General features: G+C 38.0%; 2 protein-coding genes across 2 annotated transcripts; one reads left to right on the top strand and one right to left on the bottom strand.

Moving 5' to 3' along the window:
* Positions 1–54632: 54632 nt before the first annotated feature.
* On the bottom strand, positions 54633–74816 carry XKR9 (XK related 9). The gene is made up of 3 exons (XM_005897925.3): positions 74545–74816; positions 61054–61256; positions 54633–55261 (listed from the first exon to the last, which is right to left on the bottom strand). The coding sequence occupies exons 1-3, from the start codon at positions 74814–74816 to the stop codon at positions 54633–54635; spliced, it is 1104 nt and encodes a 367-aa protein (XP_005897987.2).
* A 9640-nt stretch (positions 74817–84456) lies between these two features.
* On the top strand, positions 84457–117410 carry LACTB2 (lactamase beta 2). The gene is made up of 7 exons (XM_005897924.3): positions 84457–84653; positions 90799–90962; positions 96830–96956; positions 108265–108443; positions 111478–111626; positions 116061–116142; positions 116777–117410. The coding sequence occupies exons 1-7, from the start codon at positions 84532–84534 to the stop codon at positions 116818–116820; spliced, it is 867 nt and encodes a 288-aa protein (XP_005897986.1). The 5' UTR covers positions 84457–84531; the 3' UTR covers positions 116821–117410.
* Positions 117411–120040: the final 2630 nt, after the last annotated feature.

A 120040-nucleotide genomic window follows, 5' to 3' on the forward strand; every position in this document is an offset into this window, starting at 1 on the left:
TCTTTCTCACATATACTAAAGCTACAGAAGGGAGACCAATCATGCGTTTGCATAACTGTTAACTAAGGGATATATCAATTGCTGGTTTTACAGTTAAATCATGCATCTAAAATCCAAGTCTACTTGGAATTTACTTTTTTATTCATAAAAAACTTTCCATTAATCTCCATCTTCTTTGAAGATGGAAGACTTCACCACAAAACAAAAAGTGTGCTGTATGAAATCCTTAAAAATCATAGCAAACTTAGTCAATTCTTTCAAAACTTGCCACGCAACTAAAAAAAAAAAATTGCCAAATGGCCAAGTTGAAACAAATACTAACTTGTTTAGTCAATTGCTCCCACTTTACATATTATAAACTGCCTTATATGATGCCTGCACTTGTATTTTATGGCATTGTTATGAATAATAACAAAATTCTTGTGCAAAAAGCCTTATAAAAGTATAAAGTGATTTTTATTTATAAATAAGGTGTTCACTGGATTATAAAAAATATTAAAATGGGATCACAGAATTTGACATTTTAATAAGTATGTACTGTGATAAAAATGAAAGGTTCAGTTTAAATTCCAGATTAACTCTGAATTAAGCAATTTTTATTTTACCTGCTTAAAACCTTGCCTCTCTTGGCATATTTTCATACGTATTAACAATTTGAAAATGAACTCCTTTTTTTCAACAAATACATGAATAAGGAGTGCTGACATTTCTCTGGACTTTGCTTAAACTGTCATAGATTTTTGGCATTTTGCAAAAGGTCTAATTACAGTGTATGTGGAGGCCAAGGAATGAACTTCTTGGCTTTAAAAGAAGTATCTTTGATCGCTAAAGTGACATATGAAAATACACTACAGCCTAATAGAAGGCCTGAGGAATATTTTCAAGATCTCACAATACAGCTAACAGATTAACTCTTCTAATTAAATGAGGTACCATATGTAAAATGCTTACACTCAGTAGTCTCTTAGATATTAATTCTCTTCTCTCTACATATGTCCGGAAAATGTCAGGGTGGAACTTAAAAAGAGCATTAGATAATCTTGGATCTTACTTTTGGGTAACCACATTTACATACAGATTTGGCTGATGTTTGTTTGTGTTATACTATATTTCTTTTCTGCTTATCAGTTTCTAAGAAGTAAATTTTACAACTATTCATGCAAATAGAAAACACAAGTCATACATACACACATATACATATATGTGTGTATATGTATGTATAAATATAGTTTTTAATCATGGAATAAATATTCCATCAAAGAGACTTTAATGTTCCACAGAGGCAGTTCCCAAATGACTTTTATGGTATCATGTTAAAAACCAGAACACAGTCCATTTTTACAGTAGATTTACTCAATCACAGTTACCAATTAAATTAGCACCGCTTTTATGTCCAACAAATTTTAAGAGTTGAGGCACTATTGGAGAAGCTACATATTATGAGTCCGTGGCCCACACTGTATTTTACTTGTTAACCTTTTTTAAAATGGTCTGAAAAAATAGCTTCAAGGAATTATTTTTCTTCTTAAACTACACTTAGAATAGTATATGTCTATATCACTACAAATTTATTCATTTTTAATGTTATAACATGAACATTTTTATTTAAAAGAAGCTAATCCTTTACTTATGTCAACATTTCAAATGGCTAAGTTCCATTTCTACTGACACATCATTTGAGACTAGAACAGCAATGTTACCTGAAGAGTTTATCAAATCGGTTGTAGCAGAAAAAGATCTACATATGAGCAATGGAAAGCCTACAAAATCAACCAGCCTGAACTATTATAATTCTTAAAATAAATAACATAAATCAATATAAAAGACTTAATACTGGTAGAAGAAGGAAAGTTTCCATGCTTCTAAATTTCTCATAATTTAAATATAAGAACCATTTAAGCCAGTTTGTCTGACTTAAATTAAGCTCTACTGCTGTCTTCTATCCAAAATAAGGCAAAATTTATGTTATCTAATATGTCATTGGATGAAGAATGCTCAACAATGAAAAAAATAGTAGAAAAATCAAAAGAAGTCAATGTTTAATTTTGCTGATGATAGATGACAGACAGAAAACCTTTTACAAAGCTTCTGACACTACACAACACTAGTTAGTTCAAATTTCATCTCATGATTCCTATAGTCCACCCTCAGTTTTGACTCAAGACCAAGTCAAAACTTGGGAAATGCAAGTAAAATTTAACAACTGAGAATTTACCGTACAAATGCCTGAGTCCTATACACAGCTAATACATTTTTCCCTTGGAAAACAAAGACCCAAAATAAGTGTGATAGAAACGTACTTTTATCAACATATATTTAGCTATTTTCAGGTCTAATTTTTCCTAAATTATTTATTCTACTATATGCCATAATTTAAAAATCTAAAATTTAAAATTTAAAAAGTTACAAAATAAATCATACACACACACACACACACACACACACACATGCAATAGAACAAACTGGACCTTTCTGAAGGAAGTACAATTCATTCTCAAATCTCTTTTAAAATTCCCTTTTTACAATGGAATTCCAAAAAAATAAAATAAAATAAAATGGAATTCCATTTTCCAGCATGGTCATTGCAGGGGAGGAGGAAAGAGGAAAGAAGTGTATAGTTAATAGAGCATGTCCATAGATCCCACAAATGAATAATCAATTTTCAAAGGATCCTTAAGTTTCCAGGTGTCTAGTAGATTTCCCCATGGCTTATTTATTAAAATTCTAGCGGACAGCAATGACATTCACAGACATGGCTGTGCAATTTGTTTAAAAGACACAAAAGTGACTGAATCTTGTACAAAAGAAGCTCTTTGGGGTGGTCCCATGAAAAAACTATAGAAATTTGGTATTTTCAGGAGCTGAAGACAGAACCAGTGAGTCTATCTTCAAGAGAAGCTCCTTTTTACTAGAACCTTAAGATAATTTTCCCAAAGTTATCTAACTTTTCAGGATTCTGTGACAGAATTATATGAGCTTAAAACATTCTATTTCAGGAAAACTTTGAGGGAAGACATAAAAGGAGGAAATAAATCTCCCTGCATTCAGAGAAGAATGCAAGCTAACAAATTTTCAAGATATCTGAGCAGGCCATTCAATGAGGTAAGGATAAGAAAATGGACCAAGTCCAGCTGAGAACTCCAGCAGGGGAAATGCCTGAGGATATGATCAGTAATGGATAAGGGCAAGGTGGGAGGGGAACAGGGGAAGAGCTATAGATTAACAATTTATCATTCACCAAATAACTCAAACAAAGGAAAGAGAACTTCTAGAAAAACGTCAAAGATCAGATCTCCATGTTTCAGAGAGCCACACAAAGAAGAATTCAGAGAACTATGATGAATGTGGAACTTGATTCAACTCAAAATTAAATGCTCTTGCCACTGAAGACATGTATACTGAATATTTTAACCTTCTTATGAGGATTGAGAAAGGACTGAAATCTTGCAGGACCTCAGTGACTATGATTAACATCTCTATTAATACTAGTTAGTATTTGTTGCTCTAATGAGTCCTTGTACCTGAGAGTTACATCTCTCAAGAAGTGAGTCTTTCATTTAAATCAAGCCCACCAAAATCTAAGACCACACACCACAACTCAAGACTATAAAATAGCTCTCTTCATGTAATCATAGATATTCACCAAACACATTTTTTGCTCTTCCTAGTATTCTAAGGTGTAAATGCTTGCCCATGGCTCCTATATAGAATGAGAAAGAGTGAGAGAATGAGAATATATAACTTTATTTAGACTTGGTGCTCAATTTCTTTTGGTCCTTGGTATGTAGTTGGCAAGAGGATATGATCATCTTAACAAATCTTCATAGTCCTTGTCTTGGTCTTTCACACAGGCCTATTTTGAGGAGTTCTATCTGAACTCCCGAAGCAGTAAAAGGCATTGCTCAAGGTGGTTGTTATGGACTGAATTAATTCCTCCCCAAATTTATGTATTAAAGTATTCATCCCCAATACCTCAAACCTGTATTTGAAGATAGATTATTTATAGAGGTAGTTCAAGTAAAATGAGATCATAGCAGTGGATTCTAATTCCATTATGACTGGTGTCCTATAAGAAGGAAAGATTAGGACACAGAAAATACACATACACACCAGGAGAGGATCATATGAGGACACAGCCAGAAGGCAGCCATCTGCAAGTCCAGGAGACAAGCTTCAGATCAGATCAGATCAGTCGCTCAGTCATGTCAGACTCTTTGCGACCCCATGAATTACAGCATGCCAGACCTCCCTGTCCATCACCAACTCCCGGAGTTCACTCAAACTCATGTCCATCAAGTCGGTGATGCCATCCAGCCATCTCATCCTCTGTCGTCCCCTTTTCCTCCTACTCCCAATCCCTCCCAGCATCAGAGTCTTTTCCAATGAGTCAACTCTTCTTATGAGGTGGCCAAAGTACTGGAGTTTCAGCTTCAGCATCATTCCTTCCAAAGAAATCCCAGGGCTGATCTCCTTCAGAATGGACTTGTTGGCTCTCCTTGCAGTCCAAGGGACTTTCAAGAGTCTTCTCCAACACCACAGTTCAAAACCATCAATTCTTCAGCGCTCAGCCGTCTTCACAGTCCAACTCTCACATCCATACATGACCACAGGAAAAACCATTGCCTTGACTAGACGGACCTTTTTTGGCAAAGTAACGTCTCTGCTTTTCAATACGCTATCTAGGTTGGTCATAACTTTCCTTCCAAGGAGTAAGTGTCTTTTAATTTCACCATCTGCAGTGATTTTGGAGCCCAGAAAAATAAAGTCTGACACTGTTTCCACTGTATATTGTCGCCCTGTTTATTTAACTTATATGCAGAGTACATCATGAGACAAGCTTCAGAAGAAACCAAATATGCCAACACTTGAATCATGTATTTCTAGCCTCTAGAGTTGTGAGAAAATAAATTTCTGTTGTTTAAACCACTCAGTTTGTGGTATTTTGTTATGGCAGCCCTAACAAAAGAACACAATGCTAACAAAAAACTTGAAAATAAGATTATTAAGCTAAGAAATAGAGAGCTAAGAACAGAGTTTTAAAACTTAACCAAAAAAAAAAAAAAGAGAGAGAGAGAGAGAAAAGCAGACACAGGCCTTAACTTTTCTAGATTCTAGACTGCAAATAATAATCTTGTGCTTATAGTTGTGCTAAAGATAACATATAAGTCTTGTCTATTTACTATGTGCCAGATACCATGCTATTAAAAGAGGTAATAATAAATGATGAAGTTAACCAAGTATTCAGATATTCCTTCTCTAAAAGATATCATGGATGAAAATGGTCTATTTTTTCCTAAATGAAAATGATCCTTTGTATTTCCTTAGTCACTATCTCAGAGTCACAGTCATATAGCTCACTTTTCCCAGTGTTCTCTGCAGTATTATAGTTAATCCAATCTACCTCTAAAAAATACTGTGCTTTAACTTTTTTCACTAGAAGAATTCTCAAAAGGCTACAAACTATTTTGATAATGTGTCTTAGTAATTCACAATTCCACCGCAATAAATTCTTGCTACAGAAACTGAAATTCAAGTTCTTAGAGAATGGAGACCTTATTTCTAACTTTAAGGAAAGTAGTAATGTTGCAGGAAGGGGCCCCCTTCCAGGACCCAAAAGGGGGCTCTTGTCTAACACTCAGTAATGACTTGTGTGAAGAGACACACTTGCTGACAAAGCAAGAGACCTTATTGGGAAGGAAGGCCCAAACAGAGAGCAGGAAGGTAAAGGAACCAAGGAGAACTGCTCTGCCAAGTGGCTCACGGTCTCTGGTTTTATGGTAATGGGATTAGTTTCTGGGTTGTCTTTGGCCACTCAGTCTGACTCAGGGTCCTTCCAGGTGGCCTACACATTACTCAGCCAACATGGATGCCAGTGAGAAGGATTCTGGGAGGTGCTAGGACAGTGGCATCTTCTTTTGACCTTTTGTGAACTCTTCTGGTTGGTGGTGGCTTGTTAGTTCTGTGCTCCTTACCAGGACCCTGTGTGATACAATAACTCATGCAAATGGTTACTATGGTGCCTGGCCAGGGTGGATGGTTTCAGTTAGTGTGTTTCCCCTTTTGAGATGGGCAAAGTTTATCTTCAGCATCTCTAGTGCTCTTCCTTCACCATCACCCCAACTCCTTTATTTAAACCCCCTTGTACTTGGTCAAGGACTCAACCTTTCTTCCCCATCCCCTACCACCACCCCATCCTCATCCAAAACTTCTCTCATGGGACAGACTCATAAACCTACCTAACTGAGATAGGCAAACATCTTTAAATACTAAATAAAAATATCTTCACCCATGCACAAGAATCTTTTCCCAGCAATAATCTTTTCTTAAAAGAAATTCTAGTCTCCTGTATACATATACTTTTAGCAACCAATTTGAGTTCCTGAGTATTTGAATTATAAGTCATTTCTATTAGTGATAAGTAGAAAAAGAAGGAACTAGTGATTGGGAATAGAAAAATAGAGTGGTTAGCAGAGAAACTGTAGAACTTTTTGCATTGGCCCCTTCTCCAGGGATAAAGGAAGCTAAGGAAAAGTACCCTTCAGCTTTGGAATTGCACTCTACTTTGGTAAGGAGGGCTTCCCTGGTGGCTCAGATGATAAAGAGTCTGCCTGTAATGTGGGAGACCTGGGTTCGATCCCTGGGTTGGGAAGATGTCCTGGAGAAGTAAATAGCAATCCACTCCAGTATTCTGGCCTAGAAAATCCCATGGATGGAGGACCTGGCAGGCTACAGTCCATGGTGTGGCAAAGAGTCAGACACGACTGAGCAACTTCAATTGGTAAGAAGGAAGGGAGATTCGCATAAGAGCTGGTGGTGTGTTTTCATGCAAACTGCAGTGACTAGGACCAAGGTATTGAATTTTCAATTTAATTCATAATTTAGGAAATCTCTATTTAGTTAGGCCAAATATGTAAAATAAAGGCTACCCAAAGCTTGATAAATGTCAGATCCCTAATTTTGCTGCATTTCTAAGACAATTGTCTGGGAAACTAGAGTCAACAACTCTGGATCATAAAGTTCAAAAGGATCCAGACAGAACATTAGACTACAAAACAAATAGACCCTTAGTATATATATTATCCCCATAAGGTAAATTGGACATTTTTTAAATCTCTCATTGAAACTAGCAGATAGAGATCCTGAAAATGTTCTAGCAGCAAGCAATGATTAATGGAAATTAATGGTAAAGTATCTATTATTATTCATATCAAAGGGTTGAAATACTACTGACTGTTCTCCTTATTTCATGTACTAAAAACTTCAAGCTTTCTAATTCAATTTATCTGGTAATATCTTATATTTTTAAAGAGTGAATTTTCCTACCAAAGAGTTTTTTTAGGAACTTGTTCTTCTCATTGGGTGTGTGTGCTGGGGCTGTGGGTAAGGTGTCTGCTCTGTTTACATTTTAAGAATAGATAAAACCTTAAATCTGGGTGGGGTGGGGATAGGGATGGAAGGAAAGAATTCATGTTTGCTACTAAAGCTAAACCAACAACTAAGTACTGAAAGTGTTCATTTCACTGTCCTGGGCAGTTATTAAGTTAAAGTGATTATTCCTGCTGCCAGAATTTTAATCTATTCCTCATTTCTCCTCTTAGTATGAATTATTATATTATTTAACATACTAAATTACTCATTACAAAAAATATACTCACTAGAGTATATTCCTAAGTTTTGAGGCAAATACAAATAGTGTAATAGTTTGGGGGAAGTTAGCAGATTCAAATATAAAGAAAAGAGTCTTTCATCTTCTACTTGTATTACTCATGGTCACAAATATTCCTGTTCTTCCCAAACTATGTGAAATAATTTTGACAAGATCTTCTAGGACAGTTAAGATAAAGGACATTAAACTATTAAACTATTAAAACTGTCCTGATGAAATTTAGAGAAGGAAAATGATTGCTTTTAATCAAAATTCTGTTGTTTGGAAAAATAGCAAAAATGTTATGCAATACAATAAATTAAACTGATTTTTAATCAGGTTGATATGTTTTCCTTTATAATGAAGTAATGGATTAAGTCTATTAAATGAGTGCATTTATAATCCCCCTTTAATAAATATATACTAACAATATTCTCCCAAGTATATGCTTTCTATCAGAATTTGTATTTCCTTAGGGGCCTTGGTAGAAGAGATATGACAAGGAAAAGGTTTTTATATGAACCAACTTTCCTTTCTTTGAAGGCTGGCAGGTCACCTGCAAGACTCTAGGGTTTCTTCTCCACTTTCCTCCAAATCTCATCATAGAGCCTGACACCTGTTCTGCCTGGAAAAAAAAAAAAAAAAAAGTATGGCCTTAGAGGAATGATTAACTAGTGGTTGGAGAAAGTCAACATTTTCTTTAAGGAAAGGAGAGAAAAAAAGTCTTGGCAAGGACAATGGTACTTTACTTTTGCAAAGAGCTTTACAGGATACAGAGTACCTTCACATCCATTATTTTGATTCTTAAAACAAGTCTGTGAGTTAGGTAGAGCAGCTGTTATTTCTATTTTACTTAAGGAAATTGAGGCTCAGAGATGTTAAGTGACTTTCCTAAAGTCCTCAAATTGTTAAGTGACAGAGTCATAATTTGAATCCTTCTTTGAATTCCAGGAACAACACTCTTTCCATCACCACTCAGAAAAGATTGAATATTAGAACACTAGTGAACAGCTTCTTGGAAATATTGTCCACTTTCTCAAAGAAAGAATGGCAATTCTTTATGCGTTAGTAACATACTAAAGATTTCTAAGAGGTATGATTCTTTTTTTCAATTTTCCTAAGATACCCCTAAACATTTCCTTTCAAGGAAGCAACAGAGAAACAAAAGCGTTATCTCAGCTTTTAATCTTGATGTGGGAAACTCTTAGACATCTACTGGAATCTTATCAATAAGTCAGACACCCGGGTAGGGGAAGCTGAATGTGTAATAGACAAATGAACCAGGAAATCTGTTTCCATGCAGTGCTGAACAAACAGCTCAAGGGGTGAGAGAACAGATCCAAGCTGCTGTTGATTGGACAGCCAGCTCTCTTTCTTCACAGCTTCCTGGTATATGTCTTTGCCTGTAAGCAGTGTTATGAAATAGTGTGATTTTAATCAGTTTTGACTGTACCTTGCTCTAAAGGTTTACTCAGTGCAGTCCTTAGAGGCACATTACCGTTCGGCCCCATTCCAGGGAAGAAGTCTGTTCTTCATCAGCTTCAGAAAGACAGGAGTGTTTTTGTCTCACCATTCCAGACCGAAAGAAGGACCTAAGACACAGATGGCCAGCCATGGCCTTGGCCTTGCCAAACTACAACCACACAGTCAATAGGCCAGTGTGTAGCCTAATTCTCTAGTAATGACTTAGCAGAGGTATGTCAAACAGCACAGTCTCTAAGACCACTCATCCCCCAGTTACATTTGCCTATAGCAACTTAATGCAAACAGAAGTCCCAGACAATCAAATGTATTTTGTATGACCCAGCACAAATGTTGTCTAATGCCTCCAATACATATGGCCATTTACCCCCTAGATTTCACAGATTTCTCCAGAATCTCTGAGAATCTTTAGGTAGCTTCATTTTATCACTCATTTAATAAACAGTGTCAGACATTAGTTACATGGTGGGAAATAGTCATAGTTTAACTGTTGCTTTCGGAGAAGGCAATGGCACCCCACTCCAGTACTCTTGCCTGGAAAATCCATGGACAGAGGAGCCTGGTAGTCTGCAGTCCATGGGGTCGCTAAGAGTCGGGAACAACTAAGCAACTTCACTTTCACTTTTCACTTTCATGCATTGGAGAAGGAAATGGCAACCCACTCCAGTGTTCTTGCCTGGAGAATCCCAGGGACGGGGAAGCCTGGTGGGCTGCCGTCTCTGGGGTCGCACAGAGTCGGACACGACTGAAGCGACTTAGCAGCAACTGTTGCTTTATCACAATAAATAAGTCATAATCTCCTCATTCATGAAGGTTATAGTCTAGGTAAGAGACAGTCAATAAACAGGTAACTTGTTAAATTAAAAGAATGTAATTATAATATAAGAAAGGTACTCCGAAAGAAAAATAAATAAATAAGGCACTGTAGTAGAAAGTAACAGTAGGTGGGTGGGGAATGATTTTTAGGTTGACCAGGGAAGGACTTTCTGCAGATTTAAGCTGAAATAGAATAATCACGTAAAAATTACATTGAAAAGCATTCCAAGCAGATGCCCTGAGCAAAAGTGCTAAAGCATAAAAGAGAACAGCATCTAAAGACCTGAGAGGAGACCACAGAAGATGGCGTATAATAAGCAGAGATGAACACTGAGATTAGAAAGGTAAGTATCATAAAACATGTAAGACCTCGTAATCCATGACAGTTTCAATTTTATTTACAAATAAAATGGGAAGCCAGTCAAGTATTTTAAGGGGCAGACATAAACCTATTTACAGTTTTAAAAGGCCATGTGCCCTCCTCATTGTATGTGGAAATGAATTACAAGGAGGTGAGACAAGAAGAAAAACACCAGTCTGATGCCATTATTGTAGTTTATGCAAGAAATGATAGTGCATAGGCTGAGATAATGGAAGCCAAGATGGAGAAATGTAAACACATTCAAGATACACTTTGGAAATAAGACTTGGAGAGTCTTACTGATGGATTGAAGGAAGATGGTGAGGTTGAGGGGAAGGGACAAATCACCAATGACTCCTGGGTTTCTGGCTTGAATGATGGTGCCATTTACTTGGGAGAAAACGAAGGAAGAACAGGTATCAGCCAGAATGGCAAGGTGGGGATGGGGATTAAAAATCCATTTGAGGTATATTAACTTTGAAATTCCTGTGAAAAATCCAAGAGGAAATACCAAATAGGCATATATATATATATATATATATATGTATGTATGTATGTATCTGAGAAGAGTCTATGCTGAAGATGTAAACTTGAAAATCACCAACAGAGAATATAAAGGCATGTAAATAGACATGACCTAGGAAGAAAATATCCAGAGAAGAGAAGGGGACCTAAAACCAAGACCTGAGGAACCCCTACACTTAGAAGTCAATTAATGTAAGAAAAGCTGTCAAGGGGTAAAGAGGACTGAAGGCCAAGTAGAGGTTAATTCATTTGACCAGTCTCAGAAACACCCTGTAATAGTGGATTTGTGCCTTATCAATATTATTCCCTCCTGTGTCTTTCAAAATTAGATTCAACTACATCTAACATAAAACACCAAGATAACATTCCTTAAACAAAATTAAAATGTTTTTCTCTCTCTTGTAAATGAAGTGCAGAAGTAGCAGTCCTGTAGCTGTTCTAGGGTTCCACAGTGTCACTCTGCCAACCTTAACACATTCCTTCAATTTTCAAGGTCACCTCATGATGCAAGATATCTGCTGGAACTCCAGCCATCACATGTATTTCAAGAGATCAGTAAGAGAAAAGAAAGACACTAACAGCATAATTCCTCCCTTTTAATGACTTTTAAATCTCATACAAGACTTCCACTTGTATTTATTTGGCTTAGAAGTTGGTCAACATGGCCACATCTAGCTTCAAGGTAGCAATTTTTTTTTCAAGTTAAATATTTTTAATTTTGTTCTGTGTTCTACATCTGGGCAGAAATATGCTCAGTTAATAATGGCTCTCTATTACTGAGGAAGAAGAGAAGATTTGATAATAGGCTGGGCAACTAGTAGAGTCTGCCATAACCATCATCCTCAAACTCATAATCCTGAAACCATATTGAAACATACCTTCCCTATAACCTCCTTCAGAGGACCCCTCAAACTCTTGAAAGGCAGTGTGCGCAGTGGTCTGGAGTGTGACTCTGGAACCAAACTACATAGTTTCTACTGAAGTTTTTAAACTTAACATGTAACTTTGGGCAAATGGATTAACCTATACGTCCTTTAGTTTCTTCTGAAAATAAGGACAACAATAATAGCTACCTTATAGGACTGAAGTGAAAATTAAATAAATTAATACTTCTTAAGCATATTCTAATGAGTTAGAATGGTGCATTTTACAAAACACTCAGTAAATATCGGTCATTATTATTCTCTTAGAAATTCTTCATATTTTTAAGACCAACTGGCTTCTAGAGTCGATATCTATCAACCCTCCACCTTTCTATCATAAACCCCTCTCTACTACCCAAATATCTGCCCTGGGATTGGAATATACAGAAGAGATCCTTGCATAGAACCAGACTTGTTTCCATACTTTGGGAGAAACCAAAGCCTCTGAATCTATTGATATTAATATCTTGAACAAGATCTGTCCTATCCATGCCCCTCTTTCCTCATTTAGCCTCCCTCACAATCGTGATGGCCTGGTACAGACCTCACATCACCTTTTCAATTCCCTATCAAGAGTGCCCCAACAGACTCTGCTCCTGTACTTTTCCTTCACCAAACATTTTTAAAGGAGTATCTATCTTACTTTCTCTGCGCACATTGAAATAACTAATACCTATTATTTGATTAACCAATGGATTTAGCTTTTACATTGGTATAATTTGCCAGGCATGTTAGGTTCAGTTACTATTAAAGACTTTTTTTAATATATTTCATTTTTAAGTGAAATATTTTTATTGATTTTTAATGTTTCCAATTTATTTATTTTTATTTAAAATTTTTATTTTATATTGGAATATAGTTGATTAAATAACAACCTTGTGTTAGTTTCAGGTATATAGCAAAGTGATTTGGTTATACATATGCAAGTATCTATTCTTTTTGAAATTCTTTTGAAATATTTAAGGTAAAACTCTCATGTTTTAGAGAGAAAAGTATGTTTTGTAACTCCTTGGTCCTGTTTGTTATCCATGGAAAATGTATCTACCACCTGCCTTTACTATACCTTATATTTCTACATTACTTCCCAATTTTTATCTAACAATAACAGCAATACTCCAGGTGTATGTTATGCTAGGTGTATGCTAAGACTTTACATTCACAATATTACTTAATTTAATGATCACCTTATTTTGCAGATTGTGGAAACTGAGACATAAAAAGGCAATAAAACTTGCCTTTGGCCATATAATTAGTAAACCTATGGAGCTGAGAACCCCAGAAGACCAAAATTTATTTTCTTCTAAATGTTTAAACCTGAATAAAAAACATAATACAAAGAAAATATATAGTGTGATCCCACATATTTTAAGAAAGTAAACCCTATGATAATAATGCAGTTCGGCTGTATATATACCAAAGGGTTAGTTGCAGTTATCTTGATGGATAGGACCATAAATGGTTTTCCTTTTTGAGAATTATATATATTTTCCATAAGAAGCAAGCATTAGTTTTATAATTTTAAAAATGTTATTTTCTGTATTCATGTGGAAGTAGGAAAGCCCACTCGGAGAAGGCAATGGCACCCCACTCTAGTACTCTTGCCTGGAAAATCCCATGGATGGAGGAGCCTGGAAGGCTGCAGTCCATGGGGTCGCTGAGGATCAGACACGACTGAGGGACTTCATTTTCACTTTCATGCATTGGAGAAGGAAATGGCAACCCACTCCAGTGTTCTTGCCTGGAGAATCCCAGGGATGGGGGAGCCTGGTGGGCTGCCATCTATGGGGTCCCACAGAGTCGGACACGACTGAGGCGACTTAGCAGCAGCAGAAAAGCCCACTAGGGCAACTGTGTTTGATTTTGAGTGTCTAAAACCACAGGCTAGAATAGAGGTTTTTAGCTGGGGTATGCCAAGGGGTATAAATGCTCACAAACTTCCATGTCCTCCCTCCCACCTTTTACACACACACACTCACACACACACACACACACCTGTCTATAACTGTAGCTGTCCTACAGTGTTACATGTTATTATGTATGAGGTTGAACATTTTGAAATTTCTGATATTCAAACATTTCTCACTTACAAAAACAACAACTTCATATGATCCAATACAACTGAAAGAGCAAGAATCTGTGCCCAGTGGGGATAGAGTTGAGCCAAGAATTATTTAAAAAGTAAGAGACATACTGTATTTAAAAGACATTTAAGGACTAATTTCTTCTGCATCAAGGCCAGAAGGATTCTATACTTGATGCATGTGTTTAATAGCATATATATTTAAGACTCACTTTGCCCCTGGGCAATAAAAACTTAGCCAAGGTATACTTTGCTTTTTCTTATACCAAATGTCTGAGGAGAAACTAGATACATCACTGGACAATGTATATAGCTTTCTAGATGTGATATGGTCATCTTAATATAATGTGTAGCAAACAGGATGTGAATTATGGAGAAAATGTTTTTTCTACTTGACTTGGAATAAATTATGTGAGTAATTTCCTTGAAAAAAAAACAGACATAAATTGGAAGTTTGGGATTGACCTATATACACCACTTTATATATAAAGTATATATAAAATAGTTTACTAATAAAGACCTACTGTATAGCATAGGAAACTCTACTTGTTATTCTGTAATGGCCTAGATGGGAAAACAATCTTAAAAAGATTGGATATATGTATATGCATAACTGATTCTCTTTGCTGTACACCTGAAATAACACAACATTGTATATCAACTATACTCCAATAAAATTTTAAAGTAAAATAAAAAAATAGTAATACAATACTGTAAAGCAATTATCCTCCAATTTAAAATAAATACATTTTTAAAATAGATAGCAATAACAACAAAATGCTACTATGGTTGCTACTACTACTAATAATAAATAGCAGATGTAACTAAGAGCATAAACATATCTTATATATGTTAATTCATTTAATCATCATACAATCTTATAAGTTAGTACTATTATTTATCCTTAGTTTCAGATGAGGAAACCAAGTCATGAAGAAGTTACGTAACTTGTCCGTACATATACATCTAGAAAGGGACGAGCAGATATTTGAACCCAAAGAGTCAGACTTTAGAGTCTTGTACTCTTAACCACTATGCTACATATATTATAAATCACAATCTATTGTTATGTACAAATGAAGCGAAAGTTGCTCAGTCCTGTCTGACTCTTTGCAACCCCATGGACTATAAGGTCCACATAATTCTCCAGGCCAGAATACTGGAGTGGGTCACCTTTCCCTTCTCCAGGGGATCTTCCCAAACCAGGATGGAACCAGGGTCTCCTGCATTGCAGGCAGATTCTTTACCAACAGAGCTATGAGGGAAGCACTCATTAAAGTTATACAAAGTTATACACTAATTAAAGTTATACAAAGCACTCATTAAAGTTAAGGATTTTTGTGAGATTAGTTTATTTTATTATTTATTTATTTGGCTGCATTGGGTCCTAGTGGCTGCACACAAGATCTTTGCTGTGTTATGCTGGCACTTGGGCTCAGAAGTTGTGGTGTGTGGAATTGGCTGCTCTACAGCATATGGGATCTTAGTTCCCCAACCAGGAATCAAACCAGTGCCCCTTGCAATGCAAGGCAGATTCTTAACCACTGGACCACCAGGGAAGTTCGTGTGTACTTATTTTTAAAATCAAAACGAGAAATAGTCTAGCTCATATTTTTTGGCTAGCAATCTACAGTTTCTCTTCTGTTATGTAATAGCTTAAAAGCCAGTCACAGGGGAAAAAAGCCATTTGCAGTCATCATTTGCTCAAATAATACACATGAAAGTAGTTAAAAGCTCTTTACAAATGTAAACTATTATTATTATAAAACTGTTTATATTTACAAGCCTCAAAGGACTTTACTGCCACTTAGCCTCATTACCACCCTATGAATTCAAAGATTGTGCTGACCAAAAAACATTTTTGCAGTTATTGCCACTTGCTATATATCTTTCATTTTTACTCGTCCCTATACAATAAGATGGAGAAGGAAATGGCAACCCATTCCAGTACTCTTGCCTGGAGATCCCATGAGCAGAGGAGCCTGGCAGGCTACAGACAGGTCGCAAAGAATCAGACACGACTGAAGCGACTTACTTAGCATACAATAAGAGGGCTTCCCCTGTGGCTCAGCGGTAAAGAATCCACCCACAATGCAGGAGAGGCAGAAGACATGGGTTCAGTCCCTAGGTCTGTAAGATCCCCTCAAGGAGGGCATGGAAACTCACTGCAGTATTCTGGCCTGGAGAATCCCATGGACAGAGGAGCCTGGTGGGCTATAATCCTCAGGGTCATAAAGAATCAAACACGACAAGCAACTGAGCACACATGCACACGAGAATACAATAAGAAAGTTTTAGGCATACTCATCCCTCAGTAAAAGTTTAAGTTAAATTATGTATATAAGAGTTCCTTATGAGAGCATTCAAAAGCTAATCTTTGCATAGTACTGTACCAGAAAGTGTTCTAAACAGTGTATATATATATATATATATATATATATATACTAATTCATATTAGTCTTACGAATAAGTACTATCACACCACGACTCCTCCATTTTATAAATGGTAAACTGAAGCAAAGTGGGGTCAATGAGTTCCCCAAGATCACATAGCTAATAAACAGTGAAGCTAGAATGAAAAAGCAGGTACCCTGGCCTATAGGTCAGAGCTCATGTGCTCCCACTTATCACTTTAGTAGGTGTAGTTCTTAAATTCTAAGGGCCTGGAATTAGAAGCAATATGTTTCTGAGAGAATAAAGAATATCTAAATAAATGAAGAGATATGCCTTGTTCATAGGTCCAGAAGTCCAGTTTTGTTAAGATGTCAATTCTTCTCAATTGACCTGTAAACTGAACACAATCCCAATCAAAATCTCAGCAAGACTTTCATGTAGAAATTGAAAAGCTAATTCTTAATTGTGTATAAAAATGTTAAAGATCTATAATATCCAACCAATCTGAAAAAAAGTTATAATAAAGTTGAAGAACCTATATTCCTTGATTTTAAGAATTAATATGAATCTATAGTAATCAGAACAGGCATGGTATTGGCATAAAGACAAGATAGATCAATGGAAAAGAGTAAAAATCCAGAATTAAACCCACATATGTATAGACAACTGATTTTTGACAAACATGCAAAGGGAAAATAGTGGAGAAAGGCAGCCTTTCCAACAAATTGTGATAAAATGATTGCATATTGATATAGAAAAAATGTATCTGGATCCATACTTTGTAGTGTACACAATAATTAATTCAAAAAAGATCATAGACCTAAATTTAAAACCTAAAACTATAAAATTTCTCAAGGAAACATAGGAGAAAATCTCTGGATCTTGGATTAGACCAGAGATCAAAAATTTTTTCCTATACAGGGCCAGAGAGTAAATATTTTAAGCACTGGACTAAGAAGAAAAAATGAGGATATTCGAGAGGCACTTACATAGCAAGAAAGAAAAAAATGTCCACAAGTTTAGTGGAACTAAATAACAAAGTGAAACTTATTTGTAATAAAGGCCCTCTATATTGATAAGAATATGAACAAAGGAATTCTTTCAGGAGGGTAATATTTCATGTAGTTGGAGGTCAAAGTTAGTATTTTCTAACATCAAAATTGATTACAGTGTGACATCAGTAAAACTGGCAGAGTAAATACCTCCAAAAGTTTGCTCCTCCATAAAAGCAGCAAAAAAAAAAAAGGTAAAAATTGTCAAAATAAACTTTTTCATAACTCTGGAAATTAATCAAAGGCTTGCAGCAATAAACATCTAACTCTCAGTGAAAAATTAAGCTTTGTTTTAACTTGTACAAGTCCCATACCCAGAACTGCAGCAGTCTTGAAAAAATTCACAGCTCACATGCCCAGTGAGAGCAAAACAGATTTCATTCCCAAACAACTATTATTTGACCTGTCTGATAACTCTCCATTCAAAATGTTTGCATTTATATTTGACCCTTAAATATGGGTTTGAACTGCGCAGATCCACTTCTCAGTTCAGTTCAGTCGCTCAGTCGTGTCCGACTCGTTGTAACCCCATGAACCGCAGCACACCAGTCCTCCCTGTCCATCACCAATTCCCGGAGTTCACCCAAACCCATGTCCATTGAGTCAGTGATGCCATCCAATCATCTCATCCTCTGTCATCCCCTTAAACTCCTGCCCTCAATCTTTCCTAGGATCAGGGTCTTTTCAAATGAGTCAACTCTTCACATCAGGTGGCCAAAGTATTGGAGTTTCAGCTCCAACATCAGTCCTACCAATGAACACCAGGACTGATCTCCTTTAAGATGAACTGGTTGGATCTTCTTGAAGTCCAGAGGACTCTCATGAGTCTTCTCCAACACCACAGTTCAAAAGCATCAATTCTTTGGCCCTCGGCTTTCTTTATAGTCTGACTCTCACATCCATACATGACCACTGGAAAAACCATAGCCTTGACTAGATGGACCTTTGTTGACAAAGTAATGTCTCTACTGTAAATATGCGAATAAAAGACCTGATAATGCCCTAACCTCTCACTTCTGACTAACCTTAAGACTCTGTACAAGTAGGAAATGAAGTATATGGTAGAGTGTAAACTTCTTGGCTGAGTATTGAAGGCATGCCTCAAAAAGCACCTATCAGTTCAGTTCAGTCACTCAGTCGTGTCTGACTCTTTGCAACCCCATGAATCGCAGCACGCCAGGCCTCCCTGTCCATCACCAACTCCCGGAGTTCACTCAAACTCATGTCCATTGAGTCGGTGATGCCATCCAGCCATCTCATCTTCTGTCGTCCCCTTCTCCTCCTGCCCCCAATCCCTCCCAGAAACAGAGTCTTTTCCAATGAGTCAACTCTTCACATGAGGTGGCCAAAGTACTGGAGTTTCAGCTTTAGCATCATTCCTTCCAAAGAAATCCCAGGGCTGATCTCCTTCAGAATGGACTGGTTGGATCTCCTTGCAGTCCAAGGGACTCTCAAGAGTCTTCTCCAACACTACAGTTCAAAAGCATCAATTCTTTGGTGCTCAGCTTTCTTCACAGTCCAACTCTCACATCCATATATGACTACTGGAAAAACCATAGCCTTGACTAGACGGACCTTTTTTGGCAAAGTAATGTCTCTGCTTTAAAAAGCACCTATAGTCTCTTGAAAAATACTGAGAGACTTAATGATTCAAGACATTTAAGGAATCTCTGTTAAATCATTACCTGACCACAAAGCTAACCAGTGGAAACTTTTAGTGGGCACACACACACACACAAAAGATAGAAACTTATCAAAATTAGTTCTCAGAAAAGCTGCTAAACAAAAAACTGCTTCAACAAGTGGCAGTTATATCAAATCCTGAAGATGGAGCAGAATCTAATTTTCAGAGTGCTACACTATATCATTTGAAATGTCCAGTTTTCAACAAGAAATTACAAGACATGCAAATAACAAGAAAGAATTATACAAACTCAGGATTAAGTTGTCAATATACACTGTCCCTGAGGAAGTTAGACACTGGACAAACTAAAGACTTAATCAGTTATGCTGAAAATGTTCAAGGAATAAGAAGATAATGCCTAAAGAAATATAGAATTAAAATGATGTTTCATTGAATAGAGGCTTATCAATAAAAAAATCCAAATAACAAGAAGTAGTCAAATAGAGATTCTAAAGTTGAAATGTAAAATTGGTTTTATGAAAAGTTAAACAATATTGACAAGTGTTTAAAAAAGGAAAAAAGAAGATTCAAATATTAAAACTATGAATGAAAGGGGAAACATTACTATTAACCATTCAAAACTATAAGGGAATACAATGAACAGTTGTAGGTCAATAAATTAGAAAAAGTGGAAGATTTCATTAAAAGACACAAATTACCAAAATTAATTTGAGAAGAAATTTTGGGGAGGGAGGTAGATTGGGAGAATGGGACTGAGGTATACACATTGCTGCTAAGTCACTTTAGTCGTGTCCGACTCTGTGTGACCCCATAGACGGCAGCCCACCAGGCTCCCCCGTCCCTGGGATTCTCTAGGCAAAAACACTGGACTGAGTTGCCATTTCCTTCTCCAATGCATGAAAGTGAAAAGTAAAAGTGAAGTCGCTCAGTTGTGTCAGACTCTTAGCGACCCCATGGACTGCAGCCTACCAGGCTTCTGTCCATGGGGTTTTCCAGGCAAGAGTACTGGAGTGGGGTGCTATTGCCTTCTCTGGGTATACACACTACTATATATAAAATAGGTAACCTTAAAAAACTGGAAATAGAACTGCCTTATGACCCAGCAATCCCACTGCTGGGCATACACACTGAGGAAACCAGAACTGAAAGAGACACGTGTACCCCAATGTTCATCGCGGTACTGTTTATAATAGTCAGGACATGGAAGCAATCTAGATGTCCATCAGCAGATGAATGGATAAGAAAGCTGTGGTACATATATACAATGGAGTATTACTCAGCCATTAAAAAGCATACATTTGAATCAGTTCTAATGAGGTGGATGAAACTGGAGCCTGTTATACAGAGTGAAGTAAGCCAGAAAGAAAAACACCAATACAGTATACTAACATATATATGGAATTTAGAAAGATGGTAACAATAACCCTGTATACAAGACAGCAAAAGAGACACTAATGTATAGAACAGTCTTTTGGACTCTGTGGGAGAGGGAGAAGGTGGGATGATTTGGGAGAATGGCATTAAAACATGTATAATATCATATATGAAACGAGTCACCAGTCCAGGTTCGATGCACGATACTGGATGCTTGGGGCTGGTGCGCTGGGACGACCCAGAGGGATGGTACAGAGAGGGAGGAGGGAGGAGGGTTCAGGATGGGGAACAAGTGTATACCTGTGGTGGATTCATGTTGATATATGGCAAAACCAATATAATATTGTAAAGTTAAAAAATAAAATAAAATTTTTTAAAAGGGAAAAAAATAGGTAAAAATAGGTAAACAAGCACCTATAGCACAGGGAACTATGTTCAATATCTTATAATTACCTGTAATGGAAAAGAATCTGAAAAAGAATAGATAGATATGTGTATGTATAACTGAATCACTTTGTTGTACACCTGAAACTAACACAACATTGTAAATCAACTATACTTCAATTTAAGAAAAAGAAGTAAACCTATTCATCTATGGTCAAATTGTTTTAGATGAGGATGCAAGAACAGTCACTGAGGAAAACATAACTTTTTCAACAAATGGTGCTGAGACGGCTGCATATCCACATGCAGAAGAATGAATTCAGACCCATACTTCACACCATGCACAAAAATTAGCTTAAAATTAATCAAAAACCTAAACATAAGAGCTGAAACTCTAAAACTCTAACATAGATGTAAGTCATCATGAGCTTGCATTAGGCATGTTTTTCTCATACATAACCACAAAAATAACAGTCAAAGAAAAAATTGTTACACTGACTCCATCAAAACATAAAACTTTTGTACATCAAAAGTGAAGATACAATACACAGAATGGGAGAAAATATTTCAAATTATATATCTGATTAGGATCTAATATCCAGGTTGTACAAAGAACACTTATACCTCAACCCAATTTAAAATGGGCAAAGAATTTCAACAGATATTTTCCCAAAGAAGATACACAAGTAGCCAACAAGCACTTGAAAAGATCATTAAGAATCACTGATCACTAGGGAACTGCAAATTAAAACCACCAGCTACCACTCTCACTGGGATGACTTCAATTAAAAAAAAAACGTTGGTGAGGATGTAGAGAAACTGGAGTCCTTATATCCTGTTAGTGGGATTGCAAAATGGCACAGCTACTACTGAATCAGTTTAACATTTCCTAAAAATGTTAGACATAGAATTATCATATGACCCAGTGTATTAATCCTCTAGGGGTTCCATAACAAATTAATATAAATTGAATGACTTAAAACCATAGAAGTTTATTCTTTCACAGATCCTAAAGTTAGAAATCCAAAATCAGGCTGTGATTTCAGACCATGCTCTCTCTAAAGATTCTAGGGAAGATTCCCCCTTGCTTCTTCTAGCTTCCAGTGGTTATCAGTATCTTTAGCATTATTGGGCTTGTTGGTACATCACTCCAGTTTCTGTTTCTGTCTTCCCTTTATGTATGTCTGTCTCTGTATGTCCTGATTCCCCTCTTCTTATTGTTGTTCAGTTGCTAAGTTGTGTCCAACTCTTTGCAACCCCATGGACTGCAGCACACCAGGTTTCCTTGTCCTTCACCATCTCCCAGGGTTTGCTCAAACTCATGTCCATTGAGTCAGTGATGCCATCCAACCATCTCATCCTCTGTCAACCTCTTCTCCTCTTGCCCTCAATCTTTCCCAGCATCAGGGTCTTTTCCAATGAGTCAGCTCTTTGCATCAGGTGGCCAAAGGATTGGAGCTTCAGCTTCAGCATGAGTCCTTCCAATGAATATCCAAGGTGATTTCCTTTAGGATTGACTGGTTTGATCTCCATTCTGTCCAATGGACTCTCAAGAGTCTTCTCCAGCACTACAATTCCAAAGTGTTGATTCTTTGGCACTCCTCTTATAAGGACATCTATCATAGGATTAAAGTCTACCTTAACCCAACATCTTAATTTTATTACAGCTGCAAAAACCATATTTCTAGATAAGGTCATAGCAAAGACACCAAAGGTTAGAACCACAACATGGCCTTTGTGAGGAGGGATACAATTCAACCCATGACAATCAGCAATTCCACAACTAGGTATATACTCAAGATAATTGAAAATATGTTTCAAAAATATGAAAATTCAAACAAAATTTTGTACATGAATGCTCATAGGAGCATTATTCATAATAGCAAAAAGAGTAGAAACTTTCAATCAATTTCTACCAATTATTCAAATTTGTGTCAGTTAGTAAGTGGATAAACAAATGTGGAGTATCCATATAATGGAATTCACCATAAAAATGACAAGTACTGAAACTTGCTACAACTGGCTGAGCCTTGAAAACATATGCTAAGGGAAAGAGGCCAGACAAATGGCCAGATAAACAATTTCATTTATATTAAATGTTCAGAATAAGCAAATCCATACAGAGAGGAAAGTAAATAGCAGTTAGAGGAAGGGGGAATTAGTGACTGCTAGTAGGTATGGTTAGATAGCATCACTAACTCAATGGACATGCATTTGCACAAACTCTGGGAGATAGTGGAGGACAGAGGGGCCTGGTGTGTGCCACAGCCCATGGGGTCACAAAGAGTAGGACATGACTTAGTGACTGAACAAGAACAACAAAATGGGTATGGGCTTTTGGTGCTGATGTAAGCTTTCTGAAACAGTAATTGTACAACCTTGTGAAAATACTAAAAACTACTCAAGTGTGCACTTTAAAATGATGAATTTCATGTTATGTGAGTCGAATCTCAATATAAAAAAATTAATGTAAAAAAATAAATTGCAAAGGTACATATTTTAATGCTAATCTGTAATGAGATTTTATTATACAGTCTTCCCTGGTAGCTCAGTGGTAAAGAATCCACCTACAATGTAGGCAGCGCAAGAGAAAAGGGCTCGATCCCTGGGTTGGGAAGATCCCCTGGCACAGGAAATGGCAACACACTACAGTATTCCTGCCTGGAGAATTCCATGGACAGAGGAGCCTGGCGGGCTCCATGGGGTTGCAAAAAGTTGGACACGACTGAGCTACTGAGCACACACAATTAGATTTCACACATTTTTATATTTGAAAATGTCTTTCACATAGATAGGTACTACCAGATACTGATAGCAATCCATAATCATATGATTTTAATTACAAATATTCATCACTTGGAAGGCATTTACATAATTCTGCTAGATTCTTTTCTTCGTATTTTTCTTTCAGCATGTCATTACACTGCAGATTACTTCTAAGTGAAGGTTACTTGCACTAAGTTAAATGGATTTTGAAATATGGAATTTCCCTTGCCTTTGCATTATGGTCTTAAAAATGCTTCTGGAAAAGATACCTACTACAAATCTGCATAGGAACGAAGGTCTCATTTCTTGTTTTAACACTGGACAGTATAGGAACTGTATAAAGAAGTCTAACATTACTTGAGATTCAAGAAACAAAATCAAAATGACTTTGCCTCATTTATACTTTACTCATGTATGCACTGTTTTCCTTGTAATTTTGGAGTAAGTACATTAACTTTGTTAAATTGCAGCAAAAGCTAATTTCTAAAGCCATTCAAATAGTAACAATTCAAAGAGGTTTTTTGCTTTCAGAAAAATTTCACTGTTAGCCCTTAATTCAAGAAAATCACAATGGATCACTACCATTGCTAAATCATTGAACTTCTGTGTGGAAGGGCAAGCTAGGATATTCTGCTTCTGTTTCTGATAAAAATTCACAGAATGCACAAATGAAGCCCATGAGAGTGTGTGAAGCCTACTCTTAAAACTACTGTTTCAAAAACAAATAACAGATTCAAATATTAATATTTCCTGCAAAGAACCACTAAATAACCAAGGGCTTTAAACAAGTTTTATTTTCAAAAGTTATGTTCATTTGTTCAACCAAATCTTTCCTGCTTCATTCACATTTTTACCACTAACAGATGTAACACATTTTAGCAAATACCACCCTTCAGGTTGTACTAAATTAATGTTTTCATAACTTACTTGAAAATATTCTCACCTGTAGTAGTTCCATGCTGACTTTTCATTGGGTTAATACTCTATCACTTTGTATTGATTCTTTGAATGCTGTGCTCAGTTGCTTCAGTCATGTCTGACTCTTTGAAACCCCTTGGACTGTAGCCTGCCAGGCTCCTCTGTCCATGGGATTTTTCAAGCAAGAACACTGGAGTGGTTGCCATGCTCTGCTCCCGGGGATCTTCCTGATCCAGACGCAGGAGATCCTGCATCTCCTGTATTGCAGGCAAATTTTTTACCACTGAGCCACCAAGGAAGCCCTGAATCTTTGAATAAACAGTAACAATTAAGGAATATCAATAACATTTTTCAATTCATCAAGAGCCAAGGAAATGAAATCATTTGCCTTCATTTTAAACTGACTACTGATGTCCCTCCTAATGTCTTCAACTCTTTGAGGAATCACTTTTGCCCAACAACTAATAATCTTAAATGTTTTCCCTCGACACATTTATTCTTCAGTTGCTGCAAACAAGATTTAATTAACTCACCATCAGAAATCCTTGCTTGGCTAACAAATGGACCACTTGAAAGCTTGTTTTGGTTGTAGCCTCACTTTTTATTTTTGGAAAAAATTTTACTATGATGATATGTTTCATTGAAAATTTCTAATTTTTCCTGATTGTTCTGTCCTATGTGTTGGGAATATCATGATGAATAGTCTAGTAATATCAATGTACATATATTACATTCTTTCAGCACAGCTGTTGAGTCATTCCACAATAAATAAATACTTCACCACCTAATTTGTTAACAAATTATTAATTTAAATGGTTAAACTCTACTGTGCCTTAAAAGCATATTTAAAGTCTAGTTTTCTCTTCTTGATGTGAAATGATGGGAATGCCCTGGTGATGAAAAAGTAAATATAATGTCATGGTACAGTGATATGTGATACACAAAATGCTGTCAACAGCATTATAACAGCATCACAGCAATTTATAGTGCATTGAGCAACAGTGGAAGGTAATGGGTATATCACATATAGCTTCTGTTACAATTACCCCATTCTGTTATCATAGAGTCACACGTAATACATAAAGGAATAAATGTTCCAATGAAACTTTACTTTGGACACTGACATGTGAATTTCATATAATACTCATATATTGAGAAATAATACACTTTTGATTTGGAAATGGTTGATTTCCAACCGTTTAAAAATGTTAAAGTATTTACCCACACAAATGAGTAAAAGAAAGACTGCAGAAATCTGAATAAGGTTTGTGGATTGTGTCAATAACTTGGATGTGATATTAAACTACACAGTTTGGCAAACTTCTACCACTGGGAGAAATTAGAGAAAGTTTATATGGATGCCTCTTTATTGTTTGCTATAATTTCACATGAACTTATAGTTACCTCAACAAAAATTTCTATTAAAAAATTCTTGACTGCAGATCATGTAAAACAATCAGCAGCCCATATTTGCACTATAGGTTATAGTTTGCTGACCCCTGGATTAGGCTAAAATTTCTTAGATATGGAACAAAAAGTATGATCCATAAAAGAATAAATTGATTAACTGGACTTCAGTAAAATTTAAAACTTCTACTCTTCAAAAAGACCCTGTTAAGAGAATAACAAAACAAGCCATTGACTGAGAAGAAACCTTTACAAAGTACATACCTGATAAGGGACTGTATTCAGAATACAAAAAGAACTCTCAAAATTCAGCACAAGTAGACAAAAGATTTGAACAGGCCCATCACCAAACAAGATATACAGATGACAAATAAGCATATCAAAAGATGCTTATTGCCGGGGACCAGCCCCGGCTGATCCAGGGTATTCGAAGCGGGGACGGCGACGGCAACTTATTTATTTAAATATTTATCAAAGATATAAAGAGTAATAGAATGAGGATAGCTCAGTGAGGAAATTCAGTGGAGAAAAGAGGCTGAAATAAGGATAGCTCAGTAGGAAAATTCAGTGAAGAAAAGAGGCTGAATAATTCAGCCAGAAGGTAAGAGAAAGAACAACATGGGGAGACCAAGTTTCGGTGAACAAGGCCCACACTTTATTTTCCAAAGTAGTTTTTATACCTTAAGTTGTGCATAGAGGATAATGGGGGAAGGGGTGGAGTCATGCAAGGACAGCAGCTCCTGGTCCTAATCGAAGCCAGGCTTTCAAACTTATCATATGCGAAAGTTCAGGTGAATTACATCATCTTCTGGCCAGGAGGCCTGTTAACATTTTAAGAAACTTGTCTTTCTCTAAAGGTGATTATTCCAAAGTCAGGCACCAGCCTCCAAAAAAGCATTGGACAAAGCTGCATTCCTATAGGGCAAAGGTGAGGTGGGCTCAATCAAGAAAAGAATTAACTCAAGGGTCCAAGGTTACAAACATTGAGGCTACTACTTACATTTCTATACACCCATTATATCAATCAATACACTGCTAAGGACACAGTAGGTAAGGGGTATGGAGACTTAGCTGCAAACATTGGCTCAATAAGTGAAAAACCCTTCACCAATACAATTTCTAATCAATCTTTTAACTACTCAAAGGAATCTGTGTTTAGACAGTTTAGAACATCTCCTGCCTCTCACAGTTGGGAGGCTCTGAACAATCACATGTGGCCAGAAAAACCTATTCAGGCAGGCTAGAGGATTTCCAAAGGAGTTTGTAGGTTAAACACTGTCACACCCAGGAATTATTAACTGGAGCTGTAAGCTAACTCTTTTTTCAGAGAGAGGTAGTGGGGGACAGCCCCCCGTAAAGTCAGAGGTGTAGGTGAAAGCACAAAGCATAAAGTAGGCAGACTCTGGTTTTGGGGGTAGATGCTCGAGCATTTCCAGGGAGACTCCTGAGGCTTGATCCCGCCTTTGCGTATGCCAAGCCTCCTTCCTCATGACCTTTGCCATGGGTGGAGCTCGCTCCCCGCAGCTTATCATTATTAATCATTAATAAAACACAAATTTAAATCACAATGAGATCACTGTACAACAATTAGAACGTCTAATATTAACAACATGAACATACCAAGTGTTGGCAAAGATATGAAACAACTGAAAATCTCATGCACTGCTGCTAGAAACATAAAATTATATAATCATTTTTTTAAATAGTTTGTCAGTTTCTTAAAATGTTAAATACATATAGCCAGCCATTTCACTCATTGGGATTTACTCAAGGGAAAGGAAATATATGTTTATACAAAGACCTGTACACAAATGTTCAAAACAGCTTTATTTGAAAAGCCAAAAACTGAACACAAGTCAAATGTCCATCAATGTAAAGTGTGGTATATCCATACAATAAAATGCTACTCAGCATTAAAAATAATAAATTACTAATGCCTGGATAAGTCTTAAAGGATTATGATAAATGAAAAAAGACAGTCTTTTAGATATACTTGACTTACTACACTATTATTATCAGGTGTACAACATAGTGACTCAACATGTTTACAGATTACACATCATACACTTGTTATACTATATTCCTTGTACTGTATATTATAGCCCAGCAACTTAGTTTATAACTGGTGGTTTGTACCTCTTAATCCCCTTCCATTTCCCCCTCCTCTCACACTTTCCTGTGTGGTAACAACTAGTTCTTTCTTTATGAGTCCATTTCTGATTTGTTATATTTGTTCTTTTGTCTTTTAAATTCCACACGTAAGTGAAAACATGCTTTGTCTTTCTCAATCTGACTTATTTCACTAAGCATAATACCCTCCATGTCCATAAATGTCACAAATGGCTGAGATTTCATTTTTATATAATATTATATATTATTTTAATCATTTATTATATATTATGTATTATTATATAATCTTTTAAGTAATATTCCATTGTATATATGTGCCACATCCTATTTATCCACTCACTTGTCAACAAGCTCTTACATTACTTCCATATTTTGGCTATGCTGCTAATAATAATGCTGCTGTGAATACTGGGGTGCATATATCTTTTCAAATTAGTGTCTTCATTTTCCTCAGATAATTACCCAGGGGTGGAATTGCTGTGTTGAATGGTAGTTCTATTTTTAAATTTTTGAGGAACCTCTATACTGTTTTCGATAGCGGCTTCAAGTATGAGGTAGCTCACTGTGGTTTTGAGTTGCATTTTCCTCATGATTAATAATGCTGAGTATCTTTACATGTGCCTACTGATTATCTGTATGTCTTCTTTGGGAAAATGCCTATCCATTTTCCTCTGCTCATTTTTTAATTGGGTTTTTTGTTTTTTTCGAGTTGTATGAGTTCTTCATATATTTTGGAATTAAATCCTTTTCCAGTCATATCATTTGCAAATAGTTTCTCCCATTCAGTAAGTTCCCTTTTCATTTTGTTGATAGTTTCCTTTACTGTGTAAAAGTTTTCTTAGTTTTGAGAAGGTTTTATTTGTTTGCTTTGGAGTATTATTGCTTTACAATGTTGTGTTGGCTTTTGCCATACATCAGTATTAATCAGCTATATATATATATATACATAACCCCTCACTCTTGAGCCTCCCTCCCATCCACCCCCATCCCACCCTTTTAGGTCATCACAGAGCACTCAGCTGAGCTCCCTACGTTATACAGCACCTTCCCCCTTGCTATCTGCTTTATACACGATAGTGTATATATGTCAATGCTATTCTATCAATTTGCCTCATCCTCTCCTTCCCCATCCTATGTCCACATGTATGTTCTCTACATCTGCATCTGTATTCCTGCCCTTCAAATAGGTTCATCTGTACTATTTTTTTTAGATTCCATATATATGTTAATATATGGTTTTCTCTGACTTACTTCACTCTGTATGACAGACTCTAGGTCCATCCAGATCACTACAAATGACCCAATTTCATTCATTTTTATGACTAATATTTCATCATATATATATACTACATTCTTTATTCATTCCTCTGTGGATGGACATTTAGGTTGCTTCCATGTTCTGGCTATTATGAATAGGTCCAATTTGCTTATTTTCACTTTTGTTCCCTTTGCCTGAGAATACAGATCCAAAAAAAAAACCTGCTTAGATTAATGTTAAAGAGTATACTGCCTATGTTTTCTTCTAGGACTTTTTTCTTTTTGAGATTCCCTTTTTTTTTTTAATTTATGTACAATTTTTAAAGATTACACTCTATTTACAGTTATTATAAAGTATTTGCTATATTCCCCATGTTGTACGACACATCATTGTAGCCTATCTTACACGCACTAGTTTGTACCTCCCTCTCCCCAATCCCTATATTGCCTCTCCTCCTCCTTCCCACTAGCAATTACTAGTTTTTTCCTACATCTGTGGCTCAAACTCTTCTGCAACTCTTCCGTCAGTTTCATAGTCGAGTGGGGGTGGAGGAAAGCAAAAGTTCTGTTCTGACTTAAACAGGTTCAGTTCAGTTCAGATCAGTCGCTCAGTCATGTCTGACTCTTTGCAACCCCATAAATTGCAGTATGCCAGGCCTCCCTGTCCATCACCAACTCCCAGAGTTCACTCAGACTCACGCCCATCGAGTCAGTGATGCCATCCAGGCCATCTCATCCTCTGTCGTCCCCTTCTCCTGCCCCCAATCCCTCCCAGCATCAGAATCTTTTCCAATGAGTCAACTCTTCGCATGAGGTGGCCAAAGTACTGGAGTTTCAGCTTTAGCATCATTCCTTCCAAAGAAATCTCAGGGCTGATCTCCTTCAGAATGGACTGGTTGGCTCTCCTTGCAGTCCAGGGTACTCTCAAGAGTCTTCTCCAGCATCAATTATTCGGCGCTCAGCTTTCTTCACAGTCCAACTTTCACATCCATACATGACCACTGGAAAAACCATAGCCTTGACTAGACAGACAAAACATAATAAGAAAATGTACTGCATAAGCCTTGATTGTACCCTGGATCAATTACATGACATTTTTTTAAAAGAGTAAAAATATCAATAATTGCGAAGAGTTCTAGGGGAAGGAAGAAAGGTTTACTGTTCTGTGTTGTACAAGTTCTATGGGTTTTAACAAATGCATAATGAAATGTATTCATTATTGCAGTTTCATATAGAATAGTTTTACTACTCTAAAAATACCCTGCATCTCATCCATTCATCCCTCTCTTCCTTCAATGAAATATAAGCCAGTTTTTTCAGAAGTCTGACAAAACTGAAAAGAATCTCTGGTTTTAAAAAAAAGAAAGCTCAATTACTAATACTAGGATTGAAAGAAGGAAAATCGCTAAGATCTTACAGATACTTAAAAAAAGATACTATTGTAAAACAATTTTTGCAAAATAGTTTTATTAGACAGATACTTAAAAGAAGATACTAGTGTAAAACAATTTTTGCAAAATATTTTTGATTAGATGAAATAGACAAACTCCTTAAAGATACAAATTACCAAAGCTGATTTTAGAAAAAAACAGAACATCTGAATAGCCCTCCTATCAATCAGAGAAAATAAATCAGAATAAACTCTTCTCATAAATAAAACTCCAGGCCCAGATAGCCTCACTGGTGAATTATTTCAACTACTCGAGAAAGGAATAATATTAGTTCTATAGATAGAATTCTTAGAAAATAGAGGAGGAGGGACCTCGCCTCTATTTTATGAGACAAGCTGATTTTATGAGACAAGCCTTTCCCTAATAACAATAAAAGGCAAAGACATGGCAAGAAATTTTAAGACTAATATGCTTCATGTACATAGAAGAAAAAATCTTAATAAAATATAAGCAAATTAAATCCAGCAATACATAAAAGTGTTATACATTATGACCAAATAGGGTTTTCCTGAGAATACAAGATTGATAAAATAAATCAATCGATTTATTTAACAGATAAATAAAATAAATTGAAAATAAATCAGTTTAATTCATCATATTAGAAGAATGAAGGAGAAAAGACATCTGAGATTCTCAAATCAATGCATAAAAAATACTTAATAAACTTTAATACCTATCTTAACTTTTAAATCTCAGAAAACTGGGGCTAGAAAACTTCCTCAACTTGATAAAAAAAAGCATCTACTAAAGATTTATAGCTACTAAAAAACCCACAACTAACATCATGCTTAATAGTGAAGACAATATTTTCCCCTCAAAGACCAGAAACAAGGCATATATCTGCTCTGACAACTTCTGTTCAACACTGTTGAGGTCCTACTAGTGAAATAATGAAAGAAAATAAATAAAAGGCATACTACTTGAAAAAGAAGATGTAAACTATCTTACCATGAAAAAGAAATTATTATATACATAGAAGACACCAATACATATCAAAAAGGTACTAAAATTTAATAAGTGAATTTAGAAAGCTTACAGGTGTAAGGCCAATATATACCAATCTGTGGTATTTATATATCTTAGCATGAAATTAGAAGATGAAATTTAAAGAATAATTCCATTTTCATTATCATTAAAAATAAAATACTTAGGAATAAATTTAATAGGATATACACACTGAAAATTATAAAATACTGTTGAGAAAAAATTAAAGACCAATACAGATAAGGAAATACTGAAAAACTCAACTGGGTTAAGAAGTAAATCTTCTCATCCTAAATTGGCCCAAAGAGTCAAAGCAATCCTAATCATGGGAGGGAACTTTGGAAGAGAACGGATACTATACTAACAGTCCCTTCACTGTTCACCTGAAAGGATCACAACGTTAATAATTGACCACACCCCAATACAAAATAAAAAGTTAGGGAAAAAAAAAAAAACAAGCAACCCTAATCAAAACTCTATCCTTTCTTTGTAAAGTCTGACAAGTTAATTACAATATTTATTATGAAACTATAATGGACATGGGTTTGGATAGACTCCGGCAGTTGGTGGTGGACAGGGAGGCCTGGCGTGCTGCGGTTCATGGGGTCGCAAAGAGTCGGACATGACAGCAACTGAACTGAACTGAAAGGACCTAAAACAGTGAAAACAATACTGAAATAGAACAAAGTTACAGGGCTTAAGACTACCTATTTCAAACTTGCTGCTGCTACTGCTGCTAAGTCGCTTCAGTCGTGTCCGACTCTGTGCGACCCCACAGACGGCAGCCCACCAGGCTCTGTCGTCCCTGGGATTCTCCAGGCAAGAACACTGGAGTGGGTTGCCATTTCCTTCTCCAATGCATGAAAGTGAAAAAGGAAGTGAAGTCGCTCAGTCGTGTCTGACTATTTGAGACCCCATGGATTGCAGCCTACCAGGCTCCTCCATCCATGGGATTTTCCAGGCAAGAGTACAGGAGTGGGGTGCCATTGCCTTCTCCTATTTCAAACTTACAGATACAGTAATCAAAACATTATTCGCTGGCCTACGGACAGACATACACAGCAATGGACCAAGAGAGACAGCCCAGTAATAGTTTAGAATAGACTAGAATAGAATAGAATAGATAGTCAATTTATTATTTACAAAGGTGCTATGATAACTATATGGGGAAAGGACAGTCTTTTCAACAAATTGTTCTGGAACAACTGGAAATCCATCTGGAAAGAAAGAAATTTCAATCCTTACCTCATACCACAGACCAAAATAATCCAAAATGGCTCACAAACCTAAATGCAAATTACAGATCTCCTAGAAGAAAATATAGGAGAAAATCTTTGAGACTTTGGAGTAGGCAAATACTGATTTGCTTTGGCTTCTCTGGTAGCTCAGATGGTAAAGAATCTGCCTGCCATGCAGGAGACCTGGGTTTAATCCCTGGGTTGGGAAGATCCCCTAGAGAAGGGAATGGCAACCCACTCTCATATTCTTGCCTGGAGAATTCCATGGACATAGGAGCCTGGCGGGCTGCAATCCATGGGGTGGCAAAGAGTGGAACATGACTGAGTAACTAACACTTTGACCGTGGTCAATAAAATGTGAATGGCTATGAAGTGAGAGCTTTAAGAGCCAGGACATGATTTAACATGTTCCCTTTTCCAAGTAATCATGAAAGCATCTGTCCAGACAGAAGTTCTGTCAAAGATTCTGCCCATTATTTGTGGACATGTGTGTGAAAGTTAAATTTTTGTATTGTTAAGTCACTGAAATTTGGGCATTCTTTGTTACTGAAGCATATTCTAGCCCGATAAGTAATAAATGGATTGGTTATTCAATCCAAATGCTATTTTTCTTAGAAATGTAAGGATTTGTTGACAATTTTAATATAGAAAGCTGGTATATCATCAATTGAGAACTTCCATCAACTATGAAATTAGAGGTAGAACCTCGAAGAAGAGATGTGCTATTGAAGGTGACATCTGTCCAACCTCTGAGTGATGCAAAGAAAAATTGAAAAGTATGATTAAAGAGTGCCCAAAGAATGGTATGGAGTCATTTCTACTGAACCACTGCTCTAAATTTTAAATCTCCATATTTTTATTCTACATAAAGGTGACCCCATACTAACAGCCATACTCAGCCTTCTTACTAAACCTAACAAAAATTATAAAGAAATGAAGAGTTAACTGCAACCAACTGGCTTAAGGACTAATTAAGTGGCTTGACTTTATGGTGGCCTTTAAGTCCAAATATTACAATGACACACTCATGTTTGTCCATTCATTTTCTTTGTAAATAGCAAATAAATCACTGTTTTTGACCCAGAACACTTCCCCTTTTTTAGCTGACAAATGGAAGCTAGAAATGGTATGCCAACATTTCACATGAAGCTATCCATCTCCTTCCCAGAGTCTGATCCACACACATTCCAAAAGATTAACACAAAAAATGTAATCTAAGTGTTTCTTCCCTTTCCCAAAGTGCACACATTGAGGCTGCTTTACAACAACCGGGATCATCCAGTTTTGCATGTGGAGCTTGTTAAGTGCTGAGCCAGAAGAAAAGTCAGCCTGATGGGAAGAAGAAAAAAACCTGTGTTGCTCTATGACCATGGCCAGTAGATTGCATTCAGTTAACTTCAGGCATAATCCATCATTGACAGAGCCAATTTGTTAATGTACATTCTCTGGCTAAATTAGGCCACAGACCTGCTGCCTAGCATACCATTATATGCATAGACATGCCAAATAATACTCCTTTTTCAGTTGGGCAACCCAAACTAAAAATCCCTCAAAGACATTTATGAACTGCTTACCTCATTGATCAGATATGTTTATAACCACTCAAAGAACATTTCTGAGCACTCAGTAATCATAATATTGGGGCTTTTTACAAAGTAACAAGATTTCTGTTATAGCACAATGACAATGTAATAGGTTTATCACAAAAGTGTGTTTCTCTTACATGCACAAATAACTTTTTTTTATATAAAACAATAACAATTCTCAAAACACTTATTCATTTGGAACCAACAATGCTTTATTCTTGCCATTAAAATTCTTTAAACTTTCAATACCAAAGTATTGCCCTTACTTCATACCTGGCTATAAATGGTGAAAACTGAAACATTTTCAAGTCCTAAAAGGCAAAGACTTGCAAGCCATAAATTAAAAATCAAAGGGCTAATTTTTGCTGTTCATCTCACAAGGTTTTTTAGTTTTATTTTTTAACATTTGTATAAATATTTTTTTAAGTTGCCATGGTATTTCAGTATGATATTATGACCAGGAGACATCACAATCAAGAGTACTTGTAGTATATCAAATGAAACCTTGTGTGTTTTTACACTCCGATCAGTTCATAAAAGTTAGAATTCCTAGCTTGTTAGCTTGTGAAGGCTGTGATAATGAAGGCATTTCATGATGTTATAAACTAGATTAGATTGCTAAGAAATATGTTTTTCACCATAAGCCCTGACTAGTATTAAATTGGGCCATTCAAATTCATTTTGAGGTCAATACAAGTTAAAACTCAAATTATTAGTTTCCCCCCTGTCATGGAGTATTGTCCCAAGCATACAACACTAAAAAGAGATATATAATTGCCTTTTTTTTCTCATTTACAAGTGTTTTGTTCATAGATCAGCAAAGATCCAGACAGTAAATACGTGTTAATATTTACAATGTTCCAATTATCACTTTAGAGCCTGGGATTAACAAAGTGAATAAGACACAGTCTTGCTCTCAAGTTGCTTATAGTCTGGTAGAGAAAACATACAGTAATGATGCAAAAAAAGACATTCTCTTGGTATTACAGCATTAGATTGCCAAGTATAATTTTGGTGCTTGGCTGGATCATCTTAAATAAAGTCTAATTATAAGTGTTCAACATTACACAAGGCAGGTGACAAAATTTTATTTTGTATATTTTACTTTGTTTATCTAAAACCTATGTATTTTCTTGGCTTTTTAAAATAAATCAACTTTTATTTATTTTTAATAAATTATCTTGCAAAGATCTGCCAATATTCAAAATTCTCTTTTTGCCGGGTCTTGAAAGATTCATGCTACAGCAGGATTGAGCCATTTGCTTTATCCAAACGTTAGGAAACAGGGTTTGACAAGTGAGAATGGATGATCTGAAGGTCAATGTATAAACTATCATTAGTGGATACAGTCAAAGGACATTTTAGGTACTACCAGCCTACATATCAATCAACCCAGGCCACATTTTCTTTGCAGCTATTTTAACCCTATATTTACTTATAGGCTAATTCTGAAGGAGATCAGCCCTGGGATTTCTTTGGAAGGAATGATGCTAAAGCTGAAACTCCAGTACTTTGGCCACCTCATGTGAAGTGTTGACTCATTGGAAAGATTCTGATGCTGGGAGGGATTGGGGGCAAGAGGAGAAGGGGACGACAGAGGATGAGATGGCTGGATGGCATCACTGACTCGATGGACGTAAGTCTGAGTGAACTCCGGGAGTTGGTGATGGACAGGGAGGCCTGGCGTGCTTGGATTCATGGGGTTGCAAAGAGTCGGACATGACTGAGCGACTGAACTGAACTGAATGTCACATGCAAGACAGATGAACTAAAACAGCCTCTTGATCCGTAGAGAGCATATGTAACATTTTTTGAAGTATATTACCAGGCTTTCCTCTTTTGCATACTATTTAGATATCATAAAGTATCCACCTTCCTTGGGAAGTGGGGTAAAGAGGTTAGGATTGCTGCAGCATCAATATAAAGAGAAATAAAAGTAAATAATCACTAGAGCCACCAAATAGAGTTTTCAAGTCAACAAGGTTAGGAAATAGTCTTCAAAGTCAGGCTTTGTGTGAGAGAAAAAAGATTTTTAAGATTCCTTTATCGGTGAAGAGGCAGATCTGGCTGACTTGATCAGAGATTTTTACAGAAGAAAAGTACAGATAAGACAATGAGAAGTGTGAAAACCTATTTCTTCCTTTGCAAGTGGCTTTTGGGGAGAGGAAGGAAGACAGAAGAGAAGGGAAGCAGCAAAAGAAAAGTATTTCCTACCCATACTTTCCAGGCTGAAATGGGGGGGATGCGGGGTGGACTATTAGGTAAGGTAAAAGGAACGTTAAAGGCAAAGGGGCTCTTTACCCCTTGGGTCTCAGGAACAAAACCACTATGCAAGGCAACACTATGCTAATACAGAGTAAAGAAGTAAAACATCCCCAACAGAGTAAAGAAGGCAGAAACAGTCAGAAAGAGGCCTAATTTAAAAAAACAAAGATGCCTAATTATCATTCCTAATCCCAAAGGTTTCCACAGGTTCCTTAGGCAAGAAGTTAACAGGATAGCAGTCATGGTGGGGCTTTCAATGCTGAGGAACCAAGAGACCCACAGAAGAGGATAAGGAGATAGTCAGTGTTCTCGGCAGCTCATGGCAGAGACTTGAGACCAATGAAGCATCAGCGAAAGGTGAAGTAAAGCCATGCCAGATGGGATGAACCACCAGGTCCTGACCAAGCTGAGTCTAAACTTACAGCAGGAGTTGAATCCATTGCAGACTTCAGAAGCAAATGCCAATATATTACCCAGAATTGGTGTCCACTGAATCCAGCTCCAGAGAAGGCAATGGCACCCCACTCCAGTACTCTTGCCTGGAGAATCCCATGGACTGAGGAGCCTGGTAGGCTGCAGTCCATGGGGTCACTAAGAGTCGGACACGACTGAGCGACTTCACTTTCACTTTTCACTTTCATGCATTGGAGAAGGAAATGGCAACCCACTCCAGTATTCTTGCCTGGAGAATCCCAGGGACAAAGGAGCCTGTTGGGCTGCCGTCTATGGGGTCACACAGAGTCGGACACGACTGACGCGACTTAGCAGCAGCAGCAGCAAATCCAGCTCATCAATTATCAGTCAGTGTATATTCAAGATCAACACAAGGCCAGGACGTAAGTTCCCTTCCCCAATATACTTGAAGATGAATTTAAGGTGAAGCACCACCGCTGTTTGCATTTGTGCTTCAAACAGGAGTCAGAGACAGCTCACTGGGCTTTTATCTACTATAAGATGGCAGGAGAAAAGAATTTCTTTTTTTCTTCAATAAGTTCTAGATCTGCTTTTTAATCTGAAATTTCCATGTAGGCTAAAAAGGTCAAACACCTGTAAATTGAATACATGCACTGTTGATGAAAATTATTTATTATAAACAGAAGGAAAACAGTACTGGGACTTCCCAAGGGCCAGAGCAGTCAGCCATGAACTCTCAAATTCTATTTCAGGTGAAGCCTACAAGGGTGATTCTGACCTCAAGTCCAAACCTCTAGAAATGCTAAAAAGGAGCAGAGCACAAACTGAGAGGATACCCATAGGTTCTTAAAGAACTTCAGCTGGATGATCCCTGCTCTATCCTGCAAAGGCCCAGAAGGTCCCATGACCAGCTATAAGTGAGCAAGACCACTGCCTCAAAACACTTTTCAAAATTAATCACCATTCTTCAGAAGTAGTGGTGGACCATGTTCCACCCCGATACGTATTAAGCTTTCCCCCAAATTATCGGCAGAGCATATACCAAAGGGAATCCTTTAGTTTACCTTATGTCTAATAATTTTCACTCGCTAATCTCTTTCTCACAAATCCCAGGCTGAGACTCCTTCATGTAAATCCCTTTTCACATCCTCCAATCACAAAATAATTCAGGATCAACCTTTCTTTACCAAAACTCTACCACATTTGGTTCAAAACTTCAATAGTGCCTCTATATTTTCTTTAAAAAAATAAGAGCATGAAAACTTATTTCTGCTTCATAACTCAAATAAATAAAGCTCATCAAATTGTACAGTAGACTTGAGCCTATTGCTAGAGACTGAAATTTTATAAGATTTGGGGACTATAAGGATCCCTTCAGATCAGGGACCTTATCTTATTTATCTTTGTGATCTCAGTGGCTAGAACTCTACTTGGAACACCATCATGCATGTGTACGTGCTAAGTCACTTCAGTCGTGTCCAACTCTGTGTGACCCCATGGACTGTAGCCCGTCAGGCTCCTCTGTTCAGGGGATTCTCCAGGCAAGAATCCTAGAGTGGGTTGTCATTGCCTTCTCCAGGAAATCTTGCCAACCCAGGGATCGAACCCATGTATCTTCCATCTAACCTGTATTAGCAGGTGGGTTCTTTACCACTGGCACCATCTGGGAAGCCCCTCCATCAATGTTGTTTGCTTAAATACTTATTAATGTGAACAGCTGACTTAACCTGTTTATACACTGTTTATACACTAATGTTTTCAAATAATATCATGACTGAAGATTACTCTAATATTTAGCATAAGGAATGACACTTTTAATAAATTTTTTAAAGGGGAGAGTAAGGTTCCTCAAAACGTTAAACAGAATTATGATTCAGCAATTCCACTCTAAAAAAACTGAAAATAGTGACTCAAATAGATAATTGTACATGAATGTTCACAGTAGCATAAGTCCCAACAGTCAAAAAGTGGAAACAATTCAAGTGTCCACTGACAGATGAATGGATAAACAAAATGCAGTGTATACATATGATGGTATATTATTCAGCCATAAAAAAGGAATAAAATTCTGATATATGCTACAATATGATAGGTGAACCTTGAAAATACTACAAGTGAAATAAGCCAGACACAAGAGTAAAAACATATGATTCAACCATATGAGGTACCTAGACTAGTCACATTCATAAACAAAATAGAATAAATATTATCAAGGCTGGCTGGAGGGGAGAAAGGAATGAAGAGTTATTGTTTAATGGGTACAGAGTTTCTGTTTGAGATAATGAGAATGTTCTGGAAATAGATACTAATTATGATTGTACAACATTGTAAAGTATTTAATGCTGCTAAATTGTATATTCAAAACTGGTTAAAATGGTAAATTTTATGTTGTGTATATTATGCCACAATAAAAAAGAAGATAGTGACTATAAAATATTAAAACAATGCTTCATAAGGTAATCTGTAATAATATAGTCTATAAAGTAAAGGATACAAGACATATATGCTGTGTAAATTACATATCTTACTTATTGACATGAAACTCCAATGGAAACAAAGACTAATCTGTTAAAGAGTAAACAAGTAAAATTAAAATAAAGATCATTGATCTTTATCAGAAACCTTAGCAATTGACAAACTAATATGAGGGCAATGTATGTTTTGTTCTTACTTAGAAGTAAATTGAGTAAGAATGGATAAAAATATGTTTTCATAACAGAATTTGAGATAGCTATAAAATGATACATGCTAAAGATTCATAATTGAATAAATCTTTAAGTCACTAGATTCATTTTGTAACAAGTACCTTGACAAGTAAACATTGAAGTATATTTTAATTTAAAAATATGAAGGAATGTGGTGAAAACCAGCAAGTTAGAATACTTAGTCCTCTAAAGAGTTAAAATAAGCTGTAGTCTCTGAGCAGTCACTCTCCAGAACCGTGTCTTCATAAATTTGATTCATTTATAGAGTGTTTTTGATGATAGGCAATTCTTTGTTGAAAGTTAAGTGCTCTTTTATATGAATAAATAAAGAAGGCTTTGGTTTGAACTAATACATTATTTTGACAAATGTTTATTGGAAACCCAATTATGGGTTCATAAATCAGGGTTTTTTGTGGTCCATCAGGTGAGCTCAACAATGCCATCAGATGTCACAGTGCATACAGATAGGGTATTTAAAATGACTCCTTGGAATGCTGTCTCTCCCTAACACGACGACAGAAGAAAAATAGAGCCTATTACCTTTAACTTAACAAAAATGTGTTTGCAAGATGTCATGATCATACTTTCAAGGAAAAAAAAAAGCATTTGTTTTCTATTTACTGTTGAATTAAAATGATAAGGTCAAGAATGATGCATGGACTGTCAGATAGATGATTTTCAAACACTCCTCATGATAAAAAGGGAAAAAAACTCATCTGCATACATCCCATGACCGAACTATGTACTTAGAAGAGTGACTCCTTTTTCTTTTTTCCTTCTCTTCCTTGCCCTTTAGTCCCTTTTAAAAATACCTGTTATTATATTCCTGAAAAAATGAATCCTATTAACAATGCTTAGTGTACCTAGACCACAGTGCATTCAGCTGTATATTGCATGAAACTGAAGTGGATGAAAAATGCCTTGAAAAAAAGTTTATCTTTTTCATTACCAAAAAGAAAACAGTTGACAAGACAATAATGGCAGAACAACAAACCCATTTTAGCTTAAAATTGGAAAGACTTTTAACTCGAAAGACTTTTAACTCTAAAGACTTTTGGAAGTACTTGTATAGCCCAAATGTACTAATTAAAGCAGGCATTTGCATATTATAGCCAAGAGTGGGAAATTTTCTTGATGTTTGATTTTCTAATCCCAGTGAAAGATGCAGAAAAATCAGATCTCAGTGATTTTCATAAATCTAAGAATTCCATCTCTTATCAATATTGCCAAATTTGTTGAAACTATTTAACTTTCCTTGTTATATAAGTCCATAGCTGACAGTTTTGCTTCCTGTGTAGGCAAAGTATCTTTTCCTTTGTAGAGAGAATGATAACATATGATTTAAGATATTTGAGTACACACTGATAGAAATATGATGTTTTCCTATATGGTACAGTTAAAAAGGGGCTTCTGCCCTTTTTGTTTACACAACACTATCCAGCAGTAGAAACTCAGGGATCTCTGCCTATCACAGACTGCTAGACAGGCCTCTGCATTATCCATCACTAACAATCACAGGTAACACAGGCCAGCACATCAGGGATTTGCCTCTCCACCAACCAGGCAGCTCCACGTGAAGTGCCAATAGGGTAAGGTCACACATGCAGTGTTCTGCTGTTCCTCTTGAACTGCACTGCCCATGCCTGCTAGCTTGGCTATTGCTCATAATATAAACAAATGGGTGAGTGCAACTCAAAATGCTAACTGATGAGTTACTCTAATCTTAAATCCAAGAAATTTTGTCATTAAGACTGACTTTAAAAGGACACGGTCTAAACATAGCTGCTATTTGTAAAAGTCGTGAATATTCATTAGAAGGACTGATGCTGAAGCTGAAGCGCCACTACTTTAGCCACATAATGCAAAGAACTGACTCATTAGAAAAGACCCTGATGCTGGCAAAGACTGAAGGCAGGAGGAGGAGACAACAGAGGATGAGATGGTTGTTCGGCATCACCGACTCGATGAACATGAGTTCAAGCAAACTCTGGGAGTTGGTGATGGACAGGGAAGCCTGGGGTGCTGCAGTCCATGGGGTCAAAAAGAGTCAGAAACAACTGAGCGACTGACCTGAACTGATTTGTGAAAGACAAAAACATGCTACCACTGTATCACGGAGTTCAGTTCAGTTGCTCAGTCATGTCTGACTCTCTCTGAACCCATGAACCGCAGCACGCCAGGCCTCCCTGTCCACCACCAACTCCCAGAGTTCACCCAAACCCATGTCCATTGAGTTGGTGATGCCATCCAGCCATCTCATACTCTGTCATCCTCTTCTCCTCCTGCCCTCAATCTTTCCCAGCATCAGGGTCTTGTCAAACGAGTCAGTTCTTTGCATCAGGTGGTCAAAGTATTAGAATTTCAGCTTCAGCATCAGTCTTTCCAATGAACACCCAGGACTGATCTCCTTTAGGATGGACCGGTTTAGATCTCCTTGCAGTCCAAGGGACCCTCAAGAGTCTTCTCCAACACCACAATTCAAAAGCATCAATTCTTCAGCACTCAGCTTTCTTTATAGTCCAACTCTCACATCCATACATGAACACTGGAAAAACCATAGCCTTGACTAGACGGACTTTTGTTGACAAAGTGATGTCTCTGCTTTTTAATATGCTGTCTAGGTTGATCATAACTTTCCTTTCAAGGAGTAAGTGTCTTTTAATATCATGGCTGCAATCACCATCTGCAGTGATTTTGGAGCCCAGAAAACTAAAGTCAGCCACTGTTTCCACTGTTTCCCCATCTATTTGCTATGAAGTGATGGAACCGGATGCCATGATCTTTGTTTTCCGAATGTTGAGCTTTAAGCCAACTTTTTCACTCTCCTCTTTCACTTTCATCAAGAGGCTCTTTAGTTCTTCTTCACTTTCTGCCATAAGGGTGGTGTTATCTGCATATCTGAGGTTATTGATATCTCTCCCGGCAATCTTGATTCCAGCTTGTGCTTCCTCCAGCCCAGCATTTCTCATGATGTACTTTGCATATAAGTTAAATAAACAGGGTGACAATATACAGCCTTGATGTACTCCTTTTCCTATTTGGAACCAGTCTGTTGTTCCATGTACAGTTCTAACTGTTGCTTCCTGACCTGCATAGGGATTTCTGTATCACAGAAAAGTGTTTAGAAAGATAGAAAGATCTGAACTGGGATCTGGGTCTCCTAGAGCATCCTGGATTCAAATTATCTGAGCAACTCCATTCAAAGAAGAGTTATGTTTACATGGGTGCCTGGAGGGCTTTGAATTCTCACAATGAATCAAGAGATTTTTCTTATTGGCTCGAGTTGTATGAATCTTCTTAATGTTAAGTTAGTGGACAGTTGTCATGAACAACACACTGCTGTGAATAGTGACATGTCAGCAAGAAGAGCTCCGCTGAATCACTCCCTAGTGAAACTGAGAATTATTAAAAAGTAAGCAAGAAAAACTTCTGGAAATGATAGTAAGTGTAAACAACAAATGGAGAAACATCTATTCCAAAAACACCTAAGAAAGTTTCTGTAAGAAAGGTGAGAGTCTGTGTTATCTGAATCAAGACCACTCTCCCTACTCCACACCCAGCTCAATGAGGCAGACACTCCATTCAAGGGCTCCTGCAGCCAGGAATATGGGGCTCCTGCAGCCAGGAATATGGGGCTCCCTCTTAGGGACTTCTTCCTGAGACTTAGCAAGACTTCAGTGTTTCCCATCTTGCACCAGCTGTCTCAGGCAAGTGCAGTCAAGAGGTGGGGGCTCCCTACTTTCACCCAAATCCTACTTGTGGAACTGAAGCTTCTATAATGGGGGTATCACACAGAGAGAAAGCTTGCCATTGTCCCCACCCCCAGCTCCAGAGTCCTGGGTCAGAGATTTTACCTGAGGAAAGAAGCAGTCATAAAACAAGTAGCTCCCGATCTCTTCCCACAGAAACTGACTTCATTTGCAACACATCTTGGAGAAATTTAACCTAAAGAGCACTCTCAAGAACAGTGGAGAATGTGGCGAAAGCCAAGTTGGAGATTTGTGTATGTGATGAAGGAAAAAACCTAGACTGTAGGCTGGCTAATTTAATTTGTGGGAGACAACTGGGGACTAAGACATCTGGGGGGAGTCTTCCTAAGGTCAGAACAAATATCAAACACTGATTTCAGAAACTATTCTGTCCAAAAAGCCATAATTTGATTGGATTCATTTGTAGAGGAATTTATGCCCCAGGGCATAATTTTTTTTTTTTTTTTTTTAAATAGAGCAACCACCCAACACTTAACAGAGTTTTAACAGCTGAGTGTGGTCAGGGCCAGAGTGGAAAAAATTCTACGAGTGCTGCTGTCACCCCAACATGGCTGGGAAAACCTAAGTTTGTTCCTAGAAGCATCAGAGACTTAATACTGTGGGTAGAGGGTGACAGAGGATAAACTTCACTAAAATAACCCAGCCAATCATTAAACAAATAAACAAGCAAACAGCAATAACAAGCCCCAGAATGAGGGGACCAGTGCCCAGAGCTGCGACAATATATTACCTAAAATGTCTAAGTACCAAAATAAATTATGAGGCATGCAAAGAAACAGGAAATTATGACTAACACTCCAAAAAAGATAAAAGTAGGCAACAGAAACTTCCTATGAGAGCAACCAGATGCCTGATTCAACATAAAAATTTTCAAAATAAATATTATAAATATCTTCACAAAACTAAAGAAAATCATATTTAAAGAAGAAAAGAACACCAACAATGTTGCAGTAAATAGAGAATATCAGTAGAAAGAATCAAATGGAATTCTGGAGTTAAAAGTACAATAACAAAAAAAATTTTGCTAGAAGGGATCAATAATAGGTTGGAACTGGTAGAAGAAACAACTAGTAAACTTGAAGACAGATTGATGGAGATTATGTAAGCCAAAGTACAGAGCAGAGAAATAAAGAAAAATAAACAGAGCCTCGGAGAAATGTGAGAAATCCTTAAGCACACCAACATACAGATAAAGGCAATACCAGAAAGAGAAGAAACAGAAGATCCATGATCCATGGCTGAAAATACAAGCAGGATTTATTTCAAAGATTCAAAATAGGTTTATCATCTGAAATCAATTAATATAATAAATCATATCAATAGATCAAAAAACAAAAATCACATAACCATCTCAACCACATAATCTTCTCAAAAAAATTTGACAAAAATTATGTCACCCCCCCCCTTATGATAAAAATATTAAACAAACCAGGCATAGAAGGGAACTCCTTCAATCTGGTAAAGAGCATCTATGAAAAACCCACAGCTAACATCATAATTAACGATGAAAGACTGAACTCTTAACCCCTAAAATGAAGAGCAAGACAAGGATGTCTGCTCTCACTACTTCTATTCAACATTGTACTGTAAGTTCTAGCCAAGGGGACTAAGCACAGAAAAAGATAAGGCACCCAAATTTGAAGGAGTAAAACTATCTCTATTTGTAGATGGGCACGTTCTTGTATATAGAAAGTCCTAAAGTACCTCTAAAAAGCTATTAGAACTAATAAATGAATTTAACAAAGATGCAGGATTTCAGAGCAATACACAAAAATCAGTTGTGCTTCCATACACTGGCAATGAACAATCTAAAATGAAGTCAAGAAAACAATTCCACCCCAATGGCATCATAAAGAAATAGCTAGGATTAAATTACAAAAGAAGTATAAAATTCATACTCTGAAAACTGTAAAACATTATTGGAAGAAATTAAATATCTAAACAAATGGAAAACATCCCACATTTAAGGACGGGAAGACACTGTTAAGATGGCAATACTAACCAAACTAAACTACAGATTCAAAACAATCCCTATCAGAATCCCAACTGAGTTCTTTGTAGAAACTGACAAGCCAATTCTAAAATTCATATGGAATTGCAATGGATTTAGAACAGCCAAAACAACCCTGAAAAAGAAGAAATAACTAGAAAGATTCACACTTGCTGATTTTAAAACTTAGCAAAAGCAACAAAGCAACAGTAATCACAATAGCGTGGTGCAAGGACAGACATACAGACCAACAGAATACAATTTAGATCCAGAAATAATTCAATAGCTCTTTGGCCAAACAATTTTCAACAAGGGGGCAAAAACCAGTCAATGCGGAAAGAAGAGTTCTTAATAAATGGTGCTGGGACAAATGGATAGCCACATGCAAAAGAATAACACTGGATTTTTATGTCACACCATGTACAAAAAATAACTCAAATGGATTAAAGACATAAAGGTAACAACAAAAACTATAAAATTCTTAGGAGAAAACATAAGGGCAAATATTCATGACCTTGGATTTGGCAAAGGAGTCTTAGGTATGACACCAAAAATATGAGTAACAAAAGGAAAAATTGATAAATTACATGTTATTAAGTTCAAAACTTTTGTGCTTCAAAAGACATCATCAAAGAATGAGAATAAATATTTTCAAATCAAGTATTTGATTAAGAGACTTGAATCTACAGAATACGAAGAACTCTCACAAGTCAATAAGAGGACAAATGACCCAACCTAAAAAATGAGCAAAGATATAAATAGACATTTCCCCCAAAGATGTTGTTGTTGCTGTTGTTGTATTGCTAAGTTGTGTCTGACTTTTTTGTGACCCTCATGTTCTAAAATTGACCGTGGTAATGGTTGTGGATGTGAGAGTTGGACTGTGAAGAAAGCTGAGTGCCGAAGAATTGATGCTTTTGAACTGTGGTGTTGGAGAAGACTCTTGAGAGTCCCTTGGACTGCAAGGAGATCCAACCAGTCCATTCTATAGGAGACCAGTCCTGGGTGTTCTTTGGGAGGAATGATGCTAAAGCTGAAACTCCAGTACTTTGGCCACCTCATGCAAAGAGTTGACTCATTGGAAAAGACTCTAATGCTAGGAGGGATTGGGGGCAGGAGGAGAAGGGGACGACAGAGCATGAGATGGCTGGATGGCATCACTAACTCGATGGACATGAGTTTGAGTGAACTCCAGGAGTTGATGATGGACAGGGAGGCCTGGCATGCTGCAATTCATGGGGTTGCAAAGAGTTGGACACGACTGAGCGACTGAACTGAACTGAATGGTTGAACATATCTGTAAATACAGTAAAAAAACACTGAATTGTACACTTTTAGTAGGTGAATTGTGTATGACTTATATATCTCAATAAAGCTGTTTAAAAAAAACACACACACAGACTTCAACAGTAATATTCCTACAAATTTTTTAAAAACTGCTTTTCATCCATAAGTAAGTAAGTGAAATCACTCAGTCGTGTCCGACTCTTTGCGACCCCATAGACTGTAGCCCACCAGGCTCCTCCATCCATGGGATTCTCCAGGCAAGAGTACTGGAGTGGGTTGCCATTTCCTTCTCCAGGGGATCTTCCCAACCCAGGGATCGAACCCTCATTGCAGGCAGACGCTTTAACCTCTGAGCCACCAGGGAAGCCCATAGACCACCAAAAAACACAAATCACTCTTTGGAGTGGTGATTAATCAGTTAAGAGACAGGTATTTACTAAGCCTTATCCTACTACTAAATTGAACACACAACCCTCAAACTGATGGACTGATTCATGCTCCAAACAGGAATCAGATGACTTTCCTAGTAGTCTATAGAATGAGATATATTCACTATTCCAGGGGTTCACAAAAAGTAACAGTACTCTGTTGCTATTGGAAACTCCCCAAAATGCTATACAAAGACCTCTGAGGGGCACAGAAATACAATCACAAGCTTATAGTCTAGTTAGCATGCATACTGCTAGACACAAACACAAAAGGTAAAACTTGTGTTTAATCTTAAAGCAATCATAGTGAAGGTGTTCTGTTGTCCACAAGAACAATAAGACTACAGGCTCCTCTGTCCATGGGATTTCCCAGGAAAGAATACTAGCGTGAGACTGTATTTAGCTGCACTGGGCAGCACACAGCTGCATCAGCTGCATATAACAAATTCTGATACATTCTCTTTTCATTTTTATTCTGTTACAAATATTTTCTAATTTTCCTTATGACTTTTTAGATATACCCATATTTAAAAGTGAACATTTAATTTCCAAATATATGGGGTTTTCTAAGTATCCTTGATAATAATTTCTCATCTTGATAATAATTTCTCATTTAAATGTTTCCTTCTCTGCAATCACCCTGTGTGTTTTTTCAGTCAACTTTATTGAGGCTTTCAATGGCTAAGTCAAAGACCTCTCTTGGTAAATGTCACACTGCACTTGAAAAAATGTAGATTACTTTCAAATATCTTTTGATATTGATCTAACATAATTCCACAGTGATAAGAGAACAGACTATATGATTTCAATACCTTTAGACCATGAAATTTTTGCACCTTGTTTTATGTCTCTGGATATGTTCCAGTGTCTTCTGGCTTATAGTCTATGGGAACTTGAATAGAATTTGTATCCTGCTGTTGTGTGAAAATTCTTATCAATCTTAATCACGTTGAATTGGTTCACAGTGCTTTTCAGGTCTACTATATCCTTCTACTTTTCTGTCTATTCACTGTATTAATTTTTGAGAGTTTGATATAAAACTCCAACTAAAAATCTTATCTACTTAAGAAAATCATTGTAATATATAGTAGAATCATATGTAACTTTGTTCTGTATTTTCCAAGTTTCCTGTAAATGTGTTATCACACTTCCATAATTTAAAAAATAATACTAGAGTGGGTTGCCCTTTCCTTCTCCAGAGGATCTTCGCCACCCAGAAATCGAACCCACATCTCCTGTATTGGCAGGCAGATTCTTTACCACTGAGCCACCAGGGAAGCCCAGGAGCAATTTTACAATGGTATAATAATGACATCAACTGCTGCTGGTGCTAAGTCACTTCAATTGTGTTCGACTCTGTGCAGCCCCATAGACAGCTGCCCACCAGGCTCCTCTGTCCCTGGGATTCTCCAGGCAAGAATACTGGCTGCTGCTGCTGCTAAGTTGCTCAGTCGTGTCCGACTCTGTGCGACCCCATGGACTGCAGCCTACCAGGTTCCTCCGTCCATGGGATTTTCCAGGCAAGAGTACTGGAGTGGGTTGCCATTGCCTTCTCCAATGCATGAAAGTGAAAAGTGAAAGTGTAGTCACTAAGTCATGTCCGACTCTGCATGACCCCATAGACTGTAGCCTACCAGGCTCCTCTGTCTGTGGGATTTTCCAGGCAAGAGTACTGGAGTGGGTTGCCATGTCCTTCTTCAATGACATAAAAACCAAGTTCAAAATATACTGCATGCTGGTGGAAGTATGTCAAAATAGAAAATTTCAAAGATAGTTAGCATATATAAAACACTATCACAAATAGTACCTTGCTGATTTTTCTCAACAACCCAGAAAGATAGCTGTATTATGTAATTCTCTCTCTACATATATAGGAATTGAGACTTAGAGAGATTAAATCATCAAGATCATCCAGGTAATAATGACAAGGCAAGAAATCAAATTTCAGGCCTTTGGGCTTCCAAAGCAAAAGACAATATAACAAGGACCCTGCAAACTGTATCTTTTGATTTTTCTCTAGTCCTTTTGTACTATCAAACAATACATCTGGGAGAAAAGAATTACAAATTCCTGATAGTCTGTAAATCTTTATGTTCTTTGAGTTTAGTGTATACTAGGTTTAATAATTTTAAAAGTACTTAGGTCTCACTTTCACAAAATAAAAAGTACATGTAACAAAACAATAAATACTATTTAAGTGTAGAATTATCTTCGTAACTAAACCCACTCCAGTACTCTTGCCTGGAAAATCCCATGGACGGAGGAGCCTGGTAGGCTGCAGTCCATGGGATTGCTAAGAGTCGGATACGACTGAGCGACTTCACTTTCACTTTTCACTTTCATGCATTGGAGAAGGAAATGGCAACCCACTCCAGTGTTCTTGCCTGGAGAATCCCAAGGACGGGGGGGCCTGGTAGGCTGCTGTCTATGGGGTCTCACAGAGTCAAACACGACTGAAGTGACTTAGCAGCAGCAACTAAACCTATTATCAAAATGCCACCTCTTTGGGAAACCACAAATTGTTCATGTTAACCCTCAATACTACTAGATATATATGCAAATGCCCACTTAGGAAAGTCCAGTTTTTAATTTACTGTGATTACAATACAAGCATCAGCCAGAGTTAGAACTGCACTGTATCTCTATGACCCTCACAACCACAAAGACAAGCTTTTATTTATATTACAGTTGAGAATGAGCCTCATGATATTGTACAGGAAATTAATGTTTGGCTTTAGTTTTCTTACAGCCTTTGGCAAAACTGTAGCTGATAGCATAAACCAGGGGGTCTATTGCACATCTAATTTTTCTATGGTTCCACTGCCCTCTAGTGGCTATGTTAAAACTAGTTATTAACAGTGATAATAGCCTTCAGAAGTCAGCAACAGTTCCCAAAGCTGAGGAGACCAGCAGCATTAGCCACATCCGGGAACTTCCTAGACATAGAGAGTTCAAAATCCACCTGCCGCTGCTGCTGCTGCTGCTCAGTTGCTTCAGTCGTGTCCGACTCTGTGTGACCCCAGAGACAGCAGCCCACCAGGCTCTACTGTCCCTGGGATTCTCAAGGCAAGAACACTGGAGTGGGTTGCCATTTCCTTCTCCAATGTATGAAAGTGAAAAGTGAAAGTGAAGTCGCTTAGTCATGTCCGACTCTTAGTGACCCCATGGACTTCAGCCCACCAGGGTCCTCCGTCCATGGGGTTTTCCAGGGAAGAGTACTGGAGTGGGGTTCAAAATCCACTAAGATCTACTAAAAAGAAACTCTGTGGATGGTGCCCAGCAGTATGTTTTAATGGCCCCTCCAAGTGATTCTGATGCACGCTAAAGTTTGAGAACCACTAGGCAGTCTAATTGGAGAAGGAAATAGCAACCCACTCCAGTGTTCTTGCCTGGAGAATCCCAGGGACGGGGGAGCCTGGTGGGCTGCCGTCTATGGGGTCGCACAGAGTTGGACACAACTGAAGCGACTTAGCAGCAGCAGCAGGCAATCTAAGGGAAGCCTTCTACCTGTAGTTGCAGTAAATGTGAAAGTATAAAGGTTTATGTGAGAGTTAACTTTATGGTTTAACTGGGCTAAGTGTGCCACATGGCTAGTAAGACATCCTGGGAGTCTATGAGGGTGTTTCTCGAAGAAATTAGCATTTGATGAACCGAGTAAAGCAAATGGCTTCCCCAGCATGGGTGGGTATCATCCAGTTAGTTGAGGGCCTAAATAGAACAAAAATCAGAATGACAAATTCACTCTTTCTGGTCCAGCTATAACATCTATCACCACTTGTCTTCAGTCATTAGGACTCCTGTTTCTCAAGCTCTTAGACCCAGATTAGCACTTAAATCATTAGTCCCATGATTCTTAGGCCTTCAGATTTGGGCGGAATTACACCACAGGCCTTCATGGTTATCCAGCTTGTACGTGGCTGATGGTGGGGCTTTTTGGCCTCCACAACCATGTGAGCCAATTCTTACAAGAAATCCCCTCTTACATGTTTCTATATATATCCTCTGGTTCTGTTTATCTGGAGAACTCTAACTAGGACAGTGCATGAGTGCTCTTTTATGAGTATTGCTCATAATTATTCCTATGTTTTTCTAAATTTTCAAAAGCCCTTCATATGTGCAGAATAATCTAGAAAAAGCTAACACTAAATTGAGGGGGGATTTAAAAGTGCTATAAATCTATGGCTGAATGTTATAGAAAATAAGATAAAATAAATAAAGATAAAATAATTAGATTTTAAAAGTTCATTTTAAGAGCTTGCTAACTAGCCAAAACATCTGACCAGGATCCAGGATCAACCCATTTGTTTCTTTGCTATAAAATCAATCACTATTGATTTTATTTATAGCAAATCAATATTTGCTATAAAATCAATGCAATATTCAGTAGATGTACATTATTTTCTACCCATTTTTTCCATTACGTAAATTGCCACTTTCCATTACATGTACTGTTAGTCAAATTATTCAATCAGTGACACAGCCTAAGCCCCATCCTGAACTAGAGCCAACAAATATTGGGACCAAATTTAAAAAATTGTTTTTTGGCAAATAAATAATTTAATAATAGTTTTTACAAATCATGTGTAATTTACTATAGCTCTAGGCTGTTGATGGGTCAGTTTACCTATTTATCAAAGAATAGAATGAAAGCAAACTAGAGGAGGTCAAAAGTATGAGATTGGATCTGTGTGAAATTTGGCAAGTTACTTAAATTCTATGAGGCTTGCTTTTCCCAGCTAAAGGGTAAGGGAAGTGAAGTCGCTCAGTCATGTCCAACTCTTTGAGACCCCATGGACTGTAGCCTACCAGACTCCTCTGTCCATGGGATTTTCCAGGCAATAGTATTGGAGTGGATTGCCATTTCCTTCTCCAGGGGATCTTCCTAACCCAGGGATCTAACCCGGGTCTCCCACATTATAGACAGACACTTTACCGTCTGAGCCACCAGGGAATTCAGCTAAAGGGTAGTGATAACAACTATATTGCCCAGTTTTTTGTGAGGGTCAAATAAATAAGGATAGTGAGTGAGTGAAGTCACTCAGTCGTGTCCAACTCTTTGTGACCCCATGGACTGTAGTCTATCAGGCTCCTCCATCCACGGGATTTTCCAGGCAATAGTACTGGAGTGAGTTGCCATTTCCTTCTCCAGGGTATCTTCCCGACCCAGAGATGGAACCCTGATCTCCCTCATTGTAGACAGACCTTTACCATCTGAGCCACCAGAGAGAAGTTCTTATAAAAGGATAGTTCAGTTCAGTTCAGTTGCTCAGTCGTGTCCGACTCTTTTTGACCCCATGAATCGCTGCACGCCAGGCCTCCCTGTCCATCACCAACTCCCAGAGTTCACTCAGACTCAGGTCCATCGAGTCGGTGATGCCATCCAGCCATCTCATCCTCTGTCGTCCCCTTCTCCTCCTGCCCCCAGTCCCTCCCAGCATCAGTCTTTTCCAATGAGTCAACTCTTCGCATGAGGTGGCCAAAGTATTGGAGTTTCAGCTTTAGCATCATCCCTTCCAAAGAACACCCAGGGCTGATCCCCTTTAGGATAGACTGGTTGGATCTCCTTGCAGTCCAAGGGACTCTCGGGAGTCTTTTCCACACCACAGTTCAAAAGCATCAATTCTTCGGCGCTCAGCTTTCTTCACAGTCCAATTCTCACATCCATACATGACCACTGGAAAAACCATAGCCTTGACTAGACGGACCTCTGTTGGCAAAGTAATGTCTCTGCTTTTCAATATGCTATCTAGGTTGGTCATAAGTATGAGATTGGATCTTTTCTTCCAAGAAGTAAGTGTCTTTTAATTTCATGGCTGCACAGACTTAAATATAGCGGGTTTTTTTTTTTTTTTTTTTTTGAGAAAGGGTTTAAGCAGTAAGAGTTACACCCATCTTTTTATTAATCAGTACCATGTTAAACAAAAGGAACTTACACATTATGTTTGAGCAAATCTCAGAAAAAAATGCAAACATTACAGAAAGACTTAAAAATGGTACTGATTAATAAAAAGATGGGTATAACTCTTACTGCTTAAACCCTTTCTCAAAAAAAAAAACTGCTATAAACTCTGGATAAAACATGAAAAAAAAACTACCTGGAAAAAAAACAGGCGGACACTGGAAGGCAGTCAACATTCTGAAGAAGGAATGGCACTGAGTAAAGATAGACCCCGTCGGCACACTGTGTATATACAAACCGAGATAGAAAAGCTGCAGTCTTAATGGCTTAAAATCCCAGAGGACAGAGTATGGAGTGACCACAGAAACTGAAGAGTGACAGTGAAAATCGTAAAAAGGAGACAGCCAACATAAGCCTCATTTCATGTATTAACTCTTCCCAAATCTCTGACTGACTGAACTATATATACATGAGGTGCAGACTCCCAAGTAGTACATTGAAGGCTAACCAAATAAAGACTCTTTAGAGTTCAGAGTTTAAGTTTCTAAAAGAAAAAAAAAAAAAATTCCTCTAAGAAACAATTAAGAGGAACTAAAGATACTCATAGTATCCAGGAAACAATTCAAAATTAGCCAAGAGGTAAAAGGAACCCAATGAACTATAAATAAAGAAAATGTAGCATATATGTATATACCATGGAGTATTTTTCATCCTTTAAAAAGAAGTCTTCTCACCCAGTACAATATAGATGAACATGAGGACATTATGCTAAGTGAAATCAGTCACAAAAAGACAAATACTTTATGATTTCACTCATATGCAATATCTACAATAGCCAACTTCATAGAATAGGAAATAGAATTGTGTTTGCCAGGGAGAAAGAGAGGAATGGGAAATTGCTCAATGGGAATAGTGTCTCAGTTCTGCAAGATAAAAATGTTAACAGAGCAGCACAACAAAGTGATATAGTTAATACTACTGAACTATATTCTTAAAAATGGTTAAGATGGGTTAAATGATTTTCTGTTTTGTTTTCTTCTTCTTCCTTCCTTTTCCTTTTCCTCTACTCAATCTGTCTCCAACTCACTGAAAAAAAAGATATATATAGATAGATAGATAGATATAACTGGATGAAGAAAATAGAGGAAAGAAGACAAATGCCAGTTTTAGCTCAGAAACAATGAAGGAAAAGTTGGAGGCAATTCAATTCTACCTTCTAATTATGAGAATTAGACTCTTTCTTTCAGTTCAGGCTCAAGATGGCAACTTTACAAGCAATAGAGAAAAATTAAATAATAAAAACATTATTATACTCTCTAACATTCATAATTAATGTACTAGAACTGGTCTCAAATTAAGAAAGGCAAAAATAAGAAACAACACACACATACACAAACTTTTTCTTTACTAACCAATGAAATAAAAAATAAGAAAACATATCTCTTAAGTGAATAGCTTATTCCATGAGGAAATGCTTCATTCTGCAATCTCTTTGAATTGGTTTTCCATCAACTTCATCCAGTTTTGTCTCTTCACTTCTGTTTGGGTGCAAAGTCCCATAATAAACAAGAAGAAAAATAATTCCAAGGAGAAGAGAAAGAACTATAGTAATGCTTACAGGTATAAAATAGTCTGCATTAAAAATAGAGAGTGGGTAAAACCAGAACACAATCAATATCCCCAATGTGACCAATACCCTTACAATATAGTAACAAGACATTGGGCATTTGGCATTCTGTCCCTTAATATTAAAAAATGTAAAGATAAGAATGAATCCAACAACAATCCTGTATAGGATTTCCATACTTGTGGAAACACAAAAATCAGTTTGTTTTTTAAATGCCCAATATATACCTAAAATCCAAAGAAAAAACAGTAGAAGGAAAGCAATCTTAACATTTAAGAATAAAAGAAGCACAACACTCAACATCCAAGATAATAATGTAAACAACTTGTAAAAGAGATATACAAGCTTGGGACAGGGTCCATTAAGGAGGTTTTTATCAGGTAAGGATTTTCTTAAAGCTATTTGATAATCAACAGTCGACCAAGAAACAGCACAGCAAGAGACCATGATGGCTGCATCTACAAAACAAAAAAATTTTTAAAGATGTAGTTATAGGAATAATAATAGCAATATTATTATACACCATACATGTTTTATCTGTATATACACAGGCACAAACACAATTCAGGTACTTTATATATTCATCTCATTTAATCATTTGAAATAGATATTAATATTTCTGTACTATATATGAGGGAATTGAGGCTTAGAGAATATATGTATTACTTGACCCAAATCACACAGCCAGCAAGTTGCAGAGAGGTGAGATTTGAATTGAAATCTGCCCGATTCCAAAGTTGGTGTACTTAACCACTATACCAGACTGTGAATAAATTCACTGGACAAATCTTCTTGAGCACCTGGTACAATGCAAACTGCATACTATGGAAGTTTTCTAAGAGATTAGTTATAGTCCTAGCTTTTCCAGTCTTTTTGACTTTGCCTTGGGCATAAACCTAGTTCACTGAGAAATGGCAGCCAAGAAAGAAAACAGCAGGAAGACAGGGAAGGAGGTTAAATAGAAATTTTAACATAAGCATGAGGTATTAACAGCTCAGTTTCCCATGTCTTTAAGATGATAGATCAAATGAACAAATATGATCTAAAACTTATAAATTTCTATAGGTTTTACATCTTTAGCCCATTTTTTATCCCATCAAAAAGCAGAAAAGCAAGCTAATTACTACTTTGGAAAGACATGTCATTATCCGTCAAAGTTGGGGACCTAAAACTGAAAGCAAAGATAGTGGGGAATTAGAAGGAAGTAATTTAGAGTAGAATACAGAATGCTCATCACTCCCATTTAAGCTCATTGGAGGTCAATATATTAGGAAAGAAAGTCAGATTTAAGACAGATCTATCTATTGAAGAGGATTGTAAATGATTTTGTCCACTCTCCTGGTTTTAGCATATAGCATTCCAGACTGCCCTAATTAGTTGGACTTTTCTTTCTCCTTTAATTCAAAAATATGAATTAAAACATCATTTCCCTTAACTGCCCTTCAGTGGTGTCTTTTTTATAACTGGTTTTAATTTCTACCAAATCTAGTACATATACTTCCTTTTTAAACATCAATAAATGCCATAGAACTTATAAGAAAAAAGCAGTAGCTTGCTCTGCCCCTTCTCACTTCTCAGTAGGGACCCTCAGAAAAAAACCACTATCAAGTCTTAACATTTCTTCTGACATTATTGCCCTATTTCTAAATAAAACACATACTATGCTGTTTTTTAAATTCATCTACTTTAGACACTGCTTATTGATTTAAAAGCTGCTCAGCCAAATTACTACATTCTGCTTATATTTCTTTTCCTTTTAGAACTTTTTTTGTTGAAGTATTTTATTAATTTTAAAAACTTCCTCAGCTTTACTGAGATATTATTAATATACATGCAAGTTTACAATGTGATGATTTGATATACATATATACACAAAATGATGACCACAATGAGGTTAGTTAATACCTCATCCCCCCATGACATTTTTGGTAGGTCAACATGACAACTTTCAAGTATACAATGCAATATTTTTAAAACATTTCATTATTCCTTACTTTGCTTATTATTTCATGACTCATAAATATTTTTTTAGCAAACTCTTCAAATTAATTAAACTCCCCAGATACATCTATTAGCTTTTTTTAAAATAATAATATGATCTTTATGGTCAAAGGTAGCTGTTGTCAAGGTTTGCTTCCCTGTCTTCCCAGAACTTGCCTTTACCTTTCTTCACTGTTGATTTTGTTTCCCATTATTTCTTTCTTGCTTCATTCTCATGGTTGGATAAAACATTCTCCAGACATTTCTGAGAAAAGCTGCCCTTAAGCTGAACTTTTGAGCATGAATGTCTCTAAATGTCTTTATTCTACCCTCCATGTTTGATATACAGTTTCAACAGAAATAGAATTCAAAGTTTAAAAATGTTTTCCAATGAAAGTTTTCCACTGAAGTCATTTATCTTTTAAATTCTAATCTCAAGTGTTACAGTTAAGAATTTCAAAGCTATTCACTTTCTCTATATTTAAACAATCTTTATTTTCTTTCAAATCTTCTAAAATCTTTAAGTCTCTGAAATGTTATAATGATAGGCTTGGTGTGGGCCATTTTATCAACTTTTCAATCTAGTAACACATGTCCTTCAGAGATACACTGCTTTTATTCTTTGAAGGCTTCCCTAGAAATCACAACCTGTATACTAAACTTATTAAAGTTTAAAATTAATCAAAATTTCTATCTCACAGGAAGATGTATCATGAAGATAACGAAGCTTAAATTTCAGGGACCCACGCTTGCCCAGACTCCTTCCAAGCCTGGCAAAGCCCTGGCAATGTGTTCACTTTGTCATATACTTTTATAAAATTTGGAAAAATAAGATGTTTTAATTGTAATTGCTTAAATTCCCTGTTTCTACTCCTATTTTCCCTCTTACACATTTTCCCCTAAGTATACTGAAGCAACTGTCATCATTTGGGGGCTCTAGCTAAAAGGAAATTGAGTTGAGAAGAGTTTAGGTTTAGGAGGATTTGTTTATAAAATTTGCTTGGATAATTATGAGTAAGTAACAGATCTAGGATTTTCAAGCAGTTTGCCTTATCTTAACGCGTCACTACCCTGCCATCAACAGGTCTTTGATTCCTTAACATTAAGGCATGATTATCTATCCTTGTCCACCTGACACTATTTGTTTGACATTATTTTCCATTTCCTGCTTACCTACCTGTTTCCAATATACTTTTTCTGCCCATTTTGCTAATCTAATCTGTACATTACACTTTATCCAAACTGAATTTCCTTGTCTTTGCCAAACCATGCCTTTGTTTATGTATTTATCTCAGTATGGAATGACTTTGCCCAATTACATCTATACAGATTATTTTTAACTTCTTCTGATTTGACATTATTGACAAATTATTGAAAAAACAAGACTCCCACTATTTACTAAATTAGACAATAATAAATTAGTGTTGTCAATTCAAACAGTATTTAAAATCAGTTCAAAAAAAAATCTTGATATATCCTGATCTTAAATCACATTATTGAATAAATTGGTAGAGTTTGTTTCAAATGTGACAATAATCCAAAAATATACATATAACATTATCAATAATTTGTGAAGTTGAAACTTTTCTAAATTAAAAAATAAAATTTCTGTTAACTGCACTACAAAAAAGATTGAATTTTTCTTTTCCACAGAAATTATAAAATCATTATCAAATCAAAAGCCAATCAGATACTAAAAATTTGTATTAAAGAGCATTAAAATAAGAAAAAGATATTACTTTTCTTTCTATTGTGAAATTTGTGGTATGGGTCAGATTTCTTATCCCTATAATTTGCTATTACTTATTTTTTATATTTTAAAAAATGCTTATTTTCATACCTTTTATGGCCTGAATTATATTCTTCCTAAATTCATATGTTAAAGCCCTAAACCCCAATGTGACTACATTTTGAGATAGGCCCTTTAGGGAGATAATTAAGGTTTGGCAAGGTCATAAAGGTGGAGCCTGAATCTAACAGGACTGGTATCCTTGTAGGAAGACAAAGAGATACCAGCGATCTCACTTTTTCTCCATACACAGAGGAAAGACATGTGAGGACACAGCAAAAAGGTGGCCATCTGCAACCCAGAGTCCTCACCAGAAATCAACCCGACTGGGCCCCGTATTTCTAGTCTCCAGAACTATGAGAAAATATATTTCTGTTGGTTAAGCTGCCCAGTCTGTGGTAGTTATGGCAGCCCAAGCAGACTAACATAATATCTAATTTTGTCTTCCTAATAATATATTCTTAAAAAAAAAAAAACTAGGGTCTAATTATTTTACACCTTAAAAAGCCCAGATTCATTTCTGCTTTACCTTTCTCCTGAACTGTATAAGGCATTTAAGACAGTTTAACTCCATTCATCTTCTACCTGTCTTGTATTTATTTCTGTCTTGTATTTTCATTCTTTTCCTTAGCCACATAGTATTATTTTTGTTTATGCAGTCAATTTTCATTTAGAAGTAGGTAGCTTAACTTTTACCCTGAGGAGAGGAAGGGTGCCTTCTGGCATATCAGCTTTACAAGTAGGATTTTCTACTAAATATCCTCCCCTTGTGAGGACCCTGAGTTTTGTCTCCAGTCCTCTGGACTCTGGGAAGCCATCAAAACTGAATCTGCTGTGTATGTTTCTGTAAAACTCCTCAGAGTGTAAATACCTTCACAGTACTACTCAACCCTGCTGCACTCCCAATTTCATGCATATTTTGGCCTGTTGTATCAGATTATTTTAAGCTTTTATGAAGAATTTTGAAACTATATACCCAATTGTTTCAGATAATTTCAGGAGGAGAATTGATTCAAATAATTTAGCCTTTTGGTGGTGGTGGAACTGATTTGAATAACCCAAGTTTTCCATCTGCTTTCCATCTTCTAAATATTTACCGATATTTCTAGTCTGCTATTCTACTCTGCATTCTCTTCGTCCTTATGAGTTTTATTGTTTTCACTCCTTTACTTTCCTCTTTAGCATGAGTTCAGGAAGGAACAAAATAAAAGAATATGCTCAGTTTTCTGAAGTCGTTTTATACACAAATTGATTTTTTTTACATTTTGAATTATTCTTCCTAATTATCAAAACATGGTTACTATAAAGATTTTGAAATTCAGAAAAATATAAAGAAGATGAAATAAGTAAAATCATTTATAATCCCACCACACAGAAGCAGCCACAGTTATCTACCAAAGTACAGGTTGTAAGCTCTAAATGTTGATCTTTTAGCTTCAGGGACTATATAATATACAACTATTCTGGGCATCCCAAGGAAAAAGAGATCTCATACGCTGTAGGCTCATTTCAATGTTACACTAACAAATATGAAAATATTAGAAAGGACTACATCTAGAGGGAAACTGGAAACAGGAAGACTGTTTAGGAGAATAAACTCATCTTACAAGAAAATCTAGCATAGAGAAAACTCCAAGGGAGAGGACAATCTGCTACTACTCTGAGGTGAATCCAAAACCACATGGAACCCTCATCACTAATGAAAAGTGCAACTATTTTTAGCAAATAATTAGTTTTTTAACATCTCAAAATAAACACCTATTAAAATATTTTTAATAGAAATATCAAACTGTCCTTTTAAAATTTACATTTAACCACGAGAAAATCTGCTATAAAAGAGCAACATATTGACCAATTTGCAAAGCCAACATTAGTTTTGTAGCAGGTGCACTTGTACACAATGATTCTAATTCTAGGAATTTACCCCATAGATAAACTTCAAACATGCAAAAGGATGCATACATAAGATTATTCACTGCAGAATTTTTTTCCAACAGTAAAATATTAGAAACAACCTAAATTAACATAAAGAAGCTTGTTAGATAATTCAGGATACATCTATAATTTGTAAAACTATGCAGATAATAAAAATAAAATGCGGGCACTCTTTCTGTACCAATATGTTTAGATCTGCAAGACATACATTAAGTAAAAAAAAACAACAAAGATAGTTTTCATGTTACCATTCTATAAAAAAAAAAAAAAGAATAAAGATAGGCTCTGAAAAAAATTTTTTCTGAAAGAATCATTATAAAGCTAATAGTAGTTTCATTTTAGGCAAAGAGAAGAACTGGAAGAATGGGAAGGAGACAGTACACCTTTAAATATTTTTTGATATTTGAACTATATACTTCTTTTCAAAAATAACAAATAACTCTTTAAAAAATGATAAAAATAAATATAAAACCTGCCAAAGAGTTACACAGTTGACATAAGATATCAGTGGCATCCATCTAACACAAAGAATTAAGAAAGACCTACACTGAGTGAAATTTGCTTGACCATGTTCCAGAAAGATGTAGAGCTGAAGAGCAAGTTGTGGGCAACCTTCCAGGTAGGTCTCAAACAGCCTTAGCATGCTCAAATCTGTCACTCTATCATTAATCTGTTTTTCCACGAAGTTTTCAGTTTTGCTGCTATACTTGAAAGCCACTTGATAACCTTGTTTCAAGGCAAACCAATACCTGTAAAGTAAACATGAACATTTATCTTCAGTAACAGATTCTTCATGTGTGTTCATATACATAATAATTTTGAAAAAAAAAGCAATATGTGTTTAAGTATAGAATTTTCCCACAAAATTTATCTGCTACAATTTTGTAAACATTTCATAGTAGTTGTATTGAGATTCAAGACTCCACAATTTTTATTGGATGTTTGATGTGTCAGTGAGTGCTAGCACTGTTAAGCATACATGATCTTATTTCATCTTCAAAATAATTATGAGACATGAGTAGGTATTATTCTCAATTAGCAGCTGGGAAAAGTAAGACTGAGAACTAGAATGATATGCTGAAAGATACACAGAGTGTCAGGAGCAGACCTAGAGTCCAAATCTTTATGATTCTTAGTGCTAACCACTACTTTCTGAAAGACAAACTGCAATGTCTTCATTGCAAACTGCAAACTTCATACAATTTATCTCAATTATAAGACAGATATTAATAATGCCCTTATGAATATGTCAAGGTTGAAGATAAGACTGAATCTTCTTTCAATTTAATCTAGCAAATAATTACTTGACCCTTGAACAACATGGGATTTAGGGACACCAACCCTGTGTGCAGTTGAAAAATTCATGCATAATCCATAGTTGGTAGTTGGCCCTCTGTGTCCTCAGTTCCACATCCGTGGACGGGTAGTACTGTAATATTTACTACTGAAAAGATCTGCATATAAGTGAACCCACACAGTTCAAACCCATGTTATTCAAGTATTAGTATTAGTCTCTATGACCATCAGCATCCTGAAAAATATATAAAACTTCAAAGACTCCTAAAACATCCTTGCTCGGGCTCTTCTTTACAAGGAATTTTTAAATTAACATGAGTTATCATCATTCAAGTAAAATTAATGACAAAAATAATTGAAACAATTATTTTTAAAATAGCTGAGGCTAGCAATAAGACAATCAGGATTCTAGCCAAAGCTTATCAAAATTCATTTATAATCTGTTTCCTCATATATAAAGTTACAACAGTGATATATATATCCTGCTTCAACCTGCTCTTTCTGTCAATGTTTCCCATTTCAGTAAATGGCACTAATATTCATCATGTTGCTCAGAACAAAATGTGGGAATACTTTCCAATTTCTTTTTCTAACAACTATAAAATTTCCCCAGCAGTTTCTCTTGGTTCTTAGCTCAAACTCCAAATATATCCAAATCTACACACATATCTCTTCCACTGCCTCCATCCTAGTTTAAGCAGCCAATGTCTCTGGCCTGGATTACTTCAATAGCCTCATAACTGGTCTCTCTGATTCTACTCTTGTTCCCTCAAAAGCATCTAGGTTGAACCTGTTAACCATAATCCAGATGCTATCCCTTCAGTCAAAATGTTCTAATGCTTTCCATCATACTTAGAATAAAACACAAAGTCTTTACCCTGTCTTACAAGGCCCCCTGTAATCTGACTCCCACACACACTATATCACTGTCTTTCCCTTTCAAGTCTCCCACACTTCCAGGGTACTATTCGTGCTTTTTTTCCCAACTTAAAGGCCTTGGTATTTGCTACTCCCTCTTGCTGGAACTCTTCTAAACCCCAGAGATTTTACAGGCTTACTCCTTAACTTCATTCAGGTCTCTATTCAAATGCCATGTCCTTACTGATATCTTTCCAGATCACACCATCCCTCATATTCTCTTTATCCTATTATTTTTCTTTATTATCACTTGATGCATTATATATTTTTATTTGTACCTTCTCACAAGAATGAGATCTGCATGAAAGCAGGGACTTTGTTTTGTTAATTGCCATATCCTAAGCAACTAGAATAGTCCTGGGACACAGCAGGCTCTCAGAAAATATTTACTGAAGGAATGAACAAATAAAAAACTCATGACAATTTTTCCATAAAAAGACAGTAGATATGAAAAGGTTTTGAAAAGTTGAAAGACATAAATATATTTTGATTGTAAACATGATGTATACATATATGAATACGCAAAGATTCTTCACCTAGCAAATAAAAGTATATTTTTACCATAAAAGTTTTAGAGTAACATAGTCCATTATATTCCATGTGGACTAGATGCCAGGGTAGAGGGTCTACAAAAATGATGAAGACATGACCTCTACCTTCATTGACCTTACAGCCTAGTAGGAAGATCAAGCCTATAAACTGCTAGCTGCAATAAGAGTCAGAAGAAATAACCACTCAACAGAAATATAAATACTATTGATACATTGTAAAAGCACAGGAAAAAATGATTAATACTGTCCAGGATTTACAGGCCAGATTCATAAGATAATTTGTGTTTGAGTTTTTTCTGGGTATCTGGCACAATAAGGAGTTCCTGTAGGTATATTATGTAAGACTAATAAGCAATACAGTATGTGGTTCCTGTTCTTAAAGGTATCTATCCTTTTAAAGCAAGAAGATAGATACCACTAACTGAAAAACTTGAAAAACACACAAAAATTATAGATACATGCTCAGAGCAAATTAATATAGGCAGCACAGAGGGGGAGAGCTAGCACAGTACAGTGATTAAAAGTAATGATTCTAAAAAACCCAGGATGCTTGGATTCAAATCCTTGCTCCAATACTTCCTAGTGATGTTTTAGTTTCCTCATCTGAAAAAGGGAGTAATCATCATACCTACCTCATTGGGTTGATATGAGGATTAAAGGAACTAACACATGTAAAATGCTTAGACCAGTAACTGGCACATGTTAAGTGCTATGTCAATGCCTGTTAAAATAAACAAAAAAAACAGATGAGGCTGTTCACAGATGTGCACATTAATATTTCCAGGCACTTTAGGGAAGTCCAAATCTGTAGCACTTAGTGGCAAATGTATACAAAGTTCTGCTTATCTAAGGATAATTTCATGCTAAGGGGAGTATGAATATAATTTTTTAATCAACAGGATATTGTTTCAGTTTTATGGAATAAATGATGAAGAGGCCAAAGAAAAATAAACAGAAGGAGCTTTCTTGGCATATTTTACCACAATGTATTATTTTATTTGAGATAAAGAGGCAACAGCTTCTAGTAATGATGGATTTCTTTGCATCAAGCTCACCCTCCTACTGATGACAATGATAAATTATAGACAAAATATTAAAGATAACAAGTCACTAAAGAGCAACCAAAAGCAGGAAGAAGCATGAGGTCACTTAACCCTTGAGAAAAGGGAACCATACCACATGAGAAGCACATGTGGCTTTTCCTCTAATAGCATTGCACAGTCCAACAGCACAAAGCAGACACAGTTCAAGCAGAAAGTCAAATTATTATTGGCTCAAAGAGTCAGAGGACTGAGGTTGAATCTGCCAGAGTGGTTAGAAATTAAGAGGGACCTCAGAAAAGAGGGAGCCACAGAGTAAAAGAAACCCCAAATCTCTATATACTCTCCTTAAATCCTCAGTCAAACCCTTACTATGTGTACGTAGGGTGAGACTCCACGGAACTGAGGAACAATGTCTAAATGGGAGCTGGGCAGAGATTTCAGCAGCTATCTACCATAAGGAAGAGTCTGGAGTCTGCAATCCATCAAATTCAAGGAGCTTGGTAAATACTTCAGACATCTCATTGAAACCCCAAAAGGGCCATGTTTTAGAAGTAAAGACCATGTTTCAGGTCTGTGAGACTCTCCTTAGGACTAAGGACAAAAGCAAAACAGACCTTCCCTAATAGAGCTTAAACCAAGCCTCTGTAATACATTAAGGTAATTTGCCAATAATTTAGCTATTTGCTTTCTCTTCAATGGAAGATAACAGAAATTACAGTCACTACAAGGTATCAATCACAATGCCCATTACACAATAAAAAAAATTACTTGAGTAAATCTTTTTTACTTGAGTAAAAAAAAATTTACTCTTAATGCAAATCAAGAGTAAATATAACTTATGCTAAAGGAGAAAACCTGGTAATAGAAACATACCAATTAACAGAAACATACCAACAGATGACCCAGATATTGCAATTAGCAAACAAAACACAGAGAGAAAAAATTAGGAAAAAAACTAACAGAACCTCATAACAAAGGTGCAATTGAAGTCACAAAAGAAACAGAGAAAATGGGACAGGAAAAAACAAAACTTTACAACATACTGGCCAAAAATATTTTCCAAAGTTGATTAAAAACAACATAAAGCTCAATAAACACAAACAGAAAATATAAAAAGAAAACAATATGTAGGCCCAGAAAACAACTATATCAATAATTGCAATAATATATGAAATGGAAATAGATTAAATACTTCAATTAATAAAAGACTGTCAAGCTGTATAAAAAAATTAAGATTCAATTCTATGTGATTTGGAAGAGACTCTCTTTATACATTTTGAGCTTCCCTGGTGGCTCGGACTGTAAAAAACCATCTGCCTGCAATGCGAGAGACCCGGGTTGGATCCCTTGGTTGGCAAGATCCCCTGGAGAAGGAAATGGCAACCCATTCCAGTATTCTTGCCTGGAAAATTCCATGGACTAAGGAGCCTGGTATAGTCCAGGAGGTAGCAAAGAGTCGGACACGACTTCACTTTCACTCTTTATATATAAAGATACAGACAGCTTGAACGGCAATCACAAAAAATAGTTAGTATGGCTATTACAGTACACCAGACAAAATAGATTTCAAATCAAAGAGCATTTACAGAGATAAAGAGGATCATGTCATAATGATATAAGAATCAATTTTTCCAGAACACATCTGAATATACCTAATAATAGAGTTTTAAGACACATGAAGCAAAACCTGTCAAAAGTACAAGGAGAAAAAAATAAATCCACTATCTTAGAGCATTTTAACACTCATCTCTCAGTAAACGAAAGAAAAGGTAGGCCAAAAGAAAAAAATCAGTGAGAATATAGACAACTTTAATGACATTATCAACATATTGCCATAATTTACATTTATAGACCACTATGCTCAACGAGCGGAGAAGGCAATGGCACCCCACTCCAGTACTCTTGCCTGGAAAAATCCCATGGACGGAGGAGCCTGGTAGGCTGCAGTCCATGGGGTTGCTAAGAGTCGGGCACGACTGAGCGACTTCATTTCACTTTTCACTTTCATGCATTGGAGAAGGAAATGGCAACCCACTCCAGTGTTCTTGCCTGGAGAATCCCAGGGACAGGGGAGCCTGGTAGGCTGCCGTCTCTGGGGTCGCACAGAGTCGGACACGACTGAAGCGACTTAGCAGCAGCAGCAGCATGCTCAACAAGGGGCTTCCCAGGTGGCTCACAGTGGTAAAGAATCCGCACACAGTGAAGAAGTGTTCAATCTCTTGGTCAGGAAGATCCCCTGGAGAAGGAAATGGCAACCCACACCAGTATTCTTGCCTGGGAAATCCCACTGACAGAGGAGCCTGGTGGGCTACAGCCCATGGGATCTCAAAAAGTTGGACACTCAACAAAAGCAAGTTACAAATTCTTTTCAAATGCCCATGGAATATTCACCAAGTTAGACTCTGTGCTGGGACATGAAATAAGTCAGGTAATTAAAGACGACTGTAATCATACAAATTATGTTTTCTGATCAAAATAAAATTGAATGAGAAATCAACAACAGTAACATATCTAGGAAAATCCCCACATATTTAGGGATTGAAGGGCCCAGACTCTCAAGTTTCATATATATTGCACCCTAGGAAATTTGAACATTACCAGATGACCTCTCTCTGCTGCTGCTAAGTCACTTCAGTCGTGTCTGACTCTGTGTGACCCCATAGATGGCAGCCCACCAAGCTCCTCCATCCCTAGGATTCTCCAGGCAAGAACACTGGAGTGGGTTGCCAGTTCCTTCTCCAATGCATGAAAGTGAAAAGTGAAAGTGAAGTCGCTCAGTCGTGTCTGACTCTTGGTGACCGCATGGACTGCAGCCCACCAGGCTCCTCCGTCCATGGGATTTTCCAGGCAAGAGTACTGGAGTGGGGTGCCATTGCCTTCTCCAAAAGAGCTTTAAATAGAAAAATAGGTAAGGAAAAAATGTTCAACTATTTAATGCCCATTTAAAAAATTAGGGGCTTTCGCAAACCCGCCTGCAATGCAGGAGACCCTGGTTCAATTCCTGGGTCAGGAACATCCACTAGCGAAGGGATAGGCTACCCACTTCAGCATTCTTGGGCTTCCCTTGTGGCTCAGCTGGTAAAGAATCCACCTGCAATGTGGGAGACCTGGGTTCCATCCCTGGGTTGGGAAGATCCCCTGGAGAAGGGAAAGGCTACCCACTGCAGTATTCTGGCCTGGAGAATGCCATGGTCTCTATAGTCTATGGGGTCACAAAGAGTCTGACACAACTGAATGACTTTCACTTTCACACTTTAAGAAACCCCTTAAAGAAGGGCCTAGGGACCTGTGGAGGAATTGAAACTCTTCTCCCATTGTACTCTCTTTCACACAATTTGAACTTTTTACCAGCTATTTAAAAAGAGCGATAATAACTTCCATATTGTAAATAAAACAAATTCCTTTCATATATCCATCATAGGAAAAAGTCTCCTTTGGCAAAGAAAAAAGTATTATCACAAGTCATACATAAAATAGAAATACAGAAGTGTCATATAATTTATATTCTGGAAAATGAATCGTTCTACTCCACAGACCACTAAGCAGTAAGAACACACTTAATAGCAAAACACTTACACTGAATAAATAATTTATGTTGACATTCCTTGTCTTTCATCTACCAACAAAAACTCAATTTATCTATTCTGTAGGGAAATGAATCTGTAGTTTAGCATATTTCATGTTTTTGCATACTTAGTTTAGACAAATCCTTGGATAATTTGGCAACTTTTAAGAACTGTTTTAATTTCTGCTTATTTCACACTATTCATGTCTGTTTTGGGCCACTTCCTGCACCAAGAAAACACAAAGAAAAAGAAAGACAAAAAGAGGAAAATGTTTATTTATCAAGTATCTGTTTAACAGTAATAGCAAACCTAATTCAGTTTTTCCTTTTCTTCTTTAATTATTTTAATAGGTAAAATATTCACATAAATCAAAAATCAAAAAAGAAGTTACTAACTTTTTGAAAATACTGACAGGGAGGCCTGGCATGCTGCAATTCATGGGGTCGCAAAGAGTCAGACACGACTGAGCGACTGAACTGAACTGATCCCACTCCTACGACCTAACTACCCAGTCTTCACCCTCCCTCATGACCATAAGAATTCATGGTTACTCGTTTCATGTATACCCTTTCCAGAGTTTCTTTCAGTTCAGCTCAGTCGTGTCTGACTGTTTGCGACCCCATGAATCACAGCACGCCAGGCCTCCCTGTCCATCACCAACTCCCGGAGTTCACTCAAACTCGTGTCCGTCGAGTCGGTGACGCCATCCAGCCATCTCATCCTCTGTAGTCCCCTTCTCCTCCTGCCCCCAATCCCTCCAGCATCAGAGTCTTTTCCAATGAGTCAACTCTTCGCATGAGGTGGCCAAAGTACTGGAGTTTCAGATTTAGGATCATTCCTTCCAAAGAACATCCAGGACTGATCTCCTTTAGAATGGACTGGTTGGATCTCCTTGCAGTCCAAGGGACTCTCAAGAGTCTTCTCCAACACCACAGTTCAAAAGCATCAATTCTTTGGTGCTCAGCTTTCTTCACAGTCCAACTCTCACATTCATACATGACTACTGGAAAAACCATAGCCTTGACTAGACAGACCTTTGTTGGCAAAGTAATGTCTCTGCTTTTGAATACGCTATCTAGGTTGGTCATAACTTTCCTTCCAAGGAGTAAGCGTCTTTTAATTTCATGGCTGCAATCACCATCTGCAGTGATTTTGGAGCCCAAAAAGACAAAGCCTGACACTGTTTACACCGTTTGCCCATCTATTTCCCATGAAGTAATGGGACCAGACACCATGATCTTCGTTTTCTGAATATTGAGTTTTAAGCCAACTTTTTCACTCTCCTCTTTCATTTTCATCAAGAGGCTTTTGAGTTCCTCTTCACTTTCTGCCATAAGGGTGGTGTCATCTGCATATCTGAGGTTATTGATATTTCTCCCGGCAATCTTGATTCCAGCTTGTGCTTCTTCCAGCCCAGCATTTCTCATGATATACTCTGCTTATAAGTTTTAAATAATCAGGGTGACAATATACAGCCTTGACATACTCCTTTTCCTATTTGGAACCAGTCTGTTGTTCCATGTCCAGTTCTAACTGTTGCCTCCTGACCTGCATATAGGTTTCTCAAGAGGCAGGTCAGGTGGCCTGGTATTCCCATCTCTTTCAGAATTTTCCAGTTTATTGTGATCCACACAGTCAAAAGCTTTAGCATAGTCAATAAAGCAGAAATAGATGTTTTTCTGGAACTCTCTTGCTTTTTCCATGATCCAGCAGATGTTGGCAATTTGCTCTCTGGTTCCTCTGCCTTTTCTAAAACCAGCTTGAACATCTGGAAGTTCACAGTTCACGTATTTCTGAAGCCTGGCTTGGAGAATTTTGAGCATTACTTTACTAGCATGTGAGATGAGTGCAATTGTGCGGTAGTTTGAGCATTCTTTGGCATTGCCTTCCTTTGGGATTGGAATGAAAACTGACCTTTTCCAGTCTTGTGGCCACTGCTGAGTTTTCCAGATTTGCTGGCATATTGAGGGCAGCACTTTCACAACATCATCTTTCAGGATTTGAAATAACTCAACTGGAATTCCATTACCTCCACTAGTTTTGTTATTAGTGATGCTTTCTAAGGCCCACTTGACTTCACATTCCAGGACATCTGGCTCTAGGTGAGTGATCACACCATCGTGATTATCTTGATTGTGAAGATCTTTTTTTCATCGTGAAGAGTTTTTTTATGCATATACAAACACATGTAAATATGCCTTTTTATCACCTTTTAAAAATAGACTGTATTATATCATACCTGTTGTCTGTACCCTGTCTTTTCACTTAAAAGTACATCCTGGAGATCTTGCCATTTCAGTATATAAAGTACTTTATCATTCTTTGTAATAGTTATTGTAGTATGACATTGCATAGATATACTATAAACTCTATCAACAGACCTTCAATTGTTTCCAGTATTTTGCTGTTATAAACAATACTACAACTGAAAAGCTATGCATATGTCATTTTACATGTATGCAGGTATGATAAACCCAGAAAAGGAACCTCTGGCCTAAAGGTATGTGCACCTGAAATATGCTCAAACTGTTTATGAACTGGTATGGATTGCATCAATCCATACTCCCATCAACAAAGTATGAGAATACCTGTTTTCCCATACCTTACCACGAGAGTGTATTATCACTTGGATTTTCACCAATCTGGTAGGTAAAGTATCTCAGTGAAGTTTTAATTGGCAGTTTTTAAATTATGAATGAGGTATAGTATCCTTCAGACAACTTAAGAGCCATTTGCATTTCCTCTTCTCTAAAATATCCTCATTCTTTTCCCCATTTTTCAACTGCGAGGATGACCTTTTTACCTTTGACTTCAGAAGCTCATTAAATATTAAAAGAATAGGTCTTTTTCTATTAAAAATTACAAATATTTTCCCCTATGAAAACTGTTTTCCTTTTTGCTTTGCTTTTATTTGTTGGGATTTTTTGTTTTTATTTATTGTGTGCAATTTTTATTGTCAAATCTATAATTTTTATAGCTTGGGGATTTTGAGTTATGGTTAAAAAGGCTCTCCATTTCAAGGCTATAAAGGAATTTTCCTATGTTTTCTAATAGTACATTTCTTGTGTTAAATATTTGAGTCATTTAAAATTTATCCTGGTGTCTGGTATTTTACCTAGCTGTATAGTCTATAATATGCAACCTTAAATTATCCCAACTCTAAACTGAATCAAAACTTTTACTGTTCTTATGTTGCATACACTGGTTATTACTTCCTCTTATTTCCATTCTAGTCAATTTCTACAATCTCTGGTCTATTCATTTAAATGGCAAATGGGGAAAAAAAATCTGTTTTCTTGTCCTTGTGGTTTGGGTTTGGTGTTGGGGGTTGCAGGTGGGTGGTGCTTAGTGTCTCTCTGGAAACAAAATTCTTCCAGTTTATGCTTTCAGATTTTCTTCTGATTAGGAGGAGTTAGTGCCCATGTCCTGTCATATCAAAGACTGAGAAACTGAAGACATAAACTGCAACATTTTAAAACTCTCCCAATATTGTACCCATCTCTATGTTTCTACCAATATATTTCTAAAGATTTCACCTTCATTACAGAACAGGCTAAACTCTTTTCAAGATCACATACCATGCTAGAGCATAAGCTAAGTATGACCTTTGTGTGAAGGTCCACTTATAGTTTACTTATTTTTTCCAAATGACTATCTACTTATTCCAACATCTCTAATTACTAAGCATAAAAATCAGTAAGAACGTAGAATCTCCATTTCATGTACAAGGGAATTCCCGTAAAACTATCAGCTGCCTTTTTGATAGAAATTCTACAGACCAGAAGGCAGCATATAGTCAAAGTAATGAAAGGAAAAAAACCTATAAGCAAGAATACTCTACTCAGCAAGGGTATCATTCAGATTTGAAGGAGAGATATAAAATTTTACAGACAAGCAAAAGCAAGAGTTTAGAACCAGTAGGCCAGCTTTATAAAAAATGTTAAGGAAGTTTCTCTAAGCAGAAGAGACCACCACGAGAAATATGAAAATTATGAAAGGAAGAATCTCACTGGTAAAGGCAAATATACAGTAGAGGTAGTAAATCAACCACTCATAAAGCTAATAGGAAGGTTAAAAGACAAAAGGAGTAAAATCATCTATATCTATAATAAGTATCTAAGGAACACACAAAACAAAAAGATCTAAAATATGAAATCAAAAACAGTAAATATGGGTGATGGGAAGCAAAAGTGCATGGTTGTTACAAACTGTTAGAACTTAAAACATCATCAACTTAAAATAATTACATATCAGTATAATAAACAGATTGTTGACTTCCCTGGTGGCTCAGGCAGTAAAAGCATCTGCCTGCAATGCAGGAGACTGGGGTTCGATCCCTGGGTTAGGAAGATCCCCTGGAGAAGGAAATGGCAACCCACTGTAGTACTTTTGCCTGGAAAATCCCATGGACAGAGAAGCCTGGTGGGCTACAGTCCATGGGGTCGCAAAGAGTTGGACTGGACTGAGCAACTTCACTTTCACATGGTAATAACAAAATAAATATCTATAATAGAATCACAAAAGAAGGGAAAGAAACCAAATCATAATACTAAAGACAGTCCTCAAATCACAAAGGGAGAGAGCAAAAGAAGAAAACGAAAAAGAACTGCAAAACAGTTAACAAAATGGCAATAAGACATTATCTAACAATAATTACTTTCAATGTAAATTGACTGAATGCTCCAGTCAAAAGACACAGAGTAGCTGAATGGACACAAAAACAAGACCTGTATATGCTACCTACTTCAGAGCTAAAGACATATAGACTGAAAGAGAAAGTATAGGAAACAGTATTACATGCAAATGGAAATCAGAAGAAAGCTGAGGTAGTAATACTTATATCAGGCAAGACAGACCTTAAAACAAAGACTGTATGTAACAAGAGACAAAAAAGACTTACATAATGATAAGGGGATCAATCAAAGAAGAAGATAACAATTGCAAATATATATATACACAACATAGGAGCACCTAAACACATAAAGCAAATATTAACAGACATAAAGAGAGAAACTGACATAGTAGACCTCAACACCCATTTACATCGGGGGAGAGATGTAAGATCCAGACAGAAAATCAGTAATAAAACACTGGTTTTAAATGACATTAAACCAGATGGACTTAATAGATTACATATATTGACCAGTCCATCCAAAAGCAGCAAGATACACACTGTTTTCAAGTGCACATCGAACAGTCTCCAGGATAGATCACACGACAAGCCACAAAACAAGTCTCAATGAATTTAAGAGTATTGAAATTATATCAAGCATCTTTTCTGACCACAATGGAATAAAACTAGAAATCAACTACAAGAATGCATAAAAAACAAAAATAATATGCTACTAGACAATCAATGGGTCACTGACAAAATCAAAGAGGAAATCAAAAAATATATGGAGACGAATATGAAAACACAATGATACTAAATCTATGGGACACAGCAAAAGCTGTTCTATGAGGGAAGTTTATAGCAATACAGACTTATATTAGGAAACAAGAAAGATCTCAGATAAACAATCTAACAGTAACAGTCATGTTGGATATAGCAAGAAAATCTATCTTAAATTTGTTTGGAGTCCAGAAGGAAAAGAGACAGAAATACAGTAAAGAAAATGTTAGAAAAGATAATGGCTAAGAATTGTGCAGAACTCATGGAAGCTAATAATTCACAGAATCAAGACAGCAAGCAAATCCCAAGTGAAAGAATTAAAAATAAATTCTTCACACGGATATATCATAAACTGTAGAAACCCAAATATAAGGAGAAAAATCATAAGAGCAACCAGAGGGGAAAGAAAACAAAACCCTTTTAAAGAACAACAGCAAGACTGATATCTAACTACTCAATACTGACAATGGAAACAAAAAGATGAGAGAACATAACATACAGAGAGAAAATAACTATTTACCTAGAATTCTACTATCACTAAAATCTTTCTCAGGAAAGATGACTATTAAAATAGCTCAAATTCAAAACCTAACTGTAACAAAATAGTACATTATCCTCTTAATATTTGTCTTTAATTCTTCTCCTTACCTTTAATATATATATTGCTTTGAACAGAATTATATCTCTTAAGATAATGAAAGAAAAGGTCATATGAAATTAGATATATGGATAATCATAGAATTCTCAGGGCTCATTTAGATTCTACTTTCTTTAACCATAAAATAGGTTTTAAACAACATGATTTTTAAGTTTGTTTTTAGTTCTGAGTGATTCTGTACCTAGCTAACCACATGGCTACTGCACTACTGCAGTAAAAATTTCATCTCATTAAATCAATAGTACAAGTTACTTAAAAAAGTGCTTTCTATCAGAGTTGCAAGTGATAGGCTGTATTTACATAATCAGTTTTAAAATATAAAATAGAGGAGAAAAGATTCACAAAACATAGAAATGAGTCTTTTTCTTTCTCATAAAAATGTAATAATATCTTAGAAAAAGCAACTTAATTAGGTAAATTAATACATTCTATTAATGAACCTGGAAAATTCTGACAGTACAATGACTCATGCAAGCATTGCTAGTGAGAAGCAAGTAACCTTTGTCCTACATGCAAATAGAGAAACTTTGTACATTTCACTAACCAGATACAGAAAGTAGCTTCTGTCTGAATCAGAGAATAACAGTATTAAAGATCAAAAGTATATGCTCACCTTGTAAAAACTCCTCCTTGCAAGCAATGAAGTAGAAGAAAACAATGATGGCTTTCTTGGCCTGCTTCTTTTAAATCAGCCTTGAACCAAGAATAACTAAAACACTGGACCACAAGGGTTCCAAAGAGCATAAAACTTACTGTTAAAACACCAAAAACATACTGTCTTTCATGAAAAAATCTGACAGACACCCAGATGTCCACAATTAAATCAGTAACATAGATCATAATGCCAAGGACTGACATCATAAAATTGAACTTAGTATATTTCATTATGAATCACTGGATCTCTTGGTTATTTACCTCCTCCTCTCATACAAAAAGAAAACAACAAATATTAGTGCACTCTTTGGTGTAGCACTGAATTTTAATTTCCACTCCCTAAATATTTTAAAGAATATACATTATGAAATTGGAACACTAAAACCAAAGTGACTAATTTTAACTTTCTCTTCTAAACCTCTAGTCCAGTTGTTACTAGGCTTTACTCAATCTTGTTTCACAGTGATCTTCATTACAGATGACAACACCTAAAATAAAACATAAAGAATTCCAAAAATCTCGATTCTAACATTAAAAATCCTAGGCCACGACTTTATCAAAGCTCTACTTTTTCTAAAAATAATATATTACCACTAAATACATTTCTTACAATATATAGCTTTGTGAAAGTAAAGTGTTAGAAATATACTTAATAGTTGACAACTTCCTCTCAGACTATTTTCTTTTTAAAAAACATAACCTACTCACAAATATATTTACTAAAGGACTATATATAGTGACAAAAAATTGGAAATAATCTAAATGTGTCAACAAGAAGAATTAAATAATGGTAGATTCATAAAGTAGAATATTACAAAGCTACTAAAAATATATTTAACAAAGGTCCAGCAGTTGTGAAAATTCTTAATGTGCTTTGATACAGCAATTCCTCTAAGAATCAAGCCTAGGGAAATATTTACAAACATGCACAAAGGTATATGCTCTTTGCAGAACCTTTTTTAAAACAGCAAAAATTGAAAACAACCCAAATGACAATTTAGAAATCTAATTCAATAAATTATGGTACCTTCACACTAAAGAACATACCATGCAACCTTTAAAAAGAATGAAGTAGCTTCGTATAAACTGATTTCAGAAGGTCTCCAAGACATTTTAAATGAAAGAAGCAAGTACCAGAAGGATAAATATAGCATGTTGCAGTATATGCTTTCTTAATATACATGGAGAGGGGAAAGGAGTTGAGTGGGAAGCAAATGCAATTTCAATCTTTTAAATATTCTTTCATATTGGTTGAGTTTTTTACAACAGATATGCACTAATGCGTTTTATAATTTCTTAAAACAAAAACAATAGTAAATGATACTTATAAAGAATTTTGATGACTGGAGAAAATATTAATAACAGTTACTACATGCCAGGCATTGACCTGTATGTTACAAATAAAACGTCCTCATATAATTCTTACATCAAACTTAGAAGGTAGATATTACTATTATGAAGCCTATTTTATAAACATGAATACAATCTGCAGATGACATCTGTTCAACTCAACAGGGATTTCTTTAATTGTACTAATGAACTGCCAAGATTTCATATAAAAATCCAGAGTTTTCTCTGCTATCAAAGAACTCAAAGATCTGCTACAGTAAACTATCATTTCTTCATGAGCAGTGAGTACCCACCCTAGATGGCAAAGGTGCTCTCAATTTCACCACAGTACCCAGTCACCCCACTTCAGTCATTTCAACAGTGAGGTCTCAGTGCCCATGCAGCTATCTAATAGCTGTGTATCCTTAAATATGTTCTTTTTACCTCCCTATCCCTTATTTTCTTCATTTGAAATATGGAGATAATAATGGTATATATCTCAGAGGATTGTTGTTAAGGTTAAGAAAGGTACTATATATATAACACATACAAGCCTCTAGAAAAGTACTTGGTACAATTAGGGCTTAATAACTGTTAGTTATCATTATTACTTTGCCTGTCTGCCTGATACCTGTAAGCATCTGAGTTTGCAGTCTTTGACTTCACTTTAAAGAATGTTAAGTGGAAAAAAATACTGCTATAATCTCAAAGCTTTGAAAATGTAAAGGAAATAGGACTAGAGAAATAGGAAAAACGTTAACAGTAGTTTTATCTGGGGAATTAATGGCATTACAGATTATTTATTCTTCATTCTTTTCTATATTTATGAGCTGAACAGTTTCCTCTCAAAATTCATACTTTGACTTCAGTTTAGTTCAGTTCAGTCACTCAGTCGTGTGCGACTCTGCGACCCCATGAATCGCAGCACGCCAGACCTCCCTGTCCATCACTAACTCCCGGAGTTCACTCAAACTCACGTCCATCCAGTCAGTGATGCCATCCAGCCATCTCATCCTCTGTTGTCCTCTTCTCCTCCTGCCCCCAATCCCTCCCAGCATCAGAGTCTTTTCCAATGAGTCAACTCTTCTCACGAGGTGGCCAAAATACTGGAGTTTCAGCTTTAGCATCATTCCTTCCAAAGAAATCCCAGGGCTGATCTCCTTCAGAATGGACTGGTTGGATCTCCTTGCAGTCCAAGGGACTCTCAAGAGTCTTCTCCAACACCACAGTTCAAAAGCATCAATTCTTCGGCGCTCAGCCTTCTTCACAGTCCAACTCTCACATCCATACATGACCACAGGGAAAACCAAAGCCTTGACTAGACAGACCTTTGTTGGCAAAGTAATGTTTCTGCTTTTGAATATGCTATCTAGGTTGGTCATAACTTTCCTTCCAAGGAGTAAGCGTCTTTTAATTTCATGGCTGCAGTCACCATCTGCAGTGATTTTGGAGCCCCAAAAAATAAAGTCTGACACTGTTTCCACTGTTTACGTTGACTTACTAACCTTCAAAGTGACTGTTCCTAGAGACAGGCCTTTATGGAGGGAATAAGGTTAAAAGAAGTCACAAGGATGGGTCCCTAACCCAATAGGAGTGGTGTCCTTATGAGAAACGACACAGCAAGAAAAGAGCCATCTGCAAGCCAAAGAAAGAGGCCTCAACAGAAACCAACCCTGCTGGCACCTCAATGTTGGACTTCCAGTCTCCAGACTATGGGAAAAATTAATTTCTATTGTTTAATCCACCAATCTGTTGGATTCTGTTAAGGCAGCCTGAGTAGACTAACACCCTATATATTCTATAAAGAATATTTATTACTTTAAAAATTAGGAGGGGAAGATGTTATTTAAAAAAACACAATCTAATACTTAGCAGTGTTCCTGTCATTTTAGCACTTGTAAGTATTTTCTTTAAAAGTTTTTAGAATAATATTAAAAGATAGTTCACTCTTCTTACAGTAAAAGAAAACACTCATTATTGCTACTTTTCTTACCAAGAATATTGTGGCCAACAGGATGGAAAAAAATTTTTTTAAGTCTGAGTATTTCTAATCTAATAGGGCATGAATTTCCCTGCAGCGGGTTTCTTATCTTAAATGAAAGATGTCATGTCACTTTAAGCATGGAGTTTAGCAGGATGAGATTTCATCAAAAAGTTCTGTTTAATTAAATATTTACTTAAACCTATCATGTGCTATTTTAAGCTCTTGAGATATATCATGTGTAAAAGAAACAAAAATCCCTGCCATTGTGGAACTTACATCCTAGCACAGAAAGATAATCAAATAATAAAAATAAGTAAAATTAGACATCATATTAGAAGGTGATAAGTGCTACAGAAAGAACAGAGCATGTTAAGGGAAATCAGGAGTTGGAGTAGAGGCAGGTGCATCACAGGTTGTAATTTTAATTAGAATGGTCGGAGCAGCCCTCACTAAGAAGATGGCATCTGAGTAAAGAAATTAGCCATATTGCTATCATATGAAAAAGCTTGCCAGGTGGAAGGAAGAGCGAGTTCAGAAGTCTAATGCACTAGATTTTGAGTATGTGGAACAAAATTCCCTAAAATGTTGACAGATTTTTTAACATGATTATATTGGATGTGTTTAATGTGTATCCAAGTCCTGTTTAACATCATCTAAAAAAATGCAATTTCCTAAGCTTTCTATCGAGGAAAAAAAAAATATTTCCATATAGAGTAGAAGAATACAAAGAGTGAAAGTGGACTTCAGTCGTCTCCGACTCTTTGCAACCCCATGGACAGTAGCCTACCAGGCTCCGGGTCCATGGGATTTTCCAGGCAAGAATACTGAAGTGGGCTGCCATTTCCTTCTCCAGAGGATCTTCCCAACCCAGGGGTTGAACCCAGGTCTCCTGCATTGCAGACAGATGTTTTACCGTCTGAGCCACTAGGGAAGCCCATATTAGAAGAATAGATAGTATTCTGATAGACGCTGAGTATTTACTATGTATGAAATGTTTTACAAACTTTATTTAATTCTCACAAATTTATGTAAGATTATCATTGGCCCCACTTTATAGATCATAAACCGAGGCTTAGACATGTTGGTATTTGTGTGAGTTATCTCTAATGAGTAAACTAATTTTAATGTACAGGCATGCCTTGGAGACACTATGAATTTAGTTCCAGACTGCCACAATATAGCAAATATCACAATGAAGTGAGTCACACAAAGTTTTTGGTTTCCCTGTGCATACAAAAGTTATGTTTAAGCTATACTGTAGTCTATTAAGTGTGCAATTATGTCTAAAAACTGTATATACTTAAATTTTAAAATTCTTCATTGCTAAAAAACTTCTAACCATAATCTCAGCCTTCAGCGAGACAAAATCCTTTTGCAGTTGTAAAAGATCACTGATCACCATGACAGACATAACAATAATAAAAAAAAAAGTTTGAAGCACTGTGAGAATTACCAAACTCTAACACAGTAACACAAAGAGATGAAATGCTGTTGGGAAAATGGCACTGGTAGACTGGCTCCATGCAGGTTGCCAAAACGTTCAATTTATAAAAACCACAATATCTGAGAATTGTAATAAAGTAAAGTGCAATAAAACGAGGTAGACCTCCTTGTGCACAATTCTTAAACACTCTCCCACAAAGATAGCTTACTTTACCTGGCATGGAAAAGGAAAACTCTAGCCATTTTGAATCAAGATTTACAATATGGGAAAAAATAATTTCTAAGAAACTTAGAAATTGCATTATTGGCAGAATATCAGACTCAATAATCTGATCTGGCAACTTTTAAATTCCCAATTTAGTGAAGCAGAACATAATGCCAACTGGAAAGACAACTACACAGCAAAGTACTTAATAAATATAGCAGCTCTCATAAAAAAGGGCCTGCACTTCCTTCAATAACCACATAGTCAGATAACTTGTATGAAGGATCTTCATCTTTATCCCTACAACTGATCACTGTTCCAATACCACCTTATCAGAAATAATGCCAATCTACAAAATTTCACTTCACTTAGAGAATTCGGAACACTGACTGACCCAATAGGTGTTTCAATCCAGTTTCTCATTCAGAGGTCAACCCACCTGTGTGACTATCTGGCTGCCAGCCAAAATACATAAACTTTGCCCACTGTACAGCTCTCTTCCTCTATTTGCAATAAAGAAGATACCTGAAGTACAAACTAGCAAATGTTCACTTGTCAATCAAATTTAATACACATAATATATAGACTTACTTGTCATATATAAAAAGCCTTCTTTAATTCAAAGTTCCTTCTGGAAAATCTTCATCCTGGGAATTTTTTTTTTCTTCCTCATGGAAAATAAGCATTATTAAGGAGTGTATAAACCTTTAAGTATTCTTGCCTGGAGAATCCCAGGGATGCCGGAGCCTGGTAGGCTGCCGTCTATGGGGTCGCACAGAGTCGGACACGACTGAAGCAACTTAGCAGCAGCAGCAGTGGCAAACCTTTAAGATCCAAACCAAAATGAAACTGAAATCACCTGTTAGTCATATGTGCGATATTCTAATCCAGTGATAAGAGTCTATATCATTGTGATCATAGTACATCCTTTTTTTTTTAACTATCACCTTGGGGGAAGGAATTACATGGTTCCTTTTAAGGCTGATGAGTTTACAAGTTTTTACTATATTATCAATTAATTTTTTTAAAAAATACAATTTGCCTCACAGCATATCTAAGGGGACAATTTATGTTTGAAAGGGAGAGATTCCTGAATTTGAAATGATCTAATAAAGAATTTACAACATATTATTAATGGAGCCCTGCTGCTGCTACTGCTGCTGCTGCTGCTAAGTCACGTCAGTAGTGTCCGACTCTGTGTGACCCCATAGATGGCAGCCCACCAGGCTCCCCCGTCCCTGGGATTCTCAAGGCAAGAACACTGGAGTGGGTTGCCATTTCCTTCTCCAGTGCATGAAAGTGAAAAGTGAAAGTGAAGTCGCTCAGTCGTGTCCGACTCTTAGCAACCCCATGGACTGTAGCCTTCCAGGCTCCTCCATCCATGGGATTTTCCAGGCAAGAGTACTGGAGTGGGGTGCCATTGCCTTCTCCAATGGAGCCCTACCTACCTAATTTTTCAAATTTTATACCTTCTCAAACCCTATGCCCCAAGAACATATGATCGTTGGTTTCTATTACCAAAATAAACATTACAGTTCTTATTTCCAAGCCTTTGCTCAAGGTTATTTACAGTCCAGAAAGCCCTTCTTCCTCCAGCTACCTGATAAAAGTCATATCAATCCTTTAAGAATCAGCTAACATCCACTACTGTTAAGCTTTCTCAAATTATCCTAATTTCTCTCCTTCCTTCTAGCAATCTCATCACTTTCACTATACTTCTATAGGATTCACCTGAATATGCTTTAAAATATTATCATGTACATCTCCTTTTTAGTTATAAGCCTCTATAAAGCTATCGTATTCATTTTACATACATTCCCACACATCAACAACAATACATGTTAGAGGTAGCTGATCAATTATTGTAACTGTAACTGAACAGAATGTAAAAGTCATTGGTCTTCTTTCTTGGGAACTTAAAACTTCAAGTTACATTGATATTCACAAAGACTCAGTTTTGAATCTGCAGCCTCTTTCTTCCTAGCTCAAGCCATACATCTAACTATTTGTGGATTTCTTTACGGGGATATCCCACAATGACCTCAACTTAAACTCCTCTAAACCAAGTTCATCACCTACACTCTGTTCTGCTCTTCTACTAGTGTCTAACGTCTTCTTCTATGACTCAAGTCACTTTTAAATTATTTGTTGGCCCCATTTGTTCATCTACCAAATGAAGACCCTGGCAAGGAACTAAATGAGATGGAAGGAACAAGGGAAATTCTAGTTCACGAGAAAAAAAAAAAGTTAAGGAATAAGAAAGTGGAGCTGCCCACAAAAATAGTTCCACTCTCTTCTCAAAGGTTTGCTGACTTTCCAGGAGAGAGGTTTTAAAATGGGAAGCCAGCTTCTTGCTGGAAGAGCTACTGATAACAGACAAATAAATATTGTTGAGTTGAAAATACTTGATATAGGGAATTTTGATGATTATTCCAAGCAGTCTTTAAAGGACTTGTTGCTTGCCTTCCCATTGCAAAGGGGATAATTCACATGATTGTTTCAATGAAGGTTTTTGAAACATTTTGCTATTAAAAGTACATCTCAAAGACACAGGAAAAGAAATTTGCCACACATTCCAGGTGTGTTTTCAAGAAATCTGGAATATTAAACTTTTGATTTGTACTGCATACAGAGCAACAGTCCTTTCTCCAGAAACACCTGCCAAAAAGGATGTTAAAATGCATGCCCTACAACCTAGAGGGGTGGGATAGGGTAGGAGGGGGATTCAAGAGGGAGGAGGCATGTATGTACCTATGGGGCATTCATGTTAATGCATGGCAGAAACCAACATAATATTGTAAAGCAATTATCCTCCAATTAAAAATAAATAATTACCTTTTAAAATGCCTAAATTTTAGAACCACTAGCATCTAATGTGTCAATTTATCATTTCTTTTGAAAAAGGCATGGGCTAGGATATCACACGTGTTTCACATCTTTTCAGTTCAGTTCAGTCGCTCAGTCGTGTCCAACTCTTTGCAACCACATGAATCGCAGCACGCCAGGTCTCCCTGTCCATCACCAACTCCCGGAGTCCATCGAGTCAGTGATGCCATCCAGCCATCTCATCCTCTGTTGTCCCCTTCTCCTCCTGCCCCCAATCCCTCCCAGCATCAGAGTCTTTTCCAATGAGTCAACTCTTCACATCAGGTGGCCAAAGTACTGGAGTTTCAGCTTCAGCATCATTCCCTCCAAAGAAATCCCAGAGCTGATCTCCTTCAGAATGGACTGACTGGATCTCCTTGCAGTCCAAGGGGCTCTCAAGAGTCTTCTCCAACACCACAGTTCAAAAGCATCAATTCTTCAGCGCTCAGCTTTCTTCACAGTCCAACTCTCACATCCATACATGACCACTGGAAAAACCATAGCCTGGACTAGACGAACCTTTGTTGGCAAAGTAATGTCTCTGCTTTTCAATATGCTATCTAGGTTGGTCATAACTTTCCTTCCAAGGAGTAAGCGTCTTTTAATTTCATGGCCCAGAAGGGAATGAAACTGATCACGAGATCTGTGCACTCCCTTTTAGGAAAACAGTAACTGGATTTTTTTTTTTTTTTTAATATGGGGAGGGTTAGTTAACACTGGGGTGGTTAACTGCTCAGCAGATTAGAAAAGGACCCTTACAAACAAAAAGAAGTCCTTTATGTCTTGGACACAACCTCCCACCAAGAGCACAACCCCAACACACACGCTCGCGTCCCCCCCTAGTCTTGGGGTTGGTGGGGTACTGCAAGTGGCACAAAAGGGAGCAGAGCACCCCACTGCAGGGGGTGCGTGGGGTGTCAGTACAAGGTTGGGGAATGTCTCCAAACCTCCATTTTGCGTCTGTAAAATGGACATAAAAATACTGCCTTCACATTGTGAAGATTAAATGAGATAGTAGTCAAGGCTATGATTTTTTCAGTGGTCATGTATGGATGTGAGAGTTCGACTGTGAAGAAAGCTGAGCACCAAAGAATTGATGCTTTTGAACTGTGGTGTTGGAGAAGACTCTTGAGAGTCCCTTGGACTGCAAGGAGATCAGTCCTGGGTGTTCACTGGAAGGACTGATGCTGAAGCTGAAAACTCCAATACTTTGGCCACCTCATGCAAAGAGTTGACTCACTGGAAAAGACCATGACGCTGGGAGGAGTTGGGGCAGGAGGAGAAGGGGACGACAGAGGAAGAGATGGCTGGACGGCATCACCGACTCGATGGACTTGAGTTTGGGTGAACTCCGGGAGTTGGTGATGGACAGGGAGGCCTGGCGTGCTGCGATTCTTGGGGTCGCGACGAGTCAGACACGACTGAGCGACTGAACTGAACGTTTGTAAAACGCACTCGGTACAGCAGTAAGTGCTAAATAAACCTCCCTTATTGCTATTTATTATAAAAGATAAACCAGTTCCTCCTCACACACCCACCCCCACCCTCGCCTGAAAACCCGACGAGCTACCCTTCCCGGGATTCCGTGCTCTGTAACTAACCGGAAACCTGCCTGCCCCTTGCTCCATCACAAGACTTCCCGGGTTAAAATGTGTCTTTCGCAGCCGAACAAACTAGCCTGCCTGAAAGCAAACTCCTGCGAAACCACCAGGCTCTGTGACAGGCGGCAGCACGCAAGGGCCGGAGTCCAGTCTCGCCTCAGGCCGCCGCGCGCCTCGTACCAGCGAACAACCTCGCACTGCCGCCCACGAAACTCCGCCAGAGTCACGTGCCGCTGGCCCCGCCTCACCGCACTTCACCGACTCCCCACCCGCTGGGCTCGCGCTTCAACACGTGATCTCCGGCACCGCCCACGGCACCGGGGCTGATTTCCCCGGCCCGCCCACTTCGCTCGTGCTGCACCACGTGATCTCTGTCCCCGCCCCCGGCACAGCTACGGGTCCACGCCCCACTCCACTCGCGCGGCGTCAGGTGACCGCCGGCCCCGCCCCCGGCCTTGTTGCTGGTTCCGCGCTTGGGCGGTCTCGCCTGCTCTGTGGCGGCGAGCGGCAGACGAAGAGATGGCTGCCACCTTGCAGCGCATAGAACGGCTGTCCAGTCGGGTGATTCGCGTCCTGGGCTGTAACCCGGGTCCCATGACCCTGCAGGGCACCAACACCTACCTGGTGGGGACCGGCCCCAGGTAAATGTTTCTCCACCCTCGCCATCATACATACCGGCCTGCGGGACGCACGGATTGGGGCTGTGGGGACTGCTCGCGGCGGGCGGACAAGCTGTGCGCCCGCAGCCTGCACCGTGGGGTCCTGCCCCAGCCCACCCCGATTCGGACACCCCCTCCCCTAAATCACTTCCTCCCGGGGTAGTCAACTGTCTTAACTTACAAATGGCTAAGGAAAAATGAGTATGTTTCCTGTTTTCGAGACCCAATTTACTTTGATTTTGAAAGCCAGAGTGAGGTTGTTTAAGCTGTTGAGACACTAGGATCGCTTGGAGTTAAGAATCCAAGAACCCGTTTACTTTCCTCACCTGACTTTGGTGTTTGGCCCTGAGTTTGACTTCCGTTCGCAAAAGCAAGTGGTTGTATTGAGGCCTTTTTCTTAACTCGATAGCGGACAGCAGAATTTCCTTGCTTCAAATTGCTCGAGTCTGGGAAAAAGCTAGCTAGCTTGGGGAAAGAAGAGCTAACTTTGTTTCTTGTTACTGTTGTGTGGCCTTATTTTAAATATTTTTAACTATTTTAAATTATTCTGCGAATGGAATAACCTGTCTGTATTTCCAAGATTTTTATCTTGTTCAGACGCATTCTGTTTTAGTGGTCTCATGCAGAAACGGTGACATGTCATTTAGTGCACAGTAAGTGCATTGAGCAATCTTTGTGTAGTCCTTACTGTAGATAATAAAAATTGAATATAAGGTATAGTTTACCTTGAGCGCAGAATTTAATTATTCAGTCTGGACGTGTTCATCAGTTAAATTTAGTCACTCAGTCGTGGCCGACTCTTTGTGACCCCATGGACTGCAGCACGCCAGGCTTCCCTGTCCATCACCAACTCATGTCCATCATGTCAGTGATCCCATCCAACCATCTCATCCTCTGTTGTTCCCTTCTCCTCCCGCCTTCAATCTTTCCCAACGTCAGGGTCTTTTCCAATGAGTCTGTTCTTCGCATCAGGTAGCCAAAGTATTGGAGCTTCAGCATCAGTCGTTCCAATGAGTATTCAGGATCGATTTCCGTTAGGATTGACTGATTGCCTTGCTGTCAAAGGGACTCTCAAGAGTCTTCTCTAACACCACAGTTGAAAGCATCAATTCTTTGGTGCTCAGCTTCCTTCATGGTCCAACTCTCACATCCTTACATGACTACTGAAAAAACCATAGGTTTGACTAGACAGACCTTTGTTGGCAAAGTAATGTTTCTGCTTTTTAATGTGCTGTCTCGGTTGGTCATAGCTTTCTTCCAAGGAGCAAATGTCTTTTAATTTCATGGCTGCAGTCACCATCTGCAGTGATTTTGGAGCCCCCAAAAATAAAGTCTCTCACTGTTTACATTGTTTCCCTATCTATTTGCCATGAACTAGATGTGTTACAATTAGTAAAATATAGTTGATTACCAGTTTATTTAATAAGTATAGTTTATTGGGTTTTCATTTGAAGTATCCATTGTATTTGCCTTTTTCTGCTGCTGCTGAGTCGCCTCAGTCGTGTCCGACTCTGTGCAACCCCATAGACAGCAGCCCACCAGGCTCCACCATCCCTGGGATTCTCCAGGCAGGAACACTGGAGTGGGTTGCCATTTCCTTCTCCAATGCATGAAAGTGAAAAGTGAAAGTGAAGTCGCTCAGTCCTGTCTGACTCTTAGCGACCTCATGGACTGCAGTCCACCAGCCTCTTCCATCCATGGGATTTTCCAGGCAAGAGTACTGGAGTGGGTTGCCATTGCCTTCTCCATGCCTTTTTCTGGTAAATCACAATTTTAGAAGCAGCAGCTTGGAGAATCTGGAAGTATTGACCATCTAGCAGAAAGCAAAAAGTTGAGTCCAGGATAAACGACGCAGAGTCAGAGCTTTAAGCTACCTCCAGGGTCTAGGCAAACAGAAAATTAAGCAGAAAAAAAAATTACCTGATATCTAGCATAGAGTCGGGGTTGGCTTAGACTCACTCACCCCAGGAAGTCAGTCCATAGGTATGCTCTTAGCTTTTCAGTGTGTCATCTTAAATGAGTTCTAAAGTCAGTACCTAAGATGAAAATTGCATATAGTCAAAATTATCCTGGGAAGTCTCTCAGGAAAACACAACATAGGAGATCAGTGTACTGTCTCTCAAAAAGTTCAGCACAGCCTGTTTTTCCTCCAGCAATGAAACAGATGGCTGGTTCTGTTTGAAAACCAGATGAAGAAGTTGGCGGGCGTTGGGGACAATGTTGTATGAAAAATCCATACTGTATCTTTAAACACTGGAATCACATTCAGTGTGGCAAAGTGCTGGTGCTAAAAGACGTGAGGAACCTGAAGCCGATTGAGAGAAGAACAGATTCACCGTCTTTGGTGTCCACTACTTAGACTACTATGAATGGCCAGTGGCATCACTCACAGATGACAGCGAGAGAGATGATGTTGAGCCCATGCAGCTGAGTTATGATAAGTTAATGTGCAGGTGCTGCTGCTCTGCTGTATAAAGTAGATGTTAGGTGGCTAGAAATGAATAGTAATTGGGTCCAGGTGATCCTGATAAATGAGATCCATCTATTCCACTAAGATCACTGGTGGCTCCTGTATCACTAAACCCAGTGGCATTTTACGATTCCCATCTTATTTGAACTTCAGTATCTTTTGATGCTGTGGACCACTCCCTGATTTATTGACATGGCCTTCTCCTGGTTTGCTCTCACCTCTCTAGCTATTCTACTCTCTAGCAATCTCCTTTATAGAATCATTGTCTTTACCAGATATTTTAAGCTTTTGAGTTCCTCAGAAGACAGTCCTACTGTTTCTTCTGTTCTCATTGTTGTATTCTCTACCCAGGGGATTTTGACTACTTCCTAGGCTCCACCTGTTGTATTCATTAATAATTCCCGAATTTATAGCTCCACTGTAGACAAATCCAGGTTTCATCTTCAGACAAGGGTACCCAACTGCTTTTTTATATCTCTAATTGGATACCTCAAAGCCACTCGAAACTACCTGTCTTCCTCCAGTTGTCTGAATTTTGGTAAACAGAACCATCCCCATATATAATCAAGTTAAGTACTTAAATACCCTCCTTGACCACTTTTCTCTGCTTCCTGCACACACGTATCCAAGCCATTATAAAGATCTCAACATTTCCACTGCTGTTAACCTGTCCAAGCCAGTACAACTCTTGCTTAGGCTCTTAAAATAGTCTCTCACTGGCCTGTCTGCATCGACTTTTGTCCCTATTCAATCCGTTCTTCCCCATGTAGCCAAAGTAGTGTTATGGTTTTTATTTTTGTGTTTTGGTCACTTATCCTGCAGCAGGCTAGCCTAATGTATTCACTGGCTAATTGCAGGGTTCCAGTGGAATGAGAGAAAGTATGTAAAGACCTAGAGGCGAAGGCTTACAATCACTTTCATGTCAGTCCATTGGCATAGGAAAACCCAGTGTACATCCATACTCAAAGGATGAGGGAAACAGGCCCTAGTCCTTGGTGGGAGGAACTTCAAAGTGACATTTCAAGAGACGTTGTTATATGTAGGTGAAAAGTGAAACTTCCTTTTTTCCTTGCAGGATGCTTAATAAAATGAGGTCCTGTTTGTAAAGTGTTAATACAACTTAGTCTTGATTACAGAGAAGGCAATGGCACCCCACTCCAGTACTTTTGCCTAGAAAATGCCATGGACAGAGGAGCCTGGTGGGCTTCAGTCCATGGGGTTGCTAAGAGTCGGACACGACTGAGCGACTTCACTTTCACTTTTCACTTTCATGCATTGGAGAAGGAAATGGCAACCCACTCCAGTGTTCTTGCCTGGAGAAGCCCAGGGACAGGGGAGCCTGGTGGGCTGCCATCTATGGGGTCGAAGAGTCGGACACGACTGAAGCGACTTAGCCGCAGCAGCAGCAGTCTTGATTAAGTTGCACTTTAATAAAACACTCTGGTATTTTTTTTAAATTTTTGGAGACATAGTATTTCTTACTGTTTTAAATGGGATTTGATTAAAAGAGAAAAAAGAAAGCTTTCATTCATTCATAGTAGAAAAGTGCCTAAGTGCCTGCAGTGTTTCAGGTAGTGTATTAAGGGTGTCCTATGAACTTGGCAGAAAAAATACACCCGTAACAATAGCTTTGTTTTCTTCTGGCTTAGAGACTTGTAGACACCATAAATCATCAGATAGCTCCAAAAATGAATATATAATTTAATATTTGATGTGACCAGTGAAGAGTAAGTCTGCTGCTGCTAAGTCGCTTCAGTCGTGTCCGACTCTGTGTGACCCCAGAGATGGCAGCCCAGCAGGCTCCCCCGTCCCTGGGATTCTCCAGACAAGAACACTGGAGTGGGGTGCCATTTCCTTCTCCAGTGCATGAAAGTGAAAAGTGAAAGTGAAGTCGCTCAGTCGTGTCCGACTCGTAGCGACCCCATGGACTACAGCCTACCAGGCTCCTCTGTCCATGGGATTTTCCAGGCAAGAGTACTGGAGTGGGGTGCCATTGCCTTCTCTGAAGAGTAAGTCTAGAATAGTATAATTAAAGGTTTTAATCCAGTCATCACTGTCAGAAGTTTCCAGTGTGGCAGTTCAGTCAACATCAGAAGTCACAGAAGAGATATCATTAACATATAAACTCAGGTTGTTTTTCCAGGGTAAGATGGGTTTTGCCTTGCAAGACAAGCATAGCACATTTTTGATATTAAAAAAAAAATGTAAAAAACACCAAGAAAAGCATAGCACATAGTAGATCATTCATAAACAGTTATTGAGGAGTTAATGCACAAACGAATAACTGAGACTTTTCATCAAGATGAATCCTGTCTCCCCCAGCCTCAACTTGGGAGAGATTCTTGTGAAACAGCATGAATTTAAGAAGTTGGTGAATTGGAGGAGGAAAATGTCGCCATTGTTTCTTCAAAAGAACTTCAGAGAGAAAGACTGTTGCCCCCATGAAACAGTGCTGTTCCGTTGCTCAGTCGTGTCTGACTTTGCAACCTTGTGGACAGCACACCAGGCTTCCCTCTCCTTCACCATCTTCCCGGAGTGTGCTCAAATTCATGTCTGTGGAGTCGATGATGCCATCCAACCATGTCAGCATCTGTTGCTCCCTTCTCCTGCCCTCAATCTTTCCCAGCATCAGGGTCTTTTCCATTGAGTCCACTCTTTGCATTAGGTGCCAAAGTATTGGAGCTTCAGCATCAGTCCTTCCAGTGAATATTCAGGTTGATAAAACAGGGAGGAAGGGCAAACAAAGCAGGAGGGTTCAGAACCACAAGCAGAAAAAGTAAGTTGTCTGAGTAAAGGAAGGAAACAGCTCAAACATCCCCCACCCCCACCCCCACCCCTTGCTCCCCTGCTGCCCTCACTTTCACATACGGAAACCCCAGTACTTCATTTTGTATATAGCGCAGAGGACTAGATTTCCTTAGGGAAACCACTGAATCAGCTTCTTCCCTATTGCTCAGACATTTGAGGATGCTGTAAAAAATCTCGAGAGCAGAGTGAATAAAAATGCATATTCTGGCATCAGAATACCTGGGCTTGAATGTTGGTTCTGCCATTTCTTTGCAAAGTAACTGGTAAGCTGCAGTCCATGGGGTCGCTAAGAGTCGGACACGACTGAGGGACTTCACTTTCACTTTTCACTTTCATGCATTGGAGAAGGAAATGGCAACCCACTCCAGTGTTCTTGCCTGGAGAATCCCAGGGACGGCGGGGCCTGGTGGGCTGCCGTCTATGGGGTCGCACAGAGTCGGACACGACTGAAGCGACTTAGCAGCAGCAGCAGCAGCAACCTTGGGCCAGTTACTTAATTTCTGGATATAATAATGAAAAGCCTACCTTCAGAGTTTGTTACAAGGAATACATTTGTAAAAACATGTAAGATCCTTAGAACTGTGCCTTATTTTTATTTCTTTTAAATGCTATGTAAGTGTTCAATATCATTGCTATTATTCCTTGTTGAGACTCACATTTAGCTTTAAGTTTTTTCAAAGAATCTTAAGATGAGATGATTATAGTTAAGCTTATGTGCATCTGGTTTTCAAGCACTTTGGAAGCAAGGCAATTTATGCAGTTTCTTACACATACTGTAAATTATCTGCGTGAGAAATATATTGATACTATGTATTCTGATTGTGTGATTATCTTCCATTTAATTTTCAGGAGGATCCTCATCGACACTGGAGAACCATCAATCCCAGAATATATCAGCTGTTTAAAGCAGGCTCTGACGGAATTTAACACAGCCATCCAGGAAATCATAGTGACCCATTGGCACCGTGATCATACTGGAGGCATAGGAGATATTTGTAAAAGCATCAATAATGGTAAACAGAAAATATTTATTAAGCTCATTGAAGAAAACTGTGTTTTCAGGATCATTTAATTCAGTTAACAGAGCTAAGTAAGCTAGCATTTACTGAATACTGCATAATTAAATGGTACTTTCAGAAACTACTGTAACTTGAAAACTAGCCCCAGTTTTAACAAAGAAGGAAAGAAAAGTCCTATTTTCTACCTCTGATCTCTTTTACCTGGTATTTTTCCCCATTGCCCGGTAACAAAGGTCAGTTTTAGTTTGTGTGACACTTACTATTTCAGATTAAATACCAAGCAGCTACTGTTGAATGTTTACTATGTGCCCGGCACTGTGCCGATCACATGGCCTGAGTACTGTGAGGTGGGTGTGTTCTTACCCATATGTCTTCCAGAGCATAAGGCAATCACCATGATAAACTGAATTACTGGGGAAGGAGTGTCATATTGGTAATTCTCTGTCCTTGAAACCTCTTAAGTACTGACGCTTTACCATCTTTCTCATTCCCTCATCCCACCATCACACGCATAGTTTCATCCATCCATCCATTCCTTTACCAAACACTGGAGTGACTGCTATATGCAGGTACTATTCTTGACACAAGGAACCTAGCAGTGAACAAAACATGGAGCTTTATTCTCACAGGGAAGGTAAATGGTAAATGAATCATAGATCAGATGGTGACAGGTACTACAAAGAAAAGTAAAGCGACGACATGAAAGCAGGGGGAGAAAGGGTAAAGCAGAGGGGGGCAGTGGCAGAGATATCCAGGGTGGAGGGAGAGGCAGTGAGCCGTACAGTGTCTGAGAGCAGGGCTTACCTGGCTGAGGGCATTGCAGGGCCAGAGATACTGGAACAGGACTGTGCTTGGCCTGTCCAAGGCACTGGAAAGACAAGGAAGTTGAGAAAGTTCATTCACACGAGGGATGCATGTAGCATTCAACTAGTAGTGTTTGTATTACTATCTTTTTAGGCGTCGAGACTAATTGGGACACCAAGATATTCTCAGGCCCAGCACCAATATCACCAGGATGCCAATTGTGAAAACCTGTCTAACCTGACCGTCTTACCTGCTCACTTCCTTTCTTCCAATCCAAGGGGACTATCCACTGCAGGAAATTATTCTTTCTTAGTCAGACCTGTTCTCGCCTTTCTTTCTCCTGTCCGTCGTTAAATTTTGCAAATTAAAAAACTATAGGAAACAAAGTGGCAAATGCCTGAAATGATCTTTAAAATACTCTAGTGGCTCAAACCCAAGATTTCTCGCACAGATCTATCCTCTGTCATCATCCCACCTATAAAAGGGAGTAAATTATATTACTGGGGTTTAAAGCTATTGAGTAAATTAAAGTCAACTGCTGGGTTGCTGAATTTTATATTAGACTACTGAGTTTTATAACAATGTTGAAAGAACAGGAAAGATTCTAAAAAAATAAAATAAAATAAAAAATAAAAAACTATACTGAGGACCCTTAATTACCTCTGGTCAGTTCTTTTAACGTGAGGGTCAGGGTGATGAATTAAAATACATATGGCCCCCTTTTTCTCCTTCATGAGTCAGCTTTATTGAGCTTGAATTCACATACATAAAATGGACCCATTTGAAGTGTATAGTTTGGCAAACATTGATGTGACCACTCCAATCAAGATCATTCTCCCAACACCCCAAAAAGATCTGCCAAAGGCCGTTTGCAGTGACTCCCCCTCCACCCTCAACAGCCACACATCTGCTTCGTTTCGCCATAGGTTAGTTTTGTGTATGTGTTGAAGTTTCCTATGATGGAAGAATACAGAACCACTCTTTGTCTGGCTTCTCTCACACCACATCTTGTTTCTGAGATTCACCTGTGCTTCATGCGTCAGTAGTCTGTCCCTTTCTTATTGCCAAATGGTAACTCATGGTAGGGATATACCACCATCTATGTGTATCCATTCACCTATTGATGGCCATCTGACCCACTTTCTTCAAATTAAACATGAAAATAGGTTTGAGTTCCCTACAAAATAATATTTATTTAATAAATTAACTATTATGTTGATTTAAAAGGAGAAATTTGACACAGCTTTATAGCCACAAAAACTTTAGAGCTTGTTTGAGACGTGGCTTGTGTTTCATTCTGAACTCTGTGGAAACTAGACCAGCTACATGCAGACCTTGAGTTGCTTAGCACTAAAATTGTTCAGAGGTAACTTTCAGGGTCTCCTCCCCAAAGTTCCATATATTTCTTCATTCTTTCAATTGTTAATCACTATCATTTTTGTTCCACTTCAGTTTTTTTGTTCTATATTTTAATAGTTTAAATTTTTTATAATTTTGTTTAGCTGTTAGCATGGCAGAAAATTTTCAGCTACTTTACAGTGCCAGCAACCTATGTTTCTAACAGGACACACCAAAATTATGAATGCCATTTATAAGATTTTTGTGGGAAGATAAGTTAATCGCTGAGTCGTGCCCGACTCTTTATGACCCCATGGACTGCAGCCCTCCAGGCTCCTCTGTCCATGGGGATTCTCCAGGCAAGAATATTGGAGTGGGTTGCCATGCCCTACCCCAGGAGATGTTCCCAACCCAGGGATCAAACCTGGGTCTCTCACATTCTTGGCAGATTCTTTACCATCTGAGCCACCAGGGAAGACTGCCTCTTAAGCAGACTGCTTACAAAATGTAAAATACAATCAGTATGTGATTTGGGAACTCCTAGTGGCTTACAGGGAACCAGAATATTACCAGACATGAGAACTAGATGGCCTCGGGCTGTCTGAGTGTTTTGGTTTGGTTTGGGGTAAATCTTATGAAATATATTTTGTTATCTGATAATTATTATTTTGCAGCTGAAGTTGGGCCTTTGCCATGTGTTTAACATCCAAGTCTTAGGAGTCAAACAGTTGCTTCCTGCTTTTCAATTAGAATGTGTTTTTATTAGAAAGTATTATACATGAGCAACATCACATGTTTGTATCAGCTTAAATAATTAGCATCAACAATGTTGTTATAATCCATAAACCTTAACAAATGACTGAGGGTTTCCTCCTGTTTAAATAATTATATGATGGAGACAGAAAGTAGATAAGTTGTTGCCAAGAGCAGGGAGAAGGAAAGAATAAGGAGTGAATACCATCAAGTACAAGGATTTGAAAACGTTCTAAAATTTTATAGTGCTTATGCTGTATAGTTCTTTGAATATACTTTAAAACAAACAAACAAACCTAACAACAATAGTGAGTTGCACATTTCAAAAGGGTCGAGTTTATAATATGTGAATTCCATCTCAATAATAACATGGTTGCTTTCATCATGCCTGTCTTCATCTTGCCTGTATAGTTTGCTGTTGTGAATAGGATATGTGTTTTCAAATTTGCACGTTATGATACAGACTTGTTTTATCATATGACATTTGTTTTGTAATTTTGAGATAGTTGTGAGTTTTTTGGAGGGGTTGTCTGCCAAAGATCTCATAACTAGAGATAAACTATCTCCACTGCTTCACTGAAAGGCAAAATTGTGTAGATTACAAAATAAAAACAAAAAAGCCTTTCTATCTCACTCTAGAATGAAGACAGCCTTATTGTGTAATGTCAGTTCCCAGCATGACATACTATTTTTTGCCTCTGCCTCTTAAGATGCAAAGTAATGGAGTTTGGAGCTGAGAAGAGGGAAGGTCTAGTTGCTGTTGTTTTATTTTCTTTTTATTATATTTGTGGTATTTCTGTTTCCTCCCTACCAGCCAGATTTCTATCCTTTGTCAGTTTTCCTCAGAATGTTTTTTTCTCCTTCCGTATTTCCACTGATACCACCCTAGCCCTGATGTTATCTTTCAGCGGGTTTATTGCAGTCACCCCCACCCCCGTCTTTGTGATCTCTCCCCCTGCAGTCTCCCCACCTGCAGCCATCATACTCATCTACCTGTTAACACTATTTCATTTTCTTACTAAAGAGTGTACAGTAGCCACATACTGCTGCTGCTGCTGCTGCTGCTAAGTCGCTTCAGTTGCGTCCCACTCTGTGGGACCCCATAGACGGCAGCCCACCAGGCTCCTCTCTCCCTGGGATTCTCCAGGCAAGGACACTGAAGTGGGTTGCCATTTCCTTCTCCAGTTCATGAAAGTGAAAAGTGAAAGTGAAACCGCTCAGTCGTGCCCGACTCTTAGCGACCCCATGGACTACAGCCTACCAGGCTCCTCCATCCATGGGATTTTCCAGGCAGGAGTACTGGAGTGGGTTGCCGTTGCCTTCTCCATAGCCACATACAGTGAAGTTTAAATCCTTCTGTTCTGTGAAGGGCACTTTAAGGCCCTCCATGATCTGAGCTCGTCTCACTTACCCCACTTTCCCTCCACATTTCCCAGCCATTGTTTTGCTTTAGACAAGTAGGCAGCGTCACGTTTGGCACATACACAGAGCTCATCCTTGTTTCTATGCCTTTACTAGCACCATTCCCCATAAGTCTTTCTCTGAACCTTTTCCCATCCTGCTCATCCTGTAAGTCACACCTCAAGTTCTATCGTGTCTATGAACCCGTTCCTAACTGTCGCTCCTTTCTGTAAACACTTGTTGCTTTTATTAGCTGCATTGTCCATTTAGTATATCCATGAAATAGGCCTGAGTGTAGTCCTCTATTGCCTGTTTGTGTTTTATTTCCCCAACTATGACAGTTTTTAAGCACTTTGGGATCATGGTGCTTGTATTCACTATACGTGATATACTGGTTATATGATTGCCCACTCAGGTGTTGATTGGTTAAGTAATTGATTGTCTTTGTGTCAGGGAGGGTACTATGGTTTACATTGATTTTAATGTTTTCATATCTCAGCCCTGAGTTTGGGGCTTCCTTTCAGCATTCACAGAAGGAACCTTATGTTCAGCATCTAACCCAGGAAAATATTAATACTGTTGCCAAGTTCCCTGTGTGATCCTCCATTTGACATGGAGGTTATTGTTACCTGTATTATATTAAGTTCTGCCATGATGCCATATCTCTTTTACTTTGTTAGGCACTTAAATTAGAGAAGGAAATAGCAACCCACTCCAGTATTCTTGCCTAGAGAATCCTGTGGACAGAGGAGCCTGGTGGGCTGCCGTCTGTGGGGTTGCACGAGTTGGACACGACTGAAGTGACTTAGCAGCAGCAGACACTTAGATAGAAAAAAGTTCCTGGGTTCTGTACTGCTGGTCCTTAAACACCCATTTTCTTTTAAATTTTTATTTTATATCAGAGTATAGTTGATTTACAATGTTGTGTTAGTCTCAGGTGTACAGCAGAGTAATTCACTTATGCATGCATTCGTGTCCCACTCTTTGTAACCCAATGGACTGTAGCCGCCCCCCCCCACCTTCCCAGGCTCCACTGTCCATGGGATTCCTCAGGCAAGAATACTGGAGTGGGTTGCCATTTCCTTCTCCAGGGGATCTTATAGATAGATAGATAGGTGATCTTATAGATAGATAGACAGACATAAATATATATATATATACACACACATATCTATTCTTTTTCAGATTCTTTCCCCATATAGATTATTACAGAGCTTTGAGTAGAGTTCCTGGTGCTATACAATATTCAGTACCCATCTTGATCTCAAAGCTAGCTGAGACTGTGAAGTGCTATTTCCAAATTTTTTATAAAAATAAGAGTGACTAGAAAAACACAAAGGCTTTTATGTAGATCTGAAAGGGTATGATAGAATAAAAATCTCTTTGTTAAAGTGGGAAAAAATAGTTACCATCTCAGAGGTATGCTGCTATAATTCATCCCAATTTCTGTTGCCTCTTACTGTTAATTTACTCAAGTGTTTGTGGCTCTATGGAAGTTGGTCTTGTAAAAGGCTGAATTATCACTTAAAATGTGACTTCATATATTTTACATGTTTTGTGACTAGACACTACCTATTGTGTTAAAAAACTCCCACGGAATCCTGAGAGAAAAGAAATTATAGGCAACGGAGAGCAACAGTATGTTTATGTGAAAGATGGAGATATAATTAAGACTGAAGGTGCCACACTAAGGTAAGTCATCGTCCTTGAGCTGGGGAAGCAGGGTGGGGATCTACGCCTATGTGTTACAAAAGCGGGAGAAGGGAGATTTCATCACATTTGCTTGTCTGAGTGAAGATACCTCAGGAAGGATACAGAAGATGTGCTGACATTGGTTTCCCTGGTTGCTTGATAAGCAGAGGAAAAGACTTTTCACTCAATCTACCTTTCTAAAATTGTTTATTTGAATTAATTGAGGACCTTTTTAAATAAATCAAATTTAAATTTTAAAAAATGGAGTAGCTTCCTGCTAGGGTGATTTAGGGATCTTCCCATTAGGTAAATTCAGGGCTCTCTCATGCTCTCACTTCCAAAGGCTGACCCATCCCTAAAGTAAACACATTTCAGGCCAGACTCATCTCTCCTGAGACCTGTCTGAGGGATTTGAAAGGGTATTTCAGATTCAACTTTAAAGCTGAACTAATTCTGGTTTTCTCTCCCCCACAAACTGTACTTGCTTTCCGACTTCAAAATCGTTACTTTTCTTAGTACTTTATAGAAATTTTTTTTTTGCTAAGATAGAAGCTGACTCCTCTTCACTCTTATCGTTCCTCCTTCTCCCCTCCCCACCCTCGCCTGCTACATTTAATCGGGTCAGTTTTTAACCTCAGAAATACTTGGCAGTGCAGCCTCTTTTTCACCATGTGTACAACCACTACCTCTTACTCAGTCTTCCTGTCTTCCTAATCTAACCCTTCATAGCCTGTGTCACCTGGAACATGGAATAGCGCTCCCTGCACACAAGATAATGTTTGTTCCCCTGATGTGTCACAGTCTGGCCCCACAGGTTCCTGGTCTTCACTCTCATCACTGCCCTCATAGGCACAGTTACAAGGACATTCTGTGCATCCGTGCCTTGGCTCGTACCATCCCCTGTACCAGGCATCGCCCCTTCTCTTCAACTTGTCTCCCTGACAGATTCTTATCTGTTCATTCTTCAAACCTAATCTACCCATTACTTAGTTTAAGAACCCTTTCTGGGCAAAATTCGTTGCTCCTTCCCCTAACTTTCCTATAACCTTTATTGTTTTGTCATAGCACATATTAAATTTAAGCTTTTTTGTACGTAAGTACCTCAGGTAATCAACTCCTTAGCTTCACTAATTAATATTAGTTAATTCTAGTTGCTGTGGTCAACCAATCCAGAAATGGGTAATGGCTAAAACATGGAAGAAGTTTACTTCTCAGTCACAGAAAGTCCAAAAGTGGGTAGTGATCAGTGAGGAGCCCTCCTGCAAGTGAGGTTTCAAGCTCCTTCCATCTTGTGATTCCATTACCCTCAGTCCTTGCTTTCAAGGTCACCATGCTCACCTCCCTCAACCCAGCAGGTGGAGAAGGAGGCAAGCACGTCGACAGAAAAGGCAATTTGCAGACTCTGAAAAGAATGGTTTTCCAAATGAGTCTTTCTCAATTAAAAGAAAAAAACCACAGTCTGTTCATAAATGCATTTTATTGTGATTATTCATAGAATTGTCTGTAAGATATGATACACACTGACACTATTTTTTCCATGGTGGTTTGATTTACATGTATTATGGTTCAGCCAACGTCCATCATCTCATATAGTTAAAAAGAAATGAAAGAAGAGTAAAAAGCAAAAAAGAACAATTTTCTCCTTGTGATCAGAACTCAGGATTTATTCTCCTAACAGCTTTTTTATAGAGCTTTTAGTCACCTTGTTGTACATTGTATGCCTTGGACTTATCTTATAATTGGAAATTTGTACCTTTAACTACCTTTCCTCCATTTCTCCCTCCTCTCACTCTCCACCTCTGGTAACTGCATGCCTGATCTCTTTTTCTGTGAGTTTGGTGTGTGTGTTTTGTTTTTTTTTTTTAAGATTCCACATATAAGTGAGATCATGTTGTATTTGTCTTTGTCTGTCTGACTTATTTTACTTAGCATAATGCCTTCAAGGTCCATGTACGTTGTCCCAAATGGTAGGATTCCCTCATTTGTCATGGCTGAATAAGACTGCATTGTGTGTATATGTGTGTGTGTATCACAGCTTTTTCATCCATTAGTGGCCACTTAGGTTGTTTCCATGTTTTGGCTATTGTAAATAACACTGCTGTGAACATTGGGCTACAGATATTTTTTGAAGTTAGTGTTTTCATTTCCTGAGCATCTATTCCTGAGAATAGAATTGCTGGTGATATGTAGTTCTATTTTTAATTTTTTGAGACTTCTCCATCTTGTTTTCTGTAGTGGCTGTATCAATTTACAGTCCTGCCAATAATGCACAATCATTTCCTTTTCTCCACACACACAGCAGCACTTCATATCTCTTGTGTTGTTGATGATGGCCATTCTGACAGGCATGAGGTGACATCTTATTTTGGTTTTAATCTGGATTTCCCCAATGACCAATAATGTTGAACAGTTTTCATGTCCCTGTTGGTCTTTCATCTGTCTTCTTTGGAAAAATGTCTATTCAAGTTTTTGGTCATTTTTTTAATTGGATTTTTTTTGCTGTTGAGTTTTTTAAGTTCCTTATGTATTTTGGATGTTAACTCTTCATCAGATATATGGTTTGCAAATGTTTTTCCATTCTGTAGACTGTCTTCACATATTTTTATATTTGCTAGAAATATACCTACTGGAATCATTTTCATATAACATGAATACTTTCATTAATAGGTTGCAGCAGGTTTAATCAGACCAGAGATCATTTCTAACATCTCTTTATTAACTTGACATTGGTGCAACTATAAAAATGTAATTGTTTGCAATATATAAAGCATATACTTAGAAACTATAAAAGAATAATAGTTCTTAATGCCTCTCAAAAGTAATTGCTCCCCTTACACTAGTAGCTCATGTTCTTGTACCTTATATCTATTAAATTTTTAGCAGAATTTTTTATAAGGATTTGATTTTTTTTTTTTTTTTTGGTAAGGGAGAAATCATTCTAAGTTACACTCATTTCTGTTTTCTTCTTGTTCAGTGGCTAAGTCATGTCTGACTCTGTACAACCCATGGACTGTAGCACGCTAGGCTTCCTTGTCTTTCACTGTCTCCCACAGTTTGCTCAACTCATGTGCATTGAGTCGGTGATGCCACCCAACCATCTCACCCTCTGTTCCCCCCTTCTCCTTCTACCTTCAATCTTTCACAGCCTCAAGGTCTTTTCCAATGAGTTGACTCTTCACGTCAAGTCACCAAAATATTGGAGCTTTCAGCTTCAGCATCAGTCCTTCTAATGAATATTCAGAATTGATTTCCTTTAGGATTGACTGATTTGATCTCCTTACTGTCTAAGGGACTCTCAAGAGTCTTTCCCAGCACCACAATTCAAAAGTATCAATTCTTCACAACACTCAGCCTTCTTTATGGTCCAACTCTCATATCCATACAGGACTACTGGAAAAACTATAGCTTTGACTGTACGGACCTTTGTTGGCAAAATGATGTCTCTTCTTTTTAGTACACTGTCTGGATTTGTCATAGCTTTTCTTCGAGGGAGGACTGTCTTTCAATTTCAGGGCTGTGGTCACTGACAACAGTGATTTTGGAGCCCAAGGAAATAAATTCTGCCACTGTTTCCACTTTTCCCCATCATTAGCCATGAAGTGATGGGACTGGATGCCATGATCTTAATTCTTTGAATGTTGAGTTTTAAGCCAGCTTTTTCACTCTCCTCTCAAACTCTCATCAAGAGGCTCTTTGTTCCTCCTCATTTTCAGCCATTAGAGTGGTATCATCTCAGTCAGTCAGTTCAGTCGCTCAGCCGTATCCAACTCTTTGCAACCCCATGGACTGCAAAATGTCAGACTTCCCTGTCTATCACCAACTCCTGGAGCTTACTCAAACTCATGTCCATCAAGTCAGTGATGCCATCCAATCATCTCATCCTCTGTCATCCCCTTCTCCTGCCTTCAATCTTTCCCAGCATCAGGGTCATTTCCAGTGAGTTGGTTCTTGACATCAGGTGACCAGGTATTGGAGTTTTAGCATCAGCCCTTCCAATGAATATTCAGGACTGATTTCCTTTAGGATTGACTGGTTGGATCTCCTTGCAGTCCAAGGGACTCTCAAGAGTCTTCTCCAACACCACAGTTCAAAAGCATCAATTCTTTGGCGTTCAGCTTTCTTTACAGTCCAGCTGTCACATCCATACATGACCACTGGAAAAACCATGGCTTTGACTAGATGGACCTTTTTGGTAAAATAATGTCTCTGCTTTTTAATATGCTATCTAGGTTGGTCATAGCTTTTCTTCCAAGGAGCAAGTGTCTTAATTTCATGGCTACAGTCACCATCTGCAGTGATTCTGGAGCCCAAAAAAATAAAGTCTGACACTGTTTCCACTGTTTCCCCATTTATTTCCCATGAAATGATGGGACCGGATGCCATGATCTTCGTTTTCTGAATGTTGAGCTTTAAGCCAACTTTTTCACTCTCCTCTTTCACTTTCATCAAGAGGCTTTTTAGTTCTTCTTCGCTTTCTGCCATAAGGGTGTCATCTACGTATCTGAGGTTATTGATATTTCTCCCGGCAGTCTTGATTCTAGCTTGTGCTTCATCCAGCCTGGCATTTCACATGATGTACTCTGCATGTAAGTTAAATAAGCAGGGTGACAGTATACAGCCTTGACGTACTCGTTTCCTGATTTGAAACCAGTCTGTTGTTTCATGTCTAGTTCTAACTGTTGCTTCTTGACCCACATACAGATTTCTCAGGAGACAGGTAAGGTGATCTCTTTAAGAATTTTCCACAGTTTGTTGTGATCCACACAGTTAAAGGCTTTGACATAGTCAATAAAGCAGAAATAGATGTTTTTCTGAAACTCTCTTGCTTTTTCAGTGATCCAGCAGATGTTGGCAATTTGATTTCTGGTTCCTCTGCCTTTTCTAAATCCAGCTTGAACATCTGGAAGTTCACGGTTCACGTACTGTTGAAGTCTGGCTTGGAGAATTTTGAGCATTACTTTGCTAGCGTGTGAGATGAGTGCAATTGTGCAATAGTTTGAACATTCTTTGGCATGGCCTTTCTTTGGGTTTGGAATGAAAACTGACCTTTTCCAGTCCTGTGGCCACTGCTGAGTTTTCCAGATTTGCTGGCATATTGAGTGCAGCACTTTCACAGCATCATCTTTTAGGATTTGAAATAAATAGCTCAACTGGAATTCCATCACCTCCACTAGCTTTGTTCATAGTGATGCTTCCTAAGGCCCATTTAACTTCACATTCCAGGATGTCTGGCTCTAGGTGAATGATCACATCATCGTCATTATCTGAGTCATGACAATTTTTTTGTATAGTTCTGTGTATTCTTGCCACCTCTTCTTAGTATCTTCTGCTCCTGTTAGGTCCATACCATTTCTGTTCTTTATTGTGCCCATCTTTGCATGAAATGTTCCCTTGGTAGTTCTCATTTTCTTGAAGAGATCTCTAGTCTTTCCCAGTCTGTTGTTTTCCTCTATTTCTTTGCATTGATCACTGAGGAAGGCTTTCTTATCTCTCCTTGCTATTCTTTGGAATGCTGCATTTAAATGGGTATATCTCTCCTTTTCTCCTTTGCCTTTAGCTTCTCTTCTTTTCTCAGCTATTTGTAAGGCCTCCTCAGACAACCATTTTTCCTTTTTGCATTTCTTTTCCTTGGGGATGGTCTTGATCACTGCCTCCTGTACAATGTCAGGAACCTCCTCCCATAGTTCTTCAGGCACTCTGTCTATCAGATCTAATCCCTTGAATCTACTTGTCACTTCCACTGTATAATCATAAGGGATTTGATTTAGGTCATACCTGAATGGTCTAGTGGTTTTCCCTACTTTCTTCAATAAGTCTGAATTTGGCAATAAGGAGTTCATGATCTGAGCCACAGTAAGCATCTGGTCTTGTTTTTGCGACTCTATAGAGCTTCTCCATCTTTCGGCTGCAAAGAATATAATCAGTCTGATTTTGGTGATGTCCATGTGTAGAGTCGTCTCTTGTGTTGTTGGAGGAGGGTGTTTGCTATGACCAGTTCATTCTCTTGGCAGAACTCTGTTAGCCTTTGACCTGCTTCGTTTTACACTCTAAGGCCGAACTTGCCTGTTACACAGGTATCTCTTGACTTCCTACTTTTTGCATTCCAGTCTCCTTTAATTAAGAGGATATCTTTTTTGGGTGTTAGTTCTAAAAGGTCTTGTAGGTCTTCATAGAACCATTCAGGTTCAGCTTCTTCAACATAACTGGTTGGGGTATAGACTTGGATTACTGTGATATTCAATGGTTTGCCTTGGAAACGAACAGAGATCATTCTGTCATTTTTGAGATTGCACCCAAGTACTGCATTTTGGGCTCCTTTGTTGACATCTAATTATTATTAATTTATCACTAATGCCATTAGAGTAGTGTCAGTTTTCTTAAATACTGTTACGATTTGAATTTTGTCATCTTTGCAATGTTTAGGGCAGTGGTCTTATTAGTTTTCTCCATAGCTTTATTATTATTATCAGGGATCTTATAATATTGAAACACCCTTGCATTTTTTTATAAACTTTCTTTGATCACTATGTTATTTTTAAATTTGCTTTTGCATTCTATTTGTTAATATTGGGTTGACCAAAAAGGTCATTCAAGTTTTTCCATGCCAGCTTATGGGGAAAACCCAAACGAACTTTTTGGCCAGCTTAATATTTTGGTTAAGATTTTTATAATAATATTCATTAATGAGATTGGGTAGTTAATTTTCTTTTTGTGCAGCCTTATCAGGTTTGGCAGTCATAAGTTTTCCTTCTTTACCTATGCTCTGGCATAGATTATAGTGAAACTGTCTGACTTTTAAATGTTTGTTAGAGATAGTCCATAAAAATACTGAGCCTTTAGTTGCTAATAGTTACACATCTTGTTAGTGAAGCTTCATTGTTGCTTACTAGTAATATGGTCCTGTGAGTTAAGCTTAAATAAGACAGATAATTTAAACTTGTCTATTTTTTATAGATTCTCTTTTTAATTCTAGATTAGCCTGCAAAATCCCATGGATAGAGGATCCTGGTAGGCTACAGACCATGGGGTTGCAAAGAGTCAGACACGACTGAACGACTTCACTTCACTTCAGACTTTAAAAAGTAATGTAATCTAACTTACTTTATTAAAAAAAGGTTTACCTGCATGTGCATGCTCAGTCATTTTAGTTGTGTCCAGCTCTTTGCAAACCTATGGAGTGTAGCCCGCCAGGCTCCTCTGTCCAGGGGATTCTCCAGGCAAGAATACTGGAGTGGGTTGCCATGCCCTCCTTTAGGGGATCTTCCTGACTCAGGGATCGAACCCGAGTCTCATGTCTCCTGCCTTGGCAGGCAGATTCTTTACCAATAGCGCCACCTAGGAAGCCCAGAAGGTTTACTCATCATAACTTGGTAGAATCTAAAAACCAAACTTGAAAATATGTTTATTAGACTATTAGGTAGGCTTTTCAAGGTCTTGAAGCAGAGAGGAATGCAGAATTACCTTCGGTAGGTAGCTTTTTTAGGCCAGACAGACACACACATGCAAAAAAAATTCAGGCACATGACATACATAATTAGCAAAAGGGGTGAAAATGGACACCTCTAGGGAGAAAAAATGAAAGAGGGTAGAGCAATGACAGTAACAAATCTTGAAGGACTCTTTGATCCTTTGCCCCATCTTGACTTTCCCATTTAGTTGTTTGTTTTTTTTTAATTAATTTCCCACTCTGAAAAAAATCAGAGTTGGTTTTCCCATTTCTCTTATTTATGGGCTCCATTCCTGTCTCCCAGTCTTCTGGGGTCATAATTTTGCTTAGCTCAGTATTCAATGTTAACCTTACTAGGACTATAGATACTATTTACAGCTGAACCATGTAGTAAACTGTGCTTAATTTTCCTTTCCTGCTTTCCTGCAGTTAATAGTTGTTTTGTTACTTGAATAATTTTCTATATACTTATCATTAATTCAACTCCAATTATATAAATATTCTCTCAGAATGTTTAAATGTATCTGGGATTCTCGCACTTCCGTGTTCTGGATGAACCTCCCTCAGAGCCTCCTAACTTGCTGTCCCCGATGGGTCTCTTCCAGGCTGACTCTATGATCCTCCCAGAATTCCCTTCATGCTCACCTGGGGCTTCCCCTTGCCTCCCTCCTGTCTTGGGTCACCTGTCCCCTGTACCCCATAATTTTCTTTCTTGATACTCCTGTTTTGGTGGAGCCCACCTCCAATAGCTTTCTGAGAAAGTGCATTTTTAAGACCTTTCACATCTAAAAATGTCTCTGTTTAATCCAACTTGACTTAAAGTGTACTATTTGTAAATTCCGGGTTGAAATCTTTTTTCCTTCTTGGTTTCATATGCAAGATTTCATTGCCTTCTAGTTAATACAGTATCAAGACTGAGAAATCTGAAACCTTTCAGGTTGCTGAACTTTTTTGACCACCTGTTTGTATTTTTTCTTTCTTTCTTTTTTTTTTTCTTCTTCACTATGTTCTGGAAATTCCCAGCGGTATACCTTGGAGGAAGTTTATAATGCTGGATCCTTGAAAGGCCTTTTCAGTCTGGAAACATGTGTCCTTCAGGTCTCACAATTTTCCTGAAGTTGTTCACTGATGTTTTCTCTAATCTGTTTTGTCCTGTTTCATTTATTAAACCCTTCCTGTTTTGTTAGAACGCTTAGACTCATCCCCTAACTTTATTTTTTCTCCTGTTTTCTGTCTTTTTTGCCTTTTTGCTGTACTTTCTGGGAGGTTTTTATCAGCTTTATCTCCTAATCCTATTTTTCCCTTTCTCTTCTCACATTTTTAGCTTTCAGGAGATCATTTTGCCCCATAAATGCTCCATTCATACTATTCTTTCTTGTTTCATCATTGCAACTTCTTATCTCTCCTAGGACATTAGTGGGGCTGTTTTTCTTTGTGGCTGTGGAGGGGAGGTTTGTGCGTGTTTTTGTTTTTGTTGGAAATTTTCTTCCTTATAATTTGTAGCCTCTAAATTGGTTTGCTTGTTTTTATTTGCTCTCCTCAGTTTGAAAGGCTCTCTTCAGATGTCTGGTGATCTGGTGTTTACCAGTGTCTTCAAAGGGTGAATGTGTGCACAGTTGCTTCAGTCATGTCAGACTCTTTGTGACCCCGTGGAGTGTAGCCCACCAGGGTCCTCTGTCCGTGGGGATTCTCCCAGCAAGAACACTGGACTGGGTTGCCATGCCCTCCTCCAGGATGTCTTCTAAGGGAGGTGACAGCTATTTGGGAGCTCTGAAAACGTAAGAGGGCTCCTGTAGGTTGTGCGCCACACTGTGGCGTCATCTAGATGAATTGTTTAGTTGGGGAACTTCCAGCATAGGAATCAGAGTCTTTCTTCCTGAGCTGGGAGTGTTTCCCAGCAAAGACTCTTCTCATCTTCATGAAGAGTAAAGGCCTGGCTGACAGCATTATAGGAGCTGAGTGTGGAAGCTGAGTGTGGAAAGAAGGCTTGGGGATCCATGTGTGTTCATGTGGTCTTCCTGTTTTTAGAAGAGTGTCGCTACCTCTGTCAGTGTCGCTACCACAGCCACAAAGAAAAACAGCCCCACTAATGTCCTAAACGAGGGTCTGTGTTTCACCCTCGTTGAACTTTCCCTCATTGAAGATTAAATCTCCAGTCGTTTCCTTCAGTGGGGTTGGAGTGCTTGTCAGGCTGCTCCAAACGAGAGGGGAATCTGAAGACTTGAATGTGTGTTAAATACACTCTCAATGAATCTTTCTTCCTTTAATCTCAGCTCCCTCCTCTACTAGATTCCTGGTGCCCCACATCCAGAGACTGGAGACTTCGGCAGTGTGAATCTGGTTGGGTCTGTCTCAGCTTTCACCTCTGCCAGCTTAGATGTCAGTTTTTCTCTCATCTAATAAGTCATTTCTCACTCATATGTCTTCTTTTAGCTTCTAGAATTCTAATGATATGGTCCATTCTCCTCACTCCAATGGGTTTATGCCATTTTTCACATATCCCTTTATGGTAATTTTATTGATGTTTTAGGAGGAAAAGAAGAGTTGCAGGTGTTAATCCAGTCTTAACCAGAAACACACTCTCAGTTCCTATACAGTAAATGCAAATATGCAATTATATCTGCCCTATCTTCCCCCCAAAAAAGTCCATTATTGAGAAAAATAAAGTATTCCAGGCACATAAAATGCAATACTATTTAGAATAGGCAAAGAGAAGGACTTCCTTGGCGGTCCAGTAGTTAAGACTCTTTGCTTCCACTGCAGAGGGCATGGGTTTGATCCCTGGTCAGGGAATTAAGATCCCTCATGCTGCATTGAGCAGCTGAAAAAATAAAATAATTAATTAAAAAAAAATAAAAACAGAGTTCTGTTTTTGCAGCCAAAAAATAAAGTTGTATTTAAAAAAAAAAGGTAAGGATAATTAACCTCTCAAGCTAAATAAAACATAATTTAAATCTTATTCCATCAGACATTGTTTGCTATCTCCTGTGGTTTCATTTTCTAAAATAGAAAATGGAGAGGTTAATAGTACCCACCCCATTACTAGTAGGAAGGATTAAGTGTATAATGCTTGTAAATTCCTGAAGTCAGTGCCTGGCACATGGAAAGCAATATATTGATATTAGCTACTGCTGCTGCTGCTGCTAAGTCGCTTTAGTCGTGTCCGACTCGGTGCAACCCCATGGACGGCAGCCCACCAGGCTCCCCTGTCCCTGGGATTCTCCAGGCAAGAACACTGGAGTGGGGTGCCATTTCCTTCTCCAATGCATGAAAGTGAAAAGTGAAAGTAAAGTCGCTCAGTCGTGTCCGACTCCCAGCGACCCCATGGACTGCAGCCCACCAGGCTCCTCCGTCCATGGGATTTTCCAGGCAAGAGTACTGGAGTGGGGTGCCATTGCCTTCTCCATTAGCTACTACTGAGTGCTAAGCATTGAGAATATAAAGATTAGAATTAGACAGGAGTCCTGCCTTTCAGAGTTCATAGCCTTGTGAGGTAGAATGGTAAACAAGAAAACAACGTGAAATCTGCAGTAATTCAAAGTATACAATTCAAAGTACAGGAGTAATAACAGAAAAAAATGACTACTAGAGAGTGTTGCCTATATGTGGCTGAGCAATCAAGTACTCTGTAGAACAAATTATTTAGACTTAGTTCTTTAACTGGTTTATTATTGGTATGGTCATAAACCTTCATGTAGGGGATTTCCTGGCAGTCCAGTGGTTAAGACGCCACTCTTTTCAGAAAATGTGTTGACATCATTTATTTGTGTCTTGTCCATAAAGAAGGAGAGAATAATTTACGTCTCAAAATTTCTTCCAAGCCTACAAGTTCCAACTGTTACTATTTCTTCTTTGAACTAGAGTTGTATACACACCTGGCCACACTGATGATCATATGGCTCTAGTCTTAGAAGAAGAAAATGCTCTGTTTTCTGGAGATTGCATCCTAGGGGAAGGAACAACTGTATTTGAAGACCTCTATGATTATATGAACTCCCTGAAAGAGTTATTAAAAATCAAAGCTAAAGTTATATATCCAGGTGGGTCATTCTTTTAACCTAGCAAACCATTTGTTTCAAATGATGAGAAAGATTTCCTTTTGGTTTGTATATGTATATGTACATATGTATAAACTGCTTCTTGAAGATATGTATAAACTGCTTCTTTCTAAATTACACCCCTAAGTCTTGTCTAGCAATGCAATTAAAAAGAAGACTGAGAGTTGTATTAATAACTTTTTTAAAAGATAGCATTATTTTTTAATATCTACCCAGCTGTTAATAGAACTCTTAAACAAAGGAAATAAACTTATTGGGACCAGAAAATGTTTTCATTTCATGAGCTATCTTTAGTTTTGTTAACTTGATTTCTATTGTGGACTGCATTTTAGCCATGTGACCTGTAACATTTGACCTCTGAGCTTTAGTTTTTTAACTCACACTATGGAAATCAGAGGGGCTTCCCAGATGGCACTAACAGTAAAGAACCTGCCTACCAATACAGGAGACTTAAGAGACGTGAGTTTGGTCCCTGGGTCAGGAAGGTCCCCTGGAAAAGGAAATGGCAACCCTCTCCAGTGTTCTTGTCTGGAAAATCCCATGGACAGGGGAACCTGGCAGGCTATGGTCCATAGGGTTGCAAAGAGAAGACATGACTGAAGTAACAAGCATGCATGCATGGAAATCAATATTTTCCATATTAACTGTGAGACTACATTTATTTCAGTTACTCAGGAAAAAAAAATACCTATTATTAGTATATCAGCTATCACTGCCCTGCTTTACAGTATGAATCTCCTCTCCCTCTTAAAACCTAAGAAAGATACAGGACCCAACAGAAGGCCCCAGGAGGAAAAAGAGACTCAATAACTGACTCTTTTAAGTCCTTCTAACTTGTTCCTAGCCAGAGAGTCATGAAAAGATCTGTAAATACAATGTCTTCAATACCTTCATATTCTCTCATGAGGTCTCACTGCTGAGGGGTGGGAAACATACAGTTGGTGGTACTAGGCATTTGGATTCATGTTATGACATCAAAGAAGCAGAGGCTGACAACTGTTTTGAAAGAAGAGAGTAGATGCTTGATGCACTCACATTGGAGCAAAGCTAATGAGAGGGTGCCTGGTACAGGTTCTTGGAGTGTTGGCTTTAGTGAATCCAGTGAACTGGCTTATTCAATGGTATTCCGTAGCCATAGCTAGCACATATTCAAGCCTGCTACCCTACCTGCCAGGTACAGTGTCAGGACCTTCACAAAGCTGTCTTCACAGAAACTCAGTGAAGCAGATAGCTGAAGAAATAAGCTCCAAGATTCAGAGACTTTCACAGCCATACAGCTAGTAAATGGTAGTCCGTATCATAAAGCCTGAGCTCTTTATATAACAGGTCAGTCTACTTTTGGTTTCTTGTTGTTGCTCTTTAGTTGCTAAGTCATGGACCCCATGGACTGTAGCCCGCCAGGCTCCTCTGTCCATGGGATTTCCTAGGCGAGAATACTACAGTGAGTTGCCATTTTCTTCTCTAGAGGATCTTCTTGACCCAGGTATTGAACCCACATCCCCTACATTGGCAGGTACACTGAGCCACCAAGGAAGCCCCTACTCCTGGTGATTGTTCTCAAATATCTTTAAAAAAACCTCTCTTGCAGATTGGTGTAATACATTCATTTTCACTGTTTTAAGAGAAGGTAAATTTCATTATGACTTTTTCTGGGTTATCAAGGTTTCTGAACTGCTAGCCTGTACATAAGACTCAAAGTTCTCCTGTGGTCCTTGTGAATTTTTAATAGCTCTTCATCACTTCCATGAAGTTACTTTATATATTCCACTTTTCAATCTTTGATAAGCATAGTGGTTAAGAACACAGAGTGGTTAAAAGACCTGAGTCAGAATCCCAGCTCCACTTAGCTATATGTAACTGCAGGCAGATTAATTACCCTTCCTATGCCTGAGTTTCTGCTGTTCAAAGGGGAGAATAAACATACGTATTTCATGGGATTCTTGTAAGAATAAAGTGCATTTAGAGCAGTATCTGGCAAATAAACTCAACATTAAAAAAAAGACTAAGATCACGGTATCCAGTCCCATCACTTCATGGCAAATATTGGGGAAACAGTGGAAGCAGCAACAGACTTTTTATTTTCTTGGGCTCCAAAATAACTGTGGACAGTGACTGCAGCCATGAAATTAAAAGACACTTGCCCCTTGAAAGGAAAGCTATGACAAATCTAGACAGTGTATTAAAAAGCAGAGACAAAAAAAAAGCAGAGACATCATTTTGCCAACAAACGTCCGTATAGGTAAAGCTATGGGTTTTCCAGTAGTCGTGTAAAGATGTGAGAGTTGGACCATAAAGAAGGCTGAGTGCCATGAAGAATTGATGCTTTTGAATTGTGGTGCTGGAAAAGACCCTTAAGGGCCCTTGGACAGCAAGGAGATCAAACCAGTCAATCCTAAAGGAAATCAACCCTGAATATTCATTGAAGGACTGTTGCTCAAGCTGAAGTTCCAACACTGTGGCCACTTGTTGGAAAGAGCTGAGTCATTAGAAAAGACCCTGATGCTGGGAAAGATTGAAGGTAAAAGTAGAAGGGAGCAGCAGAGGATGAGATGGTTGAGTGGCATCACCGATTCAAGCACATGAATTTGAGCAAACTCTGGGAGATAGTGGAGGACAGAGGAGCCTGATATGCTATAGTCCACGGGATCGCAGAGTCAGACACAGCAACTGAACAACAACTGGCAAATAATGAACACTGTTAATACTACCTGTTGTTACTGTTGTGGTTACTATTTTTATTGTTACTTTTGTTGTTATCTTTTAATTCTTACTCTTCTTTTTTCTAATGAACACTGTAATATTTTATATAGATTTTGACATAATTCTCTAATAGTTCGTGGCTTGGTATGTGATTATCTTATTACCTGTATAGTTTTCCAAATAATACTCACTTGTATATTTAGTGTGCCTTTCCAGTTCACTGTATGAAATATTTTTTTAGTAGAGTGAATTAACTTCAGTTGTACTTAAAATTTTTTATTTCATTGAAATAATTTTTATAATTATTCTGATTCAGGACATGGCCCAGTTATCCATAATGCGGAAGCTAAAATTCTACAATACATTTCTCACAGAAACATCCGAGAACAGCAGATTCTTACAGTATTTCATGAGAACTTTGAAAAGTCATTCACAGCAATGGAACTTGTAAAAAGTATTTACAAGGTAATTTTTGTTTATCTCATTTGTACATAGCCACAATTTTAATAGAAGAATCTATTCAATAGACTATTAATGTGGTAAATTCATCACATCTTAGAGCAGAATGAGTCTGTTAATTTTTTAAGTAATATTAGTCACTTGTATAGATTTGAGATCATCAAATCTCAAGTTTCTAGAATGCAGAAGTTGATAAACACTGGCCCACAGAATAACCCTTCTGAGCCATTATTAAGCCTTTCATATTTCATTCTGTAGGAGATCATTGCCAACAGCCTGGTGATGAGGCTTTGTTATGATTTATGTTTTACTTGGAGAAGGGAATGGCAACCAACTCCAGTATTCTTACCTGGAAAATTCCATGATCAGGCTACAGAGGATCCTAGCGGGCTACAGTCCATGGAATCACAGGGAGTTGGACACTACTGAGCAGCTAGCAACAATAATATATTACGCTGACCATCTTTATTATCTAGTGTCCTACTCGGCAGCGAGTGAGAAGGGGTGATCTGCTGGAGACAGATCCTGGCTAATAGCAGTGAGAATTAGTAGCAGTGCCTGTGAAGGTGAAAGTCACTCAGTCATGTCCGACTCTTTGTGACCCCATGGACTATACAGTCCATGGAATTCTCCAGGCCAGAATAGTGGAGTAAGTAGCCTTTCCCATTTCCAGGGGATCTTCCTAACCCAGGGATTGAACCCAGGTCTCCCACATTGCGGGCAGATTCTTTACCAGCTGAGCCACAAGGGAAGCCCAATGGATTAAAAGGAGAAAGGCCTCAAAGAAGAGAATGAGGAAAGTCATTTAGTAGAGAAAGAGCCCCTCACACAGTGGCCTCTGAGCACATCCTTGTTTAACAGCAGCATATGGCAATCTGTCCGTAGGATTCAGTTTCTCAGCAAATGTACATTAGATAACTGATGTAGGCAGTATAGCTTAGGGATTAAGAATGTAATAAGATTATCTGGGTTTTAAGACTCCCACTGCCATAACCTATACAGCCATAAGATACCTGAGAGTGTAACTAAAGATGATCTTGAAAAGGAACCTGAGTGAGTTTCATTTAGTAAAGGTCTTTAATGTCCCATCAAACCAGTCAGTCCCTGAATATTCATTGGAAGGACTGATGGTGAGGCTGAAGCTCCAATACTTCAGCCACCTGATGCGAAGATCTGACTCATTGGGAAAAACCCTGCTGCTGGGAAGGATTGAGGGCAGAAGGAGAAGGTGGCAGCAGAGGATGAGATGGTTGGGTGGCATCACTGAGTTTGACATGAGTCTTTGAGTAAGCTCCAGGAGATAGTGAAGGACAGAAGCCTGGTGTGCTGCAGTCTGTGGGGTCAGAAAGAGTCAGACCCGACTTAGCAATTGAATGACAGCAATGTCCCAATGTCCCATAGGCCTAAGTTATCAAAAACCAGTTAAAACACACTCATTGTGCTTTGTGTTTAAAGGAATGGATGAATGATTTAAAGGGCTGAAGATAAAAAGTGCCAGGAGCAAAGGGGAAGTGTAAATATTTAAATTCTGTGAAAGAGTTCACTTCCTAGAGTTTAGCCATTCTAGATTATGCATTGAAATTGAAACATGGGTAGTGTTTTCTAACCCAAGTACAGGCTGCAGAACTCTCTGATTAACCCTCACAGATGAGTCAGCCAGTGACTGTGCCTGACTCAGAAATGCTGGTTCTGCATTCAGAGGTGTGTTCAGGGATGTGTTCACTGTGCATATGTGTACAGCATCTGTTACATATAGAATAGCATTAGATATTGTGGAGACATTTATTCTTTCTACAAACATTTACTGAAGTTTTCGTGTGCCCCTGGACTAGGTGCAGAGATACTAAGATGACTACAGATCTCTTCCCTCAGAGAACTTGGGGTTTAGCAAAGACAGACATGTTCATAATAGCTCCCATTTTTTTGAGCATGTTATGTGTTAGACACAGTACTACATGCTTCACATTACACTTGTGTTTTGGGGTACTTAATTTCCTGTACCCCAAGTTTTCACTACGTAAAGATACTATTATTCCAACTTAATAGATTTAAAAACTGACTTGAAAAGTGTGAGCTAAGTAACTTTTCCAAAGGCACAAAACTCGCAGATGTCACATACTCAAATGTCAGAAGTCAGATACTCAAACCTTGTGTTTTTCTATCACACCAAGCTTCCCTCCAGGGCCCATACACAGCACATTGGGGGCACAAAGGAAAGAGAAGTCAGTTCTACCTGGTGAAGATAATGGGTCATGAGACTTGTCTGGAACACCTTCAGAAACATAATGATTGAATCGCTTCTTGAAGAAGGAGTAAGCATTTCCCAGGCCAGATACAGGAGAAGGGAAGTCATTCTAAATAGAAGGAAAGATGTGTTCAAACAATGGGGGTCATAAAAGCCTTCTATGTGTTTGAAACCCCCCCAAAAAAATGTGTGTTATTGGAGCACAGAATGCATGTTGCAGGTGGGTAGGGAGGGAGTCCCAGGATATGAGGCAGGAAAGACAGGCATGGTGGGTCAGAGGAAGCCCTTGGTTGCCATGCTAAAAAATGTGGGCTTCAGCCTATAAACTGAGAATGACCACCACAGATCTTAGCCCAGGGGGGTTGTATAATTAGACCTAGAAAATCATGCTGGTGGATATAATACATGGTGCTGGAGCTTCAAGAGGAGTTGGGTTTGGAGGTTTTTACTTGGGAATCTTTAATGCAGTGGCAAGTTGATTGAGTAAAAAGAGAAGAGAGTCAAGTGATACAATTCATTGTAGACATCAGTGTTAAAGAGAAATCCCGGGAAGAATATCCAGAATGAAGACAAAATGATGAGAGGTAGGATAACCTAGGGAAGGGAAAAGAGAAGAGCTCTTCCAAAAGGAGAGACTCGCCTGCTGATTTCAGGTAAAATGAGGACTTAAAAGAATTCTTTGAATTTTCATTAAAATGTAATTTGATGACCTTAACAAAACATTTTCAGGGAGCTGAGAAATGGAGATAGTCAATTTAGTTAAGAAGCTTGACTTTGAAAAATTCTTAAAGAATAAAAGAGACAAATAGTGTATATGACAAATAAGTGTATGTTACCTCTTATAATGTGTAATCTAAACAATACAACAAGCTAGTGAATTATACAGTACTTTTGCCTGGAAAATGCTGTGGATGGAGGAGCCTGGTAGGCTATAGTCCATGGGGTTGCTAAGAGTCAGACACGACTGAGCGACTTCACTTTCACTTTTCACTTTCATGCCTTGGAGAAGGAAATGGAAACCCACTCCAGTGTTCTTGCCTGGAGAATCCCAGTGATGGGGGAGCCTGGTGGGCTGCCATCTATGGGGTTGCACAGAGTCGGACACAACTGAAGCGACTTAGCAGCAGCAGCAGTGACCCAAAGTGAGACATATATAGGATGAAATAGTTTTGGTTATTACTATATAAAAACCTAGAGTTATAGCTGTCTTCTTGATGGTATGGAGACTCCTTAAAAAGCTAGGAATAAAAACACCATATGACTCAGCAATCCCACTCCTAGGCATATACCCTGAGGAAATCAAAACTGAAAAAGACACATGTACCCCAGTGTTCACTGCAGCACTATTTACAATAGCTAGAACATGGAAGCAACCTAGATGTCCATCAACAGATGAATGGATAAAGAAGCTGTGGTATGTATATACAATGGAATACTACTCAGCCATAAAAAGGAATGCATTTGAATCTGTTCTAATGAAGTGGACAAAACTAGAGCCCATTATACAGAGTGAAGTAAGTCAGAAAGAGAAATATAAATATCATATATTGACACATATATGTGGAATCTGAAGAGACAGCACTGATGAATTTATTTTCAGGGTAGCAGTGGAGAAACAGACATAGAGAACAGACCTATGGACAAGGTGGGAGGAGAAGAGGGAGAAGGGGAGATGTATGGAGAGAGTAATATAGAAATTTACAATACCATGTGTGAAACAGATAGCCAATGGGAATTTACTATCTGATTCAGGGAACTCAAACAGGGACTCTGTGACAGGCTGAAGGCTGGAATGGAAAGGGAGATGAGAGCGGAATGGAAAGGGAGATGAGAGCGTGGTCTGAGAGAGAGGGGACATGGGTGTACCTATGGCTAATTCTTGATGTATGACAGAAAAACCACAGTTTTGTAAAGCAGTATCCTTCAGTTAAAATATTTTTTTAAAAAGTACCTCTCAACAACAAAAAAGACTGTCGTCTTTTGTCTTTTTTCTTTAAAAGTTTCAAAAAGACTAACCCTGTTATTTTTTTGAAAAAGAAATGTTGTCGGGACTTCCCTGGTGGTCCAGTGGTAAGGACTCTGCTTCTCCTGCAGACGGTGAGAGTTCGGAACTAAGGTCCTGCACACTGTGTGGTGTGGCCAGAAATAAATTAATTAAAATTAAAAATTTAAAAACACTCTCATCTTTCCTTTAGGATACTCCCAAGCATTTACATAAAATGGCCCAACATAATGTCTTGCTACATTTGAAAAAATTAGAAAAAGAAGGAAAAATAGGTAAGTATTCTTCCAAATTTTTTTTATTTGGAGCACTGAAAATATTTGTTAACAAATGAACTAGTTTCCTTTGAGGAAAAACACCACCTACCAGAGTTCTCCCTTGAATGTCACTGTGGGTGGGAGAGACAGTCATTAGGAAGGGTCAGTAGCAAAAGGCCAGAGAGCGACAAATTAGAACAAAAGCTCCCACAGGAGTGAGAGCCCTGCGTGGGGGCTGCAGTCCTCATCCACCCAAATCTAGCGGGAAGAGAACTTCGCTTTTGCCAGAGTGACCACAAAGAACTTTACATGTAGATTTGGGAATAGCCAAAGGTTTCGCAGTAGTAAAGGTAGTAAACTCAAAGATACTAAAGCAGTAATTCTGTAATTGTTCACTAGTGTTGACTTGTCAACTTAATAATCTTAGAAGTTTGCTGCTTAAAAAGCAAGAGGTGCAAAGTCGGATCCTGTGTAGAAGTTTTAGCAACGTTATTTGTACCCCCCAACCCGCACCATAAGAGAAACCCCAACTTTATATTGAGCAACAAAAATTTTTAGGAATTAATGCTCTTTCTAGTTACAAGAGAACTTAAAATCCAGTGATTTTGCTTGTCTGTTGTTAAATGTTTACTCTGTAATTTTCTTTCCACAGTTAGCAACACAGATCCTGAGAAGAAATGGAAAGCTCATCTTTAGTTTCAGCTTAATGAAAGATTATGTTGTTTTGATTTTGGAGAATGAGATGTTCTGTTAACTATGAATTATTTACATAGAATATAGCCTGTGGAACACTGAAAATAACCCTAGATATACTTTTAAATAACATTATATCTATTCTAAAATGTGTAAATCACATTTTGCACCTACAATATTAGCTATTTATCTAACCAAGCTCTTATAACATTTTACCAAAAATGCAGAAATCCAATAGTTTATCCATTTTCAATAAACAAAGTAACGGTTTCTTTTAAAATAATAAATTTTATGTCATTTAAACTGGATATTATTCTTAGAGATTATTTATCTATGACCAGTGGTCAGTAATACTTCTTTTTTTCCCAGCTGCTTCAGTTAACAACACAGATGTCAATGTCATCCTTCCTTTTCTACAACCTTTGTCTATATCTGTAGATTAGAGGCTTGTTTTCATGTTTCTCTCAATCATGATTAAATATCAACTCTGTTCCTCTGTATAATATGTATTTTCTTAATAATGGCATCCTACAAGTGATTCATGTAAATCAACGTTTGGTAATAGAAAAGCATTAAATTCCCAATTAAAGTCATTGTATATAAATATTTATTTCTGTAATCCATTAGTACAACCAATATGTTTTACTAATTTAGGTTTTAGTATATAGTGGCTCAGTTGGTAAAGAATCCACCTGCAATGCAGGAGACCAAGGTTCAATCCCTAGGTTGGGAAGATCCCCTCAAGAAGGAAATGGCAACTTACTCAGGTATTCTTGCCAGGGAAACCCCATGGACAGAGGAGCCTACATGGCTACAGTCCATGGGATTGCAAGACACAACTTAGTAACTAAACCACTACCATCATCAAAATATATATGAATTACATACCAAAGATTTTTAAGATTAGAATATTATAAGAGCATTTTTATATAGTGTTTTTAAATAGTGGTTAGGTTCTAAGGTCAACCACCACTGCTTATTTAACCCATAAGGTTGCCAAATAACAGTACAAAAATGAGCTCAGAATCCTGAAAGTAAGCTTCCTTTTCTCTTTTCTAAGACTTTTAAAAAATTCTTTTAATTAAAACTTTTTTTTTGACAACCTCATCTCTTCCTTCTCCTTTTCCCAAAGTGAAAGTGAAAGTCGCTCAGTTGTGTCCACCCATGGGATTCTCCAGGCCAGAATACTGGAGTGGGTAGCCGTTCCCTTCTCCAGGGGGTCTTCCCAACTCAGATGTTGAACCCAGGTCTCCCGCATTGCCAGCAGATTCTTTAGCAGCTGAGCCACCAGGGAAGCACCTTTTTCCCAAGGCCTCTAGCATTTTCATATCATTCTAAACTCTGGAGATCTGGTGTGTTCATGAAACCATTCCATATTACAAAGTAACTGGGAATTCAACAACAAACTAACAACCCAAAATGAGCAAAGGATTTGATAAGACATTTGTCCCGAGAAGATATACAAATGGCCAATAAGCACGTGAAAAGATATTCAACATCACTAATCATGAGGAAGATGCAAATTAAAACCACAGTGAATTAGGGGACAGGGATGAGAAGGGCTTTCCAAATTGAGGGGATCCCATACACAAAGCCATGGAACCATTGTCTTTCTCTAAGGTAACAGAGCACGCTTCAGGCTGCAAGTGGATCTCGTGAAAGAGGACTAGATAATGGAAGGTTATTAAACTTGGTTACTGAACGAGTCTATAAACAAGTTTTTTTTTTTTCCTTCTTTCTTTTTATCCTCTTGGAATTTTTTTGTTTAATTGGAGTATAATTGCTTTACAATGGTGTGTGAGTTTCTGCTTTACAAGTGGATCAGCTATAACTATACATATATTCCCTCCCCCTTGAGCCTCCCATCCCACCCCTCTAGGTCAACACAGAGCTGAGCTTCCTTTATCAGGTAGATTCCTTATCTCTTCCTCTTTGGTTTGGTTTGGTGGGCATTTATCCTGTTCCTTTACCTGCTGGGTATTTCTCTGCCTTTTCATCTTGTTTATAGTGCTGTATTTGGGGTGGCCTTTCTGTATTCTGGCAGTTTGTGGAATTCTCTTTATTGTGGAGTTTCCTTGCTGTGGGTGGGGTTGGATGGATGGCTTGTCAAGGTTTCCTGGTTAGGGAAGCTTTTGTCGGTGTTCTGGTGGCTGGAGCTGGATTTCTTCTCTCTGGAGTGCAATGAAGTATCCAGTAATGAGTTAGGAGATGTCAGTGGGTTTGGTGTGACTTTGGGCAGCCTGTATATTGAAGCTCAGGGCTGTGTTCCTGTGTTGCTGGAGAATTTGCATGGTATGTCTTGCTCTGGAACTTGTTGGCCCTTGGGTGGTGCTTGTTTTCAGTGCAGGCATGGAGGTGTTTGATGAGCTCCTATTGATTAATGTTCCCCGGAGTCAGGAGTTCTCTGGTGCTCTCAGGATTTGTACTTAAGCTTCCTGCCTCTGGGTTTCAGTCTTATTCTTACAGTAGCCTCAGGACTTCTCCATCTATACAGCACCAATGATAAAACATCTAGGTTAAAGATGAAAAGTTTCTCCACAATGAAGGACACCCAGAGAGTTTCACAGAGTTACATGGAGAAGAGAAGGGGGAGGAGGGAGATAGAGGTGACCAGGAGGAGAAGAGGGGGAATCAAAAGGGGAGAGAGCAAGCTAGCCAGTAATCACTTCCCTAAGTGTTCTCCACCGTCTGAAACACACAAAGAGATTCACAGAGTTGGGTAGAGAAGAGAAGGGGAAGGGAGGAGACAGAGGCAACCTGGTGGAAAAAAAGGAGAGTCCAAAGAGGGAGAGAGCAGTCAAGCCAGTAATCTCGCTCCCAAGTAAAAATGGGTACTGAAGATTGGGTTCTTAAAGGTACAAAATTGATAACAAATACCAAAAAGCAAAGATTAAAAATCTAGAGTAGAGGTTGGGTTCTCAAAAATACAATATTAAAAAAAAAACAAAGTCACAAAAAGTATAAAATATATATATATGAAGTTTGCTTTAAAAAATAGGGTCTTTTTTTGCAAAGTAATAGGTTATAAAAATGAAAGTTAAAGGAGTAATAGAGGATTAAAAAAATTTTTTTTTTAATTTAAAAAATGATAATAGTAAAAATATATCTAGGACTTTCTCTGGTGGTGGTGTGGACAGTGGGGTCAGTTAATTTTCAGATAGTTCCTTGATCCGGCTTATACTTCTCAAGATCTATAGGCCGCTTCCTATGTAGTCGGTGCTAA

Source organism: Bos mutus, chromosome 14 (genome assembly GCF_027580195.1).
Source record: "Bos mutus isolate GX-2022 chromosome 14, NWIPB_WYAK_1.1, whole genome shotgun sequence".
In the NCBI taxonomy this organism is placed as follows: Eukaryota; Metazoa; Chordata; class Mammalia; order Artiodactyla; family Bovidae; genus Bos; species Bos mutus.

Bases quoted from the DNA above. Each gene is read 5' to 3' on its own strand.
- LACTB2 (XM_005897924.3), top strand. From the start codon at position 84,532: ATGGCTGCCACCTTGCAGCGCATAGAACGGCTGTCCAGTCGGGTGATT. The intron at 111,627-116,060 runs GTAATTTTTGTT...TCTTTCCTTTAG, and splicing joins TTGTAAAAAGTATTTACAAG to GATACTCCCAAGCATTTACA. The intron at 116,143-116,776 runs GTAAGTATTCTT...TTCTTTCCACAG, and splicing joins AGAAAAAGAAGGAAAAATAG to TTAGCAACACAGATCCTGAG.
- XKR9 (XM_005897925.3), bottom strand. From the start codon at position 74,816: ATGAAATATACTAAGTTCAATTTTATGATGTCAGTCCTTGGCATTATG. The intron at 61,257-74,544 runs GTGAGCATATAC...TTTACTTTACAG, and splicing joins CAAGGAGGAGTTTTTACAAG to GTATTGGTTTGCCTTGAAAC. The intron at 55,262-61,053 runs GTAGGTCTTTCT...TTTGTTTTGTAG, and splicing joins TCAAGCAAATTTCACTCAGT to ATGCAGCCATCATGGTCTCT.